Source organism: Pseudochaenichthys georgianus, chromosome 10 (assembly GCF_902827115.2).
Source record: "Pseudochaenichthys georgianus chromosome 10, fPseGeo1.2, whole genome shotgun sequence".
In the NCBI taxonomy this organism is placed as follows: domain Eukaryota; kingdom Metazoa; phylum Chordata; class Actinopteri; order Perciformes; family Channichthyidae; genus Pseudochaenichthys; species Pseudochaenichthys georgianus.
In genome coordinates this window covers 14,416,893-14,561,071 of record NC_047512.1, presented here as the reverse complement: position 1 = coordinate 14,561,071, position 144,179 = coordinate 14,416,893, and the positions used below count along the sequence as shown (strand labels likewise).

Below are 144,179 nucleotides of genomic sequence, written 5' to 3'. Positions count from 1 at the left end.
CACACACACACACACACACACACACACACACACACACACACACACACACACACACACACACACACACACACACACACACACACACACACACACACACACACACACACACACACACACACACACACACACACAGCATGTGCATAGAGAAGAGCATTGCAATCCTATTGCATTTATAGTTTACCTGCAGCTCCAGAATAGAATCACATTAGCAGTGGGATGGGGGAGCCCTTGCTTCACATAATGAACCGAGCTTGCACCATATGTAGCAGTTATGGAGTCTGGATCAGAATAGGCAAACCAGGAGTGGGCCTGATAGGCAGCTACGATGATAAACAGCCCTCTAATAGGCTGTGGATAGGAACATCCCATCCATGACTGACTCTGACAGATATCCTGCTCTGCTTCAAAGCGGCACATTCACTCTCCTCACTCCAGCTCCAGGCCTCATCCTTACCAGCAGCTTCAGAGAAAAACAACATGGATAGCAGCCATCACAACCTCCAAACCAACACCCACCCACTTCCCCGTGTACAATACCTACTGTAGTTACACTGCTGTCTTCTCACACTGAGAGTTACCTTCACATAGTAATTGCTTGTTTCTTTTAAGGGTCCATCATGTAGACATTTATTCATAATGTAACCTCTGTCCGCTTGGTAAAGCTTGAGTAGAGCGGCTACTTCAGTGGATGTGGGAGAGGGCAGGGGGTGATGTTGAGTGAGAAGCCAGCACAGTACTGTAAGAAATCATATAAACAGACATAAACCACATATGCTCTGCTGGTACACGGCTGGAAGCACCTTGTAGTTGAGCCTGAAATACAGTGAGATTCCCCTGGCGCCGGTACAAGTGAGATATGTTAGTGGCTGGCATTCTCCATCAAACAGCAGCACATACACAACTCCTCTGTAGCCATATGCTGCATATAGCCAAAAGGGATTGGATTGCTTCAGAAAGATTCACTAAAAACAGAGATACATGCATAGCAGAATGTATTGCTTTCTTCATTGGATGGTGTTGGTACAAGGTTCAAGGTTTGCTCTTCAGAACTATATATCATATAATGATGAAGGTTATAGCTAGTACCAAGGGCACTATAATCATACATACATTTATTTGACAAGAGTAATCTATAATTTGTGTTCCCATGATCACGCGTCAAACGTTGGATTGGTTATCATTGTGTCTAAAGACAAACTGCTGGTGCTTTAGTGCTTTAGTGCTTTAGTGCTTAATTCTGGTAATGAACAGTATTATTAACCATTCAAACTGTTCATATTCTATACCTTTATAGTGTGTTCTGTGTTCGTACCCAATTAATAACCACAGATCCATCTAGAATGTATAAATTGCCAATCTGACATGAATAAGCATGTAGCATGTAGTTTCATAATTTAAAATGTTTTCAAAACCATATTCCTTCATTGCACCTTATAGAGCCTCCATGTACAATCATTTGTTTGTGTATTATTTTAAAATGTTTCAATATCGTTTCACCTTTTGGTAACTTTTAGTAAAAACGTAGTAGTTAAAGTTGCATTTAAGGTGTTTTAACTGCTGTACAATGTCGGGTCAACTGTGTAGTATGTTGTATGTAATATACTATATTCAAATAAAGATGCTGAAATACTCACCAGTATCTCTGGGGCCACACTCACTTATTTTTGCTGGCAAGCAATGGAAATAACTTTGACTGACCATGTAACGTAATACAAACATTTAATCTATTGAAATAATGAAATTAAGCTAAAAAAAAAGTGCAACACCACACACCTGATCAATATTTCCAACTGGCCGAGTAAAAACAGAGTCTCCAGTTGCTTCATTTGGTACAGTTTCACTACCATATTACAAAATAGATAGATATTTCTTTTATTTATTTATTTTTTTAACATTTTTGCTTTATCTAGTCTCTAAGGGTTTTGTAGTCAGTGTTTGATTATCGAGTAAATGTTTTCTACTTAGGGAATATAATCCATTGCAATAGTGTCAGTGTGCCGACAGTTTGACTTTTACAAATGCAAGAAGCAACAATTCCAACCTATCACTCACTTTCTTCGGGTTCTTGTGAAAACAATACGTCAATATAGATTCTCATAGTAAGTGGTAAAACTTGTAAAAACCTGATGGGGATAATCTCATACTGTTCACATGCACAGAGAAGCACATCATAAATGTCAAAATACCGTCACTTGTACCAGTGTGTGCAACAGGGTTGAGTATTCTCACCTGCAGGTCTCAGTGTTGTTCCCTCACCTCATGCCTCAAACACATCGCTTTGCTTGGCTGGGCCTCAGTTTACCTGCACAGAGGAGGGAAATGACTGCACACCCAGGTGGTTTCTTGCAAGAAAGTGCATCACATCTATGCCCTGCTCAACAAAAATGTACTCTAAATCCACAAATGACAAGTGATCTGCGCAATGCAGTACTTTTCTCCGATTTGTGGGATTTGGTATAGGAAATAATTGATTAAGAAAAAGTCTAGCATCTGTGCGCAAATAAGAAACAATTACATTTTTATATTCATAAGACTAGTATTACTAATAATACTAAGTCGACATTTTGCCCAAAGTTTTTGGCGAATTCTTGAATGTTAATCTATCACAGAAATACACTTCCATTTAAAATAAAAAGGAAAGAAAATTGATTCATATTTGAAATAGTTTTGGCCCCATTTAAAGTGATTGCAGTTGAGTGCTGCATTTGAGTTTTATATATTTGGGGAACTGTTTCTTTGAGACCTCTGTAGCCTACCATTTGGTTAGATTGAGTATTTAAACTACTTTTATTTAAAAATGGCATTGCTACGGCAACACATCAAATCAGCCTGGGACTCTCGACCGGCCCACTTCGGTACCGCCGGCCCACCTCAGTACCGCAAGTAAAGCTTTACATTTTTAAATCAATAACAAGTGATTTCTCTTTATTCGTATTGAACTCTCGCTCAGAGTTTATTTTTTCTCTTTCTGCCTTTTCAATTTTAAATCTTGTTTAACCATTGTACAGCGTTTTTGTTCTTATGTACCAAACATGTCTTTTCTTTCTGCAAATCCTTCACAGAAAATTACAAATTTGTAAAGATGGCTTTCTACGAGACCATACAAAGATTTTTTATAGCGTTCTCAGGTACTTTTCTGCACCAAATCAAGCTTTTGTGGCAGATGATTCACAACTTTTCAACATAAGTCAAGGTATTTTAAAACTAGCAATTAAATCAATGGAAGCATCTCTGAATTAGAATGTTTGGTAGAACGGTTTCACAGGAACATTTTGTTGCTACCGGCAACATACACTGCCACAGTTTCACAGCAGTTGCACTTTAGTTGATTAATTCACCAATTTGGCAACTCGAAAAAAGTTTAGTCCACTCCGCTTGTAATTTGAGTGGGGTGCTGACCAAAAATACTGCGATGTTGGAGGATACCCACTTCATTTCCTTAAATTGGATTGCTAAAAGTGTGACTGGATGTTGTCCTCCATCTCTACTGCACTTGAATTCTTTAAAAAAATAAATGCAATGCTGCTGCATGGATAGGAGGATCAATTACATTGTAATGCATTATTATATCTTGGTTCGAGATAGACTTGAAAGAAAATTAAAAAAATCACCAGTTTATATTATGTTGCAACAGGATTAAGTGAATACAGGGTATTTATCTTATTAAGAAAGGAGGTCAGGTCAAGCACATGAGACATTTTAATGCGTTTTGATAAATGTAATACATTTCGCCAACAAATCAGGAAGGGTTTTCCTCTGACATGCAGCTCTCTGTTTTTGCTTTGGGCCTTTTTTTTTCTTGGATCATTGATATGAGTGGGCTGGCCAGGAGCACAGAGTAGAATGAGTACACAGTCCTCCCAGCCTTCAGGTCACTACACAACTGGGAGCCCTTAAATGTGTGCAACCTTTGAAAGAACTGTTTGCTGAACCAAAAACGCTGTGGCCACAGTGGAAAAAATGAACACAAGTACCTTTTCTTGTAAGCACCAAGATATCACACTGATATTTCCTGTCAGTCTCAAGGTCATTTCACAAAAGCTTACAGTTAGGCTATGTTCTGCTTGTCAGCCATTGTGAGAGCACTTCTTCCCCTTCGGCCTTTCCGTCCTTGTGGCCCCTTGTATATCAAAATGTAGACTAGATAGAAGCGGTGAAGTGAATGAGGCATTTTCTATAAACTTTACTTGCTAACGACAAACCTTTGACTATTATTAGTCTTTTCATGCTGTGATTTTAATTGGTTTTCAAATAGATTTTTAGAACAACAAACATGTTGCAAATAAAGTTAAGACAAGCAATAGTCCTTGAAAAGCAGCAAGGACACAAATACAAACTCATTTGCATGTCTTGATTTGAAATTGTTTTGTTTTTTTGTATTAGGGACTAACAAATAGGATAATAACTAATTCAATACAATTCCTAAATATTTGAGACCAACCAATACATAAGTATTAATGTAGATTGTTTTTTTCTCTAATTACTATTAATTGGGATAGATCTTCGTTAATTCCTTTTGTTGATGATGTGTGGAACTTCTTTTATTCTAAAGTTACCATCGTAATTGATAAACATGCTCCATTGAAAACTATTTGAGTTAAAGTTAGGCATTAACTTTGGATCAGCTCACATCTTATTAGTCTTCACAAACAAAGAGATAAAGCCTGGGCCAGATTGTACTGACTAGAAACCTACATATGGAATTATGTTAGACCAAATCAATGCAAAATGCAAAAACTATATGATACCTCAGGATTTTTTATTTTCCATAAACAAATTAAATAAATGAATTAGATGCAAATTAAAAACATAATAACTTCTGATCCTTATTGCCAATAGTTTGGTTTGTTTGGTAGATGTTAATTGCTATATATGTGAGTTTACAGTAAGAAGTGCCCATGTTCCCCCTTGCAGATTTAGTCAACCTGTGTCTGCTTGTTCTTTTATCCAATATGGAAATCTACCAGAGTAACCCTCTTTTTAAAGGTGGATGTGGGGGTAACTTCCGAAGCAATTGGAAACAGGACTCAGAGAGACACGTGGAGAGCTGGAGCTTTGATGGCAAACACTGACGGTTTATTTGGAGCTTCGGCCGGAGAATTCACAAGACATGTCACAGGCCACGAGTTGACCACAGGGTAGGAATGCCAAACCAATTCTGAAGAACTCTACCCCTGACCCATGTATTTAGCTAGTTCAGAGAGAATAATCAACATTGTGCACAACAAAATAGAATCATAACACCTCTATGAGCTGATGCCGACAGGCTGGACCAGGGAGACAAAACACTGAGAGCACAGCAGCCAAGGTTGTGCCTGTGCTCAGTCAGGATCAAAGTTATAGGCCTTGGAAAATAATATATTATAAAATATTTCCCCAACAGTGGATATTTAGCTAACATCTATTATTAACTTACTTTTTTTTATCAATTATAACAATACATCAATCTGTCAAATAATTGTATCTCTATCTGGATTTAGACCTACCATTTCCACAAAAACGGCTCTTGTGAAATTCACTAGTTACTGTAAATGTTCCCATCCTTTAATTAATTAATGGATAGCTTAAAGGTAGTTATATCAATCTTCCCAAGGATTTGCATGAAATAATAAGTTTCACCCTTTTATGGTGGGAATTGCACTAGGATTTTTAATATTGAAGCCATGCGCACATATTATGAGCACCGTTATTTAGGTCATCGGGGTTATGTAAAATACATTTTTTAGTATTTGTGTTTGCTCTGTAACTCCTTTCAAACGTTCCCTTTTATATCGTCTGAAATGTTTAATAGATCAATTACCTCGTACTGAATTGGTAATATTTAGTGTATTCTTGGCATGAGGGAAAAAGTAACTAGTACATTTAAACTTTTGAGTTATATCTTAACTGTATTCACAATTGGGTTTGTGGTATTTCATGTTTTCTTACAGGCGATCATTATCACTGAATTTCTTACTTTATAAACACCAGCATGTTCACAGTTCGGTTTGCAGTTGTTTGTAGTGTTTTCAAACTTCAAAAGCCAAGATCTGTCTTCAACCCTTATTGAACGTGTGTTTTCCCACTCGTCAGCTGTGCTCAAAACATGCTCTGTGAAGGGCACAAGAAAACTATTTAAATGTTCATGGTCCGTTATCCTTCCTTTTTTAGTTTTGACCCATTTGTAATGAATAACTTGAATATGTACGGCACCCTCTGAACTCTATTTCTATGCTGCTATGTTCCAATATCTTAACATGTGTCGTAGCGCACTGTTTAAATAATACTGGAACAATTTAGTAAAAGTTGGTTTTGGTTATCCCACTGTTAGATCACAGATGGTATCTATTTTTATTTTCCAAATGTGATGAATAATTTACCAGTGTTTTAGCTTACTGTCTCCTAAATTATGAAAAGATACCACGTTCTTGGTGAAAAAAAACCTCATACAACAGAATTTAACAAAGAGTGGGACCGGATTTGCATTTTACACCGTCCTGGTGAAGCTGGTATCTGCTGACAGGTGGTTAGAAGTGGCTGGTGAAGCAAAACAACATGGAGGTAGCAGATGTCCAAATAGAGTGGGGAATCGGGATGTATGAAACATTTCAACATTGCTAGAAAAGACCATCCTGTTTTGCCCTTGTATCGTAAACCATTATTAGCACGTGGAGCTGTATACTGTAGTGGCCAATTGTCCAAAAAAGGAATGTTCAAAATCAAAGGCCACTTAGTCTAGGAGGCGAATTCGAGTATTGACTCGCGTATATTCAAGAAATCCAAATACCTTGCTCGTTCCATTCAAGTGCTTTATTAGGAGGTTCAATGGATCAGCTGGCGGCTCACTGCCGACTTGCAACCTTTGCACGGTATTTAAACAAGTAAACAAACAAATCCCAGGCGTACGGATGTGTGCGGGCGGCCTAAAGCTTTTTCCAACTTCCTCTCTAGACTTCCTGCTGTGTCATGCTAGCAGCGTCATTTATACCTGAGCACGCTACACGAGCACAATCTGCTTTCTATAAATAATAACAAAACATGAAACTAGAGCTGTCCATAAGCAAGATAAAACGTTACAAAAACAGTATAATAATAATTCATAGTTATTCAGCTCATTTAAGTTAAATTAAAGAATATTTAATTGGCTCACCAAACCATCATTCATTACCATAAAATAATGTGCCTAAATGGCTCTTACATTTCCGGCCCCTTATTGTAAGGCAGGAAGACTTATAATTACTCAAGTTAAGTTATAGTTAATAATAAGAGTAATTTCCAAACAAAAATATGGCTAACGATTACATGTAGCTCAATTATACTCCTGGCAAACAACATTTGCATTTACTTATGGGGGAGGAATCCACCTACATCCCTTGATAAACTAGATCTACATATTTTATGTACGTTTTTTTAAAGAGTAGGGATTGACAAGCGCCCTGTAATGCATTGTACCCTACTACAAACTTAAGTGTCCTATTCACAAATGAGGCAAAGTCTTTCCACTGGCCTCTCCAAAGCACTGGATTTTGTTTTTACCAGTACTCGACGCACTTCTCTTCCTTTATATATTGACCCTACAGTAACTTACCTTTTATTAAGAAGCACCATTTAGTGCTGGCATAAGCCCTAAAGCCAATGTCATCTTTCACGTGTAGAAGAGTCATCAGTGCCCTGAGTGCAGTGGATCAAAGAGATTGGGATTTGTCGGTTTATTCCTGTTATAAAAACTCCTATCAAAGGTATTCACACAGACTTAATCTAATTCTTCTCATCACTATGCATAGATCCAGTCCATCAGCAATTCCCAAAATGTCTAACATTCATATCCGTATTCATTTGGTTTGAGGGAAAAACTTTTTTGAATTATAATCAGGGGTGAATGTTAGACAGCAATTTTTGGGGGATTCTGGACATCTTTAAATTATTCCGCTTGTGCATATTCAAGGCTAAAGCTCTCTGAATGAGGGATGATGTGAAAAGAAGCGATGGAGGAAAGCATCAGTTGCGATGCTGATACCTTGGTGCTGCAGGCCCTGAGGCCGCTGCTCCTCTGCCTTCCAGTGGGAGGCAGATAAAGTCATCATTAGAAAAGGCTTGAGAGAGAAAGGCTTGAGAGAGAGGGGAGTCTGAATCAAACACAGGAAGGGAGCGCGAGAGAGAGAGAGAGAGAGAGAGAGAGGGAGAAATAACAGGTTTCAACTCTACTCCCTGCTCTCACTGATTCTCTTTGAACTCGCAGCCAATTTTGCATGCTTTGCGCAGACCTACGCCTCTAAGCCAGAGGAGCCCTGCGCTTCCGACATCTAACCCCAGTGCTCAACCTGTGGAGTCGATTCCCGCTCACCGCCTCAACTATCTGCTTCAGAACAAGGGCCAAAGTTGAAGTGAGGAAGTTGACACACCCCTTAGCTCCAGTAATCACCTGTGGCATACGATTCTTTCTCTCCGCTGCCTGTGTGAAATAGTTATAGCCTTAAGATTAGTGCTTTTACAGCAGTATGCGCGGCAAAGCATGTTTGGAGGAAATGTGATGAATGGCAAGTGGGAATGTACTAGGATTTTTTATACTGAAGCCAAGCAAACTAAACGTTCACACTTTATTCCTTGCACACATATTATGAGTAGCCTACAGTTAGGTCATTGGGGTTGTGTAAAATCTATTTACTAGTATTTGTGTTCTCTCTGTAACTCCTTTCAAAAGTTCAAGTTGGTGGAAGTTAGTAAAAACTCCATAAATTAGAAAAAGCGTAATACAGTATATGAAATATGTATCACGATGATTAAATAATGTTCTGTTTCTGTTCTTTGGCAATAGCTACTTCAATATCCCAGCCTCCATAACCCATCTTGGTTATATGATATATAATGTAGTCATTTCTGTGCACACTGCCAGCATTCATTTTTTTTTTTTGCGTTCTGTTCAGTATCCTTACTTCTAATCCACATTCATATTATTGTGACTGTTAATCAGTACTATTAAACAGTGTATTCAGTATAAAGAGATGACATTACACAGAGAAAACATTATTGTCTTATCTTTCCCCAGTCTATAATTACATTTTATTCAATTTAATTAGATTTGGTATTGTACTTTAGATATTGTAAATGCATTAGTTTGTGGGATGTATGCAAAGTACATTCTGAAACACTGCAAATGTTCTTTTATCTTTCACTTCATACACTCTATGACTATGTTGGTCGGATTGCCTTAAAATATTAGCTTTGATTTGGAACTGATTTATTTCAGTTTCAGAAGTGAATGTACTGTATAACCTGACCCTTCTCTACATGCTTCAACAACAATGTTTTTGTGAAACCTAAATTCCTCCAGTAGAAAAGTCCCATAACGACTCCTGTCTCAGACATTGAGCAGAAGGTTGTTCTCCCTGAACCACCCAACTACTCTCACTACCGTCTCCTTCCTCTCCTTCACAGATGTATCCCACATGAGAGGAGTGAGACAGTCCTGGATGAAGCATATCCAAGGGCTGGATTGCAAATTAGAGGAGTTGAGAGTGAACCGAAAAGGTGACAACACAGATCCCTGAGTCATCCCTTGGTAAGCCTTACACCGCTCAAAAGTTACAGAGGAAGTCCTTTATGTTCACACCGTTCTCTGTTCTGATTCACTGCTCAGATCGGGGGTTAGGTTGAGGTTGTTGTTAGGCTGAAAACATTATTCTCCATGTGGAAATTATCTGATATCATTATTGAATAACTAAGGTTAAGTTAGGTTGTGTTTTTAATTCAGTTTTTTTGTATTGTTTGTCAGAAAACATCAGGTAAAAACTGCTTTACAATCAAACTTGGTGGAAGGGTGGAACATGGGCAAAATATAACCATATTTAATGTTGCATCAGATCCAAATTACTGGTCAGATACACACATTTGAATTCACCTCTGTTAACATTGGGCGATAGGGCGAGGCATTGATGGAGGTCTGTGGTCTCCAAGTGCCTTTTTGTTTTGTTTCAGGTAAACAGCTTCAGATAAACAAAACATATTTTAGTCATTGTGTGCTTTCAAATTGTTGTTGTCTCTTAGCTCTCTGTTTATTTGATGAGCACTTGCTATAGTGACAGTAGTTCTTGTCTATTGCTAGCTTAGCAGAACAAAGTGCTGTTTATCTGTTTGGAGTACACTGTAATACAGAGTACGCACTCATCAGAAATACTGTTAACACTTTCATTGATAATAATAAGGTTTCAAAGGTTGACAAACTCTTTTGTTTTCCTACCAATAGCCTAGAAACACAACAAATGAAGAATTGGCAATGTTTCATTCAGTTTCATAAAATGTGTTTTGTTACAATAGTGTACGGTTAGAAAATCTTGTGTGTGTCTTGTGAATACTTATAGTCTATGAATCTGTTACTTTTGCTGAACAAATGTTCAGTTGCATTGGTGATTTGGTCCAGAAAAAAAGCTTGATAACTTTTCTTAAAATTATTAAATCAAAACTGGTGTCATGAAATATATATTGAAATTGTATCTTGGAACAAATATAGTCTAACTCATTAAGAAACTCAAATAAAAGATGCATTGTCAGTTTCACGGTTGTTTATAAAGCCACCTCTGAATTGTGTAAATCACGCAACGGTTATATTATTGAAAGTGACTTGTCAGACTATGGTTGTATTAGATGGAGACACGATAGTGGATTGTGGACTTTGTACTGAACTTGTACAAGAATGTTCCAGTATTATACAAGCCAGACTCAATGTGATTGAACTTTTTCTTTTTCCACTCTTATTCTTTATTAAAAACAATAGTGAGTCACCTGCAGCGTTAATGTAGCCCAGGAAATTAGGTTGTTGAATTATACCTGTTAAGAAAGAAGCTTCGCTCTGTTGACCCTTACCCGCACCTCACAGCTATTCAGGGAAGGAGTTTATCCTTATAATTACAATATAATTGCCATTTCAGACAGTGTGAAATAGAAATGTTCTTATCTGAACTGACATAACCTTACTAACTGCACATACAATATAAATTATTACATTACATTGCATTTAGCTGACGCTTTTATCCAAAGCGACTTACAATAAGTGCGTTCGACCAACAAAATACAAACTTGAAGAAAACAGAATCATATAAGTACATCAGGCTTCATAGAGCAAAAACATTTCAAGTGCTACTCAACTGGCTTTAGATAAGCCAGTCCTTTATTAGTATATAAGTGCTTTGTTAATAGTTCTACCGCTCGAAGTGGAGTCGAAAGAGATGAGTTTTCAGTCTGCGCCGGAAGGTGTGTAAGCTTTCTGCTGTCCTGATGTCAATGGGGAGCTCATTCCACCATTTTGGAGCCAGGATAGCAAACCCACGTGTTTTTGCTGATGGGAACTTGGGTCCCCCTCGCAGCGAGGGTGCAGCGAGTCGTTTGGCTGATGCATAGCGGAGTGCACGTGCTGGGGTGTACGGTTTAACCATGTCCTGGATGTAGGAAGGGCCAGATCCATTCGCAGCATGGTACGCAAGTACCATTGTCTTGAAGTGAATTCTAGCAGTTACCGGAAGCCAGTGGAGGGAGCGGAGGAGCGGCGTGGTGTGGGAGAATTTAGGAAGGTTGAAGACCAGGCGAGCCGCTGCATTCTGGATGAGCTGCAGAGGTCGGATGGCACATGCAGGTAGACCAGCCAGGAGGGAGTTGCAGTAGTCTAATGTCATAAAAGTGCAGGATGAGTCGCATAACCTGTATTCATAAGACTGTTCCGGCATCATTGCGTACTGAGAATCTTTCTTCTGATTTGTTTTTACCTAGCTGTATTTGTGCTATAGGTACACCATTTTTCATTTAATTTGGTCTTTACGAGAAAACCTGAGCAAATAGTTTAGTTGTTACGGCTGAGCAACTTCTGACTGTTGGCTAATCTATTTTCAGGAATCAGTTTAAACATTAAAAAAATGTCTTTCAAATTACGCAGCAACAGCTGATTGCATCGTCCTGATTACATTTTTTAATTTAGATGCATATAATACTTTTGAAAGAATCACAGAACTACGTATCGACCTCATTATTATTTTCACGATTCATTTTTGCCTATTACAGTTCAGAGAATTGTGAAAAATCCCAATCAGAATTTAGTTGTCATATTTAAATTGACTGTCTTTAGCTGGGAAATGGTCCAAAACCAGAAGATCATCATATTGCTTTAATTAATGACCAAATACACCAGCAAAAAATCACTTTTAAAAAGAGCTGCAACAAGGATTTTATTATTCTTAAAAATGCAGTTGGTAAGAATGTAGCCCTGGACAATTAATGCTGATTACAATCTTGAGAGACAAAAAACATTGAAATGCACTTGAATTTCTTTTTCTATCAAACACGACGAACATCTGTGGGGCAGAAGATCTACTCTGTGCTCTGTATACACATCCACCCACATGTAGAGCACTGCCTTACTGTGCAGACATTGCATGTAGTGAAAGGAAGCCTCTATTACAAATGGTTCTATTAAGTGCCCTCAATGGAGGATTTGTAAGTAGCCTTGTGGTAATGATGGCTCCCACCTTCTCTCTCTGCTCTCTCTTTCTCTCTCGCGCTTCTCCTAAGCTCAAACCGACCCTGAGAGCACTAAAACACGCTTGTCTCCTCATTTATTTTCAACGACAGAGAAAAGAAGATGACTCCTCTCTCTTATGCCACCCCTTATGAATATCTTAAGAGCTTTTAAAAGGGGACTTCAGGATTTTGCAGGGCCGTTTGGTATTCAGCCAGGCCGGCTCGTGGTGGGGATGAATGCAGATCACTGCTTTTTACTTGAGAATGTTTGCAACATCCAAAGATCCCTCGTAGAAAAGCGATTATGGATTCCGGGAGAATCTTGGGCGCTGTTTGAATAGGCCGAGCTGGAGGCTGATTCCACTGCTAAGAAGAACAGAGGAGATCAGCCTTCATTGTCAAGCCTGACAAGATTAAGCCGACCAAAAAAGCTGATCAAACCATGCACGATTCTGCGTGGCGAGAAGCGGTGGCATATGTCGCTTTTCTGAGGTGTAAACAGAGCTCTGACATTGACAGGGACACTTCATCTCACCCTGCAGGGCCAGACAGAGGCCGCACCCCTCCTTGCAGCACCGCAACCACCTTGTGAGGAGACGCGATGAGCATGAAATCCTTATCTCCCTCACTTCAGCACTATAGGCTGCTACGGTGAAGGAAGTGGCAGTTGGGTTTTATCTGTCTGCAAAGGAAATAATCAAATACTGGTTGCGTTTCCTTTTCTGTCTAATTGTAATTATTTTTAACCTCATTATTCTGGTGCGTCTATACGTGTGGATATTGCAGACATTTCCCTCACCTCAACTCCAGGGCTTTTTTTCTCCTCTCTGTTAATAATGGTCCACCCCAGTAACGAATGAGGTTATTAAAGGAACAGCTGTACAGAATGGTACGAACATAAATTGGGATTTCTGCCCATTTAATAGCATAACAGATAAATACATCTCATTTGAAATGTCAACCATCTTCAGTTATTCTGTTTTTGTATGTGTGGTCGCTTATGAGCAGCCATGCTAGTTGATTATAACATTAGAAGAGTTGCCTGCTCAGCAGTCAAAAGTATTACGGCCTCCACTACTGTAACAGCCATGTGTCTTCCCCTCGACATTTTCATCTCCTATGCAAATACAGACCCAATGGAGCCGGTAATCATTCATCAGGGAACTGTCTCCAAATGGTAACTGCTTATGTCCTGCTCATTCATTATTCATCACCATGGACGGGTCAGACAGCAAGAGGCTCCACTAGTACCACATACAGTCAGCCTCATTCCACTGTTTATCTCTCACTATGAGTGTGGAAATTAGAGAGGAAGTCCAATATTCTCTTACTTAGCTCTCCCCTCAGAAGTGAGAGCCTGGTTTGCTTCCCCGCCCTGTGTATTGATAAAACACCTCGCCTGCTGCTGATACCCCTGTTCATTACTGTGCTTAATGAGAAACTTCTGCATACACTGCGCCGAACACACAGCGAGGGCACATTTCACAAAGAAGAGGGAAATGTGTTTAGGAGGAGCTGGAAGCAGAGTTTCATCACAAATGTGACAAGAAATATGACATGTGAGAAACACCCTCATAAACAGTCCAATAAACAAACACCTTAGTGGAAACTCGTATCTGAGTCTCTCTCCTGCTATCGTGTGCGGTGCTTGATTCAAATTACACACAGGCAGCGAAAACATCAAACCCAACATGTTAACCTAGCAAAGGGAGAAAAACGAGCTTTCTTGGATGCTGCTGCGCCGTGCTTCTGTGTCTTTCTGGTGTCTCGTCTTGATCCCGGCAGGAATTCTCTGTCTGTGTATTAATAACCACTTCAAAGAGAATATGCTCCTCTGAATGTGTTGTGCATGCATTTAGAGGTCTATCTTCCTCTGTTATGATCCCCCAAAGCCGACTACATGTAAACACACCAAAGGCATGCATGCCTGCCGACCTGCTTGCTGTAATCTTTCACCGTGTGAGTGAACTGTCTGGGGTTTTTAGTTTGATTTGTTTTCTAGCAAGAGCCCATACTGTGATGGATGATTTCCATGCGTGATATTCATCAAGGCTGTTGAGAGAGTTACTTATCACTATTTAAATAAACGGTAGGAACTATTTGTATAATGCGATGGAACTATTGGCTGGCAACATTTGAATTTACTTTGCTAATGGAACGCATCCAAAAATATGAAATGCTTCCTGTCTCAAGGTTGGCTGATAAGCTACATTTAATGCAGTTGACTTTTGCCCTATGGCGACAACGTCAGCGGGGGATGCCACAAGTTTTAGTTTGTAGCTGTGAGGGTTTTGTGAAGTTTATAGAAAAGGGCCAGGGTACATCCCCTCTAGTCTGTCATCATACTTAAGTGGAGCATTGTCTAGCCCCTGCAGCTCCCCCAGATCAAACTGCCAGTGGTGCAATTTCCCCAAGACCCCTCGGGGCCCATCATTCTCTTTGTAGGTTGTCTGACAATTTGCTAAGCAGTTGAGTCAGGGACACGGCAAGACTGAGATGTCTCACAGAGCGCTCACTGAACAAGAGGTTCTGCAGACAATTCTGCTAGGTTATGCGAATCATTAAACTCTCAAATGTCCTATAAGTGTGAAAAGGGAAAAGTCAGATCGTCATTCATTACTAAGAGAAGCACAAACACACAGGAAGTTAATGCATTCAAATAAGACAACATGGCCGTTCCTTCAGGGAGCAAATAACGATCCACATTAGAAAAGAAAATCCAACAGATGTACAGTATGAGCACGAGGAACCAGAAGGAAAATGGTGGACAGGATTTTGAGCAGCACTCTCATCGAGCCCTGGTGCTTTCTGGGCAACCCACATTTAGCGCCTCACAAGCGTTAATCATGTTGCCAAGTGTAAAATTGCACGGAAGGAGGGCATAGGCTTTAAGCTAGAATGACATACATTCAGCACGCATGAGACGCTCCGACTGATGTACTTCTGTACGTGAAGTGAGCCAAGTCCTCTAATGATGCGCAATGTTCCCATCCACTTGTCATGTTGCAGACATGATTATGAGGGAAGTTGGTTTTTTTCGGGGTGTTTTTTATCAAGCCATCTGTAATGCTGCAAAACTATCACTATGCTATTCACAAGCACACACTGAAAAGTGAAATGTATGCAAAAATCTGTTGTGCTGCCTGTAAAGAACTTTACATCGTGTGTGTGTGTGTGTGTGTGTGTGTGTGTGTGTGTGTGTGTGTGTGTGTGTGTGTGTGTGTGTGTGTGTGTGTGTGTGTGGTGTGTGTGTGTGTGTGTGTGTGTGTGTGTGTGTGTGTGTGTGTGTGTGTGTGTGTGTGTGTGTGTGTGTGTGTGTGTGTGTGTGTGTGTAAGAGCAAGGGGAAGAGAAGGACAGCAACAGACAGTCATACAATCTTTTTTTTATATATTTTGGTACAATTACCCATGGATGCATAATCGTATTTCCAATCTTTATCACATTTTCCCCCTCACAATACACCCTTCACAATCAACCTGTAATTGATTGTAAGAATGAAATTGCCAGTTACAATCTGGGATGGATTTGATAAAGGGAAGCCAGGAGGGAACTAAATAACAGATGAGAGGAGAGGATGAAAGACACTGCTTTAATTTACCACAACTGATTTGATAATAAAACCCATTTCACAGTGTAGCCAATTATGTCTTCAGTGTGTTCAGCCAACACTGCTTGAGTTTAATTCCTCACATACATTTAAAACCAGTGTGTTGTCCGTCACTTATCGAACATAGACAATTGTGCATATATTACACTAAATAAATGAATACCTTGCATTACAATAACTTTGAACACTTTTATTTCACAGTGAGATCTCTAGCATTGCAAAACCCTCAAAGGGACTGCAAGGTTACATGAAGTATGAGTCAATTCTTCATGTGAAGGAAGTAATTAATTAGGATGTCAAATTTAGAGAGCATCCTTGCCTTCATTTTTCTTCTTAATTGGGGAATAATTTGGAATTTAGAAAGGCGGCAGATCCCATGTAATGAAGATTGACACCTGTTATCTGTCCCCGTCCTCACCACTCACAGCAAACTAGGATTTATTAAAGCCCCCTGCCCTTCTTTAAGGTTACATCCACGAGCTCGGCGTGCAGTTACGAGGGTCACGTCCCAATAGACAGCCACGATTGGTGGGATGCTGGGCGCCACCCTTCAGGGCAGACCTGGATGACAAAACAAGACTGCTCTCTTGGGCTTGACTGCTCATATCCCAGCTGTCTCTCACAGAGTGATGACTTCATTCTGACTGCGCCGATCCCTCCTTGAAGGCTCCTCAATGGGATTGCACCCCTGAAACTAATATCAGTGTTAACATATGTTTAAATGTCAAATACGTGGGTTTTCACCTTTCACGCCGCACCCTTGTGGTATGATCAGCTCGCCCAGAAATTAAAGTTGCCTCTTGGATGTGGAAGGAAGATTAATTGCCCTCTACAGTCTGGTTGTACTTAATCTCACATCCTCGAAGTGTGGCTATGTGGGATTAGGTTGCTCTGAGCCACTAAGCGCTTGGTGAACACACAGACAGGGACATGTCTTATTGCATGCACACATATGTAAAACACACAGCTATGTGGATGGTTGCCCAGACATATATAAGTTCCACCTGAACAAACGCACATGTTAACAAATGCTACACACAGGCACACACACACACACACAGCTGCTGAAAGAAATGTCAATCTTCTATCCAGATTAATTCAGCGGAGACGCAGAGCGCTGCTGTGTTGTCACAGGACAGAGAGTCTTAATCAAACCTGAGCTCTGTCAGTCTGCTGCTCACCTTTTTTGTTCCCACTAAACCAAATTAAATGAGAGAGGGTGGGAGGTGTGCGGGGAGTCACTGGTGTGGAACAACCTCATTCACTCCATGGAAAGCAAGACTAAATAATCATTGTTTGTGTGTTGCAGATTGGGCAGCTTGAAAGGGTTAAGCATGAGTGGATTAAAAACGCCGGCACACATCCGTTTCCATACTCTAATCCTCTTAGTGCCCACTCCTAATACGTTTTTCTATCTTTCCTATCTCTCACTGAGGTGAAATATCAGATTAGTTGCCAGGCTTTGACTATATCTTATTACAACCTTATCTAGCACTGAGGGGTTGTGAGCTTCCAGTGAGGTGGGGGGCAGCCTCTTCGCTGGGCACTGGCCTCACTGCCTTTTGTTTAGAAAATGCAGCATTTAAGGCTTTACTGTTGCTTTGATCAGTGAGATTAGCCTCTAACAGAGATGATTGGTCCATCATCCTCGGATTTGCACATGTATTATGTGTCTGCATTATCTTGTGTACAATGTAACATCTGAAATCTCTTCCTATCACTAGCAATGTGGCAGTTTGACATGAATCAGGAATGTGATACAGCTGTTGTTTGTAATGAGGAAGGTCAAAGTGAATCCAAGGCTTCCTCTTTATATCTGGAGCCCTCTGTGAGATAAACAATGTCCCCTGAGGACCCATCATGTACAGCCATGATGTCTATTGACTGACATGTATACTATAAACCCAATTGTTGCCCCTCGCGTACATACACACAAATACAACCGATGTAATAGGACACAACTGCAGTAGTGTAAATACGGTAAACAAATAGTCTGAGCTGAATTCAATGTATACAGTGCCCCCAGCTGAATTAGATCTCGTACTGCTAAAATCGATCATTTTCTTGCTAAAGTTAATGACATATGAGAACACGGGAGTCAAATCAATGGGTGTGTTCTCATGGAAGCATCTCTACTGCCTTATAACATCAGAGAATGTTCCATATTTCCAACTACCCCCTACAGACGAGCCACGGCGTTGCAATAAGCTTTTGGAGTAATACGACTCACCATTAACACCGAAGGTTATTAGGTGGTTCTTGTTACGGCCCGCCCCCTACTCCATGGTAGTGGCTCGTGGGGAGACCCGCAACATAAAAGAAAATACACAAAACATCCAGTATTTAACGGCGACCGTTTATTTACAAGCACAGCCGTTACTCACATGGGCCAACCGGCCGAAGAACGAGGTCTGGAGGACCAAAAGAAGAAGGGGGCCTGAGCCAGCCACACCACGGGCCGTAGGAGGACCCCTCCCCTACTCAGAGATCTAACAAAAGACTACGGTAAAATAAAGCCGCGAAAAACTATACTAAGGTCCTCCAGAATCCACATATTAACACTCAACAAAAAAGGTCTACAGATTCGAAAGAGCAGCGAGAATGTCCACAGACAGAGTCTTCTGGTATAGCGATAGGCGGCTTCCTTCTCCTGCGGTTTCTCCTTATAACGGGTGAAGTGGAATTGGAAACACCTGTGGAGAGGCGGAGCCAATGGCAGACCAGGTGCACCTGCACAGCAGGGAGACAGAGAAGACAACACGGAGAGGAGCACGTAACAGTTCTGTAAAAAAAACAAGTCACCTGTACAGATGACCTTTTATTTAAAAGCTGAAAAATAAATACTTCTTACGATAGTTTTTCTCTGTACACGCAGCATCCTAGATCTTAGCACTTTGATTATGGATCAGTAGACACGACCTTCAGCCTCCCTGTAGCCAGTAACCTCATCATGACCTTCACAGTTGCTCATTCAGATGCTAAGTGAAGCTTTATTTGTATGTATAGCGAATGGAAACATCCTGTTATTACGGCATAGGAGCTTTTCCATGTCACTAAAAATGCTTACTGATAGCTATCCCTGCAGTCAGATTGTGGAAGCAGCATCAATTAGCAATTGTAATTTTTACTTAATTCATGTTCATTTGTATAGGGACAAGAATGTAGCATAAACCAATGCCAAACACCACTGCATGTATACCCTAAGCTAATTTTGCGTTGGCCGTCCATATTTTTAACCATATATTTGTTGTTGTTAATTAGCAACTTAACCCAGAAACAAACTGTATGGGTTATATAGCTTCTTTATAATTTAACAGAATGTGCCATTATGTTACATTGTATTATGTTGGATTCTGTTGTGTACATTGAACTGCCAACAATGCTGCTTTGCAAAAATGTTGGCACCATTTTGTTGACGCTTAAACCACTCCATGTATCAGGTGGGAGATATCGCAGCTGTCAAAAAATAGAAGAACAAACTGGGAGTCCAATGTGACGTGAATGCAGCAGACAGAATGGGCTTGAATAGTCAATAAGTTGTAGCCGTAAGTGGCGGTTACTGATGGTGCAGGATGCTTTTATTGTTTCCTTAATGTTGTCCTGCTTCCTTGTTGTGGTTCTGCTGCCTTGTTTTTCTATTTTGAGTTCTTTACTGTTCCTATTTATAGAATTGATGTGGCAAATTCACATTTATTTAGTCATGACTCTGTTCCTTTTTAATTATATGTATTTGCACTGTTTAAAAAACAAACAATTTGATGCATCCATACCAGTCATCTAACAAAACACTGAGCCACCCATTCACACTGATATAATGTCAAACAATACTCCTTTGACTTGTTCTGTCTGCCTGCAGTGCTCATATACTGTGCCTGCAATGCAGTGCACTTTCATATCAGCATAGAGAAGGCACCAGCTAATCCACAGGGTTATGATAGTGAAAGTCCTTTTTATTTCACCTTGATCCTGCTTTTGCAGTCCTGTGCAGCCCAGATATCAGTCAAGAGCGGAGGAGAGAAAAAGTACACAAGTATGCGTCAAATGTACATCCTGAAGTCTGCAAAGGGCCATGATGGCTCGCCCACAAACTGTTTGGAGTTGTTCCACCTTTGTGATCAGTGAGGGACACAGCAGAGGAGCGCCCAGGTTGAGGCACTGACAGCAGTATAAACACATATTGATGGGAAAGGTTAGCAGTGTAGGTGCAGTAGAGGCTGGAAAAAGCTTTTATTAGCCTCTCCATTGTGTGTCTTCACTTAATAAGGTGGGCAGTGGTAAGACAAATGGTCTGTGTGTTTGTGTGAGAGTTGCAGATTGCGTAATTTAAAGACACCCTGCAGAGTTTTCGACCATTACTAATGCCATGGACCATTTTATTTTACAAATGGGTCCCAATTTTGTATGTATTGTACACAAATTGCGTCCAACTCCTATGCAATGCACTGACTGACAGTTGTCTGCAGTAATGTGCGAAGCAGTGCATCATGGAGGATAAAGAGGAAAAGTCTATTTATCAAGTAATGATGTACACTCTGCATGATTCAAAAAGTCAGCATGTGTTTTGTGAGGAAGAAAATGCAGTCAACATGTTGTTTGGGCATCAACGATACACACAATTACTTTTGACAAGTAACACTGAATGTTTCCAGAGCCCCTTTAATATAGTTCTAAGTTTTATAGTTTTAGTAACATTTTAGTTAGTTGATTATGTTATATTCAGTCAACAATTAACACATTTCTCTCTGTGTTCTGTTATTTACATTACATCTGAAAATAACTCAATGTAACAGACAGTAACACAAAGTCTATTGAAAGAAACGTAAACATTAGTTTGATGTTAGCGTCCATTTGGGCTACAGGGAAGATGATGGGAACATCAGTACCTCTCACCCCCCATGACATTTTTGAACAGTCTCCTTTCCGGCAGGCCAACAGAATTTAATCTGACTTGACCAGATGTTGAACCTTCAGTATGTGCTAATACATGTCCTCTATCAGCAACATTCTTCAATGGGCAATTCATGGAGGATAGACAAAAAGGGAGGCACTCAAATTACTACAGGTTGTTCCAATTGAGACATGTTTGCCGAGTTATATTTGATATACTCAAAGTGTGCATGCTTTGAATTTCTGTATCCCTTAAATGTTCTCAGTCATTGTGTTAATTGTGATGTCTCGTCTTAAGGCAGCAATTTCCCTACAATCCCCAAATTGTATTTAATTGAAATCAACAGTTACTTCAACTCATCTATTTATAATATTGACATCTTTTTTGACACCTTTTTAATTTTTGTTTTCATAGTTATCGTGGCTGGTTTGTTTGCTTTCTGTCTTGTGCTCAGTGCATTGTCGATGAATATATTTAATACATCTATATATTCCAAGAACCTGTATCATCAGATAACATTACAGAGACAGCACATTACTTATTAATGGCAATGCAACAGGTCATGTAGCTAAAATAACTTCTGAAGAAAATGTATTTTTGTGAGACAGAGGATACTGTTTTGCACATCAGGAATAGCTACAGAGTCAGCAAATGGATGCAAGTATTTGAATAGGACTTTGCTTTAAAACAATTGTTGGTTTATGTATCCATTCTTCAGTATTTTGCATTGTTGTTGAGTTTTATTAGTTGACCAAAAATGGAATCCATTTTGTGGTTTCGGTTTTTGTTTATTAAATGATTCTGGTTCTCGTCTTGTTGATGATTGTTAACAAATACATTTCATCTTTGCTTTAATCAATGGGTGTTAATCCCTAACAGTCTTTTCCTATGTTATATATATAACCAACCACTATAGTGAGAACATAAAAGAGAACGCATCAAAGAGCTTTATACAATATGAAATATCACATTTCTGAAATGTAGATTTACAGTCTGTGCACAGGTCAGAGTGAGTTTTACCTCCTGTGCTGCCATTCACAGTTCACTTCCACGGTGCATTGATCCCGAACTACATCTTGGAAAATTGCCAGAGCCCAGGGAGCAAGTAGAAAACAGTCGAGTAGCGTTTCTAGAAACTGCTGACATCATCTGCATCTCTCTCTCTCATAAATTGAAATACATGGTTGGTTAAAACACACGAATGAGAAGGAACAACTCAGGTGGAATATGCATGGGGAGGATTTACAACCGAATCATGGAGTGGTTTCCAGGGAGGCAGAGCACCTGACTGTGGACATCTCTCTTGCCATCTCTACTGTCCTCTCTGTCTCTGGCTGCTGCGGGGGGCTAGCTAAGGGGAAATTACCCATGAATGAAACAACTGTTGACACAAAGAGAATTATTTTTTTGCCCTTGCTCCACTGTACGGGCAGTGGATTATGAAATCCTGTGATCCATACTCAGTCCTCAGGCCTCGGTAAACATTAGATGACACATGGGGGAAAGGAATTCCCATAGCCTCAGGGCCAAATTGCCTCTTGCCAAAATAAGCAGCAGCACCCCACTACATAGTAAGAGAGATAATAAAGCCAGGTGGTGCTAGAAAGAGCAATTATCTTAGATGTTCAGGTATTAAGGACCTTAGCATGCCTGGAGGTTGTATGGAATAATAGAGGAACATGTGGCTGAAATAGAAATGGAAAGAGATATTGAATGTGAAGTTGATACGAATATATGTAACCTTGAGACTGGTCCGAATGACTTTGTACTTATAACAAAGACACCAGCTGCAACGTTTAGTTGACTGATAAATTAGCTGATCGTTAGAAACATTTTTAAAACAGTTATCGATGAAAAAGTATTAAATACTTGGATGGAAAATAATCTGCTTATTTATCAATATTTTAAATAACAGTTAGTTGCAGCCGTTATCATGGGATGGTTGAAACCAACATATTTAAGAAGCATGTTACAAACAAGCTGTTAACATAAAAAACACAAACTATAAATCCAGAACAGCACATTTTCACTATATATATATATATATATATATATATATATTGTAGGAACTGTACTATGCCACACTCACTGATGGACCGAGACACTATACATCCTCAGGTGTCACATTGTTCACACATTACTACCCAGTTGAACAAAGGGCAGTACATCTAAAAAAAGACTTCAGCACATAACTGGCAACTGTAACCCGGTGCACAGCACAGTTTGACATGAATAGAAAGTAATATAAAGGAAGTTATGAATACATTGGAACATTCATAAGTTATTGAAAGATTATTTGATTTCTTTAATGTTCTTTAATTTAACATTTCTGACCTGTAGGAGGTGCAGTTTGGTGTAATTTCTCCCCCTTTGCACCCAAGTAAGATGTCAATGTGCTTCATTGTTTCAGGTAAGATTTAATTGATACAGCTTCATATTTTATTTTTTAAATAATTTATTTGGACTGCGCTGTGTTTTAAAAACTGAAGCATACCTGCATACTGTCAGCTAATTCCAAGCAATATATTTGTATACATGGTTAAACTACAATAGTTTAAACTTACTGTACCTTTAAGGACTTCATGGTTACTGCAGTGGAGCTTCAACATGTGTCCGTTTGTCACCATTTGCGATGCCCAGAGGAAGTGGAGAAAGCTTCAGAAGGCAAAGCAGACTCATCTCTCAGGCTTGGTTCCATTGGGCTTGAGTAAAGATTACCAACTGTAATGTGTATATTTAAAAATGCTGAAGACCTCCAACTCTTCACGGATCATAAATCAGTGTGTGATGTTAAAATACAATCTGCTCATCCCAGACCACTCCATACCGCATGCACAATTAGTGTATACTAAACAGCATGATATGCATTTCATGTGCCATTTCCTTAATCCCACATTGCACAGAGGGATATGAGTCTCCCAAGGAAATCAATCCTCCTGTAACCCTGCGTTTTCTTCTCACTCGGATTTCAGCAAAGGGAACTGCCACCTTCCTGTAGCACCTTACAACACCTTTAACGCCAAAGGCTTTGAAGACAGCTAATTTCCATACTAATTTCTTTCTTTTCTCCCTCCCCTCACCGCAGTTCCAGACCAGGCACGAGGCAAGAAGACATGTGTCGCTTGATCTAATGGCAGAGGACTAATTGCATTCTGGGATACATACCTGGAATTCACAATGTTCAACAAAAACCATGTTGTGCAGGCAGTCCACATACAACATCGGGACAATTAATAACCCTCCTTCAGGGGAGAACATTTGGATTGTCCAGCCTCCCTGAAGACTGCACTGCTGCCTTTATTGATATCTGTGGCCAGATAGGGACAGGCCTGCCATCCCTAGGCAGCTTGACTCCACTCAGGCTCCACTGTGACTGGACTGTTATGAGGCCAACTTATCCAGCCTGCTTCAATCATAGGAGCACAAACAAGCCCCTAACCACACTGAATGCTAAGCCAGATCAGTCTCGGGGGTAGTTTGTCAGGTTTTGCAGGGATAACATAGCATGAGATTATTTATTTTCTCTCTCGCGCTCACTCTCGCCGTCTCTCTCCCTCTATTTTGATCTCTGTGTCTGTTATTTTGAATTCACATCTCTCTGAGGAGGAGAATGCCTTTTCGACACATGCTGACACGCACACACACTTGCATCCATACATAGTGGCATAGACACAAATACGCCGGTGCTTACACCCACACACACTCTCACCTCCTATCTCCTCTCGACACAAGCAGCCAAAGCATTCAGGCTCTCCATTTATTTGGTTCAGATGTGGTTCAGCGGTAAAATTAAGATGAGGTGTTGACAAGCTAATGCTGAAATAACAAGACCTACTAATTTGTGGCGAGCCTTATGGAGCCTGTGCCATCAAATGCTGCTGGAGCACAGTATTAAGGTGATGAAGTGTAACATTTTAAACTGGCAGAATCATAGGGCAAAGCTCCCATTACCATGAGGACACCGGTGGCACATTATGAAAAGCAATAAACATGCCCCCCTCCCTCCCTCTGCGCCTCATGCTACTGCATCTATCACACTGGCAACATATGGGTGCCCGCAGGAGTGGCTGTTCTTAGCCGCCTGGGGTTTGCTAAGAACTCTGTCATGGTCAGTGTAAAAGGTAATGTTGTTTTGTTAACAACATCTAATTCTTCACCAGCAGGAAGTCAATGTTTGTTAGTGTATAACCTTTAGTAGTGTCACTGGCTTCTGTCTTAGGTGAAAACATGCAAAACGGTTTTGCTAGGCGTGTTTCGGAGATATAAAGAGGCAGTGGCAGGCAGAGTGAATGTGTTGTTTGTTTGGAGAGAGGTTATCCTCTGTGAATATAACCTCGTTCTCTCATTTTACAGCACACAGCGCGGTCAGGCTAGTCAGGATTTAGAGTATTACCATGGCTAAATCAGCCACAGCCGCTCAAAAAAAATGGTAGATTAGACAGACAGATTAGAGAGGGAATAAAAACCCCAACAATATGTTATCCTCTTCTTGGATCTGCAGGATATGATGAGGGTCAAAGATCAACACACACATTTACTTAAAACTGAAATATGTCACCATCTTTCAAATGTCGCTAAGCATGGCCAAGCATGCACCAATCTGAAAGCTAGTGACCATGATGTCGCCGTTCACTGCTTCACTCTGAGGGGGTGAAGATGCACACAGCCGCACTAATTTGTCTTGACGAGAAAACAGCTGTAAACAGCCCCAAGGGGGGCTCCGAGATAAGCACCGTGTTGTGGCGATGGTATCAGGTGGCAACAATGTTCCACCCAGGTACCATACTACATGTTCAGGTGTTCCATACACCCTGTTGTGCCTATTAATCAGAGCTGACATTGAATAAACACAGCAGCACAAAGCTAATTGACCGTACGCCAGGTGAACTGAAACTTCTGTGTTCACAGATCCTGTCCATTGTCTTTTCATAGCCTTTGGTTTGTGTTGCTTTTTCAGATTTTCTTATATGTATTCTTTGTGTTTTTTAAACAGAAGCAGGCCTCCAAACAAAGACAACTGATTTTGCACAGCAGGTTAATAAGATTGAAATGAAATCTCTGGCAGGGTGTTGTCCTCGTGATTGCACCTATTGTGTTTCATGCTATGGAAACAGGGAAGCAATGTGAAATATCATGATTCAAACAGTCAAGCATTCAAAAACATGCAGCATGTAATCAATACAGCAGACACGGTCCAAAATGCCCAGACTCAAACAATATTTGTTAACGGCTTGGGTAGCCTCAAGCATTCATAGTCGGTGTAAAATGTTCGATTTCCCAATTCAGGTACGTCTAAAAAAATGCTTTTCAGCGGTCAATTCCTTTCAGGCAAAAATGAAATGTGTTAAAAGGAGCACTTTGTTGATTTGGGAAAAATACAATTGTTAATGGCAAATATCAAGAATTATTTGAAGCTGGAATGCAAGTCCTCTTCTTAAAATGTAGCCCCTGTAGGCAGAGGACAGATGATGAGTGAACCAACAAATGTCTAAGTATGTCCTGCACGGTGTAGAGTTTCTTATGATTGTGTGATTGTCACATTTATTGTGATAATGGTTGTCTCTTTTGTATTGTGTAGCCTATATGAACAGTTTTAAATAGGAATGCATGTCTACCTTTATTATACAAAATCAATCAGAATGAGAAAAGATGGAATAACTGTCTAAAGTTTTCCTTTGATCAAATTCCATTATACAGTAGTTGTATTTCGAATAACCTGCAATATTGACATTTTGATTGTATAAACCTGTACATCCATCTTAAGTACTTTAAAAAAGAGCCATTTAGAGTTTAAATTGCTATTTATCATGCGGACATTCAAAGAGAAGATTTCTCCACATGAGAGGACTGTACATAAAGCCTGTTAATTGCCATCTAACAGCATACATATCTAAACCAATTATGCACAAATACAACAAGCTTCTCTTAACATGTTTCATTTCAGAAGCAAATGGGTCATTGGGTTACTAATTATGAATTGTTCAACACCAAACTGAATATTAAATCAATGCCGCTCTTGATGATCAGGAGTTCCACCAACCATTCAACTTCAAACATCCCCATTCAACAGTTCCTTCATTTGCATCTGTATGCATCAAGGTCCGCATCCACTCAGATGGGAGACCATCTGCAACCTTTCCCTGAACATGTCAGGCAGAGCAAGACGAGAGCATGCTGCTATTCCAGTAAGGCTTTTCATGAAATATATTGGCATTTCCAAAAGAAGCCCTCAAACATCTGTGCCCAACAAGCGCAGCATCAGCAGGCATGAGAAAAGTGTACAATAAGTTGAATTTGTTCTTACACTCAAATAGATAAAAAGTGCACAGAAAGGGCCCACATATCCTACTTTAGTTTCACTGACTGATTCATACAGAAGTGACAGGAAGGAAAATAAATAGTATTGTGTGGTATTAACGCGGATTGAAACACAAAGCGGAGCTGTACCCATGGAGCACTCTCCTCCTCAACTCAACCACGATGGGAGTCCCAGGCCAGTGCTTTGGGAAAATTAGGATTAAGACAGGATTAAAATAAAAGTAGCACAACAACAACAAACACCATGACAAAAAATAGTCGGTGAAGAGAAGAAAAAAAGCACATTTTGCTGTTGAATTGTACTTGACGCCAGGTTGGTGAGCCCAAGGGACCCTCAGGTGGAAGGGGGGAGTTGATACTAATTGATGAATCATGGACAGCCACAGTGTGGAATGGAGTGGAGGGCGTAACGTCATTGACGAGAGACCCATAGATTAAGCCTGTCAGTCCCCCTTCCTTTTTATGCCTCTGGCAAAGGGTGCTCAGGAGAAATCAATTTTTTGAGAAGCTGTATGGATGAGGACCATAATAATAATAACGTCATCTTCAGCTACAGACAGAATAAGCGTGTCCATCTTGCTTTTTCAGAATCAATGTGCCGCTGTCTGTCTTTGCTGTCTTGTGCTAGCTCCTGAAAGTCCATGTTTGAGCATGGGCCGAGTTCCAGTGGCGGGCAGGACATAGGGGTGATAATGCCAGTATCTGTCAGAGGAGCTTAGATATTCCTTTCCAAGCAAGCAGCAGGGACAGACTACAGACATGTGCCATTCCTTGGCAGCAGAGAAAAGAAATGATATGAAATAAAATCAGTCATTCTCTGTGTACTTTCAACCGCACTGGTTCAAGCTTTGCACCACAAATGCTTCGAAAGATATGTTCAAAAACCAGTGCGAGGTTGTGAAATTCCCATGGACTTTAATAGCCTCTGCTGCCTGTCTACGAGTTTAAGAAGAAACCTCTGCACAGCCTTTAACCACACACAGCACAGAGCTACATATATGTTAGGAATTACATTTAGATATTCATATATTCTTCTTTTCTTAAGATATTTTTTTTTCTGCCTTAACCTTTATTAAAAAATAGGACATAATATAGACTAGAAAGAGAGTGGGGACAACATCCAGCAAAGGATTTGAACCTGGGCTGTTCGGTTTGGACTTCTCGCTGCACCAGGTGATCTATCTACACACCCCAGATATTCTTATACTAAAAAATATATATATATTATATATAAATAATATTATGCTTGTAAAATTGGATTTTTCTCTAAAATATAGCCTATGGGGATTGCACACAGCATCCAGTTTGGACTTTTAATAATCCGCTTGTTTTTCATTTTCAACAATGGGAATTAGCTTGAATTACATAAAACAACTGACATAAATATATCAAATAGGTAAAGTCCCAGTTTCTCAATTTCATTGCTGTTTGATCTTGACAACCTTTTTGTGCAATGACAGTTCTGTAATGAGTTTTAAAAATACACTTGATAAATAACATATTGATTTTTTTCAATACTGTCACTGTTTTGGTACTTTAACTATTGTATGATGGTGCCAAGCAGAAATCCAGCCAGGTTATTAAGTGGGGTCAGTAACTCCTGGTTGAATAACTGACAGATTATAAATTAATAGACAAGTAAACTAACACCAGCCAAAAATGATGCCGAGGTAAACACACTCTAATGCTAAACAGTCAATGCAGCTCCTCTCACAGCGGAACATGTAAGGATTTAAACGTAGTGGTAAAATCAATAAAGTACTCAAAAGACCGTCCACAGCAGGAAGGATATTAAGGTAAATTGTAGCTCATAAATTAAATATGCCACCACTCTCTGAGAGAAAGAAATACATTGTGGCTAAATTACGGCGCTATGGTTTATGATCAACCCTGCTGCTTCAGGCTGTTCCGTTTCCTTTTTTCCAGACTGCACTCAACTGCATGTAAGAAAACCTGCAACCATTGTATTCATCTTAGCCCTCTCAGGCACCATAGCAAATTGGACCAAAATTGCAACTCACACTTAGACATGAACCAACTTAATCTTTTAACAAACTAACAACAAAATCAATTATAGAATTACATAAATCACAGTACAATAACAAAAGGCACTATCCTATTTTTTTAATATGTAATGGTTCATACAAGTATTGTCTCCTCAAAAACATGTCACAATAAAAGCCACTTGTATTATCTTATTGTTGGCTGTAACCACAGAGAATGTGCACCTGTCCAGCTTAGGATCCTTACAGGCAATGACAGCCTCTGTAACACCACATCATATAAAAATACAAAATTGTACTATGCCTTAAGTTGTACTTAGCCATCAGAAAACCCAGAGGAAAAGACGGTCCCCTGCCACCACCTAGGGTTGTTAAACTCGCTGACATTAAGAATTTATGAGCTTAAAGATTTGTCTGGCGCGACTGCAACGTGTCTTGAAAAGTGGAAGAGCAAACAAGTTGCTTTGTTGATACTTGCCTGTTTGTCAAGATGTGATTGCACAAGAGAAAATATTCTCACTAAAGAAAAGCCTATGGCATTTTACAGTGAGGATTGTGGGGGGTTACATGGCTTCTTTTTAATGTTACAACAGTATTATTCATGAATGTGGGTAAATGATTGTGAACATCCCCTTGCTATTGAACCTGTATATAAGACCAAAGGTGCTATACATTTATTCTGAATTATATAAACAGATGTATGTACCCTTAGTACCATAATAGACATATCTGGCAGCTCCACTGAATGGTAGCTGCACTAGCTCCCATTCATCCTCAAGTGTATAATTTACAGACAGAGTTTAAGGAAGTTTAATAAATAAAAACATAAACAAATTGGGTAAATTACATGTCCATATTGTAGAACAATGACCGTATCCATCCTATACACAGTTCAATCACTCCTCATTGATTTACAATGATTGCACGTGCTCCTATCTAATTCACCTCTTGGGCGTATTAATTGTGGTCAAACTGCCGACTTCTATTCCAATATAAAGAGGACATTGATTTGCCACTGTGTGTCATTGTTATTCCTGTGGCACGCTGTTGTTTTTCATTGGGGTGACACAGTCTGGGGGTAAAAAATGGACAAAGTGCAATAACAGAATCGAGCGGACGCTAGGTGTCACCCTTGTGACTTTGAAATCGGCCTGCCCTCCACAGGATGTGATGGCGGCAGAGCGCGCGGGTGAGAGGCAGACTGGCTGCACGGGAGGAGGGTGGGGGTGTTTGCGCGTGCGTGTGTTGAGGGACCGGCTGTGACCGTGTCGCGTCTGTCTGTGTGAGAGGGGTGAGATTTCAAGGAGGGAGATGAGAGAATATGTGCGAAGCAACAAGAGGAACTTTCTATTCAGCCGCTTTTTTTGTGGCAGACTATTGTTTTTTGGCTGCACGTAACAGGCTGTTCACGTCATAGGGAGCCTCAATAATATCGACCTATGAGTTCAATGGGATTCATTGAATAACAGCTGATAATTGATTTGTTGTTTATTTTTCTTATGATGGTGATTAGCGAGGCTGCAGGTCATAGTCCACTCACCTCACTATTAACCTTTATAAATGTGGACTGTGCAGCTGACAAACATAAACGATTTAATTAGCTTACAGTGAAAGCAATATCGTCTTTATTATAGGCTTGTGACTACTGGTGTTCATCCAAACGTAGTGAGTGTAGAATTGAACTATTGGTCGTGGCCTTAAAACAACTGAAACCAATTATTGACCTTGGCATTTTACGTGTCCTATTAGGGGTTATGTAACATTAAGCTGTCTGTGGCTCTTTTTCCTGCTGTAACTACGCAAATGTCCCCTCCGTGGGACTAATAAAGCTATTCTGATTCTGATTTTTGTAATTGATAGGGAAGCTCAAAGGCAATGCTTTTTCGAAAAAAGCTTTTTAATTTTTGTGACGTATGAGAAAAAAAAACGTGGGTTATTTGGTATTGATTTTGCCGAAGGCTACATGGAAACCATTATAATGTAATTTGTATTCATTATTGTGAATTGCCTCACCAAGGTGCCCAGCGTTGCTTGAGTTCAGACTCAAGAGTCAGGTTAGGGTATAAATGATGTAACACAAAGCGTACAGCTGCAACTGAAAACTTAAAAATGCTGCGGAAGGAAGCTGAAAATGCTATTAGGATGTTCTGTGTTTGGCATAGAGTTTACCAAACTTTTTTGACGTGTCACTGAGGGTCAAACAGATCAATATGAGTACACAATTACTTCGAGGATCACAATGGAGAAGTAATGTGCTGCAAAATATTACTTTAATTGCCCATTGACTACTATGAGAGAAAAACAGGACACATATGTGAAAAGTTATCCTTAGCATTCTGCCTCCGCTGGGAGAAATTAGTCTGTAAATCTTTTTTTGTCTGCATCACCCCATGGCATCCTCTCAAACACCCCCATGGGTCCCCAGATCCCACTTTTGAAACCGCAGCTCTAACGATCATTTAATGCACAGCTTCGTGTTTCAACTTGTACACCGTAATTGCCTGTCTCGTCGTCCATCTGCAGGAGAACAGGTAGTTGGCCGTGTTTCATTGCTGTACTTTGCCCCACCCACCAGCAGCTCAGCCCTCCTGTGTAACCCCTGATTGGCTGAGGGGATTGCAGGTCCTGGACTGAGCGCTGTGCTCCGAGCTGCGCGTCCGCCAGTGTGCACCAGTGAAGCGAGAGGAGCGCTTGTTGGAGTCAACTAGACAGCCTACTGGCAACGAGTGGTGAAATCTTTTTTTCTGCCTCAACCAGGCTGGATATAGGGCACTGTGCTTCTACTTTGCTGGAGCCCAGCATGAGACGCATTCTGTACATACACTAGGCTCCTGCATCGTTTCCTCCCAACTGGCTTTTGGCTACGGATTTTAATTTTTTCATGTTGAATGGACTAATTATCGGGATATGTGCAGCCTTTTCCAAGTGAGATACGAGGAAATGCATTACTAAGTAAAACGCTTCAAGACTCGCTGACGGGATGAAAGACTAAATCTGCTGGAAATAAAAAAGGTAACCGGGACTTCAGTGATGAGACATGTCTGCAATCGCACCCATGCTCTTTAGGCAAAGATAGCCGGACTTAAGCTGTTGAATAATTATCTGACTGGAGATTCTTTAAGCTTCTTCCATCACATATGCAGTTTGAAAGCAGATAGCCGAAGAGGACATTGTATCACTGCTTTGTAATATATCACAGAGCAAGGTGTTTATCCGAAATGCTTCTTAAGTATTTTCTGGTATCAAGGCGGATAATTTAACACGGACTTTTTGAACATCGTTACTTCAAATTGTGTGGACTTGCTCACAGGAATTCTCATTCCCTCCCTTCACTTGAAAATGGACAGTTCATCCTTTGAGTCATGTGTAAGACCAGTTCTGCCGCTTGAGAAGAACTGCATGGATTTACACCACTAAATCACTGTTGTGAGGAGATTCAGCATGTTCCCACAGATCTGTCGTTCCCAATGTCTCGCCCGCTGCAGTAGACCGGAGGATGTGCTGTGCCTGAGAAGAGTAAAATAGGCTGGAGCAGTTGTAACAATTATAGCTTTCACACCATGATATAATTTTTTACACACAAGAACTATTTGTCATCCTAACACTTTTTCTGGACATTTAAATGAAATGATTCATTTGGAACATTTTTCCTGTTTCCTCTGACGTGTAGTCCTGTGCGTAATAATCAAGCTCTATTTTAGGCAGAGAAACCTCAACAGGTACAATGCAAACCAAGGAGATGGAATTAATACAATTCATTGCTTTGTGGCTCTTATTTTGGGTCGGGGCTGAAGCTGTTATCAACCTAAAGTATGGAATAAACGAAGAGATGAAGCCCGGGTCAGTAATTGGAAACGTGACAAAGGACGCACTAAAGCAAGGATTTCAGATCGCACTGCAGCCCCCGTACTTGAGGGTTATTTCAAATTCAGAACCACGATGGGTGGAACTCAGTCCAGCCGGAATCCTTACAACCCAAATGAAAATAGATCGAGACGTAGTTTGTCGACAGAACCCAAAGTGCATTATTTCCCTAGAAGTGATGTCAAACTCTATGGAGATCTGTGTCATCAAAGTAGAAATTGAGGATTTAAACGATAATGCACCCAGATTCCCAACGAGTCACATTGACATTGAAATTTCTGAGAATGCCTCCCCTGGTACCAGGTTTCCCCTAGAGGGGGCAAGCGACCCGGACTCGGGGATCTTCGGAGTTCAATCATATTCCATCACCCCGAATGAGCTTTTCGGACTAGAAATCAAGACCAGAGGGGACGGCTCCAAAATTGCTGAGCTTGTTGTGCAAAAATCGTTAGACAGGGAGACCCAGTCCCACTATTCATATGAAATAAGTGCAGAAGATGGAGGAGACCCTCCTAAAATAGGCGCGGTCCAGTTAAATATCAAGGTGATTGATTCTAATGACAACAACCCTGTATTTGACGAGTCCGTGTATACTGTAAATGTGATGGAGAATTCCCCTATCAATACATTAGTCATAGATTTGAATGCAACGGATCCCGACGAGGGTCCTAATGGAGAGGTTGTGTACACGTTTAACAGTTACGTCACCGAAAAAACGAGGGATGCGTTTAAAATTGACTCCAGAACCGGAATCATCACAGTCAACGGTATTTTGGATTATGAAACAAGCCAAATATTCGAGATTGACATCCAGGCCAAAGATTTAGGTCCCAACTCTATCCCAGCTCACTGCAAAGTCACAGTAAACGTGATGGACACGAATGATAACCCACCTGTCATCAGTTTACTCTCACTGAACACAGAGATGGTGGAAGTTAGTGAAAACGCGCAGCGTGGATATGTAATTGCGCTGGTGAGGGTGTCAGATAAGGATTCAGGGGCAAACGGCAAAGTGCAGTGCAGGCTACAGGGCAACGTTCCGTTCAGACTTCAAGAATATGAGAGCTTCTCCACTATACTTGTTGACGGCAGGCTGGACAGAGAGCAAAAGGACACATACAACCTGACTATCCAAGCGGAGGACAGTGGCTCGCCTCCTTTACGCGCCACAAAATCTTTGGTTGTGAAAGTCTCAGATGAAAATGACAACCCTCCCCACTTCATTAAACCACATTATCAAGAGATGGTGATGGAAAACAACCTCCCGGGTTCGTGCCTGCTTGCAGTATCAGCTGAAGACCCGGATTTGGGCATGAATGGCACCGTTTCCTACTCCATAGTCCCCGGTGAGATTAAGCACATGGATGTAAACACATATGTTAGCATAAACCCATCAGGCCGCATTTACTCCATGAGATCATTCGACCATGAATACACAAGGACTTTTGATTTCAAAGTGTTAGCCAGAGACAATGGTAATCCCTCCTTATCAAGTAACGCCACGGTGCGTATTGTTGTATTAGATGTCAACGACAATACACCTGTTATGACAAACCCTCCCCTAGTAAATGGCACAGCGGAGGTTTCCATCCCAAGAAATGCTGGGGTGGGTTACATGGTGACACAAGTGAAAGCAGACGACTACGATGAGGGGGAGAACGGTCGGCTGACCTATACCATCTCAGAGGGGGACAGGGCTTTCTTTGAAATCGACCAGGTGAACGGAGAGGTGCGCTCCACCAGGATGTTTGGAGAAAACGCCAAGCCCAACTACGAGATCACAGTGGTGGCGAGGGACCACGGCAAGCCCTCCCTGTCTGCCTCGGCCTACATCGTGGTGTACCTCTCTCCAGACCTGAACGCACAGGAGCCTATTGGACCAGTCAACCTGTCCCTCATCTTCATCATCGCCCTGGGCTCTATCGCCGCCATCCTGTTTGTCACCATGATTTTTGTCGCGGTCAAGTGCAAGAGGGACAACAAGGAGATCCGGACGTACAACTGCAGGTACTGACTAAATCTGGCGTGTGTGTATTTGTATATGTATGTGTGTGTGCATATGAGAGAGTGAAGGTGTGCCCGTGCCAGCGATCGTGCCTGAAACGGCGAGTTGTTGTGAGTGCATTGCTTTTTATCGTGCAGCATGTAGAGGCCCGAGTGTGAGGACTGCAGATTTATTTTTTCCCAAAAGCTGAAAGTGAGGTAGACGATAAAGCCGACTGCTTTACATCAGATACATTCTGCTGAAGCCCACTGTTCCGTGTTGAGGAAACGCAATTGATTGATTTAATCCACCCATTGTAACCAATTGACTCATACATATGACGGTTCAACTGTCATGTTCAATTTGCGGGTGTGTTGCCGGACAATTAACGTCCCACTGGTTCAATAGCAGTCCCAGACATTTATTATTTAACGTCCACCATGGCTGATTGGCTGTTATGAGATCTAATCCGGTGTGATTATACACACTTCTCTGTAGGATCACTCACACATTCCTCTGCTTTCATCTGCAGCAAGGGTAATTGTGAGTAATAAAATGAAATAAAAAGAAATAGCAACATTTAAAAGTGTAGGTTATTTAGCAAAAATCATGTATATCAAATCATTATGAACGCTTTACCCAGTTTCCAGGAAAGTAACAGATTATTATTTTCCGGTCCTTTTGAATATTGAACCTTCTGTTGTTCATCAATCCGAACATCAGCTATGGCTTTGTTTTCCCTGTGCCACATTTCCACTATACATTTACATATAGATTGGATTTGAGAATTTAACCTGCAGCTATAATCATATTTAGCTCTAAACATAAATGTGTTAATTAAAAGTTAACTTGGGCTTTTTTTGATGTAGTCATAAAACATATTCTAAAATTCCACAAGTTTTCTTCAGATTGTATATCTCAATATAGATTGAGATGTGTGTTTTTATTTAATTCTCATTAAACTATTTAATTGAATTCGTTACAAGTACTTTTCCAATTTTTTTTTTGCAGATTTTCAATTTCAAATTATTGTTGTCTCTCTAGAAGCTCAACCTTACCTTAACATTGTTAGATGAAGAATCCACATCTCTTTGCATGATTATAGTATAAAAAACACCTGATTTGATCCAGAAAGACCCCCTGGTTGACATTTTGATCACAACACAGCTTCTTTATGCAATATAATATTTTGTACATAATCTTTACTTTTTGTTCCTTGTAGAAACAATTGCAGAAAACCACAACTTCCAAATGTAAAACAGCTCTGAGTACTTTTGCTAGTGTGAGCCCATTTGGTTGCTTTAATCAGCACTGATGTGTTCTGCTTCTCAGTCGGCACCTTGCATATGAGGAGCAGTTATCTCCAATGTATTGCTTGTCCTCAGTCAGTCTGTCTGAATCTGAACATTTCCCCTCCCAGATTTCAATTGTGGGCACATAGAGAGACAACATGTTACAATGATAAATGAGATTGAGTATTTTCTGCTCTCGCAGCTGCCCATGTTCCTTCCTCTGAATCAAAGGGGAGCAGAATGGGGGAGGGAGATGTTTTGAAGATGCAATCTAAAAGAAAAACGAACTACGCTGCTGCGTCTTAGCCAGTGTGATTTTAGGAGCGGCACAGGATTAGAGACACATTTTAGTGAGGAGTAGAGGCCGGTTGGGCCTGGGATAGCAGAACATGTTCAAGAAGCAGGAACAGAGACATTCCAGAAATGGTAATTTAATGGGTAACTTAATATTTGTTGTGGGCTTTAACATAAAATAAACCATATGCTCTGTGCTTTTAGGTTAAAAATGGCCTACTCCAGAGTTTGAAGTTATACAGATGGTGAAAAACATCACAAATGATATGGAATATGTTAAGTGCGGTTTTTAGTCATCACCATGGAGAACTCAGCATCTGTTCTCCTGTGAAAAACTGCAAGGCTCTGCGAAGAATGGATATTTCCCCCACTCTGAGGATCCTTTGATAAAACATGGCTGTGTTGCTCATTTGCTCTTATTAAAGTAAAAATACAAAGTTCAAGTTTGCAGCAGCCACTGAGAGCAGCTAAATGAATTTGAATCTGCAGTTCTCGTGCACTCCGTGCTGCTAGTGGGCTCGCCTGATAATGAAAGAAGAAATGAAATTAGTGTGGGCTGTGTGCTTTGAATATGATTGCATATACCGGTAGTGCTGTTCAGTACCAGTGTGTCCGTGTGCTTTGCTTCTGTGGTTTTGGCATGTTTGCATATTGTTTGCCTGTTTGTGACATTTCGATTATTGAGCATGCAAATACAAACAAACAAGGGAAAGCAGCTCCGTGCAGGCCGGGTGTGGGGAATCACTTAAGTGTGCTGTTCCACCCCTGGACACGAGCAATGAGCGCTTGTCTGGCACCCATGGCCGAGTAGCACCCAAGCTGGCATGGCGGGCGCGCTCTTTGACCGTGTGGACAGGGGTGGCTAAGGCAGAACACTGCTTTATTGAGTCTGTTCAGTTTCTTCTACTTGCGCAGGGTGGCGGAGTACTCTTATGGCAACCAGAAGAAGTCCAGCAAGAAGAAGAAGCTGAACAAGAACGACATCCGCCTGGTGCCACGTGACGTCGAGGAAACGGACAAAATGAATGTGGTGAGTTGCTCGTCTCTCACCTCCTCGCTCAACTACTTCGACTACCACCAGCAGAGCCTGCCGCTGGGCTGCAGGCGCTCCGAGAGCACCTTCCTCAACGTGGAGAACCAGAACTCACGCAATGCAGCTCCCAACCATGGCTATCAGCACCCGTTCACTGGGCAGGGTCACCAGCAGCCAGACCTCATCATCAACGGCATGCCACTGCCAGAGGTGAGATACAATCCGCTGTGCTCTGTCCTAAATCCTTGGCTGGGCTGCTATGGGTGTTAAGGGGAGAGGAAAAGGGTTTTAAAATGGGTTCTCATGACTAAACATGAATAAACACTTAGCGTTATTAGATTCCCTCTTTAATTAATTATATTTAATAGCTCTCTTTTATCGTGCTGAATCCTAAGAATGGGCAGTAGAGAAGCAATGCCAAACCTATCATCACATCCCAAGGTCTAGTGACATTTCGCATTCCATCGTGACACAGATTATAATGTCAGTGAAATGTACACCTGTTATTGATGGGACACCAAGCTATCTCAAATGGCACGTGTGTCGTTCTGTCAGTGGATGTGAGTGGAATCCTTCACAGCATTTTAAGCCACAGAGACATTGAGGCCGACCTGTGACTGAGAGAGCGCTTCGCCAAGCAGAATTTACAGGCCTGACGAAGTGGATTATTTGGCCCTTCTAACTCCACTTGTTTTCTTTATTTTTGTATGTGTCGGTGCTGAGCTATTGCAAAATGAACAGCGGGTTTGAGAAGCTGCCAGATGTATTGACCCGTCTAATCAGCTCCCCCACACGGCATCTCAGGTGCTAGCTAAAAAGAATAATCATTGCTTAAATGCTTTATCTTTGTGTTGTCCATTTGGCTGCAGCATTACCGCATGGCCGCTCTGCACAGCCATCGAATTACTCTGACATACCATGCATGGCTCCAGCAGAGCAGTGCAAGACTATTCTGCCTGACAGAGTGTATGCAGCCCGGCTGATCTTTAGTTTATAGATTTACCTATGTATAAATCGGTCTATTGGAGTCTTTGGGAAACCTTTCCCTTTGTGACCCACTTGTCCTTGATCCCACGGGGGAAAGGGGCATTTATGTTTGTGTGTGAGGGGGAAATGCATTATCGTGCTTGTGTTTGTTTAAGAATGTGCACGATGCTCACTCCTATAGACAGCAGCTCCACACACACACACACACACACACACACACACACACACACACACACACACACACACACACACACACACACACACACACACACACACACACACACACACACACACACACACACACACACACTTGTAATTGATGACTCCAATCTCCGTTTGACATTCAGTGAGAAGAAGGTGGAGAGGAAGGGGGATTGGAAGTGTGGGTCTTAAAACAAGAAACACAAGATGGATATTGATGTATTGACTGGATGATACAGAGAGATCCAGGCAGCGGTGGATCGTGAGGGGTCAATGAGACCTACTTACAGGCATGCTGATTTACTGGGCCTGTCTGAGCTGGATCTGACTGAGTCTGTGTGTGAGTAACACAGGTGGAAGGGATGAGAGATGTTATGGGGGGCTGTGCCGTGGCGTTATCCTCTCAGTGCAGGCAGAGGTGGGGGGTTCAGCAGGTACACGCACTGACCCGTATGCTGTGATTGTATTTGCTGGTAGGTAGTGCTATGCGGGTCACCAGCAACCTTTGCTCAGCCAAGAAAATGTGCACAAAGAGATCAGCAAACGTTGTAAACAAATAACTCCAGCAAGCATCCTGTCTCTGTGGCTTAACATTCCAATAAAAGCACATTAGCCGCAGGATTAGCAGAGACTTTATTTGTTTCAGCTAATGAAAAAGTGGAGAGGGACACAAATAGGGCTGAAGATTGATTTAGATGATTCCATATGCAGAGCTTGGAGAGGTCCTGATAGAGCTGTGTGATGGCAGATCGTGAGATAAGTAGGGGAGAAGTGAGCGAGGGTGAATGAGTCTAGTGCCAGGTGTCTGAGCCTCCACCACGTTTCTCATTCGCTTAGAGGCAGATGATTGGCTTGATAGAGGCCGGGCCTGTTTAGCATGCAGCTTCCATTGCTGTCCGCCTTGCCCATGATGTTGACAAACATCTCTTTGACCCAGCCTGTGCACACATCCCCTGGACTAAGAAGAAGGTCATTTGTGTGTGTGTGTGTACTTCGTGAGAAATAGTGTTATAGCGAGGGAATGCCTTGTACCTCCAACGACTGCTCAACAACAGTTGTCATTTCGTCTCCTGCCCATTGTGGCATTTGCAAAAAGGCAGAAGCTCTACAATATGCACAAGTGTTGCTCTTAAATATAAAATGTTTTCAGTATAATTGCAATGCCATTTATAGCACAAACAAACAGCAGTAACATGCTAATTGCTTTGTTACAATGAGCAAGCTTGGGCTTGAAACCACTTGACTCCACAATTCCTACACCCAGATCACATTGACTGGCTAATACACACGAGTGGCTCCACTGTTGTGATTACCAAGGCTGCTTTGTCCCAAAATAAAAAAATGTCATCCTGAAGGCGACCTCATAATTATCCATGATTCATTTATCCACGGCGGAAGAGCTTTTTGTTTTTACACCGGGGCAGGATGATAACTGTTTGTTTATTTTCTAAACGTAGATTAAAATGATCATAGCCATCAAAATGTGGATAGAGGTCGGATTAGGTTTGCTAATGGAGGTAGAGAGGATATGGAGTGGACTCACGTCTATATGTAAATTGTGTTTTTGATCGATGCAAAATTCTCCTCCATTGTTAGTTTTTGTGGGGCAGCAAACATCCTGCCTATGTCAGAGCAGCTAAACTCAAGCTTTTCCTGCTTCAGACAAAGCATGCTGGCACACACACACACACACACACACACACACACACACACACACACACACACACACACACACACACACACACACACACACACACACACACACACACACACACACACACACACACACACACACACACACACACACACACACACACACACACACACACACACACACACACACACACAGACTCGGCCAACATAACAGTGACAGGTCTCCCCGAAGGCTTCATACCTGCAATTGCATTGTGTATATTGGATTCTCCCTTGTGAGTACAGTATGTGTACCAGTATATACCTCCCTGAACATAGCTGTCCATTGTTTTGGAAAGCATCAGCTGTGAGATGTTTGTTAGACCTGCCTGTGGTAGCACTAATATGAACGCTCACAGGAGAATAGAGCTGTCTTCCATGACTTAATTACACTGAATTACTTGGTGGGGGAGACAATTATACAGTAAAGGAATGGCCTTTGGCTAGAATGTTTTTTAATTTGTAATGTCTAAGGCTTCTCACACCTGTGATTGCAGATAATGAGCGTAGCGGGAACATAAGATATCTTACTTTATTGATTAGCTTCAAAATGGAAGTTGGACTTTGCACTTTATGGTGTCAAATGTTTAGTAGTTCAGTTAATTCATAATCAATGCAATCACCCTCCAGGTGCGTATTGCACCGTTTCCCTATAGATACTGCAGCTACATAAGACTCAGTGTTTCTGTAAGGTAGTGTGCTCCTCAGTGTCAGGTTCAGATTCTGACTCAAAGAGAAATGGATGTATGTTTTGCGTTTGTTTGTTCGGATCCCTCGGTCAATCAAAGGATCCTAAATGAGAAAAGAAAATTGTGAAAAGAAACAAGTGACAGGGACATGTCAGTGCACCAGTCGTGCCGTTTTTCCCTGTTAGGGAGGAAGAAGTTCTGATATTGATGTCGGAGAGACAACAGGGAGTGGTTCCAGCAAGGCTGGATATCCCTCGCTATCATTTCACATCAGGACAATATGCATGGGAGCATTCAAACGTGTCATATTGAGCATGCAAAGTAGATGCCATGCTGTCAGCGCATACTACACATCTGTTGAAACTGCCAATCTTCCCCCACACACCTACTCACAAACACACACACACACACACACACACACACACACACACACACACACACACACACACACACACACACACACACACACACACACACACACACACACACACACACACACACACACAATCTTCCTTATGGAGTGTCACATTTATTTGAAATATGGACTGTGATATTATCATTTACATCATTATGACCACCTCAGAAACCTCAGAGAAGTTGAAACGAGACGCATAATCCAACATATTCGATAATCAAACACAGTAGTGATTCTGCATTTAAAGTACTCTTCTAATGTTTTTTAATATTGTCATGGTGTAGAAGAAATGCTTGGCTATGGATGTTGCAAATCAGATCCCCTTAATAGTTTCTGTCGTTGTAGTGTTAGATTTTACGGGCAGCTCTTACATATTTACTGCTGTTGCTAACTGTTTTTCATCAGTGCAGACAGTTTTACAGTATGTGAAATAATTGATATTTTCCTCTCATCTAGCAGCTTTGCATTGAACTGTAATTGTAATTGTGTAAGTAAAGAGGATGGTACAGATTGTGAGTGGAAATTCTGTCTCTAAAATGCATCTCTCCAGGCTGAATAATTGAGCTTTTGTTTGTTGACTTGAACATGCTGTGATTGACAGAAAGTAGGGAACATCAGCATTTGGTAGAGAGTGTAATTGGGAGATGACAACATGGAAAGTAGAGAAGCACGGAGTGAGAGTAGAGCTCCTCAGCGCTCACGTTGCTGCTGAATGCTTCCCATGCTGCAACAGGAGACTCTGGCTTGAGATCATTTCAAAATGTACAAGTTCATTGTCTTCTTTTATACTTTCTAGTGTCTGTCAGTCAGCTTTGTATTCACACTTTCAATGCCGTTTGGAAGTGAATAGATGTGAGTCTGACATTTCCAGCAAAACTAATTAAAAACAATGGACTTGAAATGAAAGAACCATCCTGTCATTTACACCTACGTGTCAAAAAGAGTTGATGCATGAAATGACATCTTCCTGGACACATTGTCTTTGGTATATAATTATATACAAATATATATTGCTTATACTACACTGGTGCCCATAAAGTTGGAATCAAATATGTTGTACCTCTTCTCATGAAATGATTGTGTCTATATAGGAATAAAAACAGGAATGTGTCTAAAAACAAAATTATTCAAACTTTGTGGGCAACAGTGTGTGTATGTATATATATATATATAATATATATATATATATATATATATATATACTATTGTTTTCTTGTTAACAGACAAATTGCAGCCATTCTTAAAGCATACACTACATTGCTTCTGATACCTGATACCTGAGGTCATATGCTCCAAACCTGTATGGAATGTCCCATTATTCACTTATCCACTAATGTTTACATTATTTCAAGAGTTCGGCTTGAATTTGCATTACATTAAAACGGAATCTGAAGAGCTTTATAAGAAAAACCAAAGCTGCATACTCTGATGGCATAAACTGATTTAAATTCCTATTTCAAAACCTCCCCAGTTTGTCAAAGAGATAGAAAGACTAATGGTGGTGGAAAGGAAAAAACAGATATTTTTTAAATAATGGAAGGAATACATAACGGCTTGATCTTAAAAGCCAGTTTTCTTTTTACTTGATGTGCTGTAGGAGTGGGAGGTGTATGTTGCATTCTTTAAAGTCTCCTCCTTTCAAAGGATTTGAGGAAGAATCTTTTCATCTCCAAAATCTTGGGATGCACACTGATTGAGTGGCAGATGAACCTCTTCATTATTTAGAGAGGTTATTTGTAAGGCAGACTTCAGAAATGCTTGGCTTTTCAAGTGTCAGTGTTTATAAGGTGAAATAAAGTCTTGTCTGTCAGAAATAAATTACCAGTGTGACAGTGATGTACTCAGAGCCCTCTTTATTGCATTCCTCAGATTGCTCCTCCTCCTTGTGTTTTCCATACAAAGCTGGGGAAGCTCTACGGTGACTTTGTGACATTACTCAACCAGATGGTTTTCACTTCATGCACAACCAGTGCTACTTTTACACTTGGTTGGGTTTTTATAGCCTTGACCCCAACCCGCAACACCCCATCACTTCACGCCATTCTCGATGTTGCAGAGGTACAATGAAATGACATAACAACCGCAGGCAGCCAGTCAGCGGCGGGCGGGCCGCCTGGCTGCCACCCTCTCGTCGGGATCAGAGCACCCAGCCAAAGAGCTCAGGAGTCAAAACACATGAGTGACGGCGTCTGATGAACACATTTCACTGCATGTGTCCTTAACCACATGCGACTAGAAGGGAGCATGCAGAGGGAGTAATGGCTACTGTGGAGAAATGGCAGGGCAGAGAAAATTGAGGAGAGACGGAAAGAGAGAGATGTCTATTTATAGAGCGCCAATGATTTTCCTCAACCTGTAAGGCTACTGCCTGAAATATGTTATTTTCCCTGTAAAATGTAGTGTAAAGATGAGGTGGTTTTATTGCACCTAACATATCAACCGGTACAGAAAGCAATAATGTCACATAACTATTACCTACTGGTACAAGAGGTTTTTTCCACTGGAAAAAAAACCAAATATGATTATTTTGATATACCTGCAAATATAGGAGGTGGTATTAACAGAGGATTGTGGTTTCAGAAGACATTTTGCAAGAACTCTCTTTGCATAACATCTTGACAGTCCAGGAGGAAACCATCAAATGATTGAACATCTTGATAACATCAGCAGACTATATTTGCCACAGAAGACATTTTCAAGCTGTTATACACCAGAGACACACAAGCACACAATTACATAAATATAAGAGTGCGCCAGGCGCCGTACATAATGGCAGCCCACTGCTCCTAACACTAGGATGGGTCAAATGCAGAGAATCCGTTTTGTTACATAGTACCTGTACTACGTCATGACAATAAGTTGAATCTTCTTCTTCTTCTTCTTCTTCTTCTTCTTCTTCTTCTTCTTCTTCTTCTTCTTCTTCTTCTTCTTCTTCTTCTTCTTCTTCTTCTTCTTCTTCTTCTTCTTCTTCTAAAATCATATGGCACTAATCAACCTGATAATCCATCTCTCAAAACGATTTGACTTGGTTCAAGACGAGAGAAGGAACATATATTAGAAATGACTTTAAAAGCTCTATCATGTGGCAAGCATTCACTTTTGTGAATGAATTTTAAACATCAAAGGAATAGGATTTTCTTTGTGGAGCCACAGATAGGCACATAAAGGCATTAGTCCTTCAACAATTTATGTTAAAAGATTTCGACTGGAGACGTACGTTAATGCAAAGAGGGTTATAATGGCATTGGGCTTATGGGTTGATGGGTTCACACGCTAAATAGAGTGAAGGAAATGGACATAGTGATGATGTTTATCGCTGGGGAAGGGGACATCATTACGCACCTTGTTAAGCCCTGCAAGCAATGCTGCATGGACGTAATTACCCATTTAAATGAGTTTCCTGCAGCAGTGTTTTTTTATTTCTCAAATTAAACTCTCAGACACAAATATGCAGCATTCTGTTTTCTGTTTTCTGTCATGGAAATCCAAGTCCCAACACAGAGGGAGCTAACGTGTGACAATTTACCCTCAAGAAAATGGATTTATTAAGACATTTTGAAGTGAGCACACAAAGCCTTCCTCACATTTTCTTGCCAAGTTTTAGTGTCAAACCCGACCGTTTTTAATGTCAAGCAAAACTAATCTAATCGTGAAAAAAAAAGTCTCAGGAAGAGCCATGACAAGGGAAAGCTACAGGAGAATAAAAAAATAACCCCATATCTGATTGATGCAGATTGTGCTGTAGTTGATAATGGCTGAAGTTACATTATTATACTGTAGGATAGAAAAGGTCATGTTTAAAAGCAGAAGCCCTAAGACTTGTTATGGCCAGGAGTGAAATCTATTTGCCGTGGAACACTATTTGTTCTGTCGTATCCACTGTATGTCAAGACGAATGTGCCCGCCTTTGTCCCTCTAGCTCAGACATATTAAAACAAAATCATTTGTACAGTGTGTGTTGGCATGCAGTGAAAGGAAACATCGACCTCATCGTTCCTCACAGATAAGAATAACAAGGGACTCACAATCAACCTGCTCTTTGGGGAAATTATCATTTCTTTTGTTCTGATGTGTCGTGGAACAACAACACCAGAATGTTTTCTACCAGTAAACAAAGTGAATAAAAAGTAATTACAATTCCCTGTTAATGACCATTATGATTTGAGTGAAAAAATAAAAACCCAACCAAGTGTAAAACTAGCACTGGTTGTGCATGAAGTGAAAACTAATTTCATCCAAATGTGCAGGGAGAAAAGATATTAAAATTCATCGGTATCAGTCTTTTTTGACTGTCCTGTTTTAGTTGAACCTCGGGTTAGCAGACGTGTTGCCACATTGTTAAGTTCCCAGGGCTTGAGGCTGATGCCATTTGAATGACAGGGAAATTCTGAGGGGGGGGGGGTTGGGATTCTGTGGATCGTAACAATACTAGCTGTGAAAGGAAACTTTTCCAAGCAGCCAGCTATGACACCAGGGAAGAATGACCTTTCCAAGTGTCCTGTTTTTTGCCTAAAACAAAGAGGAGCCAGGACGATGTTAGTTAGCATTTCCCCCATCAGATTAAATGTCAACTTCTGCATGCATAATTGTATAATGGAAAGGAGGAAGACTTGGACCAATTTGCTGGTGGACATAACAATCCCGAGCTTAGTTATCCACTGCATTGCAGATAGTGTCACGATACTTCAATGTCGCCTGCTTATACTTTACTGTATTTTTGTTATGTTTGGATCTGTATGTCAGACACTGGCTTTACAATAATTGCAACATCGAGTGTAACTTAATTCAGCTGGAGACAAAAGAATCCCTTTGTGACATGCCGACCATTTTCAAAGTATTTCAAGAAAGCAGAGCAGACAAAAGGGAGCAAACATTATTGTATTACACACAAAACCGCAGCATTATACCTTTGCTTTGTTCGCTCCAGTGGTTGAGCAGTCTTTCCTGTTTCTGCCCTCCTTTCATTTCAGTAAATTCATGCAGCACCTTTGTCTCTAGACATAAACCTGGATGCGCATTAGGAAGTGCATGTATGGGATGTTTGATGAGCACAGAGGCTGTTGGCAGGCGAGCCGCTATAGCAGCAATATCGGCCGCCTCAGAGCCGTGCAGCGGTATGGGTAGGAGAGCAGCAGGGTAGCGTAATTGTGCATTGTTCATCCACAGAACTGAGGCAGAGCATGTAATGAGCTGTAGCATTTTCACCCAGCCAGCCTAATGGGCTATGACCGAGTATAGGCCTCTCGCAGGCCCAGCGTTCCCCCTGCCCTGTGTGGCCAGTGTCTTGGGCCTCTTCTTTTCTTTTCTCCTATTCTCCCCCTTCTCTCTGCTAGATCAGCATCAACCATTCCTTCACCCCTGTTATCCCCCTGCTTTATCTCTGCTCCCCTTCCCATTGTCCCCCTGTCTGAGGAGATGGCGGGACCCCTAATGTGTTCAATGTGTGGCTCCTTTTCTCATTCATGATGTCTGTAAAGCTCTAAGCAGTCAGTCTGATTCGGGCTGACATAAATCAGAATAGCTCATTGATGGAGCGCCCTGTGCAGTGTGATTACATTAAAAACCCAAACACAGCATACAAATAAAAGTTCAGGAGGAGAATTTGCTGATGTTAGGTGTAGGGGATTTGTTGTAAGAAGTCGGCTTATTTTTATATCAAAGGCTGTTTTGCATTTTGATTATCTAGTTTTCCTGAAAGCAATTCAGATGGGCCCGTTTCATTCGGGTTTGTTTTTTCTGGGATTAGGGCTTTTCAGAAAAGGCCCTGGCCTATTATTTACGCCCATATCTAGTTTCTTGGGAGGCGGGAAACCATTTATTTGCTCAAGTGATACCAGGTCAAGTTGGAAAGACAAGGATGTGTGCCAAGGAATAGATTAGGTATCCACTTCGGGATGAGCTTGGAGGATAAAAACACTAATAATGATAATAGTTATGATTGCCTTGCAAAGGAATTGACAACGACTTTGCCCGCCTCTTTGTGCTCAGGAAACAATATTCAGGGATCAGTCAATGTCTGGCTGTGGAGCACAATCGGATGTCAGTTTTTACTTTCCCCTCACGTCCACCATTTGACATACCACAGCATAGACAGCCCAGTTAATGAATGAAAGGCACTTGGCCTGTGCCAGACTGCTCCGAGTGCACTACTTTCCCCAGTAACCTCCTTGGTTCAAGATGACTCTCCTGTACCTGCATGCTGTCTTTTTCAGAGCTGTTCCCAGTTTAGTATTGTGGTGAGCCACTGAGAAGGGAAGGCAGAGTATGAATATTTCTCAAAAGCAGGACTGCTTATAATCGTTGTGCTGAAATAAGAGAGGTTGACTGCGCTGTCAGGGAGCACGGCAGGAGGGTCACGATGGAGCTGCCCAGTGCCCTTTGTAGTTCAGGGGTTGTTACATCAAAGCAGGCTCTGATGATGGTAATGCATCAACATATAGTAAGACGAACACATTGTCAAGTAAAACAATTCTCTAAATGAATATATCAACATTGAGAAATGTCCTATTTAGGAATGAGGCTTCATTTTTTGATGGGAAGAAGTTAATGAGAAAGTTGCTCTGTGATATGTATAGCCTAGCTTTGCACAAAGCATAGGGAAACGATAAGCTTCCCACAATGTTTACATATTCACTTAAAATAAACGTTTGACAGTTAGTTTCTGGTTCAGAATGGAAAAAGGATACATATATATCATTACTTTTGGAAATATTTTTTCACAAATTAAAGGAATAACACATACTGGGTTCATGAGTGAGCTTAAGAGACGCTGCTTTTGTTCCTTTTTGACATTCATTTGAGCTCTTTCCCCTTGCCTTGAGTCATACTGCTAGGCTAAGCTAACCTTTATTTTAGCTCCAGCTTCATATTGAGTGGTATCCATTTTCACATCTTCAGTAAATCACTGTATTCCCTAAATGTTGATATTTTTCTCCAAATATTGTAGCATAAATGTATTTTCTCCTTGAATACATTTTATATTCCAGAAAAAAGAGAATCCGGTTTTAGCTTTGATTTGTTTTCTGCGTTTTCAGCATTAGGCGAAATGTGGCCCATCCTAAATGTTAATGTTGCTGCCCTCTTTTTGTTTGTGTGCGATAGGACAGCAGGGTCATTTTGGACTTCACAAGTTGGGTGAAATAAATAGTTGATTTACCTACTTTTTTATGTTCTATTCTATAAAGGACATATCTAATTTGCTAAAAAACATGTTGGTCAAGCTCAGGCACCTAAATCTTTATATATATATAGATATATTAACAACACATGACACCCGGGATATGTCCACCCTGTTAAGGACATACACATAACTGCTTAAATGAGTTTTCAGTGCATTCTTACAATTAAAGTGACTTTTTAACAAGAGTTGTATGTCCCTAACTCTAATTAGATATATATTTCATACCCAATTAGTTTTAAGTAGTATATATTGAGAAAAACAAGTGTAGATTATGACAACGTGGCATATTTTTCCACTGTTTTTCATGAGAAAACTTAAATACAATAAGAATTACGAAAAATTTCTAGAATATATAATCAACCTCTCTCATTTCTTTATAAAAGTACAAATATACACTTGATATTTGATATTTTCATTAAACTATGCTCGAAAAATACCAACATAACAGGGTGGACATACGTCTAACAGGGTGGACACCAGTGGAAGTCTGTCAGGGCCTTCAGGACCTTCTCTCCAGGCCCTATAATTTTAAAGTGTAATTTTTTAAAGTGTACATTTTTGTAACTCGTTGAGTAATTCTCGCTGAAATCGATGTGGATTAAGCACTCGTTGGCTTTCCCGTAGCTGTCTGTAAGCACTGTATTGCCACCTGATGTTAAAAAGGTGCTTACGGAATTTGAATAGATTCTCTTGAAATTTGCTGACCAGGTCTGATTCAGTGCTCTGGACCTCTTTTTTAAGCGTAATGGTCTTCCTCTCTTCCTCACCTGTCCTTTCAGTAGACCATTATACAACTTGTACAATTTCCTCTGTGGCTGATTTAAGGTTTGGGTGAGTGGTGAGACGGCACTCTACACAATCACCATAGGCGCAAGCTTTCATTTATGTGGCACAGACAGTGCGGTCAACCATCTCCTCAATATTCTTGGAGACGACAATCCCATGGCTGTAGAGGGTGTCAGCCATGAACTGGAGGTTTTCATGGGTTTTACACTGGCACGTGGCCCGATCAGCATCAGTAGGGGCCACAACCCAAAATGGCCGACATGCACAAAAAAGACAAAAGACGTTGTCTGAGTTTTCGGATCCACATTTCCTGTGAAGGTTCTTGAGTGTGTCAGAAAGCAGTCGCTTCTGCATCTTCTTCTTCCTCACTGTGATGGTCTGCTTGCGCCCAGTTGTCATACGACTCACGTCATCACGAAAGAAAGAAGGTATGGATAGGCTACTGGCTTTACTTTCTAGACTCCTTGAACTCTTCTTCCTCTGAAAAGTATTACGGTCTGCATCCCTGTCGAACATCCCCCTCTTCTTGGAGAATCCAAGAGCCCTGAATGCAAATGACTGCAGTCTGTACTTTTTTAATAGCCTACCACATGCCACTTTGGCTATTGTTTGCTTCACCCTTTCTCTTCTTGAGGCTTTGTATGTTTGAGCTATGTTTGAGCTATGTCCGCAACTAGGGCAGACTGAATAAGGCTCTTACGAACATGTGGAGAAACCCTCTGATCATGTAGCATCCCCCCAATGCACGTGGGGATGAGGAGCTTTTCTTACACCGTAAAAATCTTTTTTTATACTTTTCTTTCTTTCTTATCTCTCTATCCAGCTTGGCCTTTAAAAAGGCTAGCTCATGTTGGAGTCTTCTCCTTCCATTTATTGCCCTCTTTTCCCCTTGAAGGCGCTGCCTAAACACAAACACACACACAGTGAAAGCAAACATAATAAGTCCTTATAAACAGCTCAAAAAGTGTTAAAAACTGTGTATTGTGTTCCATATGCCGAGTACATTTCCTATAAACTTGCACTAACCTTGAAGGCCCTGGTTCTGGTTCTGACTGACTCTCGGGAGTTGCAGGGGGAGTGCTGAGGGAATCCCTGGCTCTGGAAACGTTGGCCCTCGCGGCTTTCTTTGCCCCCCTCCATTTCTTCCTTTTTGCCCTTTTCTCCCTCTCACAGACCTCATTAATACCCATCTTTATGCCTTTCTCTCTGTCCCTCCTCCATTTCTCTCTCTCTTTTTCAAGGTATTGCAGTCTTCTCTCTGGGTCAGCATCACGGCGTGCTCTGTAGTACCGCTGTGATTCAGCTGCACTTATCAGGGGTGCCATTCCTATACAAATGCATGCCATTACTTTAAGTACTATACCTATAATCCTTGTGTACATAATATACTAGATAATATACCCATCAGTGTTTCCCTAGGATTTTTTGCAGCAGTTTGTGTTGTGCCTATAGATCTAATGGTGGTGATCATTTATTATATTATAAAAACAGTATTATAATGTTATAATTGTAATATAATAATATAACAATAAATAATATTAATATAATATTAACACATGTTGTAATAAGTAAACAATACTTAAATGTCCACCCTGTTAGGATGTTGTCCACCCTGTTAGTTGAATAAGCCTAACAGGGTGGACACTAACAGGGTGGACATTTTGAGCTAAAGTTAGCCTTTACCCTGCCTGTGTTAGCATATTTGCTAGCATGACCTTGGATACTTTATGAGGAATCAATCACTTTTTAAAGAAACTTTTTAAAATAATAGATTTCGATTAATATCCTTCATACTTAGGCCTAACAGGTTGGACATGTTATGTTCAAACACATCAAACAAAATTGACAGAAACATCCAAATCAGTTGTAAGAGCAGTAGAAACCCACACAGCTAACCTCAGTTGAATTTCCCACCTCTGGTGTCATCTAAGTTCATTCAGGTGTGATGTCACTGATAAATATGTATTTTTTTTAAAGGGACAGATACACAGCTCAACAGGGTGGACAGCGACCAGCGGGGACGAACATTAAACCTTATTTTTTTACTTTATTTTTTTACAATTTGAATAAAAACATCATTTGATTACATAGATTTTGACTAGTTAAATAAAATAATAATAACATATTTATAAATTAATTTGTTTTTAATAGCTATATTTTAGATCTAAGTTGAATGACCAGCAGTGGGGACATGGAAAAACTCCTCGATATCCCTTTAACCAAAGCTTTTAAAATAAAATAAAAAAACTTAGATGTGCATATCATTGTATTAATAATAAATTAACAATTGAACACACATTAAAAACTAAATGTAATTAGTATTTGTCCAGATTTAGACAAAAAACAACATATTTTGTACTGGGGACACCAAAGGCACCCTATAAAAAAAATGACCCAGCAGACAAAATACCAAGAGTGGCGGGGGACGACAGGCATGGGAGTTGGTGTTCTGACTTTTCATTTGTTCGCTACCCAGTAATGATTATTTTAGCCTCTAAGCCCCAGATTTGGCCTTGTTTTGCTATGGGAAGCTGCATCAGTGGGGACAGAGCAGCCTTGCCCGGGCTGAGAAGCTTGTCTGTGGATAAGCTGGTTGGCAGCGACTGTCAGGTACACGGCACGGAAGACATTTTGAGTGCAGTCACAGGAGGTCAGCAGGGAAGTGAAAGGGGAGAGAAAGGCCAACTATTGAGTTTAGGTGAGGACAGGTCGGGTTTTGCTTCCAAATAACGAACGTGTTTTGTCCGGATAGCTGAATGAGAGCATTTTCTAATTATAGACCGCCATCGTTTGCCTTGTTAGTAATGCTGGTAACAAGCCAGTCGCCAGCTTGCATGAGCAACTTCAGAAAGCTGACTTTTGGTTTAATTTGGAGGACTAGCTATAATCCAGACTAAATCCCTTAAAGCTGAAGCCCCCTCCCTCCCTCCCTCCCCCCACCACTGTTGGATTACGGGAGTGTCTTTAAAAGGATAAGGACCTGATTATCACTGCTTCCCTCAACACTTGTTTGGGACTTCAGATGTGGGGGAGGACGGTTCATCATCACTCAACGTGGCCGGTGCGGATATGAGTCAGAGATTAGGCATCTGACGACTGAGATCATTGATAATCACAATTTATGTTTTTTAAACCCCGGCAGTCACAAAGGCATATGGATCTGAGCACATGCCTGCGCTCCCACGCCAGTGATTTTCATCAGTAAGTTGAGTCTAACAGAATGGAGCAGCTAAATCAGATGTCCTGCAGCACTTTATGCTTGTTGACTTTAATCATTTTCACACAGACATTTATGAACTGTTTGACACCACGGCTCCAGCCTTTGTTGCGGAGAAAATTTGATCTGAGACCCTTGGAAAAACCTGCAGTTTGTATTTATTCAGCAATATTTCCATCAATGTTCTCCAAATAGGAATACTAGACAGCAAATGGACCATCTCTGAAAACCACTGAAATAAAATACCCATTAAAGCCTCATAGTATCGTCCAGCATTAATTAATTTAAATGAATATTTTGTCATTTTGTTGTTGTTGCTCGGCTATCAGCGGAGACTCCAGGTTACACTGCCTCTGGCCACAAACTCACCCTTAAACCACAACTTGTTGTTTTTACACTTCAGGTTTTTAGTTTCTAGTTTATTAGTCGGCTGTTTTTTTTAACTTGACTGTTTGAAGTCGTTATCAATCATCTCAGTGAAGTCTGGAAGAAATTGAATAAGTGTCCTAAAATGTCGAACTATTCCTTAATGCTTCAGTGAAATTAATGCAAACCATTGCTGCCCAGAGGCCAGGCAAACACATGCAAACATATAAAACAGTAATGTTAAGTACTTCCATTTTATTAAATAACCTTACACTGATATCGACAAACAGAGACAGGAGTTCCAGAAATGGTTCACCCTACCAATCTACTGCTGTTTTTAACACTCGCTGCTAATGAACTGTTGTTAGATTCTGGGGGGTGGGGGCATCAGGGTTAGTGTTACAACAGGGAATAGAGACCAATCTAGGACACATATATGTTGTTTGAGTTGCTATATTTAAGAGTGAGTCTGTTATTTATCTCATCTGGGTGTGACGCTGGGGAGGTGAGGGAGCCGAGTGAATTCCCTGTGGATCCGGGCTGGGAACCCTGCGCTCTCATCACGGGCAGACTGGGAGTCACAGAGAGAGTCGAGCCACATGGGGGGAGCGTAGAAATAGAAGTACTTGTGTGTGTGTGTGAGCACTTGTTTACCTCGGTGTCAACATTTTTGACTCAGCTCATTAACCTGTGCACCTAGGTGAAGCAATACATCGCTCTGTCTTTCTCACAATTAATAATGATAACTGAGGGTGTTATACACATTAAACCTGAGATAATGAACAGATGAAACAGCAGGGTGACGGGGCATCTATCGCACCTCGGAGGCAGCGATCAATCTCAGCTGATTCCAGTTCACAGATACACCCTGTAGCACTTTCCTCAAATCTAATCATGGATCCATTTTAACTACGTTAGCGTGGACTCTACTTGCCATTAAAATGGGATTTCAATTTCTATTATTTTGAGAGCATTGGTTACAAAATGCAGAGGGAAAGTAACAAGAATTCATCTTCCTTCTCTGAAAGATGGAAAAGGAGAAGAGTCTCCAACTCATGAGAGCTCCCCCCCCCCTCTTATCGCTCCCCCTCTCTTCCTATTAGCCATGCAGCCAGCATCCTCTCTAAATTGTTTTGCATGACCTTTGCTACAGTAGCTCTAATTATTACCATCACACAGGCCCTGTAAGGCACATAGCTAATTATACCGGATTTATCTGAAGGGACATTGGTGCCATTCTTCATAGACATGTCTTGGCTACCGTCAGTGCGGGTGATCTAAACCCAGAATAAGGTTAATTTGGGTAATACAGTAATAGTAATTAGAGCCACAATAATTACAAGCATAGTTGTAATAACAATGAAGACGAGGTTATTAGTATTAGGAGTCCAAATTAGCACATATGCAATACCTAATGTAATTGAGAAGAACCGCATAGTCCAAAAAGCACCAGGGTGAGAGGCGCTGTGCAATATGCATAATGACATTTTTACGGTGCTGTTGCTGTTTCCCCTGAATCGGTGTTTGGCAGTGGTAGTTGAAAGATATATTTTCAAAGGCATTGTGGGATTACCCGAAGTGTAGGTACCAGGACCTCTCGTCATTGCATCTCATAAAGAGTTGTTACTAGAAGACGTGATATTTTTCAAAACGCCAACATGAATGGAGAAGGGCAGTTGGAGCTGTCTTTTGGCTGGCGGGCAACTCGTGTAATGAGCCTAAGAGGGTTCCAATTATTCCACTTGCGATCAAAAAGGAGAAGGAGATTACTTCGGGTTTTTTTTTCTTTGACATTTTACACAGTAACATCTTTTGATAGGGGCTGGGGGAGAGAGGGAAAGAAACGATTACTACTGAGTGCCTGATAGTCTTGAGCAGACTCCTGCAGCACAGTCCTTTCTAGCAGAAACAATGCAATGCTTTTGTAGCTCACACATATTTTTGGGATTTATTTGCGATAAAACGACTTTTCCCAGTGGATGCAACATTAGCTGTCGCTCAGACTGTGTCACCTGCAGACCCGGAAATTGAGCTTTCACACGACTGCAGGCTTTGGCTACAGCAGAATTGATGCCCTATTTGTCCACAGAGCTATTGTAAATTGTGAGGAGGCATGTTGGGTACTCCCTCTCTAGGTTGTTTTCTTCCTCTGCTTAACAGTGGAAGTCATGTTCTGCACAATACAATGGAGATTTGAATTATTTGATTGTGCACAGATTTCTTCCTCTTCTTTTCACTTATTGAATTCCAAGATTACAAGTAAAAGCACATTAGATGCCTGGCGGTAACTAAAAGGATTTTTCCACGATAGGATATCAGCCTAGGAGAAATAAACCATGAAAAAAAACAATAATAATAGTATGTACCACTGCACTGAGACAAAGAGAACTCCAATCTGCATCAGCACAGATAAACATCCACCCCTAAGATATGTTCTTGGTAGATAACGGCTTAGTGTGTGTGTTTGCAACATGCACACACACAAACGGAGACACACAAGTACACAGAGCATAGCTTTGATGAGCAGGAAAATTACTACATGTGGTTCATGGTGGCAGAACAAAAGGATTCAAGCTCTTCATTTAAAGAATTCAAGCTGTGAAAGGTGGATGCAGGGTTGAAGATGCATTTCAATTGGAACAATTTGACTTCATAATATATACATAATTAGGGGGGAAAGGCGGTATGTGCTCCTATGTGTGTGAGGTCTGGGAATACAGTGCCTTGCCTTTCCCTGTGAATCCACGGCAGGGGTGGGAGGCAGAGAGATTCACCGTCTGTTGCTGTTTTCCACGACCCTGTATATCCCCCTGCAGTGAAAAACGATGTTTGCCCCCAAAGACAGCCCAAATACAAATTAAATTAAATGAAATCAGTGCAGCTAATCCCTGTGTGTTTCAGCTGCCGAAAGAACCCCCTCCCTACCGAATGAGTGGGTCAAGCCCTCTGCATCTGGCCCCCTCTCCACCGGCCCTGCTCTCAAGCTGCTCGGCTCCCTGTCCCTGACGGAGACGACAGCATGGCTCGCTCCCACTTTCTGGCCCACTGCGACTGTATTTGTGTGTTTGTGTAACACGTCGCTTTCACTGTAAATTCCTGTTGTGTTATTCCCTCTCTGACTCACAGTGTTTATTCCCTTTTGCTTGTTTTGCCTCTGCCACTTTGTATCTGAGCATTTTTTCAAGAAAGATTTATTTTTGTTTGGCTAACACATTTCTCACATATTTTTCTTTTTTCTGCGGTTTCAGTTTTTTGTTGTTGTATATTTGCAGTTAAATGTAAGATATATAGGATTCACATGTCCACATTTCTCAGACAAAGTACTAAACAGTGTAATGGAAAGCAAACACAAAGCGGCATCGGACCACTTAATGTTGTGTGTTGTTTTGTTCTGCCTGTGCCCTGATGGCAGCCTGTCACCGTCCTGTTAACAAGCTAGATTTAAAGATGCCGTGGTGATGTGCGAGCAGCTAATACTCTGCTGTCAATCCCGCCGCTGACAGCTGCCGAGAAAGACCATCGCAAATATTAGCACCAGATGTGCTTCTCATTGGAGCAGGCAAACTGGATCAAAAAGCTAACTAGGCTGGATCACTGATAGGAGTACCCTTGTTGTGACGCGAGCAAAGAGATCTCGTGTGCCCATCTGTTTAATAAAAAGCCCCTTTCTGTGATACGTACCTTGGCATGGGGCCCGTTCATCCACCCCTAATTTGTCCCCCTTCTCGGATTTCCGAGACAAAGTGCACCAACTGAGTTTAGGCAGCTGGTGTACACTGATATTGCTTTCAGAGGGTTGAGGTAGGCGGGTAGCTTTTTGATGACCAGGAGTGTGGGGTATGTGTTTGGCGACAGCATGCGCATTAGTGTGTGTGTGTGTGTGTGTGTGTGTGTGTGTGTGTGTGTGTGTGTGTGTGTGTGTGTGTGTGTGTGTGTGTGTGTGTGTGTGTGTGTGTGTGTGTGTGTGTGTGTGTGTGTGTGTGTGTGTGTGTGTGTGTGTGTGTGTGTGTGCGTGCGTGCGTGCGTTGCGGATCTGAGCACCTGCACACATGCCCTTTGACAAGCTCCATCACCTCTCCATCCAGCCAACACGCAGTGTAAACATGGTTTGTTTGAGCGAGTGGCCTGGGGTAGTTGGATTAATGAGCGCTGATGAAGTTCCACTTGTATCCTGGGTGCTGCCTCCCTATTTGCCCGAGTGGCTGTAATGTGGTAGTGTATCTGGAGGCGGTGACTCATTCCCTTTACCCAGTGTCAGATTAAGGCATGTCAATAAACAGACCCACTCAATCCATCTCCGAGTGACTGCATCCGCTCACAGAGCCTCCCAGTCTGTAATGAGTTGCTGCAAATCTCCATCCAACTAAAATGTCTGGAAAGATGCCTTGTCACAGTGAGGGAGAGTAAGACAGCGAGGGAGTGGGGGCAGGGAGACTCTAGCAGCACCGATGTGACTGGCAGCCACCTTTAAGCTGCTGAGAGGAAACGTAGCAGGCGTCGTGCTCCACCATGTTGTGGAGTGCAAGTGGATCAGCTTTCCTCAAAGATTCCCCATTTCTGTCGTCCTCATGTGTATTGAGTTAATCAAAAATTAATACTAAGTTTACTGATTTCAAAAGTGACTCAAAGTTAAGCTGTTTATTCAGTCACTGCTATCATGTAAGCATTTAAAGGGATGTGTTTACATAATCTGCAGTCTCTCTGAATGTTTATTTCTATGTCCCTGCCCAGGGGAGGTGGGAGAAACCTCTTGGGAATTCCAAGTGCACTAATTCAGCGCCCCGCCCCGCCCCCCCCCCCCCTCCTCTCTACACAGGTTAATATAGGGCATAACTGAGAGAAATAAATTGCTATCTAGTAATTCTCTCCTTCAAATTAAAGGAAAATATATGTTTGTAGTGCTTATTCCCACAGCGTCCGGCAAACAAAAAGTCTACCTGGATTAGACGTTACACTCAACATTTCCGGAGTCTGTTCACAAACATCACCACCTACCTCTCTCCTGTGGCGCCATACACATATTAATGGGTAATGGGATGAGAGAGTGTGAAAACTTTTCAGTCTGACATCCAAATTAAACAAAATCCCTCAAGACTTGCCTAAAGGGGAAGTGCCTGATTTTTGAGTTTGATTAGGCTCCACAGGCTTTAAGAAAAGTAAGCCGATTTCTTTGAGGAAACAGCCTACATTTTTCCTCCCTCCTTCCGTTTTACTATGTAAAACCATGAATCGTAATCTCATAGAAAGACTCAGGTTTTCTTTCTGACTTGAAGACAGAATAAGTCTGGAAACACACGCAGACCTGAGCGGGAACAGGTGTTAAATGAAACTCTATCCAGCCTTATCTGCACCCCTATTCATTCTTGGTGGACATATAACTCCCATCTGAAAGGCTTAAAAGCACCAGCCTTGTCTTTAAAGACAAAGACAAAACAAAAACCCTGACCCGGGAACCCACACAGCCACCAACAGTTTGAAACACGTTGGTCCTGAGCAGTGATTCTCTGGTAAGACAACAGCTTCGACTTAAGCCTCTTTAGCGTCAGCCGACTCCGCTGGAATGCAGACGTCTGCAGAGGGGGCCTATTATTTAAAATCTTTTCATCATGCTGAAAGGGAGGGAAATAGCTTTGACGTTGAGAAGCTCATGAATAATGAATGTTGTTTCTATCAATGTATGTATAATTAATCACATCTCCGCTAACTGGACTTCTGTGGAGCCGGTAGGCCTGAGTGACATGGAGACTTGTCTGGACTATTGTCTCTGTTTTAAGAATGAACGACAGCCGCAATATCTTCTGCAGTTTCCTATGTGGGGTGAAACACAGGTGGAACAACCAATAGCTTTACTACTTTGGCATCCCTTTATGACAGGGGGTGATTGTTTTGGTCAGAATGAGTGTTTGTTCGATTTCACACGGTAAGACAAGAAAAACGAGGAGGAAGTGCAAGCAGGAAGTGCTGTTGTGTTTTCAAATCTGTTTCATTGTGTTCCTGAGGAGCTGTTATTTAGTTTGCTCAAACAATACACAACACTAACAGATGTGGTCAAGGATACAATTGACCCCACAAAAGCCCTCAGTTCACCCAGTGTATTTATTTCCGTCCACTCACAAAGGCTGCAGAATTGTACAAGCTACAGCAGGGCAAGGGGGCATTTAAAAACCTTTTCAGCACAGAATCACTCACTTTCATAACATGATTGATTCCCAAATGGGCTACTGGGTTTGGGGTGAATTGATGGGTGATGAAGTGAAATGATGCAGAGAATGTGGCAGGTTATTTGTCACACATGTAGCCTTCTGTCACAATTGATTGTGTATAATTTGAGTTTGCAGGGGAGCCAGTTGATATTAAATGGTAACAACTCTCTGTATTCATCACTGCAGGCCCCCTTCAGCAGGCGAAAATAGAAAATGTAATCTCATCCACAACCATGGATGTGCCTCAGGCACTCTTTCACCCTTTTTACCACTGATCCTCCCTTAGGGGCCCTGCCCTCTATAAAGGAAGAGGGGAATCTATAATCTAGCAGATGGCAGAGGATCTATGGGAAATTCTATAATCGGGAAGAAGGGCCTGATAATGGTCGTTGGGGTGGAGGACAGAGGGGTGGAGGGCAGCTCAGGGGCCGAAGAGCATGTCTTCATACTCACATAAATAATAATAGACAAAAATATAAACCCACTCCCAGCAGGTGCCTTGGTGGTCTCTGTCTCCGTCATGGGTGTCACTCTGACTGGATGTGAGCTGCCTGGAGGTGCTGCTGGGTGCAGACGCAGAGGCAGAGTGGTTGGGCGCCAGCTCAGTCCTGCAAGTCAGGGATTGGCGGAGCCGTGCTTTTGTGGGGAAGCAGAAAGAGAGAGTCTGTGTGTGCACGAATGTGAATGTGCAAGAGGCTCAAAGTGTAGCATTTCTTTTCATAGTCAAAGTGTATAGGATGAGAAAGTCACCCATAGACACACACACACACACACAGACACACACACACACACACACACACACACACACACACACACACACACACGCACGCATGCACGCACACGCACACACACACACACACACACACACACACACACACACACACACACACACACACACACTACTCTGCATCCGTGCTGCAACATTACATGAGGGGAATAAATGCATCTATAACAAGGCACTTTAAGACACTGGCCATCTTTCATCCGGTGGAGTTTTTCCTCTAATTTCATCCTCTATCTTTCTTTTCATCACTACTCTTAAAACTTTATCACAGCCAAACCTAGCTGGGTAATAAAGCCTTTTTATTTTCTAATTGCAACTGGCTTGCCCTGTAAACCCCCTGGCTATATTTCTCCTCCTCTCTCCCTTTAGCAATGGGATATCAATAACAAGGCACATTATGTGTAGCATTTCCTTCCGGGACCGAAGGGAGTCCATGAGCGTGTTGCAGAGAAAATAAACGACGACTGAGGCACAACCTCAGACTGCTCAAACACAGAATGAAGCAGCAAAATTCGATCTGTCAATTTTAATTGATTCTGTCTAGTCTGTTGTTCTGTATGTTTAAACTGTGCATTTTAGTGTGGCAGTAAGAGCATTTTGTATCCACAACAAACACGGCTTGATGTTTTTCGTCAGCTAAATTGAGGACATTAAACGGTAGCATCCATGACAGACATGAAACACTCACTCCTGAAATCAATTTTTCTTCTCTTAGATGCTCAATTTTTCCAGACACAGTCTGGTACAACCCGCCCCACCCTGCTTACATACCTTCTGTTTTTAAGCAGTTTAAATCATATTGGATGAATACAGTTAATGTCAAATGATGACTTTGCTTAAGATCAATCATGTATCAAGCAAGGTTTATTATTGTACTTTAGTAAACTGACATTATTCCAGTCGCAGACACAGCCTGGCAAAGACTGCAGAATTCTGATTTCTTATCTGTCTGTTTTTTAAACTGTAAATGTAAAAGAACTACTTTAAATTATATTCTTGACTAAGAAAGAGATTGCTGATGGAATCATCCTGCATCCCTTTTTGAATACAGTATGTTATCAGTGCATGTCGCTGCATCTGTCTATATCTTTCCAGCTTGCTTCCCTGTTCAAATGTTATACTGTGCTGTATCAGCCTCAATAATACATACAGTAGGGCAGCTGTGTGACGTTTTTCTCTCTCTTTTTCTCTCCTATCTGTGTGACATCTGCTGAACTTGTCGGGTGTTTACTGGTGTAACAACTGGTGTCTTCACTCCCCACCCTCCTCTTCTCTCTGGTGCTCCCCATGCCCCCACACAATGAATACACTTGCATCCAGACTACAGAACCAATTGTCACGCTGGGAGGAAGGCAAATCAAATCTTACGGCAGCAACTAGGCGAGGAGATTGCTTTTCCTCTCAGTCGCAGAGGAGCGAGCCCATCGTCCCTGTGCCTCCGGTTTTACTGGAGAGAAAGAAGCAAAGGGTGAAAAGGGGAAAGCTACTGGGCTGCAGCAGCTGGACCACAAGTCTCCCGCAGGTCAAGTCTCACCCATTTCCTCCCATCTTCACCCTCTCTTTCTTTCCACTCCCTTACCCACTCATCCTGACACTACCTATCATTCACCCGGCGACACCAGGGACTACATTCCTCCCTCCAGTCCTCCAGATGAAACGGAACAATAATTACGGGGATAGAGTGACTCTGGCCGCCAAACTGGGGCCGCTCAGATCACAACAACACATTGTCCAACCTGATTAAGTAGCCATTTGTGGCATCCTCGCTGTAGTTAAGCAGTACTCATCCTCTTGTCTGAAACTTGACCTCCCAGGAAGATTTATTGACATGTCCTCCAATTTGAGGTTGGTCAGAAATGTGGGGGAAGACATTACATTTCTTTACAGGAAGCACGGACTAATGCATCCGATTCTCCCTCAAAATAGGCTCTGTTGAGTGACTCACCATTGCCTAAGGTTATACACTCACATGTTGGGAGTTTTGTATTTCCACTGACAGTTTCCTCAATTGAGGAAATGTGGTTATCTCCACTGAACCCTTTATTAACAAGCAGCTGCCGGGGTGAACGTGAGCTGTAGAGGAAGCAGCAATTTTGAATACTATATGAAGAGTCTCCTTTTGGTCGTACCTACTACACACACTTAGGAGAGCTCAATGTAAAAAGCCTGAGAGGGTATTGCATTATGGAGAGGACAATTCCATTTCTGGACTGGAATAGCTTGTAGTTCCTACACACAACCTGCCATCCAAACCAATTACAGGCTGAAGCCAGAGTGACATTCACAAGAAATGTTCTATCTTTTAAATGAAGTTTTCCCCTCGTTACTCATGCCTTGCATTTGCATTAGTCTCCCACTGGATGCACAGAAGATGTAGAAGATGAGGCAGTTTCATTCTTCCTCACTGGGACCATTGGACTCCAGGCACATACAGCACATGTTTTCTATAGCATAACAACATTATTAATACACATTATTGATCAATAATAGAAGCGTATATATCTATTATTCTTTTAATGGAAATATATTAATCTTTGATGAAACACCACATTTATGTGGTGCGATTTATAAATGAATTAAAATGTGTTAATCATTAATTAATAACAAATCTGAGTTGCAGTGTGTTGCCACCGCCGTTACCTTTTGATATTTAATGGAGTAAAGCTGAACGGGAACAAAAGGAGTCAGGGTAATACAAGAGAACAAACATGGTGTGCTCCAAATTAAGAGCTAATAATAAAATGTTAATTAAATTCCTTTTTCATGATTTAACCTCTCTGTATTAATGAGTTAAAGTTTAATAAGGGGTAAATGGTAAAGGGAGACAGAATGGTGCTAACCTTCAGCGCAAACATATTGCATCATAATTTAGCAAACCCCGAACAGAGGCCTGCCCTTGCATTGTTGCTGATCGTTATACACATTGTATGGGAAAATAATTAGGAGGTGAGAAGGCAAACAACAGATTATCCCCTAATGATTGAAGGTAGACCTATGCACTTTTGAGAATACTGAAAGATAACTATCTCTGATACACACACACACTTTTTTTAAAAGCAACTAAAGAGACAGGAACAGAGTCAGCATCAGTCGGATAATAATGCTGCACAGCATATATGTTGTCTCTGAAGTTCAGAAAATGGCATCAATACCGCAAATCGAAACAAACAAAGACATGCGTTGGTAGCATTATAGCTCTTACATATTTCATAGGCTGCAAACAGGTCATGTGAGCTATTTGCCAGAGCTAAACATCACACATCGGCTGCTGTGATCTGTCTTCACTTTTATTTATTCATGTATTTAATATTATATATATCAAAAGAGACTCGAGAAGACTTCGACTACTGTGTGATATTTCCGCGGTGCCGTTGTCCTCACTGCTTAGATTCTTTGGCATTGCGGTTTGATTTCCACGGAGAAGCTGAAAAGTTCAAAATGTTCAACCCCATTAACATCTCCTGAGAAGAGTGTGGGCACAGTTTGGTCACCATGTATGACAGCTGTGCGGGGCCGCTGCTACCTCAACAGCAGGCCCGTGTCAAACGTGTAGCTCACTTGATAATCAGCAACTGCTTCAGTGCCTGCATTAACCTTTCTTATCAGAGAGGATTGTTTTTTCAACAGGTCTTTGATATTGGTACTACGGACTTCCCTCAGCCATTGACTCAAAGCTCTTTTTATCAGCAAGATGTATCTGCGCCGTGGAATTTTAAGTGAAGGCTCTGCTTTCTTTCTGTAGAAAACACCTGCATCTTATCAAACTTTGTCCAAAGGGTCGTGTCCTGGCTTTTCGAAGGACTGGGGAAGTCCTTTGAGAGGCTTTGATACCCTTTGGCCCCCTGACATCTTACCAAGTGTGAGTAGAAGCTTGGCAGGCGCAGCAGGGGTACCTGTTCAGTGTTCACTCACCCCTCTGTCCATGTGCTCTTACTCGTCAGACATTCTCCTTGCTAAATAAATGTTGGAAAAAAATGAATGTAGGATGCCTTTGAACTGTGTTCTCTAATGTGGGTCAGAGATCTATCGTATGCATATTCAGAACGTCTTTTCATCTGCAATTGTGGAGTTAAAATTCCCCTGGTACCCTCTTAATTTCATCTACTTCTCTTGGAGTTATTTATGTAATATTTCTACATTAATGTCTTCTCAAACATGGTAAAAGTGAAGAGTTCAGAAAAGAAGAAAGGGAAACTTTTCTTCTCCCTCTGTCTGCATGATAGTCTGTCCGCCCTAATGACTCCATTTTAAAGACGGTGGGCTGACCGGCAGCGGAGGGAGGGAGCAAGGGATGGAGAGCGGGGAGGGTGAAGAGGAGAAGAGAGGCTCACTGCAGCACTCTCCTCGGCTCTCCACTCCCAGTCAGCCTCGCAGTGTGTGTGCTTTGTAAGAGAATAGGATTCAGCCCTATGAAAGCCGAGGCTGCTCACCGGGGCCTTTGTGGAAAATAACATTTCAACTGAAAGCCAATTACTAGTAACATTATTTTGGTTGCTTCCATTATTAAAAGTACCTCTCTCTGTTTGCCCCCCATCATCCCTCAACCACAACCCCCACCCCACCCACTCATCCCCCCCACCCCTTTGCTTCGTTTTTTTACAGACGGAGAATTATTCCATCGACTCCAGTTACGTGAACAGCAGAGCCCACCTCATTAAAAGGTATGTGTTGATTAGGAATTGTTACCAGCACCTCGTTACCATTGTTATCTGTAATTATTTTTATCTAATGAGTGCACCGCTGCCGTTGCAGCAGCTTGCATGTGTTCTTGCATGTTTCTCATTCAGTGTAATTGAAATGGGAGGATAAGATTTGGGGATAAATAGCATTACTCCATAGTGCGTTTAGTAGACATTTGTTGAAACTCACGCTCACAGATTATTAGATTACACACAGCAGCTGCATCAGCAATAATGATTCTCATATTTACAGGTAACCTCATTACTCGGCTGTAATTCAGTTTATTAGCAACACGTGTGGCTTGAATTGCATAAGTGTAAGACTCAAAACAACTACTCAATGATTACATTATATTCAAGAGATTTCTCAAGTGCTTTTCCGCCACTGTTTTTCAAAACATGAATAGCTTCATGATTAGTCAATAATTATCTTCTCTGTTTTCACCGGGTGGAAGAAGTGTGGTATAAATGTTTTCATTGTGCTTTGTATTTCAGTCTACCTGAAACAGGATATGTGATGGGGGTTACGGGAATGCAGGGTTTAGGGTCACATGATAACTCCCTGCAGCCAGGGTTTTGTTACCAAGCCCACTTGGGAAAATATATCTTCCTTTTTACCTGCAGCTATGTAACATCCCAGCCTTTCTTTTGTTTGTGGCCAACCCAGTCTTTTGAAAAGCTATTATGGCAATTTCCCCCCCCTAAAGATTCCGGCATTAATGTAAACAAAGAGCATTCAAGTGTGGGCCTCTGCAGCACACTACAAAGAAATCCCCCAGGAGCCGGTGAGCCTATGGTCTGGGACAGGTGCAATTACAGTGATAACATCAGAGAGCCAGCATTACCTGCAGCCCTCTCCCCCAGCCGGGAGAATGTCAGGCTTGGGCCCAGGAATGCAGCTACCTTGTACTGTCCTTCACTTTCTCTTCATATCTTTTTGTTTGCACACTTTAGTTTACTCTCATTTTCTCCTCTCTCTACCGCTCTCTCTCCTTTTATAACCTCTATTCTCCATCTGCGTGAACTCATCTATATATTTTTTCTCTCCTGCAAGAACACATGTTCATATATTCACCCCTATTTAGTGTTGTTTGTAAAGCGGAATTTGTTCCAGTGGGATGGAAATCAAATGAAGGGAAATCATGCTGTTACTGTGCAGCTGTTGATTGGGCCCTCCCGCTTTATTGACTGTGAGCCCCAAACAAGACAGATGCTCAGTTTGTATGCTTCCAGCGTTTCCTACATCCATCTTCCTTCCAGGAATTCCTTATTACTGCAGTATTTGTTTGATTGTAGTGAGTGAGTGCCTCCTGTTTGTTCAATGCAATGCCCTTGAAGTCAGTGCATCCATTCAAAATGTCCTTCTCTGAGACACCCCATAGCTGCCGTGCTATCTGTGAAATTGAAAAATGATCCAAAAGAGGCTTAAAACGTTTCCTTTTTTCATAGTTAAGGCAAGTGCAGAAGCTGTAGTCTTGAAACAACTAAAAAAACACTATTTATCTGTTTTGAATTCCTGGAAATAGACCACGGTTAAATCATTTATAGGAAAAACAGTAAAAGGGACAAGGAGGGAAAGACAGACTGCTCGTCACAAACCATCAGCGTAAAGGGGACGAAGAAAAGCATGTGAAATAGGTGATGTGACATTTAATCAAAATGTTCCCTCTGCTCCCTGTTGGCCCCCATGTAGCACGTCGACATTCAAAGACCTGGAGGGGAACAGTCTGAAGGACAGCGGCCACGAGGAGAGCGACCAGACCGACAGTGAACATGATGTCCAGAGAGGACACTACGTTGACACGGCTGTCAATGACGTGCTGAACATGACTGTCCCCCCCAATGTTTGCCAGATGCCAGACCAAGGTAAGACTGCTGCTTGTCTGAGTGTGTGCACTGTGTGTGCAATATCCTTTGGAGTTTGTTTGCCAGTTTCAAGATAAGACCAATGTGTATTCATGTGTGCGCCTGAGTCTGCTTTTATGCCACAAGAGCACCTCTTAAGGTGCATTATGCCCATTGCGAGCTTTAGATGTGCAAGTATGAATAACAGCACCGTTTTTTTAAGTCTTTGATATCCTGCTAGAGCGGCTAATGTGAGAGATCTCTGACAGCTAAGGCTACCCTTTGATACGAGCTTAGGCAACATTATTGACTGATAGAAGCCATGTCTGCTCTCGGAGGGGGGGACGGACTGACTTTAGATGTGCTTGAATGGCAGCAATTAGGCACACAAAGGTAGAAGGTGGACATTTACATATCTCCACATGCCCTCATCCATTATTCAGTAGGATCATTTAGCAGGGAATTAATGTTGATGTTTCATTTCTGACTCACCGTTTAAAAAGACATCCACTTGGTTGGCAGAAGTCAGTGTAAGGGACGGGTCATACTGATTCTTAACTACTGCCAGTCAGACTGAGGAAGAGAGTGGGCCAGTAAGGGGAAGAGTGGAGCAGACCAGGAATCTACTATATGCACCTGAGGGTATTTACCAAGCTCAAAGGTAATGCCACATGCACAGGTGTAACAGCTCAGCAGAGCACGAGAGTCGGTGTGTGCGTGTGTGTGTGTGTGCGTGTGCGTGTGTGTGTGTGTGTGTGTGTGTGTGTGTGTGTGTGTGTGTGTGTGTGTGTGTGTGTGTGTGTGTGTGTGGGTGTGTGTGTGTGCGTGCGTGCGTGCGTGTGTGTGCGTGCGTGTGTGTGTGTGTGTGTGTGTGTGTGTGTGTGTGTGTGTGTGAAGTACACAGGCATTTCAGAAATACTAACATTAGATATTACAGAGTGAGGTGGAAACCCAGGATGATATTTTAAAGAGAGGACAGCACTCTCTGATATCACTCGCTGTATCTGAACTTTACATATGCTCTGTGCTCCAATTTGGGAACTTGCCAAATTTCTTTTTTTCATTATTTTGGTTCCTTTTTTTTGTACTAACACTGCTCCAGTAAGGCTGTCTACTCTCTCTACTCTACTTTCTTCTTCCTCTGCTCTTATAGGGTAGACATTTTAATGAGCGAGAGATAATGAAAAGGATCCTAGTTACTGAAGAAAAGCATAAAGGAATGAAGATTATGGGATTTTTTAAAATGTATTATTTATCCATCTATTTTTATCAGGGGACTGTGAAGTGTGTGGGTGCGGTTGGAGAAGCAGTAATAGACATGTGGAGGCTCTTCCTTGTCTGTTCTTTGGCACATTCACCTTACCAGATGCTTCACTTTGAGTCATTTGGCTGTTGATGTTGTTTGACTAGGGAATAATACCATTAGGCAACCTACACTTCATGCTAATGTGGAATACAGTCTTACAAATGGATCTGCCTTCACGACCAGTTGCCCATATATTGTAATGAGCTGAGAAATACAGATAGACGTACACAGGGTCAGGAGTTATGGTGGTAACCATTAGAATAAACGTGTACTGCATCAGACCGTAATGAACAATGAAAAGTGAATTTGCTGACTATTGGTAGCTGTAATGACTTCACAACCCGCAAAATAATAATTTGCCTTAAAAAATGCATGCTGACAGGTCTTCTACTGGGCGTCTCATTATTGGAGACAATTAGAAATGATGTACATGAGAAATATTACAAGTGGGAAGAGCTCTCTGAGGCAGTTCTTTTTTCATTAACACCACCAATGATTGTATCTGTTTCAGCAAAATGAATGCATGCCTCTTGAATGTGTAATGCAGTCCACACGGCTGGTAAACAAACATGAGGCTATTTCACAGTGCTGTCCACTTTTGACCAGAACAAATGGATGATAACAAAGTATCTGTTTTGAATTACAATTAGGTGGTTTGTTATTGGCTTTTCCTTTTTTTATTCCTTCCAGTTACTGTCTTACTTCTGGCCAGCAGTTTTCCTCAGTCAGGTCTTAACAAAATGGCTCCACTAGAAGCTGCTTTTGTTTTGGTAGTCAGTCAGCAGCAGTGGTCACACCAGAGAGTAATAAGAGGATGTTCATAATTATTAAATGAAAAGACCAAAGATCCTTACACGTACAGAAATGTAATGACAGAGCAAATTAAATCGTCCCTCTATTACCATCTCATCGAGTAATTACACAGTTAAAGGGCACAGTGGGCTGACAGAGATGGGCAGATTCAGCATGAGGCATATTTGAACCTGTCTCTCCTGTTGTATGAGATGAGGGGTTTTTTGTGTCGCTCCTCAGGAGAACACTAGCTTCCTCGTTTCCCTCCTCCATTTTCTTCTGTGGAAACTCACTTGAGGACAAAGGCAGAAATAGAACAGTTGCGGTTTATACAATATGAGAGCCGCAGCGGTTACAGTCATGTGATGATATGGTTTCCCTTTGAGCTCATCTGTCTTAATTGACAGAAATGGACACTATCTGCGTGTTCGACTGCGTGAAATGAGGGAATCGTCAGAAAACAAATAGGCCTGTTCACTAAACACTGTGCTGCTTAGGTGTCTTGCGGGACTTTATGTTGTATACTGCGGGTCTCCTGCCTGCTAAAGCAGAACACAAGTTGAGAGACTGCAATTGCCAAAGGACAACAACACACACAAGCCAAGGAGAGAGGAGCCTTGTTTCTTTCTTTTTTTTTACTGTTCTGTTTTTTTTATTGTGTGTTAAGTGCCAAGAACAAAAGGAAGCAGGAAGCGGGAAGGAGGAAGGGTTAAACTCTCGGGCTTTAACAGAGCAAATGTTTACCATTCCCAGTACCATGTAAAGGTGATGTTTGCCCAGGAGACAGGCCGTTACCTTAACACAAAGACCCTGCGTTCCCATCATGTTGGGAGCTTTGTGTGGGAATCCAATTGTGTGACGAGACTCAGCTGCTAACTAGCCGTGCGCTGAGTCACCTTGGGCTTGTTCTGTATCAATTTAGTTTTCAGTTTGATATTTGGCTTTTGTCCATCAGAGAGAGCTGTGCTTTTTTACTTCACTGATGCGCTTTCAACTACAGCTATTATTCCTGCTCCAGCCACCACCAAGGTAACTTTCAGCGAAGTGCTTCTGAAGAGATTTTGGACTTAAAACTGAGCGAATGCCTCTTTGTTGAATCCCTGCCAAGAGTCTAAAAAGGCGTGTGAGCTATTTTTTTGAAAACCTGACCTGAAATATCCCTATCCAGTGGATTAGATTAGGAAGTATCTGAAGAACAAATTACATTAAATCTCTTAAAATCTACAAAGGAAAGGCTATCTTTAACATGTAATGGCTCTGACATATCTGCCAATAGAATACTAATGGCTGATATGGGTGTAACTATAGACTGAGAAGAAGAGCTATATAAAATGAATGTCTCTTTATCTTTATAGGCATGTCTGTGAAGTTAGGGGGATTTGGTTGAAATGTGCGACATGCTAGCTTTGGCTCTGTAGAACCATTAGTGTCAAGGGAGAAGCGAGGGAACAGACTCCGAGGGGGCTGGTGACAAAGAGAGCTAAATCTATTTTTTTCGACTTCCTTTGATTGTCATAGCTCACACTTTAATTCCTCCCGGATATGGATGAGCCATGGTTTTAAGGATTAAGATTCATGTATTGTTAAATCTCTCAAGTTATCTCTGCAGGCGGGAAAAGGGGAGCATGATGTTGCTTAACAGTGTCCGATTTGTGAGTTTAGAGGTTTCGGTTCTTGATTTTGGAATTATTTCCAGGTCAATTTGTAAGTGTTTTTCAAAAAAAGCCCTTCCTCTTGGCTTATTAGACTCAAAGGGATCCAAGACTGCTCAATTAACCAGAGCAGGCCTCTTTTATTTCTGACATATTCCTCGGCCTCCACCTCTGGAGAATATCTCTCATCTATCTTTTGGCTCCCTATGGGTGTGTGCCTGAAGCTGGAGCCCAGGAAAGGAAGCCCCCTACGTGGGCCGCAGACTTCTCCATATTCCCTTCTTCCATCAGCAGATCCACAGGGTTTCACTGTTCCTAATTGATTTCAGGCCCCTCTTTTTTCTTTCTCTCATTCCCTCTCCCTCCATATGTCTCGTCTGCCTTCGTCTCCTGTTTCCATCTACTGACTGCAAATGTCTCCAACCCAACATCTCCCAACGTTGTGCCAGTCAAGCAGTTTCCTTCCCCTGTTGAATTAATGAAAGAATAAAGGCACCTCACATGTTTCTGCTGCCCTAAATTCAACACGGGAACATTTCTAGTTTGCAGTTCTCTGATCTACTAATGAAAATGCTGACAGGTGTCAGAATCAGGAAGGCAACAGGAACAGGGCTGTGCTGACAACACGAGAAGGGGAGAGGGAGTCTGTGAGAGAGGGAGACAGAGATGGAGAGATGAGCTGAGAGTCTAGTAAGCAGTCTTAGCGAGGGGAAATAAAAAGAGGAAAGGAGGAAACAATCTCTCTGACAGGTAGGAGTGATTATTTTTTGCATTCTCTCACTCCAAGATAACTCTGCAGGATTTGAGTGATTCTCAAACAACGTTAGATTGAATTAAGCACCAAAACTCTCCTTGTGATTCGCGCTGGCAACAACACGTGTTGCGTTATGATATTTTGTGATTAGATTAACATACAAACTCTATACTGACACCATCCATTTTGATTTTGATTTGCCTAATCTAATGTGTAACCCATGGTGGAGGTAAAATGGCTGACGGTGACAAAGAGCTCAGTGCAATACAAGCATTAAGGAAGATAGAGTGCACACACACACACTGCATGCTCAAACACACCAGAGACGGCTTGCTAGCAGGTGTACTGAGGTCTGTAATGAACCACCGAAATGCACATTTTGTCTCTGAGATGTGGAGACTTGAGGAAGTACTTGTAAGGAAATGAAATGTCATTTCAAGCTGTGTCCATCTGTGCTCATCTCTTTTATTGTGCTTACATCGCTGAATGAAATTAGTTTGGCTTATTGCGATTAAACCTAATGTACATTTAAATAAAAAAAGAGCTGACTATTGTTGATTTTGCACCTGATAAAACAGACCATCATTTAGAAGAAAGACGGAGAATATGTTTTCTCCATATTTATTTTTAAATACAGTTTCTCACTGAGTAAAACAACCCAGTTTCTGCCCAAACTGCACTGCGTTTATGTTTGCTCTGAATTCAAATAATTGGCTTTTGCCTCTTGGAAGTTTTTGTTTGCAGTACTTGCATAAGTAAACCAACAAATTATTTAAAAAGAAAATATGGTATGTGAGCTCTTCCCTTTAGTTCTTTAGTTAATACCACAAGGGAATGAGTTAAGAGATGTGAAGAAGTGCTTAAACAAACTTGACATGTTTGGATACTGTTAAGTTTTTACGAGCATCGCCTCTAGCTTTCTCTTCCTCAGTTTTACACAGCAAAGCCAAAGATGTATTCAGAAGGTCTTCTTCCCCAGCCCAGACGGAAAACATATAGTAATGTTATAATAGTACAATGGCATCCCCTGAACCCTCATTCTGCCAGAGCTCTCCTGAATATACCCAGTGTATTTAATCAGCTCAAGAGGGGACTGCTTATCTCTCTGCACTTGTCATGGATAGCGTATTGAACATATCAGAGGGAGAAATGGGAATAGTTCATTATTTTCTAGGGCTCACAATGAGCCTGATGTATCTCATTGCAGGTCCTCCACTGACAGCTCATTTTCTAGACAATCCTGGCATTCAGTTCACAACGCGGCGGGGCGAGAGGGGGAGAGACACGGAGAGAGAGGGAGGAAACACAGAGACGGGGAGAAAATAGGGCTCCGGATCCATTGCTTATTCATGACGCTGTGGCATGCTAGGTGTGTTAATAATCTCCGCAGAAACCAAGTGAATCACAGTTGTTTGTTGAACACCTAGCCTAGCCAAGCTGGGCCCCAATTGACAGCAGATGGGAAAACAGGGGGATCAAGATGATCCCAGACAGAGGGAGGGAGATTAAGAACAGGTAATGTGCTGAAGTTGATGGGGGCCGAGTGTGTATTAAAGCGAGAGGAGAAAGTACCTGCATTTTAAATCTTGTCTGAGAGCGTATGTACAAAGTATATTGAGTGTGTATGTGTGGCTGCAAGTGTGTGTCTTTAAAGGTTAATCAGGGAAGAAGAGTGAGAGGAGGAGTAGGATAAAGAAATGGCGCAAGAGAGAAATACCATTGGTGGGGGGAAATAGAGTGAAATTCAAGTAGCAGAGCTGCAGCGGTCTCTAGTCTTCTCGCCTTTTGTGGCTCCGATTGATTCTAGTTCTGGTTTGAGGGACCGAGGGAGCAGCCGTTTTTCCTAACCGCACCTTTGTGTTTTTAATTCTTTGAGGTCACTGAGGGCACAAACCCATTTCCACTGCAGCAGAATTCAAGCAATAAGACTGGGGGTTAAACTAGAGGGCTGTGTGGCTGGGCGGCACTGCAGCTACAAATCTTTAACGTGCCGAGGGTCTTGTACCTCCAGTTTGATGCAGGCTTGCCGCCATCTGAACAGAATTTACATTTAGCAGTCATTATCTTATCTTCTTGTTATTTAAAATGTAACATAATCAGAGGTCAACAAAGCCTCTTCCCCCATGGTGTTCTTAGTTTTACAGCCTTCCCACCCACAAGCAGTGCAAGTGCTCTCTCACGCTGCCGTGTGGTGACAGCCAAGGTAAAATATTTTTCTTTTAGAACTACTAATACATTCAATGTGATGTTGCACGTGTGTTGAAATGTATTATGTTAAATATAAAACAGCTAAACCAAGCCATTAACTGTAATATACTGAACAATACACATTACGAGGCTCAACATCAGGGGTCCCCAAACTTTTTCCTGTGAGGGCCACATCACTTTTCCCTTCTCTGATCAGTTTGTAACAGAGAAAGTGTGACTATCGCAGGGGTGCCTAAACCTAAACATTTATTGTTTTCTAAAAGCCACACATAACCAAATATTAATAACCCTTTCCGGGATCTTCACAGAAAAAGTCAGGAAATAAATAACACTTTTCAGGTGTTTCATGTGTGAAAAGGTTTGCTCGCAGATATACGTGCTGCCAAAAAGTGTACACATCTTCATTGCGTGTTTTTTTATGTTAGGGAACGTGTCGTTTGGGAGGGCGGCATAGAAGTCAATGAGACTGTTGGGCTTGAATGCGTCTTTCAGAACATCACAGTTCTGTAACTCGGCCAACTCAAACTGATAAGAAGGCTGGGCTTCATCGATGTCGGCAAGAAAGGGGTTCTGGAAAAGACGGATTTATTTTGCATTAACATGTAGTATCCGGAATCGCACACCGAACTCCGCCTTCAGCATTTCCAGTGCTTCCACACTTTCAGCTGGGAACGGGACCGCTGGGTTCTCTGCAGAGAGGTTTTTGGTAGCAGGGAGATGGATGAAGTTGTGCTTTTTCACTTGTTCCAAAAGCAGCGCAAGTTTCACCTCAAATGCTTTTATGTGAGAATACATGTCGCAAATGAGTTTCCCCTGGCCTTGTAGCTGCACGTTAAGGCTGTTCAGCATTTCTGTCACGTCTGTTAAAAATGCGAGGTGCCATTTCCATTCTGAGTCGATCAGCTCTGGGACCGTTTTGTCTTTGGAATGAAGAAATGCGTTCGGGTAGCAGCTCATAAAAACGCCTCAAAACTCTGCCCCGGCTCAACCATCGGACCTCTGTGTAGTACAGCACATCGCCGTGCGCAGACCCCAGTTCAGACAGGAGTTGTTGGAACTGCCTGTGTTTAAGTCCCTTTGCTCTGATGAAGTGTATGCATGACACCACAACCTTCATGACAGAATCCCACTTCAACACTTTGCAGCACAGTGCTTGCTGGTGAATTAGGCAGTGGACTTGTAGCGGGGCGGTGAGACCCCGTTCTTCCATCTCCCGGTTCAAGCGTCCTATTAGACCCCGAGACGCGCCCACCATACTAGGAGCCCCGTCAGTCGTGATGCTGGCAAGCTTTGACCAGTCTAGGTCCAACTCTTCCATGGTTTGGCATACTTTGCCGAAAATATCCTCCCCCGTTGTAGTCCCTTTGAGACTTTGGAGGGCTGCCAGCTCCTCGCACATCTCAAAGTGTGCGCTAACTCCACGAATAAAAATGAGCAGCTGCGCTGTGTCTTGCACGTCCGTGCTCTCATCCAGTGCTAATGAAAAAAAGTCAAATTCTTTCGTCTTCTGCTGCAGCTAGGCATATACATTACCCCCGATTTCTTCAATGCGTCTGGTGATTGTACTCGCCGACAGACTCACGGTATTAAAGACATCTTTCTTCTCGGGACACACCTCTTCCGCGACAGCATTCAAACATTTCTTGACAAACTCTCCATCAGTGAAAGGTTTACCGCTGCTTGCTATCAGTTGAGCAACCCGAAAGCTGGCCCGAACGGATGACTGGTTCAGCTGAGCTTGGCATACAAATGTATTCTGCTGATCTAACAGTCCACCTTTTAGCGTTGAGAGTTTGTCTGCTCGCATTTGGCCTTGCAAGTTATCATACTTGTCTTTGTGACGGGATTCATTGTGTCGGCGCAGATTGTATTCTTTGAATACCGCCACCGCCTCTTGACAGATGAGACAAACAGCCTTTTCTTTGCATTGAACACAAAAATAATCGTTTGACCAATGCAGGTTAAATACCCTGCATTCTGAATCAATTTGTCTCTTACCTAACCTTTTCGCCATTATTCCGTTCTATTTGACAGGGGCTAGTCTAGGATTCGCGTGGCCGGACTGAAAAAAAATCATAATGCGTCTCTGGTATTGTTCAGGGGGCCGGGCCGCGGACCTTAGTTTGGGGACCACTGCTCAACATGAACAGTTGTCAGGTTGGCATTGCAAACATTCTTGAGAAATAGGCAACTCATTCTTGGCCTTATAAATGTGTAAAAACAAATCATGCATAGAAATTATTTTACTGAATAATTTATGCATTATAGATATTTCATTACGTATTATATCTGTGAAGAATATGACAACAGCTGGTATCTTGTTTACCAGAAATTGCAGGTTTTGACACATTAACTGATTAAGAATTCAAATTCTTTAAAGTATCCGTTACGAATCACCACAAATTCATTTTGGTTTCTGTAATTAGGCTTTTATTCTTTCAAAGCGCATATTTGTTAAAATACTGAAGTAAAACTGCATAGTATCTTAATTACTCAAAATATAAAGTGACTGAAATCAGCTCTTAACAGTCAGCGTTGAACCCTGCAGTAGTGAATTACATTACTGTCTTACTGAGAATGGTAATTTGATGACCTTAACATGGTAGATTTGAACACTTCCATCCAGCACTGGTCCAGACATGCTAATATCCTGGAGTTTTAGTGCAAATGAGGAGGCTGGATGACTGCTGATCAGCTGAGTGAAAGATTTCAATGCCCTGCCGGGGGAATGTGTCCCCAACTGATGAGCCATTATTGTCTGTCTTGTCAGGAATCTAATTTGCGTGGGTACTAGTTGGCCACCAGACCCACTCTGCCTCGAGGACAGAAAAAAGCAGATAATGTAACTTTAGACCCAATTCTGATCCTGTGCTGACAACTTGAGTCCCTCTCAAGAGTCCCTGTTAAGGTATAGTCCTAATGCGCCTGACCAAAAGCATGACTTACCACAGCCTTGTTGCTGAAATGGTATGACTAAAGACTGATACCATGTGGAGTAAACAACCTGATGAGGACATACTATACACATAGACTGACTCAAAGGAGCCTCAGTGTGTGGCTGGAAGTGGGCAGAAGAGTCACCGAGTGACTGCCAAAGCAAGGCTTGTATTACAGGGATCCCAGGATATCAGACACCAGGCGGCCTGTGTTCCCTCCAGGCAGGTAGAGTCTGGCAGCTGGCCCGTAGCCCAGATAGCTATAATCAGCTCCATTACCTGTGACTCCCATTTATGAGCCCTCATGGTGGACCCATGGCTATACTGCGGGGGTTAAGGATGCTGTGAAATTTAGGAATAGCTAACTGAGCATGCAGTTGCTACACCTGCTGCAGACACATCCTTTACACACACAGAAGCACATTCGTATGCGCCACACATCTTCTCTGGGCATTATGTGTCTTGGCACGAGGCGTTTGTTTTATCTTCTGCCTCTGTGAAAGGAAAGATTAAAAATATACTCTGCTCTGTTTAAGGGGGAAATCAGCTGTCTTCTGACAAGTACATTGTAGACCGCAGTTTTCTGTCCAGAATACAAAGAGACATTTATCACTGCAGCTGGGGTAACGGAGGAAGTGAGAGGGGGTGTCTCCTGTGCTGCAGCAATGTGGTTCTTTTTTTTTAACCCCTATTACTTCCTTTCTGTGGGAAAAACACTATAGCTCCATTCTCTTTAATCCATTTGAGATTTCCTATGTTCTATTTTTCTTTTTCATTGTCTACCTGCACATGCCTTCCCTCACCCCCTATTTTTTTTTAAATCTTAGTTCTCATCACCTTGTTTCTCCTGACAACATTATTACTCAGATGGAATATGTAGCGGGAATATGTTAAGTTATGTCGTCCTCCTCAGTTGTGGCAACAAAAGGTTACTACCTCAGGCATACTTCTATAATATTTCCATATTTCCCCTCCTCATGTATATTCAGTTAGATGATTTATTCTGTAACATTTAAAGCCGTTGAAATGCAGAATTTCTCTCTCAGAGACTCTGCATACGCTGTGAAGCATAGCATGGTAGAATCTTCTCTTTGGATTTGTTCTCAGCAGAAGTTAAACAGAGGTTAAAGAGAAGTCGTCCGAACCACCTCTATCATTACTATCTTTCATTCACCAATTAGTGTCAGAGATCTCTCTCTGTCCCCTAGATGACCTTGCAGGGATGAGCTCCCTGTGTGGTAATACATTTTGAGTAGGCCTCAATGGTGGGAGTCACGTTTTGGATGCCAACGACCCAGATTATAAATAATTGATGAGAGAGTGAAGGGACTGTAACAGACACAGTGTGTGTGGACCCTCCCCCGGCCTTTTCTTGGTCACCTGTCTCTGCAAGACTTCACTTGGTTCCTGTCTTTCAACACTTCTTCATATTCAAGACACTCCCCAGACCTCAGCTCTCTTTAACTTAAGCAACTAGCAATTCAGATGAATGACACATACATCTCTATAGAGCAGGGTTATCTTGGTTGAATGTAGATCAATATTTGAACATGCATAACCTGAACATTACGTTGAGTTAACTAGTCAATCTAAATGACCGTGTTATGCACACACTGCAATGAGCTGCCTGCCTGCGTGGTTTCTCTTCATGTGTTCAAAAGGTCAAGAGCTGAACAGGATGCAGCGTTGTGTTTTCTCCATCGGGCATAGCTGGCGGTGGTAGATAATCAAATTAGAGTAAATTCATCAACATTAAAAACATTATTCCGACTTTGTATTGTTCCGCTAATAAGATGTTTCCTTTAGGCTACCATTCATCTTTCTGGGCATTAAGCTAATTATCATACTATATTAGTACATTATGTAAAATAAGGTTTGTGTAAACCATGTAAGAACTACACTAACTGTTTCACAAATCTGCTTATTTACATTACAATGTTGTCGTTCTTGCACAGTATGCACAAATAATTGCGGTACACTCCAGGAGACTTTACTGTCGACCCTTGTATGTACAATTGACTAAAGGACTGATCTCTCTCAGTGGATGCATCTTGCCAGCCAAATGTCACTTTTCAAACCTCACTGCCCCCCCCCCCCCCCCCCCCCATCTTTAAGGGGAGGATAAAAGGTAATGGAAGAGGTCGGCTGTTAAGTTTAATGGCAGACAGGAAAGTCTCAGAATGGCTCTTTTTAATGATGTGCTTGATTTCATGCAGTCCTCGTTAAAGATTAGGCCAGAATGCATACAGAGGTCAGGCAGGGAACTGTGGCCAGACTCTGCACTACCCCCCCAGCATCTGTAAGATCTGCAAGGGGGTCTCAGGCTCCCTTGTGAGTTATCAGGCTCATCGCCCTGCACTCCTTCTGTAAATCAGCTCACATTAGCATCAGAAAATAAATAAAGCAAGCAATCAGGCCGTGACCTCTTATCCACGGTGCCTCGGCCCCTCACCCTCCCTCCTTCTTCTTCTCCTCCCCCGCCTCCTAGGTTTAACTAGCTTGGATTTGCAACTGAATGTCAGGCTTGGTGTTTGGCTATACCACAGGGCAGGTTGTTCCTCGGCTGTCTCCAGAGAAAAGAGACTCGGGGCTCGAGGGAATTGGATCTTTGACACCTGTCACTTCCACTCTGCTGCACCTTGCTCCCTTGCCACACATAAGGACTTTTCATGTCACAGCTCAGCATGTTATCATGAGTGGGCACAGGGCTTGAGAAATCCAATTACTACCAGTGTGGCAGACCCCTGCCATCATCCTTATGTATGCTATAGTCATGTTCCTTAAATCAGAAAAGATGTGCCTTCTCTTTTCTTCAGACCAGTCTTCCACCTCCATTTCAATCTGTGTGTCTTAGATACGAGCTGCAGCTGCCTCACTGCGGCCGACAACCCTCCATATAGTGCAGCGCTGGCTGGCTGGCTGGTGGGTGGGTGGGTGGCTAATGCTACGGACATTGCTTCTGACTGTCTGATATTAAGTGGTATCATGGTGCAGGCCTCACATGGAGACTAAAATGGAGAACCTGGGAGGGAGTCAGCATGCCTCACAGTTGCCTAACTGAATGGCCTTATGACAGGAAATAGAAAGTGTAAGAAAGGCCTCTCTCCTGCTTCTCCTCTGCCCAGTAGGTGTGAATCTAATGCATTTCCACGCAGCAAGGGCCCAGCTGTTTTCTCCTTATTTCTTTTATATACAGCTTGTCCCTGAGTGACATTGCCAATCCGGTTCATGGGGAAATAAAGAACCTCTCTTTTCAAACAATAATAGGTCCTTATGTATCCCACTCCGTCCCATTGTATATATGTCTGCATGCTGAGCTTAACCTGCCCATCACTCCACCTACCACTATGTTATTGTGTCCTACTTCCAGAGGCTGTTAAAATTGCTGGGAAAAGATGAAAAAAAGGATCAAATATAAGAGAGAAGGACCCATGCTGGTGCTTCTGCAACAAGATACAATATAATTTAAAACACATAGACTTGGCTGACACAAAGTGAACATGCCAAGCCACATTATATTAATTATGTAAGGCCACTCTTTTGAGGCAAAGCTGAGGTTCACAGACAGAGAGAAAGGAGTTCCTAAGTTATTGGTATGCAGTCAGGTCCTTGGGAGCTGGACACATTGACAGTCGCTGAAGAATTGTGTTTATTTCGGATGGCTTAAAGAAATAGAGCTTTTTAGGAGATCATTATCTAAAAGCAGAAACTATGACAAATGTCTCTTAGGGCAAATAAGATAATGGTTTCTTTTCCAGTATGTTTATGGGTTATAGATTGTTCAATCATAAATCTATTTTCCCACAGTAGTTCATGTTGGATTTTTGACTGTTGGGATGAAAACTCGGCTTCGCAAATAGGAATCTTGGCATTGGCAAAACATCATTTGTCATGGACCTCTCAATTTATAAGGGAAAGCTTAATGTCAATTATTGGGACATTGTGTTTTTTATCATCCAGTATAACATTGTCTTGACATTTCCGATTGTTAATTCACAACAATTAAAAGAGTAGGGATTTCCTGACCTATAGATTCAGTGTAGGAATGTCAAATTGTGCTTTTGGGTTTAGGTTTAAAACCAAATGACATAATTGATTCACCTGACATAAAGCAATGTTTTGTTCACCACAGTTTTACATCTGTTTACATCAGCAAACCGCACCTCCTCTACATCACAGCTCCCTGTAAAGCTTTCCTCTCCCGACAATCCCATTCATAGATGTAATTTAAGAGTCTGTTTCTGTTCCCCTTGCTTCTCCCAGACTCAAGGGTTTAGGAGCAAATTAGCTTGCTAGCTCGGTCAAGCTTAAACACAGAAACAAGGCGTTTTTGCCGGGGTATTTAAAGATGTCCTCTGCCGATGCATTGTTGAGGAAATGAGCCAAGCAGACAGAGGCAGGTAGGCAGGCGGTCTGAATGGCTGGCATGCTGGAGTGGGTCTGCAGCTGGCCTGCTGTGCAGAGTTCTGGGCTGCATTGTATTGTTGCTGTGGGCCTGGGGCGCCAAGACACAGGTTAATTTGTAGCCCATCATTAGAAGGGCAATTTGGACGCTGAGAATTGACAAGGGTGACATTTACTGTGTAATTAGAGCAAAGTATATCACATCACGGTACAACACAATACTTCTTCTACCTTCATCAACAAAAATGAGTTGTTATTTATTGCTGATGCAAACCATTAGAGCAACAAACTAAGTATTAAAGAGTCAACGATAGCCCAAATGATGTTACATGTTATCTATTGTAGATATTATCTAAAAAGTGTTGAATGTGGAAAGTATTACGAGGCAGAACAACCAACATAACTGGAACTGAATCAAAAACATTGAACAAATACACACTTCCTGAAACCTCTTTTCATTTGCATAACTTAAGTGTAAAGTGTACCAAGAAAAAATGATTAGATCTTTCATATATGCCCCTTTGAATGACATCTAACTCTTCTGTGGCTAGATTGGATCACAATAATGTATAGGCAACAACATATGCAGTTTGCGCCTTTGGTCTGTTATTACTTTTGTATCATATTGACCATGTAAAACACCTTTTTTCTTCAAGCTGGATCTGCAGTGTGATTAAACAGTTGGGATTTGTTCAAGCATGACAGCGGCCTTTCCAGAGGCTTTCGTGTTTAGTAAAGTTCAGCCTCATGCAGCCAGGCTTAGGTCTCTGTGTCTGGGTTAAATCCAGTCCAGAGTGCCTGTGGAGAAAGTTAAACAGTCACTGGCTCATGTTTAAAAACCAGTGCATGAATTATGGTCTAAAAACCTGCCCCTCCAAGCGTTGCATATGTGATGATAGAAGCCAACGGTAATGTTTCCACAGTCTGACTGAGAAACTGCGCCCTGTAGGAGCGAGTGATTGCAGGAGCAGGGCACAACAAGGTGAGGAAATCCTTTCTGCAAACATTGTTATATATTGTATTACTAGAAAGCAGACCACCCATGCACATCATCATGAAAAGCAGCTCACATCATTTCCACTACATCAAGCAGTCCATTGGCTAGCGGTCCTGCGTTTGAACAAAACAGTGCTCTGCGATGACATAGTGATTTATAAAACACCATAGCGATTGCTTTTTTCCTCCCGCTGCTGGTACACAGCTGTTAAACAGATGCTGTTTGTACCAATTTAGAAGCTAGTGCATTGTTTGTCAACACCAGTTTGGAGATGCATTCTTTATTCCAGGACCTGCTGCACAATGCACAGTCTGCATGGGCCAGCAGAGAGGGAGGGAATACATTCAGGGGAAGTAAACATTTGGCTTGAACTGCTGCTTACTTTTAAAACAGTTACTGACAAGAGCTTATAAAGAACAGCGACTGTAACACTTGCTCAACATTCAGTTAACTTGCCATTTGGTATCAGCTTTTGGGAGGACACAGAGAGGCCTGGTGGAAGTGACAAACTGTCAGACACTTTCTGCAGTGCTGCATGGATTAGACAGTGAATTTGTTCTTGATAACTTGACTGGTACTAATGCTCAGAAATAGAACCGGTGCCACATGAATCCCTGGCTTCACCAGCCGTATGACAGTACTAACAAGGCCGCCTAGTGAGCCTCATTTCCTTCACATTTAATATGTTACTGGAAGAGTAGAAGGAATTCTGTTCAGATAGGCAGAAGTGAGAGATTTTTGGGGGAAGGATTTATTTAATTAAAGCGATGTACGTGAGACAGCAGTACTGATGAGATGAAAGAGGACAGAAGGAGGGGAAGTATAAAGCATTGGCTTGTGCAGGGAGCTGCGAGGGATCAATCTGGGGGTGTCAGAGGGGGGATAGCTTGATGTGACTGAACCAGATGCTGTTGGGAGAAGGTGAGGACTCTGTGCTGTGTCGAGAATGATGGCTTGCGTGGCACACTAAGGGTGCCCCTCTACTGTTTGTAAAAACAAGACCATCACACTCCATCTTGCCGCTCCCGCAGGAGCCAGGCCTCCAGGCTGATTTATGGCCCACAGACTGAATTGGCTGGCTGGGATGACAGCAGAGCTCGGACTCTCCCCGGTGTGTAGTGTGGGAGACTGCTCGGCCAAGCCTCAGCCTCAGCTGGCCGGAGAACTGCCCTTTGCTGTAGTTAGGGCAGACTAGATGTTAAGCTCCATCCCCGGTGTTAGGATCAGGCGGGGCCGAGCGTGACGCGTCTCGAGCGTGCTTTGCAGTCAGAGCACCAACCATTCACAGTCATCCTATATTCTGCTGGTGCCATATTTTCTGCATTTTTCCTCCCCTGTGACTTCCATCAGCTTCTGCATCTCAGACTCCATCAAGACTCTGTAGTAACAATTTAGATTTAATCAACTGCCAGGATGGAAATTAATGTGGAGAGCAATTAGAAAGCAGCCATCTCAGTGTCAAAATAACACCAAGATGAGAGCAGAAAAGTAGGCGGCATTTTAGCAGCAAATGAAAGCTTTCTGTGCTCCACTCAGACATGGCTCCCAGGCTGTCCTCAGAAAGGGGCATCAGGACTCTGCTCACATGTATTTAACTGTCTGTACATCAAATCAGTCCTCGCACACAGCAATATAAACAGGCTTAAAGCAGTGTCGGGTTGCTGTTAGCTTTTTCAATCACCAGAACTCAATAATTGTCTTTCCAGACTCTAGACAATATATTTGATGGCTTTTTGATTGGGTTTAATATCAAGGACATTTAAGAAAGGACAGGAAAGCAGGGGAAATCAAAGGGATGCATTATAGTGCAGGCCCCAAGAAAACATCACAGTAATATCTACATTATTCTGTCTGGCTGTCTGCTAAGGAGTGCTTATTTTCATGTGACAAACTAAATCAGGACACTGATTGTTATTGCTACAAAAAAGATTCAGCATACAGAGGAAATACAAAAAAGTAATTTAAGTCAAAAGTGGCAGACACTCTTTGTAAAATGATTTATCATGCCACGCTGCTGTTCCAAATTCTTTTCAGGGTTCATGCTGCAGAACCGAACTGACTGAATTGTGTCATGCAGCATGTTGCCATCGCCTTTGTGGCTCCAGTTAAACCATGAAATAACAAATGAAGATTTGTCACCTGAATCTGTTCTCACTTCAGCTCAACCCCGTGTCTGGCCCTCCAATCCTGCCTTCTGTTTATTGTGGCTCCTTACAGACTCATTCTACAGGATTACATCATTGTTCTCAACCTTGAGGCTGTGTGCACTAATTTTGGAGGGAAAAGCGTCTGTGTTTTCCAAGCCCTGCTCCATGTGTTAGCCAGCCAGGACGCAACATAGCTGGCAAAAGCTCATAGAGCTTTTCGGGGAGTTGCCTCTTTCACTGAACACATACCTTCCCCTTTGTTTCTGGGGGTTTAAGTCTTTTGCTGATTCTTCTCTTTTTTGCTAAATTAGCAACAAACAAATAGCACCTCCAGCCGTAGGACATGAAGGGATCATTATATGCGGTGCACAGGGGTACATTGAGCAATGAGCTTGTCAGGTTATGGGATCCCCATGCTGAAGCTGAGGATCTGTCTGCTGTAATTTGAAGTCAAGACACTTTGATCTGATTGAGGGGAAGCGGCAGGCCTGAATCGGCTGCTGGCATGCTGCAGATGTGAGATGAAATGGCAGGGAGCATGTGGGGTTTTCTCCCTGTGCTGATGCAAAGTGATGCTATTCCAGGTGACTACAAACGCAACAACATGACCTGCATTATCAGGAGGATTTGGCTTCTGCATTTAAAGTGGCAGTATTTTTTTTTTTTTATTATTTAATGTGCTCCCCAGTGCCTTTATTCGTCGTTGGACCTTATTTCAGCAGTAAGTACAGTATATCTGATTTGATAGCAACACTTTGGTGTTTTTCTTCCTCTGCCTCCACTAACAATCTGTCTGTATTTCAATTGTGGAACACTTAAAAACCCAGGCAGCCTCCGCCTCCCGCTGGAGCTCCTTCAGTAATTAATAGGTATTAAATTGTGAATAGGAAATGTTCCAAATGACATCCTGCACCGTACTGTACTTTAAATCTGCTCCTGGAACTGATTGGCAAGCTTATTTTCCTGAACACTTTAAATACACATTCACAGCAGGAGGTGCCTTCACTATCTTCTATTCTCCACTTGTAGACTTCCAAAGTACTGCGGTAAAATCCATTAATTCATCTCCAACCATTACAGTTTATGGAATAGGAGGAGATTGTATTTGTAAGAGGTCGATGGCCCGTCACTTTTTTTATTTAAATGTTTTTCTCTTCCATTTTTTGTGAGCCTTTTCGAGCAACATCTGCGTTTTATGAAGCTCTAAGGAGAAGCAGGATGTGTCAGTGTTAATGGCACTTGCCTTTCTTAACAATGTCATTTACAACCCAGTTGCTCTCCCATAGACCCCTAAAGCAAAGAGAGAAATGCCATTCACTGCATATGCATGCACTGCAGTGTAGCGGGCATACAACTTGTGTATTTTCCCTTCTGCCTTGAGGCTTTTCATGCTTTAGGAAGTGCTCTGGGCTGTAGAAAAAGAAAAGAAATGTGAGAAAATTGCATTCATAACCAAGATGCTTGCAAATCTTTAATCAGCAGAGAAAAATATCTGCTTTGTCTAACAAGATTTGTAGAACACTTTCAGAGTGTAGAGAAGGGATTGTGTAAAAGTCTACAAGTTTTTTCAATGTCAGAAAATACATTATATATTATTTCTAAATATACTTAACATTGCTGAAATTAATCTCATCTTTATTCTTAGCAATTTGACAATAAAAGTGCATTAAGATCAAAATGCAGCTGATGACAAATCATACATCAGTTTAAAAAAAGGACATGGGATTTTAAAGGGATTTAAAATAACATCGCCACAGGTTTTATATTTCTTTGTATTCATCGCCTCCATTATGTTTCCTGGTACCTGGTAAAGACTCTCGAAAAGACTTTTGATTACCTTATTACATTCTGATTGGATCCCTTCTCTTTAAACAAAACCCCCAGCTTCATGCCTTTTGTCTCCTTGATTGCCGCCGGTGCAGTCCCTCGGACTAATCAGCGCTCATGCAAATGTACATGCATACCGGAGTGGAAAACACATTAAATTAGCTCATTCTTACTGTTTGGCCTCGTAAAATTATTCTAACTGTATAGATATTTTATGAAACTGCCTTTTTATTCCAGTGTGGATAATGTGAACGATAGTGTTGCATGATATGTCATATAGTTTACACAGAAGTATTTCCTATTAGTTGTTAATTGGGGTGTAATTTTAGGTTATATTTGAGAGGCTCGTAACAATGCTGTCCCTTGTAAGGAGGAGGATGTCTGTATTTATTCAATTATCAATTCTGTGCCGTCTCTGCCTCACTATAACACATTCTTGTAGACATTGGTCACTCATGGTCTGTAATTTTGTACGCTGATGTTCATGTTTCAGCCTTCAGGCATGGTGATTCCTCCAGAATACCACTTGCCATATTTGGGTTCAAACAGCCCATGATCCCCTTTACTCATGCATGCAATCATTTAGTCACCATGTTATCTGTCTGTCTCATAAGATTATACTTTATGAGAGACGGCTCTGGCATATCTGCCCCTGAAAAGCCTGTCTCCAATCTTTAAATATCGATCCCCAGGGTCTAAGCAGAGGTGCCTCTCATGAGTGCAGGAAAGAAGGGAGAAAAACAGATCATTAGTGATTTTAATTAGGTGATCTGTCAAGCTGCGATTGCCAGATGTAAGCGTATGCATTTGGGTCGATGGCAATCCCTCTCACAATCCCCTCTTGTCACCTTGGGCCTCTGGAACGGAGGATGGCTCTTACTAGAAGTGAAACAAGCAGTAGGGGAGCAAAGAAATGTGTCATTGCGCATCTGTGTGGCAGGTTCTTTCTCAAAATTGGAGCAGGTGGAAACACAACAACGCAGTGGCAAAGATACATTTTGGACTTGTTAGGTTTTCTGGGGCTGAATAATTTTGAAAGTGTGTACTATATATCGTGTTTATAGATTCCTCCCACCAAGCTCTTTCAGGATGAACAGTGTATGTACAGTATGTGAATTAAAAACAAACATGAAAACTTAATTAAAGAACTTCAGTTTGAGTACCGTAACATGACACTTTTGTGGTCGTTGTAATGATGTTAAAACTGTATTGAAAGTCATTTCCCTCCATCACAACAAAGTACGATAGAGCGCCGCTATAAAGACTCAGGCAAATGTTTTTTTCACTCCAGCGTTAAACATCATTACATATTTATAACTCGGCGCCAGATGACAGAGACAGAGAGGAAGAGAGATGAACCAGGCAACATCACCGCAGCTCGTCTGGTGTCTCTCTCTGCGAGATATCTGATTGCATTGTTTAAACCTGCCTTTCATCTAGTGTTGCTACAGAAAACCCAATTATACAAGAGTTGCAAATGGACTTTTGATTTAACAATACATAATTTAATTGGCATATTAGAAGTACCCTAAACATCCAGCTCCAGTTATCAGCGAGCGGCATTACCGGGTATACAGTCCTGAGCAGATGCTCAAATGCATTGCAAGTGAAAGCTAATCATTCCTGAATATTTTACTTTTTTAATTAAAACAAAATGCAGCATTGGTTTTCATTTATGTGTTCTATTATTTCATGACAGAAATGAAATCAAATAAAAGCCTCATGGTAGAAAACTCTGAGGGCATATGAGTACAGAAAAAAAGGCTGGTTTTCAGACAAATCTAATATTAATGTTCTTTCTCCCTTTTGTGTCTCTACAGATCCCAGCGAAGGCTTCCACTGCCAGGACGAATGTCGCATCCTTGGCCACTCGGATCGCTGCTGGATGCCCCGTGTCCCGGCGCGTGTCAAGTCACCGGAGCACGGCCGTAATGTCATCGCTTTGTCTATCGAAGCCACCACAGTGGATGTGCCCCACTACGAGGACGGCACCATCAAGAGGACTTTTGCCACCTTCGGCAAGGATGGGCCTGAGGACGTGGAAAGGGGAGAGTTAAAGGGAAAGCGGACTCAGGAGTCTCAGGTGTGCAGCCCCAAGGCCAATGGAGGGGCTGTTCGTGAAGCTGGCAACGGGCGTGAGGCATCCAGCCCCATCACTTCCCCTGTGCACCTGAAGAGCCCATTGTCCAAGCCGTCATCTGCCTACAACACGCTGAAATGCCGCGACGCAGAGCGAATCGCCAACCACAGCCTGCTGCGGCAGCCGGAGGGGAAGGACAGTGAGCCAGCTGTCAGGGAGATCAACACGCTTCTCCACGATGGCCGAGACAAGGAGTCCCCCAGCAGCAAGCGCCTGAAGGACATTGTGCTTTAGCGACCTACTCTATGACACACACCAACACTCATGCACATGCCGTGTAAACTCACATATATGTACCCCGCAATAGCTGTGTGTACACAGAAGAAAGTCAGGCTGTGGAAGTAGAGAGACACATCCATTTGCAGTATGCAAAATTCACAAGCCAGCTCCTGCTAAGGATGATGAACTGTAGTATGATGCAGCTAGTTGTGTGCTCAATCTGAGATAGTGGACGTGGCTTTGTTGTAGTCGCAGTACTTTTTCCTTGTTTGCTTTTTGTTCAGTTTTTCGTATATCAGTCTGCACTGAGTGGACAGGCAGGTTACTGTTGACTGCATGGACATGGACATGGCCAGTGGACCTCTGAAGCGCTTGCGCCAAAACAGGACCCTGCGTGTTTGGACACCTGAGGTGCCGATTCATAAGTACAGTTATGCCTTTTGAACTACTTTTGTATCACAAACTGATATTTGCCTTTTTTGGTTTTTGCAGTTTGTTCTAGCTGCCAACATCGCTCTTTGTTCCTTTGTATAGTGAGCTCAATCGATGTAATAAACGACATTCACAGGATTCATCTAAAAATATTCTCAATTTACTTCTTCAACAGTTTTCAGTGTGTTCAGGGGAAGGAAAGAGAGGCCTCCTGGTCTCATTTGCCACTTTCCCTGACTAATAAGAGAAACGTTCTCTGCCTATTCCCGAGGACATCCCAGTGTCATCAGACTGAGGTCTTTACAGTATTTATATTTTATCAAGGATGGAGCTAAATGAACTCTCGCTATCTGCCCAGCCGCTCTGAACACTGGAAGTGGGACAGACAGATCATTGTGTTCAAATTGAGTTGTATGAAAAAAAGACTTACTGCTTTTGAAATCTCCTGTGCCCAATCTTGATTGTAGCCAGTGGAGCACAAATTAGACCTTTGTGCTCTGGTCTTGTACTTTTTTTGACTTTTGACTATGGGGCTAGGATAGAAGGGATCGTCACTCATGTCTTGCTATGTGAAACTCTCTATAGGGTTTACTATTATCATTTTTAATAACCTGTTGTTATGTGACAATCCCTTTAATGTTTTGTTTCAAGAGAAAAAAACAAATAAACATTGGTGTTCAACTGAAGCTACAGTAGCGTTTGTTACACAAACACAAAAATAAAAAAAAACATATATGCCAAAATATATTTTATAAATAATTTAAAAATGTATAATGAGAATATTTAATGCTGTGTAGTTATTTTATGAGTAAGTTATACTTGAAATTAACTTGCTTTTGTTCATTTTGTCTTTTGCTTTTATATTGAATCTGATATTTTTTTCTTTTTCAAAATGAACTTGGATTATTTTTGTTTACTGTGTGACCCCTGGCAACTGTTGCAGTCTACCTTGTTGTAAAGAGTTTCTTATTGGTCAGTTCTTGTGCCATCAAGTTTCTGTGTGGGCTACTAGAAAAAGTAAAAAGACAAAAAAAAGCGATATCAGCACCAACATTAGTGTTTCAGTTCAATGAGCTTAGAGTGAGATAGCAAAAGAAACCAAAAAAGATACAAACAAAACCATAAAATGGCCGGATGTTTCTTATCTTAGAATCTACTGAGGAGAGAAACAGCACCCAGTGTTCTCCAAGCTGGTAACAGGGTTCCACCTATTTTATCTGTTTAATGAGTCCCCTTTCCTATTGGGCCCAATCAAGTTCAAACGAGACTTTTTAAGCCTCAACTGAGGGCATTTGGAAGCAAAGACTAGCTGTGCTCAGCACTGCTATCACCCATGCCATCTGTGTTCAGTTGATCTCAAAGATAAGGTTAAGAACAGAGTGGTATAAACAGGGCACTCCCTCCTACGAGCATCACACAACAGACTGGGTGGAATCATGTTTGATCAAACTAAGGTCTTGGAAGAACCGTGTTGCACATCAGCAATGTGGTTTTATGTTGCTTTGCAGTAAACTATGTACAATGTGGAAAAATATGAATGAAAATGGACAAATTGCATACAACAAACTAGATCTTGTAGCTGAATGTTTTGCTGGTCTCACCCATGGCTTCTGGCAACATGAAAATCGGAATAATCACTGAATGTATACAGCAGCTTATAATTAAACTATTAAATGTTCCCTGATTGTTTCCTCGTCTTTACTCACCACACGTAAATTATAAAGTTTTACTCATATTTTGTGTGCAGAATTATAAATCTATCGATCAATCATTCAAAGTTAATGTAAACAGCCTAATATCACACATTTTACATTTGTCTCAGGGGGCTTTACAGTTTGTACAAATAAACTACACACTCTGTCCTTAGACCGCCACATCAGACAAGGAAAAACTCCCTCAATTAATTGGGGGGGAAAGGAAGAAACCTCGGAGAGAGCAACAGATGACCCAGGATGGACAGACTCGCTATACAGTAGGTGTCGTGTGAATAATAATAATAATACCCAAGGTCCCATGTCATGCTTTTCTGGTTATTACCCGTCCCCTTGTGTGTTATGTAGCTTTTTATGCATGTAAACGGTCTGGAGAGTCAAAAACCCTCAAAGTACAACCCGTAGCGAGTAAAACTCTAACACAGAAAATACCTCTCTATGCTTCCCCAGAACGGAGATTTCTCTTTTTCCATTGTTTACTTCTTGGGTATAGTGACGTATTTGGGTATAGTGACGTAACGTTACGTCTGCGGAGCCATTACGTTTGGACCAATCCGTTTGGAGCTCCAACAAGCCGTTTATGACAGAGAGTGAATACACATACTATACAGAGATGCTGTATGAGAAACCAATGTGAGTTAGGAAAATTGCACAATATAAAAATATTCTAGTATACCTCAACAGTGGAATTATGATCAGTATAAATGGCCATGACATGGGACCTTTAAAGGATAACAATTATTTTTATTTATTTAAGGGCCCCACACTCCTCTGCAGCAATGCATCTTATTCTATAAAAAAACATTATATATTTGTTGTGTCTGTCCTGTGACAAGCAGGTGATTTTCATAATATTAGAAAAACAGTGTGATGCATTTTACATTTGATATATTGGGGTTTTTAATAGTCTATTTGGCTTATGTAGACCTATGCTACGTGTTTATTTTCTTTATTAATTCAAGAACATCATAAATATTTCGTACAAAAGAAGTTGACATCAGAGGTAAACTATTTGTTAAGTTTGCTACGAGACAAGCCAAACGTCATCGCCAGCCAGGTGAGAAGTACTAGCCAATCAGAGGTAGAGGAGGGCGGGTCATGCCTTCATCTTAATTAACTCGTAATCTCGCGTTGCTGCATTGTAAACAAAACGGATGAAAAAGACTTCCTGCTCTGCTCAGGTAGACATTCCTCCAACACATCCTTACATAGAAAAAAGTGTAATTTCTGCTACTCAAATGTCCTGAATTTAGAACTGAAAACCTTTTGCAAAACGTTTGTTCAGTATTAGCAGCAACACCATCAGACTCTGGTTTGGAACCAGTGGTTTGGAAAGAGGAAGCCAGCTAAGCTAATAAGCTACTACTCGGAATATATAGGAAAGTTAGCCTAGTTGATAACATTGTAACTGATTTCAATTAGCTTAACTTTTTTTTTATGTCAGCATGCAGGGCCGGCTCTAGACAATTTGCTGCCCTAGGCGAGATTTTAGCTGGTGAGAATCGTACAATAGAAAAGATAAAGATCAATAGAGTATCCAAGGAATACACAATAGAATGGGGGATGGACGTCACATCCTCTATGGGGGTCCGGGGGTATGCCCCCCCGGGAAGAAATGTTTGAACATTTTAAAGTAAAATGCTTCAATCTGGTGCACTTTGAGCACACATTACTAGAGACTAGATCTAGTGGGTACAACTCTAAACACCCATATGAAAAATATCGGTTTACATTTTAATAATCAAATAAGTATGTGAACATAACAAATAACCTACCATAGCCAATAACAAATAAATGTAACTTATTTTATTTTTGTTGTTATTTTACAGTTAAAGGTGGGGTAGGTAAGTTTCAGAAACCGGCTCGAGATACACTTTTTGTTATATTCCATGGAATGCTCTTAACATCCCGATAGCAATGAATATCTTAAGTGCTTTGACAAAAAATCCATAAAAAAAAATGTCATCTGTAGAAGCCGTAATACTGTAAAAAGTACAACCAATCCAAATCGGATTGGATGGCCTACCTGCCTGTCAGCCTTCCATCGGGGCACAAACTTATCTCGTGCCCTCATTGGTCATGTGCGCGTTCGTGTGTGTTGGAGGAGGGGCTCTATAAGGAAGTGGCAGATTTTCTCCGGTTGTGTATTTTCAAATTCTAGCGATCTCGAGCCGGTTTCTCAAACTTACCTACCCCACCTTTAACATTTATTTATTCATGGATATTTTTTTATCTCTCGAGTTTTAAACGATATTTTTAGTTTACTGTCCTATAGTATACATTGAAATTATTTCAAACCTGTTTATCCCAATAATTATAAAGGAGTGCCTTGGAGATATGTGTTTACATAAATTGTGATCAAATTGAGACCCACTGAGATAACTTAGACTAAAGTAAACTATCTAAACACTCAGAGAGTCCTTTACCTCACTGAGCCTCTCAGTCTGAGAGGAGAGCTCTCCTCCACATTATTGTAGAAACATCTTCTTATTATATCCGTTAGAGCAGCTAGCACCGGATTCTAATAACAACAACGCCGGTACTGGTGCGCCCTCTCTCTCTCTCTCCCTCTCTCCCTTGCTCGCTCCCACGCTTACTCACATTTTGGCTGTGAGCTGCGGGCGCCTGATAAGCCAACATCCCCCACTTTCATCACTTACAGAGCCCATCGTACAGGGCAAATGAAAAGTGTAACCGGGATGAAAAGGGTGTTACATTTACTTAATTATGAATATTGTTACATCAAGGCCAAAAATTAGGATGAGCCCCAACGGTCAACAATGTTTGTTTCCCTTCCAGAGCTGCCAGCGCAGCGCCTCCCCAGATCTGGCGCCCTAGGCGAACATCTATAACGCCAGTGGTACGGGCCGGCCCTGTCAGCGTATCCATTGGCAGGTAAGTGTTCATCCCACTCTATAAAGAAGACACGGCTAGCTAGTGTTTAATGTATTTTTTACTGCCAAAACCCACACTACCATTAGTCCTGTATTCTTAGCATTCAGTGTGTCACATGATTTGAATCAGGACCATTATGAACTGATGTGAGTTATGGAGTAACATTCTTCACAAAAACATGGGACTAAGCAATGGTCCACCAAGCTGGTCTGCTGCCTGTGTGGCCCCTTAGTGTATACTGTATAAGTACCCATTCAAATTGAAGGAATCCTTTTTTTAGTGCCTACCCGCACCAATCTGCTACGGCAGAAAAATTAATCAAACTGAAAATTCTCCTTTTGGTTGGCTACTATACAATTACACTAGTACCAAACGATTACACGAGCCAGAATAAAAAACAATGTACTTACTGTATGTACTGATTCAAGCTGTTAACTCCAGAACCTGTTCATATTTGTTAAAATGACCATTGACCAACTTGAATAATTTATAAAGCAGAAATGGATGTGAGTGCACACATGAAGTTCTCAATTTTGAACTATATTTAGATCTGCCATAATACATTTACAATCTGTTATTTAATGTGAGTCTCTGAGAACTGTTGTTGAAAGCAGCCTGATAACACATGGAGTGATGTCTCTTCTATTTGTCATGATAAAATGGAAATTAACAGTTTGAGTCGAAGCTGGCTCCAACTCTGCATTAATATTCAATGCATTCACTGTTGCTCTTTCCCATTATTTCCAAAGCAGACCTTTGGGAATGGTCCAACAAGTGAGGTGAGTGTGCGCTAATGTCTGTTTCTGATGGTAGTGCTCTTTTCATTTGCTAGAGTGGGTCACATATGCCATTTTTGAGACATTTAACATCTCCAAATGTGTCTCAAAACAGTACAATGCAGACGCTGATCAGGAACATGTAGCCTGTCATTGAGACTCACATTCAGCTGGTGGTTAATGTGTTTTCACAGAATGATGTCATTAAAAACAAGATCCTGCTTGAAATATTGATGTTTTTGTCGACTTTGAGTTGAAGGGTCTAAAAGCTATGAAATAAGTTGAAAGGCAAGATGGAGCCTAATTCTTCCTCTGCCAGTCTTCAACAGTTGCTATTGCATTTTCACTCAATAAGGGCTCCACTTTTCACCTATCCCATACACAGCAGATCTCAGTCTTGAGTACGTTTGTATGGATTTATGAGGAAAAGCACAGAGTAGATGTCGAGCAGGACACATTCCAGAGAAGAAGGGGAAATGAGCGAGGGGGAAACACACAGCTGCCCTCTATGATAAGAAAAGGAGGTTGGCTTCATTTCTATAATTAATTTGCCATTCCCTCTATACCCTCTGGTGGAGCCAACATGAAAGCTGGTCTGAAAGAGCGCTCGCTAACACATCCATTAGTCTATAAGGAGGATCTTGTTTCTTCCAGCTAAGTTCCTTTCTCATGGGCAATACCACTATTCTGCCTCACTCACACGAGTTACTCATACGAGTTCAGTAGTGTTCAGACTCCTGGGTCTCCATAACAAACTTGCTAAAGGTACTACCTCCAACTGAAGGGTAGAATATGCATATTTAAGAAGCCAGTCTCATAATCATTGACCTGAAAAACGGACTTATTAGCATAACATTGCAGTAATTATTTCAAACCTTTATGTAAAGAACTTTGTCTTCAATATCAACAATATTCCCCAGGGTCAAACCCTATTTGCAATGCAGGAACACTATTTGTAAATCCCCCAAATAGTGCTTGTCCACGCATTTGAATTACTCCTGATTCTTGGCGGTCATGGAGAATATTCTCCATTACGGGCAAGATTTATATCAAAGGTTACCAGGACACACATCCTATTAATGTTTCAATTATCATTTTGCAAAACGGTGAGAGGGGGAATCAGAGAACAATTAAAATGATTTATTTCTGACAGAGACATGCATTTGAAAAAGAGCAGGAGGAGAGCCTGCAGCCTCGCATTCCTTCAATACAAAATAGTTTGTTGCCAGTTCTTTTGAGTGAGACCCCCCTGCGACCAACCCCCAATCAGGCACACTGATCTCTGTCGCTCTAGTGACCTCATTCTATCAAAAGGGCTTGCAGCTGCTCCTGCCTCATTATGGACAGCTCCTTTTCAAGAACCTCTGGTGGAGCTTTAGCATGGGATGAGATGGCAGTCATGTTTGATACAGTCAAGTAACATAAAGGTCCTGCTGTTTTGTTGCATTCCTTGACCATCAGACTTTTAACTATGATTTTAAGGATGATTAAAAAAAAAAAAATACATTCTGTTGCTATAGAATAAGGGGGAATTGGTTGTATCTGTTATTTTGATGTGGCAAGAAAGCCTAATGGCACCATGTGAGATTGTTTATTCCAATGACGGTTCCCCAAAATACAGTGTTTGCAAATAATGACTGTCTCTCCTGTCCAGTGCAGTTTGACTGGTTTATCATTTTATTTCAAGCATGCAAATGAGACACTTGACTCCACTGGTCAAGACTTCAGAGTCACGATGTGGAGAAGCTCGGTCAAACATGAAAAATGAAGCTTTCACTTTTGACAGCTCCTTATAACTTAAAATACTAAGTATCTTTAAAGAACTGTCCTATTAGTGCTTTTTCACATTCTCCCTAGATAGGAAACTAAACAGATAATGGTTTTGTTCCACAGATCCACACCTTTAAGCGAGACGATTATCATCCCTGCTGGAGAGAAATGAAATTGGCCCAGAGCTGGAGTCACCTCGCCCTGCATGTGTCCTCACACCACATCTGCACCGCTCTCAGTCTGGGCCTGCTCGGAGATTTGAGATGCTTGGCGGAGGCCGGCTTGCTCTGCCTTGTGACTGTTCAGTTCAGACTTTGCCACTGTTGCTGCAGTCACAGTCATTTGAAGGTGGCAAGCTCCAAGAATTAGATATTAGCTCAGAGACTATAGTGTGAAGAGAAAGTTTGTTGAAATTATGAAGACTCTGGAGGACGTATTTTTCCTCGCAGCAAGGCAAGGCTGCCCAAACAAGAATAATAACCTTTTGTTATAGCTTTATTTTTGTATTAAAGAGGTTAGTCTTTGTCATAAGGAGAAGAGGGCTGGTCATTGCTATCAGTAAGAAGACTGATTACCCTCTGCATCTCCCCACCACAGCTACATCTAATAGGCCTGGCCAGTGGCCACTTCCCTTTGTGGTAGTCACAATGGAACTTTGATCGCCACTGAAATGAGAGGCTTAAACAATAGTCTACATTCAGCGAACACTACAGAGCCCTCAATGAGATGGGGAGCAGCCACATTCCCCCAGCACGCTTTAATTGGAAGTGATGCTAGACAGATCATATCATAACCATTAGTGATGCCCTGATAGGACTGTCCTAGGAGCTGCTCTGTGAAGCGTCTTTGTCGGAGAATGGTCCGATGAGCCCCAGGACCCTCAGTCTGCCATCTCCAGCAGCAAACAGCCTGACCTCAGCCACCTCTCTCAGCCCTTAATGCCCAGGATGCTGGCTCTGGGGCTGTGCAACAAGGGCAGTTGACCTCCCCCTCTCTAGAGGATAAAAACACTGATGGCGGGGACTAGAAATTAAAGACTATGGCCTTTGAAAGCCTCCATTATTGTCAGCCGGAGCACAGCAATGAATCTCAGCAGCCCTCTCCATAGACATGCATTATCAGAGGGGTGATTATTTGACCTAAACTCTCAGCTTGGCAATGATTTATTTTACCCAGACACAGGTATGCTTCATGACCTCTCTGCCCTTTTGGAGGACAGCTGAGTGACAGAATACACCAGCATTTAGTTGGACTTTGGAATATAAGTGGGACAAATGTTTCAAAGAAATGTTAGGAACCAATTGTAATCTATCCAGTCCATCTCAAATATTTTTTATCTCTGTGGAATTAATCTTTTTACAGGAATATACAAGGGACCGAAAAGATTGGATCAATTGTTCCACTGCTGCAGTAATTCAGAAAGATGGATTGCAGTCCAAAGTGAAACCAAAATGTGCTGTGAAAAGCTAAAACCGAAAGAGCAACTCACTTCATATGCCAGCTCTCATGGTTAGTGAGGTATGATCGCAGACAAGAGAGTCGTTTTCTAAAATATACAATATCTTGAAAAACCTTCGCAGCAGGGAGAGGTCTCTGAAGCGTTTTCTAGCTGTTGTTCTTTTCTTTCTGATCTTTCAACAATCAGCCTACCTGTAGTTTGAAGATATTCCGACACCAGTCAGTATTCTCCGGGAATAAAAGACCCAGACTATAGGTTACTTACGTAACCCCAGTCTTAATAGTAACATGAAGTGAGATGTCTCACCAGACGGCCCTCCTTGCTATGGTGAAGCGAGAAGAGGTACTTATTTTGAATGACGCATGCATTGTGGCGCAAGCTACTTATAGGGGGTGATTTCCCTGACGCTGACGTCAAGATCACCAGCCAATCAGGATTGGCGTAATGAGATTGATGCTTCTGTTTGCTCCGCGATGAGGCGCATCCCATAGTGAGACATCTCACTTCATGTCACTCTGAGTCCTGGGGTTACGTAAGTAACCTATAGTTTCTACCCCTGGTCCGTCAGGCTGCTCAACCACCACACATAATGCAATAACCGTAACCATTCTCAGACATACACACACTTTTAATGCACTTTATATACTATTTTTATATCAATATTTGTAACTATTTATTACCCCGCATGATTGTATGTTGTATGTCCTATTGCCGTGTTTTTTAGTGTTATGTATTTGTTTGTATTTTTTGCACACCGGGACAGAGTTGCACTCTGAATCTCGTTATACTGTGTGTATAATGACAATAAAGAGGCTTTTTAAATATGAGGAAGCAAAACAGAGAGAGTGTTTGCTTACACTATAACTGGTGTGGGGAATGTCGGTTTACAATCAGCTTTAATAAATAGGTTCATACTGTAAAATGTCCCCAAAAATCATCGCACATTTCAGTAATGTAGGCCTGACAACTGACATGTATATACACACGACAATCCAATAACAAAAACTATTGTTCATTAAAATATGCATTTATTTTATGAAAACGGAATGTTGAAGGCTTGCATGTTTATTTGCTTATAGTGATCACACTTGGGAAGTAAGCTTTTTGTGGTACATGCTTGGAAATCCCATTTTAACGTTGGATACAAACACAGCCGTCTGTATCTGTAAAATCGTTCCCTCCAACTGTCAGGCATGTCAGGTTACTGTTCATTTTGGTTTTAAGCTACTTGAAACTAGAAGGTAGAGACAGTAACCGTCTGAACATTAATTTCAACTATGGTGGCTGTCAGTCCTACCTCAAAAATGCCTGTAAATGAATAAACACATTTACAAGATATGGCTACATTTCTCAGCTTTTATTTCTTTCCTAGAAAGACACTTCAACTGCATAAAAGATAATAAAAATGTGTCTGTCAGTGATTATAAAAAAGAAAGTCATAAAACATATGGCAAAACAAAGTGATTGCCTTCTCTCCTGTAACCTTGCTGTTAGGAAAATATTTGTTTTTCTTTTCAACTTTAATACTAGTGGTTCAATTCTGCTGAAATTGTCAGGGTTGAGTGAGGCAAGCAGGACCCAAATGCCTTTATTTCAAGGCTACTGGAATAAACTTCGACAAAACAGTACTCTCACCCCGTGAACAACGTCCAAATACGACAAGGAACTCACAAAGACTAACAGAAAACCTAAATACACCCAGGACTAATCAAACAAGAGACAGGTGAGGAGGGAGGAGAAAACACAGGGGCACCAGGTGAACACAATCAGACAAAACTAGGGCCACCAGGGTGGGTGGAGGGGGTCAGGAAGACGGGTTTGGGCTGACAACCCAGGAGCACCGGAGGACCCAGAAGGGATCTCGGGCGGACGGCCCGGGGGCAAGGCAGAAGCCGAGAAGGGGGACTCGGGCGGACGGCCCGGGGGCAAGACAGAGTCCAAGGTGGGGGTTATGGAGGGGCGAAGGCCACCGCGGGCGAACTCAGGGGGCCGAGCATGAGGGCGAGGACCATGGCCGGAAAAGTCAGAGGGCCGAGCATGAGGGCAAGGGCTGTGGCCGGGAAAGTCAGGGGGCCGGGCTCGAGGGCGAAGGCCGTGGCCCTCCGGGGGCCGGGCAGGAAGGCGCCGACGTGACAACGCCGGAGGCCGGGCAGAACCCGGTGTCGGCCGGACAGGAACCGGCGGGACAGGCCCCGGCAGGATCCCCCACGGAAGAGGACCCCCGGCAGGAGCGCAGTCGACGGGACAGGACATAGGGTTGGCAGGACCCGGCAGGAGAGTAGTTGGCAGGACCCCCAACGTGACAAGACATGGAGTTGGCAGGACCCCCAGCGGAACCTCCAACGGCACTTCAGTAGGAACTTGAATTGGGACTTGAGTTGGGACTGGAGAGGGAACTTGAGAGGAAACTGGAGAGGGTCTAGAGTTGGGATTTGAGAAGGGACTAGAGAAGTGACCTGAGGAGGGACTAGGGAAGGGACTAGAGATGGGACTATGGCAGCTGGGGCAAGCTGCTGGGTCTGGAACCATGGCTGCGGGGGCCGGAATTGAAGCCAGAATCATGGCTGTCAGGTTCTGGAGCCATGGCTGAATGGGCCGGCTCTGGAGCCGGAATTGAAGCCAGAATCATGGCTGTAAGGTCCGGTTCTGAAGCCGGAAACATGGCTGTAAGGTCCGGTCCTGGAGCTGGAAACATGGCTGTAAGGTCCAGTTCTGGAGCCGGAAACATGGCTGAATGGGCCGGCTCTGGAAACGGAGCCATGGTTGTAAGGTCCGGTTCTGGAGCCGGAAACATGGCTGTATGGGCCGGCTCTGGAGCCGAATCCATGGCTGCCGGGACCGGTTCTGGAGCAAGGAATATGGCTGCTGGGGCCAGAACTGGTTCTGGAACCATGGCCCTTTGGGCTCGTGCTGCTAACCTGGCCTTGCGACTCCTTCCTTTAGGAGCCGTTTGGAGGCTCCGTGGACCTCCAAAAGCCAGACGAGTACCAGCGAATGGCTCCTGGACTGTAGCAAACACTGGGGCAGAAGCCAGGGTTGACTCCAAACGGACCACACCGATGCGTGTGGTGTCATAACGGGAGTTGGGAGGCCTGGGGCTGTCAGGCAGGGAATAACACACCATGAGGAAATCCATAATCCCGCCCGGCAAGAATCTCACCAAGCCTGGTTTCTCCATAGTTATCTGGCGCGCCGCTGCCAGAGCAGCCTCTCGCTGCTGAACCCCGGACGCTCCCATCCAGCGATCAGAGCAGGTAGAAGAAAAAGTAAAATCCAACAATTCCTGCTCAAAAGGATCTGCTGGGCCCATATTTGGTGAGTTCCATCTGTCAGGGTTGAGTGAGGCAAGCAGGACCCAAATGCAGATGAACAGAAACAAAAATACCTTTATTTCAAGGCTACTGGAACAAACTTCGACAAAACAGTACTCTCACCCCGTGAACAACATCCAAATACGACAAGGAACTCACAAAGACTAACAGAAAACACAGAACCTAAATACACCCAGAACTAATCAAACAAACAAGAGACAGGTGAGGAGGGAGGAGAAAACACAGGGGCACCAGGTGAACACAATCTGACAACTAGACACACCAGGGAAACTAACGACAGGAGGAAAAACACAGGGAAAAGGACCAGACAATATACCCAGAGGAAAACATGACAGGGAGAACAGCAAAACACCCAAAACAAGACATACAAAACGTGACGTAACACAATAATCGTAACAGAAATGCTATTGACAATTACAGGGTTGTGTTTCCCATTGCACTGTAGCCCTGCATACAACCAGTTACCTATTGTGATTTACTATGTGGCTCAAAGACATCGGTACAAAAGGCCTATGGCGCTTTGAAAATATATATTTTACTGCTGGCAGAGCAAACAAAGTGAACCGTGAATAGATAAAAGGCTGGCAGCTGGAATATAAAAAAACACTTGTTTTGTCCTGCATGTCACCTAATTAATTTCCCTGTGATGTCCCATTGTGACAGAACAAGGCAGTTTTTTTCTGAGCTGCAGTAGAGAACGATACACCCGATGAAACAAATATTGGATATTAACTGTAATAGATTATTCATTTTTTTAACATCAAGTAATGCTGCTTTGTGATTATGATTTTGGCCTTTTATAATCCAGATATATTCCTCAGACAGAAGCACAATTAGATTTATGCTAAACTATTCTACCGCAGCAATTTAAGTAACTTTAGATCATAAAATGAAATTGATGTTAAAGCAATCTTTACACATTAGACAGTACTAGCTAGCTAACCTAACCTGTATAATGTTACATGCTAATCACATCTGCTCTAATGCACAGATGCGGCTTCAGGATCAGTACCCCTTCCCTCAGGCCAGCTCCCAGTTGAAGGAGAGGGAGGTAAAGCAGCAGGGTTTGGGGTTAACAAACAGATTTTAAATATGCTTCCCATGCATTGAATACAACTTTAGGTAATATTCATATTTAGTTACTCTAGTTCTTCCAGTAATTGCAATACCATTGACCACTGGCACATTAAATTGAGGTTGTTACAGTAGCTATAGCTAGATTTGAGCAATTGGAAAATATCTATACAAATGATTATTATTATTATTATTATTATTATTATTATTATTATAACAATTAAGAGATAGCTCGAGCTGTACTGTGTTATTACTATTATAGGGCATTTTATAAATTATGTACACTATGGATACTCTAGAGCCAGGTCCCTCGAGCAAGGCAGCCAACGAGGAGAGCAGAGGTGAAGAGGCAGAAGTACCAGTACAAGAAGAGGTCGAGGACCATGAAAGCAGCACAGATGAGGAGGAAGCAGCTATGGACAGTCAATGTCAGGGACAAAGTGAAGCTCCGACACAGGATGCCACAGATACTGAGCCACCTGTAGTGGTGTCTGAGGTAGAAGATCTGCTATCACTTGACCCAGGGTTGTTCCCAGCTAGGATGAGTGACAAGGACAGGGCAACTATTGTAAAGAAATTAGCAATGCGAGAAACAGATCAAGAATTTCCACATGATTCAAAGGGAAAGAGATTTCCAGATTACTTGAAATACACCAAAGCAGATAAGGGTAGGGGAAAAGTGAAAAGGGACTGGTTGATTCACAGTGAAAGTGCAAATGCACTGTTCTGCATACCATGTGTTCTTTTCTCCAAGGAGCAAAAAATACCCTCTCTTAGTGCTTTGAGTAGTGACCAGGGATACAAGATGTGTGACGTCGAGTGGCGTCGCATGTATGATAAATTCCCAAGCCATGAAACAAGTAGGAATCACAGGGACTGTTATTTGCGATTTTTTTTCTGCCACTTTCCCCCCTGATTGTAGCTCTCTTGATCTACTGAATACAATATACAAGATGGAACTCCAGAGCATTTTTGGAGACGTTTGCATTGCCCTCAGAATTTTCTTGACGCTCCCAGTTACCGTAGCTGGTGGTGAAAGATCATTTAGTAAGTTGAAACTTATCAAGAGCTATTTAAGATATACCATGTCGCAAGAGAGGTTGAACAGCCTTGCAATGTTATCGATTGAAAGCAAGCTGGCTCTGTCACTTGATTTCAAAGAGCTCGTAAAAGATTTTGCCACCAAGAAGGTCCGGCGATTGGCGTTCGGGATTTAGGGATACAAATCCAGTCTATGACGGGATCGTGGGATATTTCCCTATAGTAAGCTGACAGGCTACAGCCCACATTGTGAACAATTACTATCTGATGCATAGTCCTCTAGCACTACATTTGTCATTGTTTGCTGTAAGTGTGTTCATGTCTTGAGAGTTTATTGTTTTAGAATTGTGTTCACATCTTCAGTTAATTTATACTTTTGTCCTTGTGTTGTTCAAATCTTAATTTAATAAGTCAAAGAATGTTGAGATTTTTTGTTTTTTCATTCCTGTATTGGGTGTAATTTTCAATTAAATAGAAGATAAAGTTGATAGTCAGTGCATGTTGATTTCTTGCAGTCCATTACAGTTCATTAACTTCAACAGGGTTTTCGAGGTTGGGTTTCATCGTGTCGTGACCCCACCAGTATCCAAGAATCCTGAATTGTCCCCACCAATAGCTCAACACTTGTCACGCGCGCCTCCTCGAATTACTTGCACGTGTAACAGGTAGGGCTTTAGCACTCTGCTGAGAAAGTCAGCAACCCGGCCGCTACAGCAAAAAAGCTAGTGCTCTGCCCGCGACAGTTCAAAATCTGCTTCGTAAAAGGTATATCCAAGCAGGGAACGATTGTATACTACAGAGCACATCAAAATGTAAGTGTCTGTCAACCTAACGGAGCGTCCACACTACAGCTTCAAAAAAAGCTTGGAGCTGGGCGTGTCTGGAGCTTGGGGATTTTATTCAAGCAATACGACAAACAACCAATCACAAGAATCTCCCGCCCCCGACATACAAGCAAAAAACCCCGGGGATTTTATGCGAGCAATATATATATATATATATAAACTCCCCAAACAGGCGAAAACCTACCAGTTTCACCCACTGTCTCTGCCACCTCCCTCCATGCCTGGTTCCTCCGGTTTGTATCCCGGTAGGTGAAGAGGGTCTGGTCATACAAAACCGGGTGATTTGCTACGGCGATAGTTAGTTTCTCCTCCAACTTTTTTTGAAATATAGAAATGAACGGCGGGATATCTCTCCCAGCTTAGACGCGGTTTGATTGGCTACGGCTTGAGCAGTCAGATTTTCCGAAACGGGATTTGATTGGCTGGCGCTGGCTACTCCGGCGTCTCCGGCGGAGACGGACCGCTCTGCTACCCACAATTCAGTTCGGCGAAAAAGCGAGGCAACGTGACGTCACCCCATTCAAAGTGAATGGGCAGATTGGAGTTTTCGACGCTGTCGACGCTGTAGTGTGGACGGGCCGTAATAGTGTGCTTTAGTAGACTATTTGTGTTGGAGATGGGATTACAGAGTGACAGGACAAGTAACAGATTTTGTATGTTGAGTATCAGAAAACATTGTCACAAGAATAGGGGAAAATATGCCTAGCTAGTGCGACTCAAGGTTCTTTGGTAGACTATTGCATTGGTCCATTCATTGAAGATGAACGCAATGCGACATCCTTTACTAGGCTCACCCACCAACAGTTCAGGTGCTGAACTGCTGATCCGAATGTATAGGTAAAAACCATATTATGCGTTTTCATTAGAGATGTCCCGATCCGATCACGTGATCGGGGATCGGAGCCGATCACGTGATTTTTAAAAGATCGGAATCGGGAGAAAAAGATCGGGGATCCTTAAAAAAAATATTTGATTTAATGTTACAAAACAAAAATGACCATGTTCAGGTCTTAAAGTCATCCTGAGGCCTTAGTTTTGGTTTAAAATTACACAACATCATGTATGTGTTGCTTCTTTTGGGCTTGTTTTCAGACCTGGTTGCTTATTTCTCTCAAATCTGGCAACAGAGTGGGCGCAGTGTCTAATAGTAGCAGTAAGCTAACGAGAGGCTACGTTCAGCTGGTGACTCGGGAGTCGGGACAGAGCAAATGTCAGGAGTTTGGATTGGAAGCATTATAAAATTGAAAGCGAAGGCAGTGTAACAGCCAGATGCAATGTTTGCAAGAAGGAGGTTCCGTGTGGTGGAAAGAACAGAGCTACGTTCAACACGACCAATCTAATACGATTGTTTGTTTTTTCATTTTCCCCCCCGTTTTTTAAAAAAATTGAATTTATTGAAATCTCCAATATCAACGTAAGAGCTTGTGCCTCTTCGGGGGGTGCTAACACTTAACCATAAACGTTATCGTTTACTTTCTCCGTCTTTATATGTAGATATTACTTTTCTCCGTTAATCTCCGTCACGTTGTTTCCAAAGCAACAACAACTTCCTGTCAACAGCGCTACCTCTCCTTCAAAATAAAAGCATGTCCATAAATAGGAAGCCAAGCCAAATTACACTTAAGACATATACAACTGCAACGAAAGTAACAAACACAATGCGATATCCTTTTCAATTTCAAAGAACACAAATTGGGTTACATTAACAAATAACTATAAAACAACAATACTGTAGAATAACAAAAAGAAGTGGTTTGCTGCTGATTACTATTTATTGTGTTACTCCAGTAACATGGAAATATAATACTTTGTTTATTCATGTTATGTTAAGCTGCTGTTGTTCATTGCATTATTACTAGACTAGTTAGTCTTAAGGCTAGAATTCTGCATTAAGCCACATTTTTATTTTATTTTATTATTTGTGACTGAATGTGAACTTGTGAAGCTAGTCAAGCTACCTCTTTCCAGTAGAGTTATTTTTGTTTTGTTACTGCACTATCTGCACTCAATTTGTTTACATGGTTATTTTGTGGTGGAGCACTGATAAGCTTTATTTTGTTTTGATCCAATGCTGCACAACTGAACTGATCCAATGCTGCTGTGAACAAAAGAAGCTATATCCATGTTGGATAGAATGGATAGTTGGGTACTGTCATTTAAATAAAAAAATAACCTTGAGGGACAACTTGAATGCTTTTTTCCTTTTTTTTCTCTTAATGCATTGCATAAAGATCTGATCGGGAAAAATCGGTATCGGCAGATTGTCAAAATCAAATGATCGGAATCGGATCGGGAGCAAAAAAAGGTGATCGGGACATCCCTAGTTTTCATCAATAAATAAATGGCCACATTTTTTTTAGCTAACGCGCACTCGCATGGATTGGGGGCCCACAAATAGATTCTTTCATGGGGCCCAGAATTTCCAGCTACGCCCCTGCTTGGGTGTAACCATGAACAGTGTTTATCATGAGGTAGCTGCTTTAATTGTACTGCAAGATTCTAAGCATTGTGCAAATAAGTTTAATATCGATATTTTTCACCATGACAGATATGTCCATTAGGAACATGTTGTGGTGTCTAGACATTTGTGTTAAGTTAATTTATTTAGTTCAGTCCTTTTGTCTTTTGCTTCGTCTTGTGATTTCCTGTTTTATTTTGTAGTAACCTTTCCCTCTCGTTTCAGAGCATTCCTGCCCTTGTGTGTTTTTCCCTCCAGTGTGATTGTCAGCCCCTCCTTTAATTGTTGCCACCTGTGTCCCCTTACCTAATGTGTGTATATATAGTCTGCGTCTCCCTTTGTCCTGTGCCAGTTCGTCTTGTCAAGCCTGCCAGTCATTCCTTGATCGTGTTAAGTACATTTTTGATAGACTCTTTTGGTTTCATTTTTGATAGGTCCATGTAGATGTTTTTGTTTAGAGTTTTGATCCTCTAAAAAAAAGGATGTACTCAAGATCATAAAAATCTTGAGTACATCCGAAAAGCTAAGAGACTGAACTCACGTCAGACAAGATGGGCTTTGTTCTTCACCCGTTTTAACTTTTCCTTGTCATACAGACCCGGTTCACAAAATGCCAAGCCAGATGCACTTTCTCGTGTATTTGATCCTGAACCCTCGGCCAAGGAACCAAAGCCCATCCTTCCACTAAACTGTGTGGTTGGAGCGGTAACTTGGCCAATAGAAACAGAGGTGAAACGAGCTAACGGTGAGAGCCCGACACCTAGGGGTTGCCCCCCAAATAAGTAGTTTGTTCCTCAATCTGTGCGTCCTAAGGTCATTCAATGGGCTCACACCTCGCTGCGCACTTGCCATCCTGGGGTTAAAAAAAACCATGTACTTCATCAAGCAACGGTTCTGGTGGACATCTATGGAAAGGGATGTCAAGGAGTATGTGGCCGCCTGCACCATCTGCGCCAGGAATAAAACCTCTTCCAGGCCCCAGATGGGTCTGCTCAGGCCGCTGCCTATCCCCAGTCGGCCCTGGTCTGACATCTCAGTGGATTTTGTCACCGGACTGCCAGAATCCAAAGGTAACACTACAGTCCTCACGGTGGTGGATAGATTCTCTAAAATGACACATTTTATTGCTTTGCCTAAACTGCCATCGGCCAAAGAAACTGCTGAAGTTTTGTTGCACCATGTTTTTTGTCTCCACGGCTTTCCCAGGGACATCGTGTCGGACCGGGGCCCTCAGTTTGTCTCCCGTTTCTGGAGGGAGTTTTGCAGCCTCATCGGGGCCTCTGCCAGCCTCTCTTCCGGCTACCATCCCCAATCAAATGGACAAACGGAGAGACTTAATCAAGAACTGGAAACCTGTCTCCGGTGCCTGGTGTCCCAAAACCCAGCTTCTTGGAGTAAAAACCTCACATGGGTAGAATACGCCCACAACTCATTGCCTACCTCTGCCACCGGTTTGACCCCGTTCCAGTGCGTCTACGGTTACCAACCTCCCATGTTTTCCGAGACAGAGAAATAATTCATGGTTCCCTCGGCACACGCACTGGTCAGGCGCTATCATGGCATTTGGACTTCAGCACGTCGGGTCCTCCTGAGGACTTCGGCCCGCATGAAGAAAGCGGCTGATCGGCATCGCCGTCCTGCACCTGTTTACAGACCGGGTCAGAAAGTGTGGTTATCCACCAAAGACTTTCCCCTGAACGTAGCCTCTAGGAAGCTGGCATCAAGATTTGTAGGCCCATTCACCGTGTCCATGTGTATTAACCCTGTGTCTGTTCCTTTGCGCCTGCCTAGATCACTCAGAGTCCATCCAACATTCCATGTAAGCAAACTCAAGCCGGTCAAGGAAAGCAAGATGGTTCCCGCTTCCAAGCCCCCCCCCTCCTCCCAGGATCATTGACGGAGGTCTGGTCTACACCGTCAAGCATCTGCTGAATGTCAGAAAACGATGAAGGGGTCAGCAGTTTTTAGTGGACTGGGAGGGTTATGGACCGGAATAGCGGGAGTGGATCCCACCTAGCTTCATAGTGGACCAGAACCTGATAAAGGATTTTTACAAGAGTCATCCTGAACTCTCTGGGCCGTCCGTAAAGGAGGGGGTACTGTGGTGTCTAGACATTTGTGTTAAGTTAATTGATTTAGTTCAGTCCTTTTTGTCTTTTGCTTTGTCTTGTGATTTCATGTTTTATTTTGTAGTAACCTTTCCCTCGTTTCAGAGCATTCCTGCCCTTGTGTGTTTTTCCCTCCAGTGTGATTGTCAGCCCCTCCATTAATTGTTGCCACCTGTGTCCCCTTACCTAGTGTGTGTGTGTATATATATATAGTCTGCGTCTCCCTTTGTCCTGTGCCAGTTCGTCTCGTCAAGCCTGCCAGTCATTCCTTGATCGTGTTAAGTACATTTTTGATAGACTCTTTTGGTTTCATTTTTGATAGTCCATGTAGATGTTTTTGTTTAGAGTTTTGATCCTCAAAGTGAGCGTTTTGTGTTTTGACCTTAATTAAAATACCTTGTTAATCCTGACCTGTTTCTGGTGTTGTACGTTTGGGTCCTGAGCCTTGTGACATTCTTAACACATTTCTCCTTTTCTTTCATCGAACATTATGTTTCTTTCACAACATATTTTGAAAGTTATAGTAAATATATATATAAATGAAATTCCATAGGAGAGCTTGAGGGATAATTAAAGTTTATTATTAAGCCTGTTCCTTATAACAAGTTATTCATGCATCAGTTTCTAACCCGCCCATTCGACCTTAATGCCAACCTGATTAAATGTTCTTTTCACTCTAGTATGTGAATTGAATGCTAGTTTACAGTTGTGAATGTATGATAATATCACTATTTATTATGTGCTTAATATGCACTGCACTTGTGGTAATAATGACATGTTTTGACCTTTTTAAGCAGAACAATGTAACCATGGACAGGGGTCACCAACTAGCCTTGGCTATAAATGCTATATGCAATATATCTACATAATGTTATTGTAAAATCTAACATTGTTTGCATCGTCAGTGACAAATAAACAAATAAAACAGTTGGGATGTTAGAGAGCAACTTTTGTGAATATTACTCTTCAGTATTTATTGATGCAGAGTGTGCCTTTTTGATCAAACCAATTAGGATGGACATATGCAAATAAAGTGTTAACATATTTAGATAATATGCTAAATATTTACATAAGATGGCCATCAAAAAATGTTTTTGTACTCCTAAGAGGCAGTGGGAAAAAAAGGTTGAATGGTTTTCACTATTCTGCAGAGAAGAATGAGAGATTACTCAGAGAGCTGAAATTGGAACAGTGTGTAGTGTGCACGCTTCTTATTGTTCTCTACTTTATTTAAATCTCTGAACAAAAGTGAATGGATCCCCTGGAGCTTTGACTACAGGTGTGTGTAGCTTCTAGTGCAGCTGGTGGAAAAAATTGGACATGTTTTTTGTCGAGTCTAAGTTGTAAAAATGGTAAGATACAGATTCCTCCACGACACAAAAGCAGAACATAAAATAGTGTCTGGAAGAAAGCAACAGGATAGAAAGAGAGCGCTTGGGCCATGGTGGCGAGTAGCTGCATCATCACAAATACATCTTCACAGATTTCTTGTGGGTGGTTTATGTAATTTGTTACTCGACACAGGGATAGTCACAGCAGTGTAAATATCTCCATGCTATGATTATTGTATTGTTAAAATCCTCTAGTTCAGCATGCAACAGCTGAAGAATTACCAACACTTGTGGCCACACGTTTTGATTTACCATGCCTGCAAGACATCTCCGGTCCAATTGTGTTGTCCAATGCCATTGTTACGGCTCCCAATGATTTCATTCAACTGTGAAAACTTCAGGGCTGGTGATTGAATTTAAATTGATGAGCAAATCTATTTTTCTCCTTGATGGAAAGTTGTATTCTGACTCATCTAGTGCAGCTCATTCTAACGACTTTATGCTTTTCCAAGTAATAGAAAAGTCTGGAGAGTGGCTGTCTTTGTTCAATGTGACCTCATGACAAATAAGTAGCCTGCTGCAAGGTTTCTCCCCTGAAGTACTTGAACAATAGAAGGCCTGGATGATGCAACCATCAGTGCAGGAGAGGGACGGTTAAAACTTCCCTCCCCCATCTCTAGTGATTTCCTTCCCCCACTCTACCCAACTCACTTGGGAGATTATTCTCAAATTCAACAGGATGGCTTCTAATGAACCTGAACGTCAATTTCCAAAGCAAACTAGCATTTTCATAGAACATTGTGCCACCATTACGAGGAGGTCCTTAAGGGACTTAGTGCAGTCTACATCACAGTTTCAGTGGTGCAGTTAATCAAGTGTTAGATCAGCACTGTGAGCCTCTGCAGCTCATCCAGAATGCAGCAGCTCGTCTGGTCTTCAACCTTCCTAAATTCTCCCACACCACGCCGCTCCTCCGCTCCCTTCACTGGCTTCCGGTAACTGCTAGAATCCACTTCAAGACACTGGTACGAGCGTACCATGCTGTATATGGATCTGGCCCTTCCTACATCCAGGACATGGTTAAACCATACAGCACGTGCACTCCGCTCTGCATCGGCCAAACGGCTCGCTGCACCTGCACTGTGAGGGGGACCCAAGTTCCCATCAGCAAAAACACGTGGGTTTGCTATCCTGGCTCCAAAATGGTAGAATGAGCTCCCCATTGACATCAGGACAGCAGATAGCTTACACACCTTCCGGCGCAGACTGAAAACTCATCTCTTTCGACTCCACTTCGAGCGATAGAACTATTAACAAAGCACTTATACTAATAAAGGACTGGCTTATCGAAAGCCAGTTGAGTAGCACTTGAAATGTTTTTGCTCTATGAAACCTGATGTACTTATATGATTCTGTTTTCTTCAAGTTTGTATTTTGTTGGTCGAACGCACTTATTGTAAGTCGCTTTGGATAAAAGCGTCAGCTAAATGCAATGTAATGTGAGGCAGGCTACTGCAGAGGAACAGGGAAGGTCATTGGTAATGGAAATGAGGAGAGACCAAGATGTTTTACTGTTGAAGATCTTTTTTCAGTTACAAACCCACAGGTCAGGCCGTCTTTTAACTGCCACACACATAGTCAGTAATTGAGGCAACAGGAGACAAGAATGTTCTTGCCCCCTCATATAACAAACATTCTACTCTCCATTCAGGCAAAAGCTTTTTAGACAGACAAACTGACGTCACAGATTACAATAAAACTAAAATCATTTGCATAGTCAATGCATTATCAAATACAAACACTATTTTTTTTTTTTGTGAATGAATGAATTATACAGGAGATAAAAGGTCAAGCATAATTTGAGGCAGTTTTTTCCTATGATTCTCCCACAATATTTTCTCCCAACCACAAAGATTAATTAATCTTAATAGAAAACCTTTATTTCGTACTGCACATCAACTATTGCTAAGCAATGGGAAGTGCGTAATGTTACCATAGAAATATGATTATTATGATGAGAATAAATCAAGCAGAGACCAATGTCCTTGTGCTGCAGTCATTAAGATCATCAAAAATAAAGACTGGAAAAAATAATATGAGACCCTGATGGTTTATTTTTTCCCTTGGTAGCACCTTTAATATATAACGACAAAAGAGTTAATGGTGGGACAAAATCCTTTGTTCTTTCATTAAATAAAGAAAGAAATAGGGTATTAACGTTGCTATAGCAAAGGTTTAATTTATGCTTTTTCTAAGTCCTCTCTTGTATTGTGGAAAACAAGGCTGTCTCATTGATTAACTCAATGTTCCAACTGAAGACGCCTATAATAAATATCAGTGCAAGTTTCAGATTTATTTTTGCCACTGCTCTCATAAATATCCGAAGATTATAGCTAAGGCTTTTCAGATTTTAAATACAAAATATAAGTTGTACAACTGGATACCCATCATCATGGTCACAGTGAGGTTCAACAGAGAAAAGCATGTGACCCTGAAAATCAACATACAGTAACAGAGATAACACACTTGTCCTTCAGTGCTACAGCGTTTTTCTTTGGAAACAAAGAGCGTTGCGGGGCTGATGCAGACATTCATTAAAAATGGTATTTGGCATGATTAATGAATGACTTGTAATTTGCTGGGAAAAGTACTGGCTCTATTGAGGCTTGGGAAGTGGAAATTGCACTGCATTGGGTAAAAGGATGGGTGGTCCTCACCCCTCTCTGTGGAAATCCACTCGCTCTGTCATGTTGCGTTGGGCTGCAATGCCTCTCAGGGAGCAGCTCTGCGGAACACACTGACTTGATTTCCTGCAACGAGTACTCTCTTACTTTTTTCTTTCTTTATTGGACTGATCATTATTTCCTCATTTTGCATTCATTTTATCAGAGATAATTTATCTCTGCCTGCTTTAATGAAGTGATAATTCCATGATAATTAACGTAATCCTGCACCAAAGCAAATTTGCCTAATGACTGTTGTTTTGATAGTCAGAGTTGGTACATGGGAGAATGTCCACACTGGGAGGAATCGAGGCACTGTGCCAAGCAGAGGAAACAGGAGAAAGCAGAGTCTGGAGCCAAAGGAGGGAGAAAAGTACCAGAGAATTTTACTTTGTGACCCTAACTTTCTGCGGTGGGTCGAAGGGACCCTGGCACTTTTTCATTCAGCAGTTAAAATAATTGGGTGCTAATAGGTCAGCTCAGTGAAAGAAAGCCTATTTGGTCTGCTCTCTTGTGTCTGACTACAAAAATTACTGCCTGGAGATGATGAGCAGGTGAGGGGGGGCGTGGGCCAAAGTATTGTCCCTGACATTTCATTTGTTCACAGGTACCAACTTTGACATTTCAATTGTTTGATATGTGTTCAACTCACACCCCAGCAAAGTTTAACCTTTTCAAGTCCTGGATAAAACCTCCATAAATTATGCCTTTCTAGTCAAAAATAAATAAATATTGAAACAGATTAGCATTGGATAGTGCGTAAGACCCCATATATAAAACTGTAAAAAGCGTAGATTTACCATTATGCACATGCAGCCTGAGGAAGTTTTCTAACAATTTATAACTACAGCGCATGTTTTTCCTGTCAAGAAGGATATCTTGGTTAATTTACTTCACAGTGAAGTCTGTTAATCACTTCCATGATGATGTTTTCCAGTATTTATACTGATAGATGGAAATAGAGATGGATAAAAAGAGACCCAACTATATACGCCCATACTGTAAATATGCGTTGAATATGCCTGGATCTCCACACTACTTTACATACATAGAGGTAATTTACATAATTCTAAAACACACAGTCAACAATTTACTTGAACTCAAAGTGTAAAACCAAATTCATTGTTGACTTTTTAGGATTAAAATAGTTGGGTTTGATCAGAGAACATTTTTTTTGTTGATAATATAAGCTGGAAAATACCATACAGAAGAATCATAATGATAATTTATTGACATGTTTAAAGACAGGACCAAACATGTGGGTTCTGTTTCACGCTACAGAAGTAGAACATTGTGAAATCCAGCATTTCGTAAAACTGACATCAATATTCATAGTGCGTCTTGTAACTGTTAGCAAATGATAGGCAAGGCAAGGCAAGTTTATTTATATAGCACTTTTCAACACAAGGCAATTCAAAGTGCTTTACAAAAAACGAAAGACATTAAGAAAATGGCATTTAAAATCAGTCATTAAAAATAAAAGCTAATAAAATAAACATAAAAAGAAAAAATACATGGATAAAAGTTAAAGTGCAGTCTAAGATATGAATAGTTCAATTAAAAGCAGCGACAAAAAGGGAGTGTTTTATTTTTATTTGATCAAATAACAAGAGATAAAGACGCTCAATAACAGCGTTAAAGAGAAAGTGGACGTGGAACATTCAGCTGGCTTAAAATATCCACTGGCTAGTCCCTGATGATGGGGGGGCTGGCAGCCAACACATCACTATATGTGTGTGTTTTACATGATTAAACATATGGAGGGAGCTTTAAATCACCCTCACCTTGCTCTGACATACTGACAGCTGGGAAGACCCTTTTATTATTCTCTGTGCGTGGACCATTAGGAATTGATTCCATTCAACAAATTAAGATTTATTCTCTTTAACTAAAACTTGACCATTACACCTGATAACAATAAATTAAAAAAAGCTTTAAGTGAGTGCTCGGCCCTCTCAGTGTTGAGATGATCATCTGTATTTTTTATATGGTATATCATATAATTTATTACAATACATAACACTATCAACATTACACAAACCATTTTATAAAATGCTCTAATGATTACAAATGGATTGAGCTTCATACCTCCGCTATTAGAGATATTAAGGTGATTTATGATTGGCTTACTGGTGAGCTTTGAAGAGGTCTTTTGAAGTTTTTTTTCGAGGTATCTACTTTGATACATTTTATTTAATGAGAAATGTTTGGTTTATAAATGTGGGGGAAATGTCTCCTATTTAATATTTATATATGAACTTATTTACAGCAGTTCATTGGGTCAAGATTGATTATGGCGGTAGATAAGAAGGACAAATAAGACCAAGTATGTGTGGTGAAATTCTGTAATAAATAGATTAAAAAACAAAATAGATATGACTTTGAAAACGTTCTCAAGTGCTAGTGGTTGTAAAGTACAGTACAGTATGGATAGATGTGTGTGGGAAAGGTTTACGGATAAACATGATTCCTTTATAGACCGATGCAGCACATGTTGTAAGATGTATTATTGTCTTCACATTCTAATGTCTGCTCAAAGAAAGACAACAAATCCCTGGTCCATGAAATGCCCTTTTCAAAACTCACATGACTTATTCTGCACCAGACAACAAATGAAAGCCATGACAGCCATCACAACACCCAGACAACAATGTGGACACTGTATTTTGGCTGAGATTATATTTGTGAGCAATTTTCACTTTAAAGACTTTAAAGATTATTTTCAAGAAAGTGTGGCAATTATGCTGTTATGTTATTACCTGCGCTCCATGGAGCTCACACATGGCATTCTGCTCATTGTTGCTCCTGGTCACAAGTCCTTCAAGTCCTCCAAATGTTCTGAAGATAAGCCCTCGAGGAAAAAGATGGAGTGGAATTACAGTGTGATGACTGAGGCAAACAAAATTGATATGTTATTGATGTGATGATTATTTAGCTCAGCACACTTATGCCACGACAGGGGAGCCAACCTGGACAAGGGGAATACTTTTTTTGCAAAACTACAATGTTGTTCATCTTGTAAAAAGAATAAAAGAAGAGTTGAATTCAATCTTAAAGTACAGTTTACATTTTGAATCACCTATACACCATGCTCACAAACAGTGGTGAAATGAACTACAATGAATAATGAACTGTACTCAAGTAGAACTATTTAACATACTTGTACTTTATACCTTTTTCCCTTATTTGTTAGTTTATACTTCTACTTCACTACATTTTATAAGGAAACATTATTTACAAACACTTTTTACACCATTAAATTAACAGTACACAAGTACATTTTTAAGAATATAAGAAACACCTCTCGATATAATTCAATCCATCACTACAAATTTCACCAACCTCAATAGTGTCATACCAAAACCTTTTATATATATATATATATTTATATAATATTTTCACATGTTTTTAATTATAGTTATACAAGGTTATTCACTACTGTACCTAACACATCACTCATAATTCCAATAAGGATTATATTGTTTCCAATCACTAAATACAGCTCTCTTAACACTTTCAAAGTGTCCCATTGGGTAACACTTAGGAGATGTGTGACAGTTGACTCAAGGTTCACAGTTGGTTTGCAAGGTTAACAATCTGAATTCCATTTGGATGAAATTACTTGAGTTGCCTGGTTTCAGTGTATGGTTATTACGCTCAATTCCTTAGGTCCTTACAACCCTAGATCAATGTGTAATTAACCATAGTGGCACTACAACACTGATGCACCATGGAGACCAGAATATCTCATTTAGCAAAACACAACTGTTGCTCACTTGAGTTTGGTGCATCACATGCAAGCGATTAATTACTTTGAATTTGGCTTCTGCATTGTTTTGTTACAAATAAACGTCTAATTTTCCTTGCTCATGTCTTTTCACTATAACACCACTGACTATGAAATACTTCAAAAGGCTGAAGTGGCAAGATCTCCTTTGAAAATAAGACTATGATGGTCCTTACCTAAGAAAGAGGTTTGCCTCATGGGGAAAGCTTTTTTAAAGTTGTTCAAAGAGATGCAAGATAGAGATATCATTAGCATCTCCTTGGTATGAGCTGTGACCAAGGATACACTGCCTCTGAAACAACACTTCCTGTGACATTCCACTGTTGGATTCTCTGCAGTAACCTTGGCAATTGCCTCAATCACAGGAAATTAATTCCAGTCATGCCACTCCTTCCCCCCTTCCCCTGAGTTGTATCAGGCCTACACATCCTACTACTGGCCCTGATTCACTCTGAGTACCAGCCAAGCCCAACGATTTTCTAGTCCCCAGGCCCCTATTGGTATCTGTCTGCCTCCACTCCCGAAATGGGCCAGTCTTTTGTCTGCACACATGTGAAGCTGCAAGATTTATGCAGATTCAGTCATTTTTTTGGATTCTATACTAGCAGATCATTTCAAACTGCAAAGCTTATCTTTGCTTTACAATGTTCAGCAATTGTATTTCCACCATTTACCACATCATCAATATTAATAAAACATGTTGTAAGGCAAAAAAACAAAATAAAGAGCACAATGCTGGAACAAAGTAATTTTCAAATGTGGGATAAATAAAGTGTATATCTATCTATTTGTGTGCAAAGTCTTCAATGATTTTGATTTGATGCAGCATAGCAGACACGTATTGCTGCTAAATCGTCAATTTCAATTAAATGTTCCAACCTTAAAGGTTAATACACTGAAGCATCATAATGATGAGTTTTGTCTGATACATTATAATTGCTCTCCATGACATTTAGGCCAGCATCGGTTTAATAACAATAAGCGAAAGTTAAGACAGTTTAAAGAAACTTCTTGTAATGGGGTCACATGAGAGCTAGTTTTGTAAAGCTATTGTTTTTTTGGAGCAGCTGTTTCTGGGTAAAGGTACATTCCATCAGGCCACGGGGCCCTTTTCCAAAGAGCTTGGGCGATGATAATTGCTCTCTGTCTCAATTCAGAGTTTGGTAGGCAAACAGCAGCTGCTTACTCCCATTGTGCTGAGTAAAGGCCATACCACTAAGGCTGCCTTTTCAAAGGATCATGTATTTGCGCCATCCAGAATCAGGGCTGCTGTGATACCAGGCAGGTAGCCTTATTTCCACTGCCTTAAGCTTTGTAATGCACAATTAATGAGCCATCTCACACAAGTGAGACAAGGACTTTTAACTACTGAGGTACTTTCAAGAGCACTCTTACTTGGAGTCTTTTGTCATGCTAGACTGGCCACCTAGAAGTTGTAGTAGTTTATAGGTTTTATATTGGGGGTTGCTGTGTAATGGCATTTTTATTGGAAGCCACAGTCAATTCTCTCACAGTACTCTGTTGGGAAGGTTTTGACGAATGATATTTGACTATGAAGGGTATAGTCACCTCATAGCAAGAAGGTCATGCTTTCTTACCCACCTCCAGCAGCTAGAGCCTTTTTGTGTTTTGAGTTTCTCTCCTGCCCCCCTGCTCTCCTGCTCTTTCTGTCTGTATGGGTTTCAAACAGGCCGAAAACTGCCAGGTGTAGGTCAGGTAAAAATGTTTTGAATGTGAGTGTGTGGTTGACTGTCTGTATCGGTTAGCCATATGATATACTGGTGACCTCTCACACTGCCTCTTGCCCAGTGTGTGCTGGAATAAGCTCCATCCCCCCATGACCCTGTAGGTGGGGTCAGAGAATAGATGGGTAAATGGATAACTGACAATACATCAAACAATACTTTAACACAAAGGATGTAAATAAAGGTTAAAGGAACATTTTAGTACTTCAGTGTTTGTTTATACAGTACCTTGTTGGTGGCTGTTTTTTTTTTTGTTATATCATGCATAATATATCCTGTATGGATTGGTGTCAGGAGGAAATGATGTATGTATTGTCAAGTGAAGGGATGGTGACTTGAGGGAGGTGGGGGTTGAGTCTACAGTGGGAGGTTGTCTTGGACCAAAGGCATCTGTCTGGGAGTGGCTGTAATTGGCTGCAGTGTGGCATTATCTCATTAATATGGAGCCCAGGGGAAGGAGACAGCCAACTTCCTCCCTCTGTGTTTGGTTGTTTGACTGGATCTCCATTGATGCTAAACGCAGTGCTCCCAGGGCACCCCATGCCTGTTGCCTGCTTCGTTAAAACTAAGAAAATGAATATTAATATCATACATACTGGAAGCGGCAGTAGTAGAAGGGGTCGTCAGTCTAAAGGCTGTTATAGCGCCGATTTCTGGGTGTACTTAATAGGGGTTTTTTGTGAAGGTCCAATCCTGCAGAAAGACATGCTCTATCAATATGCAAATTGCTGTTTGCACCTTATTTCCATGTCTGCGGGGGACCGCGGCACACGGTGCCCTTAATCAAATCAACGGACACATATGGGAGGAATGGCCAACTCTTAATCACTTGAAAATACCATACTACCAAAACATGCTTATAGTTGAATTCACAGTAGCTATGAACACTGCAAGTTTTGAGAGTGTAAATAGATATGTATGGAATCTATTGTCACAAAGAGAAGTAAATTGACAAAACTGTGCACCTTGATCTTGGGAAAGCAGTAAATAGTGTCAGTTACCATCACACTCACATTTATGACAGCAACCACTGCCTGTTTTCAATTTACTTGACACCAGTAACACCAGCAAGCGGACGTGTCAATTCATCCATGGATATTAGTAAACAGCCACAGACAGCAACATCATATCCAGTTGAGGAACTTGCTAGAAGGACACAGATCAGATCAGAAGTCGAGAATATCTCAAAACACTTTTTACTCCTCTTTCTGACTTATTAGAACATATGGGGAGAAGAAGCACTGAACCTAGAAAAACATGTCCTTTCGACATAGGAATTGTTGGACATTTTGGAAAATGCGCCTTTATGCTTTTTTGAGTAACACAAGAAACATAGAAATATAGCACTGTTGTCTGTCCTTTAACTACAAAACCACAGTGGGAGAATGTTTTATATGGTCTCTTTTTGATGTTTCCTTTCTTTTTGCAAGAACAATAATAAGGGTATGTCTTAAATTGTAAAATTATTCCTTTAACATCCATTCATCCAGTGTGAATTTGTTTCACGCTGTGCAGACCCACTGCTTTTGCACTCTGATTCAAAACTAGAGTCAGCCTCTGAATGTTTAAGGGAGATGTGAAATGCAGCGGTCAGGGTTTTCAGAAGCTGTGTGAACTTCAGAAGATAAATGACTTCAATGAAGCGTGAACATCATGTCTAACTAATCATTTAAGGAAGTCTCAAAAGTACTTTGCAATGTCTTTTTGTTCAAAAGATAATGATAACTGTTTGTACTGTATATGGGTAGTATTTGAACGTATATATGGCCACAAAGTGGGCCAGAATGCTTTCTGAGAAAAATACTAGAATCATTTTGACAGTGGTAGAAAGAAGTAGAAGGTCAAAGTTAAATTTAGTATTGTTACATAATCAACTATCAACACCTCATTAAGGTTGAGTGAAGAGACTGCCCCAAACTACTAATGTGTCAGCCCCTTCACCAGACTGCTATCTGTTGCGGTGAGCCGATGAATTATTAATTATATAATACATAGAATTCTCACTAGGGAGCTACCCTGTATCCTCAGAACAGACAACCGTAAAGGGGCGTTCAAGGTCAAAGGAAAGAGGTTTCTTTGCCAACTATGTAAGGACAAAGACACTGGGAAATACCTTTAATTGCTTTAAAACTGCAATGTAGAAGACTCCCCAGTAGCCCTGCGGTCGTGTCAGCTCTTTTCCATTTGAATTTCAGCAGCATTAATACAACTTCAATTAACCATCAGGGGTCCATCTTCCTGCTCACCTTCCTAATCTAGTTTGGTGGAAGCGGTTAGAGAATCAGCAGAGCCAATTTAAATCGCTCCCACCTTAGTAGTGCGAGCTCAGATACTTGTAGTTATAGCAATGATACCCTTTCACTGTCAAACAAAGTGTGCACGGCTGCATCATGTAGTGTCACACCTTCCCAATCCTGTTTCTCTTTAGTTTCCCCAATAATTTGTAGTTCTATAAACACTGCCACAATATAGACCTGATGTCACACTGGTTAATAGGATCTGACCCCTGATGGTTGAATTATTTAGGTACTTTGAAGAGAGAAACCCAACAAGCCTCCCTAATTGATACGCACACACACAAGCACACACACCGCTGTGAAAGGGTTAGCGGATCCCCAGCATTGTAGCGGCCTGTCGGGCCCATTGCCATTCTTCTCCCGGCAAATTGGAGGTTTTAATGAGCGACCACCCTGTATCTACAACATTGTCTGTGGCACAGCTATCCACAGCTGGACTTTAGGGTCTGAAAGACTTTCCATTATGTTTCCTCAGTAAATGGGATGAAGTGCGGTAATAGCTTTTCTGTTTAGTACCAGATCAGTTCTCAATTATAAATGTAATTTCCTTTACAAAACACTTACATCTGTAACAACACTTTGTTAATCTGCATTAATGTTTCGACAAATCATCCTGAATAACGTCTACGTGCAAACTGTTTATTATCAGCGGAAGTTTCTTTATGGCAGTTTTAAATACGTCAATCAAAAATAATATGTGAGTGAATTCTCTCATTTCTAACTAGTCACGACTATCATATCATGACTTTAATGTGGAATTACTTATCAACACATGCAAACCTCTGTTAGTTAATGCAAATGTGAGTTAAGCTCAGCTAATTTTGAATATAACTAATTAGATTCTTCCTTTGAAATTACTTAATTTGAATAATACTGTAGATGTCGTAACAATGACCTAATGAAATGATGAAGCGATAACAAATGTATAGTCCACATTCGTAGCCATTATTTACTGCAATATACCTTCCGGCCACAAGGGGCAGCCATACCTTAAGGCAGCAGTGAGTGCAATGTTGATAAGAAATTCGATGAAGAAGCACATATTGACGTTAATCAAATTCACCTGTTGGAATAAGCTATCATTTTGTAAACTCACGGATATATCACACTGATATAAATTGGCTTTAACTTTAGCAGGAAAGTAATTATATTACAGTTCTAGATGATATTGTTGCATCACTTAACATTGTACTATTGTGGACAAAAAAAAAGGTTCTGAATCGGCTTTTGGTAAAAATATGTGGATAGATGCATTTGGTTGAAAGTTGCCAAAGCTGTTAAATTAATGTACAGCATCAGGGTTGTCATCGGCGGCGGCGGAAGAAATGTTGGCTTGGCAAGACTTGGGATCTGACAACTCCATGCACACATAACAGAGACGGTGGGAGTTTGGAGGGTAGCTACATTGAAAGTGGTAATTGGTCAACTAATTTGTTCAAGCCAGGAAATCAGCAAGTAGATTGCACAGTTTATTCAATTAAGAAAAGCTGGTTTGGAGCTGTTCATCAACCCCTGCAACCCAACGAAAATAACTGTATGACACTAACCTTGACAGAAAACATATTCCTTTACCTGTGACCTGTAGTTTTGTGACACATCATTTAGTTAATTTGCATCAGGAAGTTGGCATTTACAATGTTTGACTTTACATTTCTGTCATTGTTCCAGAGCTGACTGACTTGATCCTGTCATAGCCTGCTTTGGAGTGCAACCCAATGTGATCGATGGAGTTTGAGCATTTTATGGATCAGTTTTCACTCTCAAAGTCAATGAAGAAACTCCTCTAAAGGTAAGACCTTGCTCCATTAACTCTATGCAGTGTGATGTTTTGTTTATTGTGCATTATCCTAAGCTCGTGTAGTGGATGTTTATCGTGGCTGTTTTTTATTTGGCTTGGTTGACCTGCTTATGGATGGTTATTGAACATCATTTCTGCTATAGATTCATCTCTTTATGACATTGTTTTCATGAGTTCAGTTTGTCTTCTCACATGATCAGCCTGATGTTGTGGTTGGTGTTACTGTTCTCTGGCTATAAGTAGAGTGCTGAAGGGTAGCTGCAGTTATTGAGAAGGGCTATCATATCAAACTGTTATTATGCAACCTGAGACAAGTTAGGTGTGCATGCTCTTTATTTTCATTTTGGACATTTAGACATGATTATGTGTTCTGTGGTATTCAGAAGTGCATATTTGCATTGATAATAGAGCTGAAATGATTAGTAAACACATTGAAAATGCTGTCAAATAATTTCCTGTTTCTCTGTTTTATATCATATTAAACAGAATATATGTTTTTTTGACTGCAAAACACATTTAAAAGACATTTTTAAACATTTTCTGACAAGTGATTAATTAAGAAAATAGCCAGAATAATAATGAAAATAATCATTATAATCATCACATTGCTAAGCCCAGGGCTATATCATTTACACAGCACTTCTACCAGCCCAAAATATGTGGGCCTTTTCTGTTTTACTTTACACCTGTTTCACAATGGCAACTATTAAACCTGTGAATAGTCCATGTTCAGGGGATAACCCCACATATTCAAAGATTACCCCTTACCACAGCAGTGCCAGCAAACACTGAACTAAAGTCAGGGTTGGCCCACTGTAGGGTTTTGCCAGAATGGAATCTTCCTCAGCCCCAGGCCAACAGCTCCCATAGCCCTGGGCAAAGTGCTGTTTTAAAGGGGCTATTTACGATTACTGAGCTGAATGTTTTCTTAACTATTAAATAAATTGTTTAATCCATGAAATAGAGAAACGATCATATTCTTAAATCTCAAAAAGTTTTATGTTTGAACAACAGCCCAAACCCTTAACATATTCAGTTTACTATCACATTAGAAAGATGATAGAGAAAATCATTTAAGTGAAACCTGTCATTTTTCTTTATGTGGGTCGGTTTTCCAATTGTAATGGATTAATTGAGTCTTTCAGCTCTTAAATCATTGCGGTCTTTCCTATATTGGATCTGCTCTATGCCAGTAAAAAAGTTGGTACTTACTGTAGGCCCATGTTGTCTAATGCACAAAACTCCTTACTGTGAGTTCTCTTGACCAGTGGTGCCAATGTTCCATTAAGTGGAAAAGAGGATTGTTCTGCAGAAGAAGTTTGAGAAGCTTATATAACAATTTGATACATTAGTCATACTAAGACTGCTAAAACGAAACACCAAAATTGTGTGAGAAAGATAGTGCTGAGGGGGCAAGGATAAATGAAATGAAAGTGATAACTCTAATAATTTAAAGAATCTGAGTGAGTTATTTAAGGACATCTTATAATACATCTGCGGAGCACCTGCAGCCATTCTCCTCCTTGAGTTTGTTCAGTTTGCCAAGTTTAATTATCCAATCTTGACAAGTGTGTGCAATGTTCTGCAAAAACGACACATCTTTATTCTCCCTCTTGATAACAGTTTTCCTGTAGAAAGTTTTGTGTTAGCCAATATGGATATCAAATGACCGATACACAGATAGGTTGGTAACTATCCTGGCCTGGAGTAAACCAAGTGAGTTTTGCCTTGCACGTCCAGTGTCAGACTCACATAATTTATAAAATGATTGCTACTTTTTTCCCTCACTTTCTGTAAAATTGAAATAACTTTAAAGACGTGTCCCGAACTGAGTCTACAACTGTGGTCTGTTATCCTACTAGAAGCAAGTTGTTAGCAGCACACTGGACTGAAGTCAGTTTGTTGTGTACATATTTTGATATGTTTATACATGACTTAGTGCAACACAGTGAGGGACAGCTGGGTTGTGTCAGTTTATGTATGCTTGAGACAAATAAGAAAAGCAACAAAGAAGAAACAGTTTTTTGAGAAATAAGTAGCTGACAGCGAGTTTCATAATATTGTCCTGACAAAATGCTGTTTAGTATTACTAAACGGGAGGAAAACATGCCATACCAGTCAGTACTTTGGTTTTGCTTATGACTAATGATTTTTAGCAAATTCATCTGACATTTTATGATCAATAGAATGATTATGATAATTTGAATATATTCATACTTTAAGAACAAGTATGCCATGCTTAAGTTAAGATGTAACTGCAGCTCACTAAATTCACCCTCATTAGTGTTGATTGCTAAGTATTTTGTCACAGTTATTAGGTCTATACTACAGTACATAGAAAATGCAGTACATAGAAAATGCAGGGTCTTACTTACAGTAAGGGGTTACACAGTTAGGCCCTTCATGACAAAACAAACAGTGGAAAGGTAATGACTTTGTAATGAGGCGTTGCTATGCATTGAGATTACAGTTAATCTGGTCCAAAGCAAATGAGTTGGGAGGTCCGACCTCGCTAGAGAGAATTACATTGCAGTAAGGGATTCAGGGATATTGAAAATATGCTTATGCTAGTCTTTCATTATGGAGAAGGAGTGCAAATTACCCTCCCTAAGAACTTAATTAGTTTGAGCAAACTTGACGGCGAAGAGAGATGCGATTTGGCACAGAGTGATCAGGAGAGCCCCAGGAGTTCTCAGATCTGCATATTTCTCTAATTGTGTCACATGCCTGCAAAATACTGTACACTACAAAAACAGTTAGAGCACACTCGATATATCAATTTATTGTGTAATTTATTCTTTGAAATCGTCTTTAAAGAAGTTGAGAGAATGTTGGAAATGTTTTGAGACAAAAGCACCCCCCGTAGAGCTCATTCACATCTCAGATCTAATCTAGCCGTTCTTGTTCTCCACACTCTCTCACACTTATGGGAAGCAAATTGTAACTTGCAAAATGCTGGCAGTGTTACGATGCATAATATCACTTGAAAGAGTGATGGCAGCACCTGACCACAAGTTTCAAATCTAATATATTAAGAACTTCAAAAATGATCTGCAAGTAAATGTGTGAACGTGATATTTACATGGCATTTTCATCTAGTCATAACTAAATGAAATGGAATACATTGGCCTTTACATTATATCAGGGATTATGATCTGACTATGATATTTTAGAATAATCTATAATATGTGTTTAAAGTTGTTGACTACATTTATTATTTGGAGTATAATGATAAATAGTTTTTTTTATAAATACATATAACAAATGCACAATTTTAAAGATACTACTATTGACGTTGCCTAAAGGAATTTACAACAAAAGCCAGGGCACTGCTTTAGGCCATTTATTCACACCTTTATTTACTGTGGAGAAAAAAAGGAACACCCATCAGCAAAGATTGTTTGGCCTTGAGACCATAAATTATGATACCATTGGAATCAACTGAAAACGAACCTTTGGAGCACCTGGAGAGGTCGCTTCTGCCTCTGTCCCTGCAACATATCTTTTATGGCCGAGGTGTGTTCCATAGTGACAATTTGCCACGAGGTCTAAGTAATGCGATGTGGGCAGACAAAGACCTTTGCCCTTCCTGTTGCTTCCCACAAGGCAAAGAGAGGTTTCTGTCTTGTCAAGGTCAACCTCCCTTTCAAGCAGACAGCACTTCAAACTGCAGGGACTGCACTCACCTCTGAGCCACCTACAGTAGGAGCCTCACAGAGAACCCGGCCCTCTCAATACTTGCAATTACTGCAGAGAACACCACACTGCTGTTGCATTGCAGGAGCTGAAAAGACAGCAGAGAAGTGTAAACAAAGAGGTGGTTTAGATGGTCCACTGACACATTGGGCCAATTACTCATGTCTGTGGTCTACAATTGGCTGTCTGGAAGAAGGAAAATGGGTCTGAAGTGAAACATCATTGAGGTCCAACAACATAAAATGTTATTTACCTTTTCCCTTCATACCATCAACAAAGAGTTGTTTGGAATTTTGAAGTGTGAAGTCAATAATTACTTTTTTAGTTGATACATGGTTGATATATCAGCCTGTGTAATGTTATGAAACGGTAAAACACAAGTACTTTTTGAAGGTGACATTCTCTTTTCTCTGCTGCTGAGAAATGTAGATTGGCTTGTAATGTCTTGTCAGGTCACTGAATCTGGTAAACAGTGCCAATAAAGTCTGTTCAAAAACAATGTGGGCGCAGAGGGAACAATGCTTTTTTTTGCCAGTTTTGTACATACTGTATTTTTGCTCGTCAAAATCAAGCATAAGCCTTAGCAGAACTGCAGATGGTGAACAGAAGCCTTTCCCAAGTTTTGCAGTGTTTTCTTTCAAAGTAAATGGCAGACTTCCACCACACGACTGTTTTCTTTCCTGTAGACTAAAACCACTCAATTTATCTCAGAACCAAAACCAATTTATTGCCAAGTGTATGCAATTTATACATATATACATAAGTGCCAAATGCATTAGGTACAATGAGTGGGTAACCCAACCCTTTTTTTACAGTGCGCTGATACAACTCTTATACGCATTACCATACAGTCCACTTTCTGTGTGCTCATGGTTTGCATGACGCGCAGCTGTACCTTTATACAGACAGATATGCATGTTAACATCAGTGTACAGGGTTAATGTAGGCATCAGTTACCAATTGTAGCTGTATCACGGAGGTCCACAACTTTGTTTTCTTGGAAGAATGCTTTAAAAAAAGCTGTACTTGTTGGGGGTGCTGTTGGCAGTTCTATCGCATATTCAAGCTGGGAGCGCTTGGAAAATGTGCTGGCTTTTCTCTGCTGATTGGACCACAGCCTTTTGTTGGATGGCTGCAAAATAATATGATATTACTATATATGTAATGGAAATATAGAATAGACGTGGTGGCTGTCACTCCTGGCTCCCGGGCTCAAACCTCCACCTGCTGCAATCAGCTTAGCACCCTCCCCACTACACACCTGATTCCCATCAACATTTACAAATGGCATATCAGCGGAGGCTCCACAACCTGTCAGCGCCAGATCGATGTTTAACCCACAGTGGTAAAACTCTCAGCCTTCTTAGCATTATTAGCTATTTTCCTCAACACAGTATATTCTTCTTACGTGTTCTTCTTGTGCTCCAGGATCACTCACCGGCCGCCGTGCTGTCATCACCAGCCGCCACCAGTCGCCATTTCCAGCCGGATTACTCTCCACGCTCCTCCACCTCAAAATAAACCTTTTCCAACACTCTGCCTTGTCCTGCGTTTGGGTCCTCTCGAATAACGTAACAATAGATTCTGTGATGACAGTTTCTTTGGGAGCTGTCCTCAACTCCCACAAGCCTGGACGTTACTTTTACTCCCCTATGATTATAATCTTGATTTTCCGCCACACAATTTGGTTGCTATTGAGGTGAACCAGTGCCACTTTGTATGCTGTCACTGATGACTAGTCAAATCAGCTTTTTCCCTTCCATTCAAAAGCAGTCAGTAGCTGCTCCACAAAAACACCCTGTCTGCACATTGTGACACCTCTGTCTCAAGATACTGTATTTGTCTACAATAAAAAATGCCGCCCCTTTTCTTGGTTGAGGGGTTTGTATTAAAGCTCAACATATCCACAAATGCTATGTGGGCTATTCAAGAGCAAATCTTCATCATCTTTGAAATATCATTTCATGTCAATACCATATAGTCACCAATATGCCAGTGCATGAAAACAACTAAGAAAGTAATCATTATTTCTTGAGGTTTTGAATTCCCTTGAGACCATGTTTTATCAAATGAGCATTTGGTCGTTAGTAGAGATGCACCTTGGTGTGATCCCTTTCTAAGATGGTCTCTATAGTTTAAAAATAACAGAATATTTTGTTTATTTGTGATGATGCAGGTGTATGAATTTCACAAAGCTCTGTACTGTTATAAATATGTTTTTTAATGTCGTTGTTTCATAAAAAGAGAATATGCATTCTGAATGTAAACATTTATTATACTGCAAATTGAAAGAAAGGTTGAGAAAGTTGGATAGAAAACCCATTACTGTTCTCCTTCACAGTTCCCTCCATACCTCCTGTGTTCTTGTGAATTAACTTTCAAGGGCAAAGAGTTTCGGCAAATATTTCATTTCCCAAGATGGCCATCACTCAAGCTATCACTTGAACAACTCAAATCTGTCTTTTGTGAAGGAATAAGGGGAAAAGATAGAGGGTATATAGCAAGTTGAAGATGACTGATATTACTTTGTGGTCTTTTTTCAGTGTCAATATCTGAAGCCAGACGTAGAAAAAGTTATTGGATTCCTCAAGATGTCTCTGTTATCAGTGGACAATACATATAAGAGATATCTCTTTACTATATTGAAAGACATTTTAATTGTAATTATTAACTATTAAAACTACACAGTTGCACATCATTATAAATGCTTCAGCTAATTAGGATGAATTTGACTTATTTTAAGGATAAAAAGAAAACTGCTTGTGACATTGTGTTAAATGTTATTTTTTGCTTTCTTCAAAAGTATCTATTTTTAATGTATTGGGTCTTTCTCTGTTAGTTTGCCCGTTAATCATTTGATGGTTTGAGCAACATGGCAGTTACCCAGCAGCGATGTAAATTGGGCTTCAAAGACGAGGTTTATTTTTAAAATCAGAGAGCTTGCGGTTCTTATTCAGGTTGATTATGTCGACATACAAAGGCTTGACGGAGAGAATTAAAGAACAAGCGTCAGCGTGTGAAATCAATGCATTCCATTTCCTTTACACATTTTCGATTCTTTGTGCTTAAAGGAAACATCTTGATGGGCCTCATCATGGTGCTTTGAAGAGTAATAGTCTGTTTTCATAAAGCATATCGTCAAACTGATAACAGTGTCAGCATTTTCTCTGCTGAATTAGGTATGTTGACAACAAACGAGTAAAACAAAAAAGACGGCGTGCTCTGCATTTAAAATGGGAGGCCATTCAAACATTTATCATACCCGTCGGTAATTCCCCCTTCTCCCTCCACCTTGTTTGACTATTAACTGATTCTTTGTATATATATTTTAGGGAAGACAACAAAGTTGGTTTCTAAAGTGCATGTGTCCATGGGGGGGGTGATGTTGAGGACAAGGATCTAGAGGTCAACGTCTTACCGGGTGCTGCTTTCACCACGTCGAAACAAGAGGCAAAAGGTCGTATTACCCCCACCAGGATATGAAAAGAGAAAACAGTGCATTAGCCAGCTTTTGTTCCCCCAGCTTACAAGGGCTGCTCCCACTGGTGCTGCTGCTTCTTTGTCCCCAGGGGCTCAACGGGTCACAGGCCTTCAGGGTAGAAAGGACAGGGGGTTGTCATACTCCTTTCCAAAGTTCGGTGCCTTCGTCTGTCAGACCCCTAAGCCATCAATGGGAAACAACTGTTGCTCCGTTATCGCAATACAGAGATATTAAAGCTATTCATCTCGATGCCCTGCCACTGCTGAGACAGCTCGGAGGGGCTCTGATGCATGCTTAATACACTAATCACGCTCTCTAGAACCCCTCCTTGCTCCCCTAATCTCTTTCTGTCTCTGGGTCTCTCTTTCTCATAACTTTGATAACGCATGCCATGCAAACATAAATTGACATGGAGTACACTCAGAAAATACTGACATCCCCTGCACAAATACATCACTGTGCGCTGTCTTCTGCTCGGAGCCGGCTGGCAGTGTGTTGCCTTCAGGGGACTTGTTTATTTTTCCAATGCCGACAGCTTACTTTGAGGGCTATTTCTGTCTGAAGCCAAGGTCCCATTTTACACCTTCTTCTGGGTGTCCATTTGGTGCCAACATATCAAATTATTTGGGATAAGGATGTGCACGCTCGTGGGTGCTGGTACCCATAATGATCCAACAGAGCTGCTGAAGTCACAGACATGATATTATTATGTATGCCTGGATATTTTCAGAAGTGGTTATCATTTTTATTTTTTTTGCTTAATTGTTGGTCATCAACATTTTATCAGTTTTATTTGATATTCCGTTTGCAGTAGTAGCAGGAAAAAGAAAAGCATTCTCAGAGTTGAGCGGCAGGAACAAAGCAATGTTTAGCATTTTATTTGGAAAAAGTTGATGAATTATCAACATTTGATCAGACTGATATCTGATATTAACAGATCACTTTAACTCAAGTTGTACACATAAAAAAATAGGTAAAACAATATGTATCATTATGTTTTTTAAAAGCATAATCTGAATGTTAGATTAGATTTCTCTTAAATGTGTTTAAAAACATGCATATTGATTTTGAAATGAGCAAATCAAATGGCTCTAATCTATAATTAATATATTAAAGACTTTATTGTGTAGGGTAGTACCGAAACACCTTCCAAACTCATTAGAACTAGCTCAATGCATGTTAACACACAAACTCTCATGAGAGATAGTAATGGCAAAGGAAAGTACCTTTACTATGAAGTAAAGGTACTTTCCTAAACATCTCTCGGTTGTATTCGATTGCACTGAAGCTCACTATGCAGCGAACTGTAGGTTGACTGATCAATTACTGTGGTAATGTTCATTTGAGGCTGTTCACAGCCGCTGGTATGAATCAATAGCTTTAATGACGATGGGGACTATGTATTCTCCGTTATTAATGTCAGTGATCTTTTTCGAACAAAGAATCTGACAAACTAATTCCTGTTCTAGAGCAGAGTTTACTGCGATAACTTATGACTTCCAGTCATTTTAACACGTTTAATGTAGTCTAATTTGAAAACAATTGCAGGCCTTCTCTTTTGCTATTTCTAACTTGTCACTTTCTAACTTTATCTGTTGAACACTTTTCTATAGAATATTTGCTAATTATAAATGGCAGAACACTTACACAATTAATTCTATTAAAATGTGTATTTTTGTTTCTTGTACTGTATTTTCAAAGCTTTATTCCATGGATATAAAATGTAATTGTCTTTGGTTCCCTCCCAGGGGCGGTTCTAGGGGGGGCAGGGGGGGCCAGTGCCCCCCTAACACTGACCTCTGACCCCCCTGTGGCCCCCCTAACAATGACATTTTTTTTTTTAAATATTAAATGTGTTAGTGCAAACATTGCACTATAACTTAAGCTGAAGCTAACAGTAATAACTATAAGATCTATCTGAAATAAATAAGTGTACTGAAACAAATACCAATAACTGTATTGCATTGTTTTGTTATGCGCAATTACTTCATACTGTCTAGTTCTCTTTTTCGTCCTGCATTTATTGTGCCCCCCTCAGAAAATAACTGGTCCCCCAGAGGCCCCCCCCAGTCAAATTGGTCTAGAACCGCCACTGTTCCCTCCCATACCACAAGCTTCAATGACCCTCTACCATGCACATTTTTTTTTTTTATTCTAACTGCGTATGTTTTCCGACATCAAAATGTGTGGCACCCATTTAGAGGAAATTGCTTTTTTGCTAAAAAGCCCTTCGATCCTGGGGTCAAGGAAAATCACCCGGGAATGAAAGTTTTAACAAAACATTTTATGTGGATACGTTTTTGCTTTGCTAAACTTCAATGTTGACTGACTGTAGATGAATAGCTTTAGCCTGTCAGACCATCACTATCTAACAGTTGTTTCTTGGCAGCATTTCATGTAAACATCACAAAGGAGCTTTCCGTTTATTCCTCCATCCGGTGTGCTTTAAACCAAGGTTAGCAGTGTTTTTTTATTTACCATAACAAACTGCAAATTTCGTATTTGAATAGTTTTTCATTGTTTGTATGTGATCAACATGTGCACAATGTACCATTGTTAAAGGTTGATTAAAGGAAATGTAAAAAAGTGACATTGTGATCTTGACGTGCATCCAATGTGCGCGGAGCACACACGGCTGCGGTAGTGCTTGTCTTGTTTTATTTTTTAAATTGCAAAATCACTTTACAACTTAACAATTAATATCTATATTACCAACAAAATAACCTTCAACTTGGCACTGTAGTCTTCTCCACACAGCTCATCTTCTTCACCTCACTACTTGTTTTTTACACTAAACCAATTAACTAAGTCCTTCTGATGAATGAATACATATTTAATTATTTTTCTTAGTGCCTGTCGGCACATAACGCAAACAGACACAGGCCGGCTCTAGTGAAAAGATCACTACACATATATGCATAAAGGGAGAAGGGTCCCTATTAATAATGATAATTTGTCATTATTAGTTGATGCATGTTGGTTTAATAAATCCTCTCAGAATGTTGGATCGAAAAGGCACAACGTGATTCTCCTCACATAGTTGTTATTTATTTATATCATATTTTCTATATGATATTTATAGAAAACCATTTTATTTGTCCGTCAGTATCATTTCAATTCAGTCACAGTGAGAAAAGATGGCGACAGATCAAGGCTAAAAGGTGATTTGTACTCAATGACTCTTCCAGGCAGTGAAATGATGTGAAATTTCAAATCGAAACCATGACAGCTATCTATAGCTCTCTTTAAGAGTTTTTCCTTGTACAATGCAAGTGTCTAAGAACGCTAAGGATGCTACACACACTGTAAAGCCCCCTGAGACAAATGTGTAATTTGTGATATTGGGCTATATAAATATAATTTGATTGATTCATAGTTTGCTATTTGAAAACAACATGTTTTTTCAGGATGTCCATTTGCATGCCAGTGATGATTCTCTCTTAAGTATTCTGCGGTGATTTAAAGTCCCCTTCTTTTAGTCTTGGCTCAGTATGCTTTAAACCTCAGCTGAGGTGGTACTGCATAAAGTACCAGGTACTATCCATAAGGAAAACCAAAAAAGAGCAGGAGTAGAGCGGTACCAGGCGATTGGAAACATTGCACAACATATTTCAATGGGAGGGAACTGAATGATGATAGGGCCTCTTTATTCTTATTGAGTGAGGTTCAAGGTCACCCACTGAGGCTGCCATATAGCCATAACATATTTCCACCTGCTCAAACTGTCTCATCATAACCGTCAAACCTCAACAGAATATTACCTTCGTGCCCTCTGGCTCAGCCCACTTATCCAGAACTTCAGGTCGGATGTCATAAGAAAAAGCTATCTTAGATTCATAGTCAGAACCTCCCTCCACTCTATGTCCTATTGTTACAATGATTATGCCCTTTGAATAAGACGCATACCTTCTGACTACACTAATGACTATATAGCTTTAACCAGAAATGACGGTTCCCTGTACAAACAGCAGGTTAAACAGATCTGTAGAAAGTACCCCTAGGAACACGAGCAATTTATTTTCCAAAAATGCTCCCAAATTCTTTTATACCTCCAGCAATCAATTTGACTTTTCTCCTTCAACATACATCATAGGGATGGGAATCCCCAGAAGCCGAATGATATGATAAAATGAAGATACTTAAGTCACAAATACAAAATGATTGCGAGTCTAAACATTTATAGTACGTTTCACTAAATGAAGCCTGTACATCATATTGTAGCTCAATGGAAGGACCAATTAATTGTTGTCCTTCAACAAGAAAATTGCGAGTTTTTTTTATCAATGTGGAAATACTTATTCCCAATCAAATTAGCATGGGGCTAAACCGATTTCTAAACCAATGAATGCAAGAAAATGATTACCAATGGAAATGCCATTGAGAAGATAGCTTTTTATTGTAGCATTTACTGTTACTTGTATGCAAATGTTTTGTGTTACAATTTGGTATACTGTACAAGTGACTGTGTCTCCATAAGTATGTCTTCTTCTTACTAATTGTATTAAGTTAAGATGGTCTGAACAAATAATCCATTCCTGAAACAATCAAACGGGCAGGTGGCATGGTTCAAAGTGAAAGAACACTAAGTAAAGTACTTGCCGGTGAAGCGAGCTGGAAACTCTAAATTGTGTTTGTCTAAGTGTGTTTGCCTTGTGATAGACTGAAGATCCGTCAATGTTGTACCCTGCCTCTCACCCATTGCATGCTGGGATAGGCACCAACCCCCTGTGTCATTGAACAAAATAAGTGGATATAGAGATGGATATAGTCGATACAACAGTCACATCCGTCCTCTTTCTCTTTCCTTCTCTCTATTCAGGGTTTTTCAGAATTATCATTCTCGCGGTGCTGCTGTTCTGTCGCAAGGGTCCTAAACTCTGAAACACCATCAGTTCACAGGGGACCTATAGTCCTTTTCCCTGAGCTTTAGTTTCAGTCATCAAGGCCCTATCCCTCATGGCTGCCGTCTCAGGGGAAAAGCCCAGACAAAGTGGCATCTGTGGAATTACAGGAAATCAAGAGTAACAAGATAACTTTGAAGAAATAAGAGCTGCTGCCTCAGTCGTTGCAATAGTAATTATGTAATTCATTACGTAGTGTACACTACATTTGTCAAGGACTATACTTAATAGTAAATCACACAAAATGTAACCAATGAATAATCAATATCATAGTGACAATGATAATTAACCGCCCCCCACCTAACCCATGCATGTTATTGTTTGATACTTTTTTATTTTCAAGTCATTTTCAATCATTAGGGTCACAGTGCATTCAAATACAACGTTGATATTTGAATATGTGTTTTCACCAGTTTTCTGCCTTCACGTAGTAAAAACTAAACTCTTGTAGAATTTCATTATTCTTCATATCCAGACTTATGTCTGAGGTGATAGCCCTTCACAATTCAGAGGGTTCAATCATTATGTCTCCTTAACTGGAAACGTATTGTACTTATTGCCTAAGTTTGTCCCGGCTAAATATTGTTTGTGTTAGCTGCTGTTGCGCCCAGAGCTATAGATGATGACAGATATTTTTATAAACTCTTTTCTTGCCTGGCCTGCAGCACACTGGCTAGCAAAAATCTTCAGCTCACCTGAGACCAATGGCAAGGTCACTGGCGATCAAAACGCCACCTGCTTCACTTGGGAGTGGGGTCATGCCTCTGGCTGGCAAATGGCTTAGAATTGCTTTGGTTTGAACATTTTTGTCACCACCCGCTTTTAAGAAATTCAGTATGCAAAGAAGTTATTAAATGTGGTGATGCAGTTTCAAATTAAGGAGCACTACTGTTAGCAGGTATATTTTCAGCTTCTCACTATTTCTGTGTTCAGCGGGTGATTTGAGTTCACTGACTGAAAGCTGTAGCGTCAATGGTTTTTCAGAAGTAGGTGGGACACATTGTTCACCAGATGTAGCATGTGATGGCGGTATTGCTTTATCTTCCATGTTCAGTTACAGCTTATTTGTTTTTAAATACGTTGATGCTTGCCACTATTTTATTATATCATTCTATGTCATCCAAAGACAGAAGAAAAACATAACATGTCCATCTTGAAAGTAGTTGATTGCCTGTTTTACATGTTATAATGCCCATTATGAATTCATGTGGATTAAGGAAATGTCTTATGTAGAAGTGCAGTATGGGCTTTGTTGGTAAATTATCATAAATGTTGTTTATTGTTAGTTCATCATGCACATTTAGGGAATTAATTTTAATGATGAATTGAGTATCACAGCAAAACATTGCTTTTCTCTTTGGCAATCAACCAGTGTGAATTGAGGCACTCATTAAGACCAGCATTGTAATTGCTTGGTGGTGTTACACTTTGATTTACTCTCATCAATAAATAAATTACAATCACTGCTGTTAGATTATACTGTGTTCCCTATTCTCAAGTGATGAGATGAGGCTGTTAAGAAGTTAATTTATGATATACATGAACATGTAATCTAGGATATATGAGTGTTCCTCACCCTCTGTATTCTAATGCTATATCCTATTACTGTGCAATATGGTGGTGTCACTTGTCCTGTAGGAATCTGACTACATCTCAATATTTCAATGTGAAGCTCCTCATTTCTGACATCTTCCTCTCTTCCCCTTCCTGTCAGGCACTTTCACGTCACTTGCACATATCACTATACATATTGTATTATCTCATCTGACACTGAAATACACCTATCTCTGATCTGGTAGTGTTTCTACGTGGAACAAATCTGCTCAAATCATCAGTGTTTTAATCATGATTTAAAATAAATTCTCTCACTCAGAGATGTCTTGCTATTTACAATGCCAAGCCTCTTGGCAGATTTGATGACTCCAACAACAGAGAAATAAAAATAATTCTGAAAATGTTTAGCCCAGTGGTGTTTTGCAAAAGGCCATTTCAAGAACATAAAGAGCCAGAGGGAACATTTCTTGGATGCAGAGTTTCTTTTGTGTTGTATCAATTTCTTATGGCATGCTGCTGTTACCCTTCTCTAATGGTGCATAAAGCCACCCAAAACATTATTTTAGGAGCCAATCTCAAGGGTTTTTACCATTGAGTTTTCAGTCAACTGCAGTGGGATTGTGCACTTTGCATCATTCCTTAATGTTAGAAGGGCGTGTAATCCGTCATAACTGGTGAAATAATGATATATGATGCAAAGCAGTATATGTCACATAGATACAGATGATGATCTTTAAATAAAGCGCTGTCTGATTGTTCTAATGTGAATGTATGAAGAATTCATGACAAACCAAGTCCACCAGGCGCCAAATTAACCTTTTGTTTACGAGAATATGGAATTGAATATTCTTATGTCATCTTCATTTAAAAAAGAAATAAGCTTTCCAGGGAGAAACAATATGTCTAGATTTGCTTTTTAATCATCTTCGAGAGTCAAACCTCTTAAGCACATCTGTCATCTACTAATTAATGGAGATAGCTGTTCAATGTACTGCCGTTTAGTTATATACAGAATATTAATGTTTGCAAAATAAACAATTAATTGTTCACTTTCTGGAGAAACCATTCTCTTTCCAATATATCAGGATTATTCAAACAACATTTCCCAACAGACCGAATATATTTTTTACCGATCAAAATGTTCTATTTTTTTAGTTAAATGAGGATCAAGGGATTCTTTAAGCGGCTCTACACTTACTGAAGGCAATGCCCACAGCATTTAACTGATGGTATCAAGCTAGGCTAACTAAGTAATGTAATATTGATGAGGGACAATTACCCATAATGGCATGCAGCACTTTCTGGACATTGTCACCTATTAGCCATTTTAGAAACAAAGCCTGTACTGCAGTGCCGAGTAAAATCTAATAGCGGATGCAACCACAGTCATTCTGTTGGTTAACAAATTAATAATCTTTTAAAATGCTTCTCATGTTGAATATCAATAATGCACTATCCTTAAGGATGCAGTGGTAGCAGCCAAAAGGAAATATACAGCTAACAAATACATAGATCTGTATGTTGCTTTTCCAACCACTCATCCTTTACCTGCAAAAGCAATGATACACGGTCAAGGAAAGATGTTTAGCAGAAATCATAAAGAGTTAGAAAAGTTAGATGCATACAAAAAGAAAATTGAAGTTAAAGTAAACTACAGGTATATTCACATACATACAAGAAAGTGTATAGGACTTGATTTTAGGTTTTCTTGTTCTTGTGGATAGTTTTGTAGTAATTGTTTTATATAGCCCTGTTTTGAGCATATTTACAACTAAGCAACAGGAACAAATCCAAAATGTAATTCCTAAATGTTGATCCTACATTTCGTGGGTTGTGGTAAAAATACAATTTATTAATACTGATCAATGTGTCGCTTAAACCGTTGTCAAAAAGCGATCATTCAACTTGACTTACAATCAGTTATTAAGACATGCATCCATTTATTCAGGGTCGCTGAATTTCCGTCCGCAGACGGTCACACTCCCAGTCAGGAAGCTGTACTGATAAGGCAGTAGTCTGTGACACTCCATTTTCAAAACCCAAACCCTATCAAGGAACCATCAAGTGATAGGATAGCTGCAGGACTAGTAAGTGAATGTCTAATGAACTTATTATAAGGCCTTTCTGAGCTGGCTATCAAATCCCTTCTCGAGGCACCAATGCATCCTTCTGACCTGATTTGATTGCACCGTCACATTAATGAGCTCTGTGATGTCCCACATACAGGCTCACCTCGCTTCCCAGCTGCAGCCAACAGCAAAGGGGCATAAGGGGTGGGGGGTTGATTGTGTGTGAGACGGCAAGAGAGATACCACCGTTCTAATAGATTTACTACCAGTATAACCAGCACTTAAATGCCCCTACTGGTATTTAAAGGTTAATTTGTTTGTTTCTTTGATGAAATAGCTCTCCGTTACAGTAATATCTTATATCTCTGTTTGTCCAATAGATGTCCGATAAGTAGGCTAATGCTGAATCCTGTCAAGAATACATTCTGTTAGTGTGTGTCTGATCTTGCCGTGGTGATTGAATGGGGGAAGGGGAGAATGCCAGAGTCAAAACACTTCATTTAGAGACACAGGACCTGCCCTCACTGCTTTGTGCAAAAACATTGTGTGGAATCAGACCCCATTTGCTATCTATGGGTGTCATGTGTCTGTGCTGGTGGAAGAGAAGAAAAGAAAAGGAGAATTTATTTTCATGCAAAATGAAATCATTTGCATAACACGCGTGAAACTAATTTGGAAGGCTCCCCCCAAACTTTGCATGAAAACAACATTGGAAACAAGCAGACAAAAGAAGCTAGGAGTCAGTCGCTTACTGAATCAACCAGCAACTGTGAGGAATTGTAGATGGTATAACTTTAGGCAGTTACCTACTGTAAGGGAAATGTCTGCAGCAATGGAGAGTCAGGACTCAGAGAGACACGAGGAGAGTTGGAGCTTTGATGTCAAACAATGATGTTTATTACAAGTCAACGGCCGGAGAATTCACATCACAAGTCACAGCAGCAAAAGGTTCTGACTGCACGGGTGGGTTGTCATGTCAAATCTCATCAGCCTCGCATCTTGGTAGACCTTTTAACTAGTTTACAGAGAGTCAAATCCACATATTGGGGATCGGCGTAAACATTCTGCAGACACAGGAGATGTCTCTCACATCTGTGGAGCTTAGCGTAAAACCCCCTATGTCCGCTAGGTCAAACCATAAAACATATAGTATCAACATATGACTGCATTATCACATTACTTACGGAATATAAGGAGCAGGGCTGATCGTAAAAGTCAACACACAGAAAATGTTAAATAAATATTCTCTAACACCTACCATCAGATATTGAGACTTTTCTCTCTGTTTTAAACCTTTGGGATTGACTTTTACCTATTGATTTAGTTGCTTGTTTAACACATCCTTGAGTATGGAGTATGTGACCGAAAGTATAACCAAAGGTCATCTCCTTAAGTTGATTGTGAAGGATACTGGTGGGAGATTTTGTTAGGATTACTGTCTCTGTGCGCATAAGCCCTGGGTTTAAACTCTCACTTTATCCATCCACTGTTCTCTCTCTGAATCCCTGCACTGGCTGAAGTCAGAGAGGTTCACTGCACTGCCCCCTCCTGTATGGGAATGACTATGAATATAAATAGGTGAGCTCCTCAAGGTATTACAAGTCGTCCATGCTTGGCAGCTGGTTGAGAATGTCAATACCTACATAATACAGGAATTGTAATTTCCCTTAGTTTCTAAAGGTTACAATAGCTGAAGTTTTCACCTATCTTGTATCTTTGGCAACATAATGTGTCACTAAGAGGGTCAAGGATACTGCACAATTATACTATAATCCATCCTTAATATAACACTTAAATACATCTGGTATTTTACATATTCGAGGAGAAATTACTCCTTGGTACTCAGTTGGTGCTGACAATTAATGCCAGATATATTTTGACATGATGATAATCGTCTCTGTTTCATTTCAAATCACTTTATAATTTGAATCTGTGGTTAAGGGAAATAAAGTATTCTTCTTAGCATCAGGGCGTGCTCTGGTAATCAATGAACAACTTGAACTGGAAATAATTTTCTATTTTTAAAAGCTTAGCTCTATGCATGTGCAGCCGCCAGCCGGGCATGTGAAGTGTGCAAATACAGAACATATTGCCTGCCATTTTATGGGTCAACATGCAACAAGCACAATAAGATTTCTGGGACTACCTCAAGGATCTGTAAGTGGACCACCAGCATACCTGGCAGGAAACCACTAAGCAAACACAAAAATGAACAGAGGGCGCATTATCAGGGAAGAGACACATCTCGAAAGGTGAATAAAAGGATGCGGTTTAAGCAGAATCATAGCGATCTGGGATAGTGAAAAACAGCAAAGCTGGGTAACACATAGGGCCTGATGCTGGGACTGTGTGACTCAATCCTCCCCTGAATTCTAAAATGTTGCTCCTTCCTGTGATCAGTCAGCCCGGGGCAAAACTGGCACTGCTGGACTGCGCCTGAGTGAGAGAGGGAGAGGGTGAGAAAAAGGAAAGGGGAGAGGAGAGGAGAAAGATGTTGCTGTGTGTTTGTGGGCTCTAGGCCATGATACCAAACTTCCTTTGAACCAAGCAGCTGCAGGACTGATATAATATTTAATGAAATAATTAGATAGACGGAGAATGCATTGGTAAGGGAGTGCACCTTTTTTATGCTGAGGATCTAGAAAAATGCGGTCCTAATAGACATGATTTGGCGAGGTGCCATCATCTCTCTCTTTCTCTTCCTCCCTTCTCTGTGTAATGGTTACAGCCCAACTCTGATATTAGAAATCTGTGTATTCATCTTTTTATTTATTTCTGTGGGCAAAATCTCATTGTCAGCAGCATTACAGAGACATCATTCAATTCAGTGGTTTTACATTCACATATATATATTAGATATATTATGGATGACTCAACTATTACATTTAAAAGTTGGTTCCATATGTCTAAAGTAAACATGATCAAATTACACCATGTTTATTTGAATGCTGGATTTTTCCAATAGGCTGAAGCTAAGATATTACGGCATTAAATGCTTTATCTTGTTTTTGTGTTATGTGTTGTCTCTGTAAATTCAGTTTTATTGGTAATATTCCGATAATGGTCTTTTTAAAGTATACATAAATATGAATAACTGAGATATAAAAAGCTACTACTTACAAGTGCATGTAAACACACTCAGCAATTAATATAGAAATGCTAATATACTTCTTTTTATAAACTTGCTTTTTTTATTCTGTAGAACATTTGTTGTAATAGCAATAAAGTAGGTAATTGATTTGAAATAGATTCTTTGGGCTGTTACGAATTTCAATGTGATGTAGTCCAACGTGTCAACACTCATCATTTCTGCTTACGCCGCATCCCCCTGCCAAGCGGTGCATATATCAAATCCTTACAGAAACCCATAGCTCATCTTTCCTTTAGCAAACTACGACACACACACTTACCTGGAATTTCACATAAGATTAATCGCTTATATCTGAATTGTAGGACAACTTAAATGCTGCTGATAAATCTGGGATATTTTTTTATAGAAAGCATCATTATATTTCTTCTGGTAAGAAATGAATTGACATGACTTGATCTTTCTCAGTCCAACGTGATATATTTAATTCCTTTTTTATTATGTTGGACATATTGACCAAAATAAATAAATCAAACACCACATTCTCTCTTTTTTTTTTTTTACCAAGTGCCCCACCTTATCTGAAGTGCAGAGATTACCAGCGATTTATACATATAATAGCCAAACCCACAACAAGTTTGCTCAATAACAGATAGATGGTGTTGCCTAGCAACTGCTGAGTGCCATAACAGTGTACCTGCTCCTCGAGGCAGACTCCATCTTGTAGGTTTCTCTGTCAGGTGGGTAAACACTGATCCCTTGCTCCTCCATCCTCCCATTTTCCGCCAGGGTCTTAAGTGACAGGTAGCACCGACATTATGCTAACCTTCTGACTTGGAGAATGTGCACAAATGCACTGCTACCGGCACGACTTGACAACATGAAGTATAGGGGACATTTACTCCCCAACTCCAAAGCCCATAACTTAGCTACCTAAAATTATCCTGTTTTCCAACAATACATCAACAGTGTTGTCCCTCATTCCCAATCAATTAGAAATTATTCAGGAGGTAAATTGCATGAAATGTGCTTGTGGCACTTCATGTGCAGAGAAGTCAACATGCTGCAGGGATATATTGGTAATTATAAACAAGTAAACAGAGGAGCTGAGCCGGATGCAAAATATAATGTTTGCTCTACACCTTGTCCTACTTTTCAAAGATGGACCGTGCTGTAGTTCTTGTGTGGCAGTACCACAAGCTATCGTTTTTCATAGATGAGGAAGGATTAAAGAGTCAGTCATTGATGTTTAAAGAGAAATTAGGGGCGGGACCCCCTTATTTCTAGAAAGTTGCTCAGTTGTGCATGGACCTAATGCCGTATAACATTATGGATATCGCAATACGGCATACAGTAAGTGGATTAAGCAAATACCTCATACCTCACACATCACACAAACTAACTTGTTACAATTTATTATAAAAAGATTACCTTTTGATAACATCAATTATATGAATTATGCTTATGTCTAACATATGCCAGATATCCATTCTGATATCCATTCTCATGCCACTTTTTATTATTTTGCAGCACTTGATAATGAGCCTTAAAAAGTCTTTGAATTAATCTATCTGTGGAAACGTGTCCCACATTGTGATGAGTGTATGTTTTGAAGTCTTGAAAAGGTGTGTCACCTCACTACCTATCCCTACTCAAATACTGCCTAATTAGCCACAATTAAGTCTGAACCAAGCTACAACTAGTATAGCAAAATAAAACACTTAATTATCTTTCTCTTCAAGCGAAGAGGGAAAATGCATTGCTAATTAGCTGGTTCTTAATATAGCCCTGCATTTTGTAATACCTTTCATCAACAGGTTCTGAGAGACAATCTGCTCTCAGTTGACAAAATGAAAGACGTTTTCTCAGTATAAGGTATATACAGTTTGTTGTACTGTACATTTGCAATGTGGTAAACATAAGTATTTACTACATTCCCCCACTCCCTCGTCAACATGCAACCACGTTTGATCAATAATTCAAAAATAATCATGAAAAAGTGGTAGATTCTCACTCTGAAATGTTGATATATACTTATTGGTTGAAATTACCATTCCCAATGTTGACTAGGTTCTGCCAAAGTGCATATTAGTATACAGATGAGACTGCATTGATAATTGGCATCTAATAAGCACATTCCTCTTCTAAAACATTACATTATTGCAAATGCATATTAATAGGAAACTTTTCCAGACATTTTCCTAATGTGTGGATGTGTGCATATTCTCATGCATACATGGATGTACATTCACACATAGGCATGCATCATGTTTGTTGCTTTCCAAATTAACAGGGTTGAAATACACGCTATGTATACAGTACAGCTACCAGGCTAAACATTACGTAATGAACATTATGATTCACCAACATGTTTTCCCAGTGACATTTAGACCTACCTCTAATCAGTCTTCCTTCATAGCTGTAACACATGCCTCGGACGGCCTTCCAGGCTGTCATAACCTTGCTGATTCCCCCTGAGTGCCACAGTCTCTGTGCACATACATGATCAGTCATGTCTCACCATTTATCATCAGCCCCGTGGCATGTATCAGTGTAAGTGAGAGGAACTTAGATAGCCATGTGTCACTGTAAAGACAAGAAGGAGTTGGTGACCATCTCGGGAGATTTGATACAGAGTAAATTCATTTGCTGTGGTGCTGATGATGATGCAGGTCATCTGTACACACAGACTGGATGGTAGTCCCTCGTGGAGAAAAGACCAGAGGATAAGAAAGGGGGAGAAATGGAGCATGGGAAAAGGGGGAGGGGGTGAGAAGGGTGCATCCATGCCTCTCTCACACTGAGCTGGGAAGCGAGAAGGAGAAAAAAGCCACAGTGGCTGATAAAAGATCCATTCAGCTGAGAACACCAAGGACCTAATCGCCGAAAACAGCCTTGAGATTGAGCCAGAACACAGAGGAGTAAAACATGGGGAGATTTCTGTAACCCCTCCATTAATATAATTTGTTTATTATTTGTATTGTCCGTATGACATATATCTAAAGATATTACAATCTAATTAAATGATTCCTTATCTGAGTTAGAACATATTCAGGGCACACTGAAAGGCAAGACAAAGACTAGGAGAAATTCAAGAATTTTTAAGGGATTAGATAATGCCTGCAAACATGTCATCACGAGTTGCAACATTGTGGAAATTTCTCTGGTGTGTTTACATTTTTAAATCAAATCCAAATGGAAATGGGTTTTTTTAGCCTTCAATGCTGTTAGCCACTCTGAGTAGCTTTAACTCTTCACATCTGACTGCCTCTCACAGCAAGCTGCAACAGTGTTTTTTAGCCGTAATATATTTTTGTTTGCCTCAAACACTTTAGCATGATCCATCATAGATTGTCTTCCACTAGTATGTTTAGATGCTTAAACGATAAAAACGCTGCTGAAGTTAATCCATACGTTAATCCAATGTGTCTGTGTCCCTTTGAAATGATTTCTGATAATCCATAAGCAATAAACCTGCGTTTCCGTTTCTAGAAGTCAGACCTAGAGACAGCTTCACTCTGGTGCAAAACTGTGTGAACGAAGCCTGCACCTTTTTGTTTTATAGCGCGTTTCCACTGCAGGCCTCGCTCGGTTTGGTTAGGCCTTATTAGGCC

The 144,179-nt window shown here is 41.1% G+C and overlaps 1 protein-coding gene and 1 long non-coding RNA gene across 8 annotated transcripts; both read left to right on the top strand.

Annotated features, from left to right (window-relative positions):
• Positions 1–31,979: 31,979 nt before the first annotated feature.
• Positions 31,980–90,303, top strand: pcdh19 (protocadherin 19). Of its 7 annotated transcripts, none has more exons than XM_034093458.1 (5): positions 31,980–35,171; positions 37,650–37,764; positions 64,890–64,948; positions 66,660–66,832; positions 87,655–90,303. In XM_034093458.1, the coding sequence occupies exons 1-5, from the start codon at positions 33,025–33,027 to the stop codon at positions 88,206–88,208; spliced, it is 3,048 nt and encodes a 1,015-aa protein (XP_033949349.1). In that variant the 5' UTR covers positions 31,980–33,024; the 3' UTR covers positions 88,209–90,303. The 7 variants fall into 7 exon arrangements, with proteins under 7 accessions (XP_033949349.1, XP_033949346.1, XP_071060710.1 ...); XM_034093455.1 differs by having other exon boundaries at positions 37,650–37,977; XM_071204609.1 differs by having other exon boundaries at positions 37,650–37,977; positions 64,890–64,949; positions 66,649–66,832.
• A 30,774-nt stretch (positions 90,304–121,077) lies between these two features.
• On the top strand, positions 121,078–127,666 carry LOC117454443 (uncharacterized). Its single transcript, XR_004552989.2, has 3 exons — positions 121,078–121,392; positions 121,647–121,767; positions 126,901–127,666. It is a non-coding gene; the product is annotated as an uncharacterized lncRNA (long non-coding RNA).
• The last annotated feature ends 16,513 nt before the right edge of the window (positions 127,667–144,179 follow it).

Excerpts from the sequence above, each read along its gene's own strand:
- pcdh19 (XM_071204608.1), top strand. The coding sequence starts at position 33,025 with ATGCAAACCAAGGAGATGGAATTAATACAATTCATTGCTTTGTGGCTC. Across the intron at positions 64,950-66,648 it reads GAGCCCACCTCATTAAAAGG|CCCCCATGTAGCACGTCGAC; the intron begins TATGTGTTGATT and ends GCTCCCTGTTGG. Across the intron at positions 66,833-87,654 it reads TTGCCAGATGCCAGACCAAG|ATCCCAGCGAAGGCTTCCAC; the intron begins GTAAGACTGCTG and ends GTGTCTCTACAG.